Source organism: Cryptomeria japonica, chromosome 10, assembly GCF_030272615.1.
Source record: "Cryptomeria japonica chromosome 10, Sugi_1.0, whole genome shotgun sequence".
Lineage (NCBI taxonomy): Eukaryota > Viridiplantae > Streptophyta > Pinopsida > Cupressales > Cupressaceae > Cryptomeria > Cryptomeria japonica.
The window spans coordinates 920,448,051-920,589,689 of record NC_081414.1 but is presented as its reverse complement, the minus strand read 5'-3'; the positions used below and the strand labels follow the sequence as shown (position 1 = coordinate 920,589,689).

The 141,639-nt window shown below is 37.1% G+C and overlaps 2 protein-coding genes across 7 annotated transcripts; one reads left to right on the top strand and one right to left on the bottom strand.

Moving 5' to 3' along the window:
* Nucleotides 1-30,839: 30,839 nt before the first annotated feature.
* LOC131859367 (uncharacterized) lies at nucleotides 30,840-31,361 on the bottom strand. The gene has a single exon (XM_059213010.1). It carries the CDS (start codon nucleotides 31,359-31,361, stop codon nucleotides 30,840-30,842), a length of 522 nt encoding a protein of 173 aa, XP_059068993.1.
* A 16,729-nt stretch (nucleotides 31,362-48,090) lies between these two features.
* Nucleotides 48,091-77,400, top strand: LOC131038334 (disease resistance protein Roq1). 6 transcript variants are annotated; one of them, XM_057970720.2, is made up of 9 exons: nucleotides 48,091-48,221; nucleotides 48,623-49,298; nucleotides 49,426-50,518; nucleotides 50,647-50,925; nucleotides 73,528-74,316; nucleotides 74,443-75,532; nucleotides 75,661-75,915; nucleotides 76,053-76,748; nucleotides 76,932-77,400. In XM_057970720.2, exons 5-9 carry the CDS (start codon nucleotides 73,718-73,720, stop codon nucleotides 77,352-77,354), a joined length of 3,063 nt encoding a protein of 1,020 aa, XP_057826703.2. In that variant the 5' UTR covers nucleotides 48,091-48,221; nucleotides 48,623-49,298; nucleotides 49,426-50,518; nucleotides 50,647-50,925; nucleotides 73,528-73,717; the 3' UTR covers nucleotides 77,355-77,400. The 6 variants fall into 6 exon arrangements, with proteins under 6 accessions (XP_057826703.2, XP_059067954.1, XP_059067953.1 ...); XM_059211971.1 differs by lacking the exons at nucleotides 48,091-48,221; nucleotides 48,623-49,298; nucleotides 49,426-50,518; nucleotides 50,647-50,925 and adding exons at nucleotides 70,032-70,449; nucleotides 70,864-70,944; XM_059211970.1 differs by lacking the exons at nucleotides 48,091-48,221; nucleotides 48,623-49,298; nucleotides 49,426-50,518; nucleotides 50,647-50,925 and adding exons at nucleotides 70,032-70,449; nucleotides 70,656-70,944.
* Nucleotides 77,401-141,639: the final 64,239 nt, after the last annotated feature.

Here is a 141,639-nt window from a genome sequence, read left to right as displayed (position 1 = left end):
CCCACACGATGTACCTGCAAAGGAAAAGATGGAGATCTTCATAGACAATATAAATAATTAAATGAGTCATCAACTCAAGCTACAATGTCTACCTACTTTTCCAAAGCTGATCGAAAATGGCATCTAAGTAGAGGAAGCCTCCATCAAGAAAGGGACCTTGAAGTTCTCCAAGGAAGGTGTTAGTTAGTCAAGCAATAACACCTATAGCAATCAATATAATAACAACAACTCAGACAAGTCCAAGTTTTGGACTAGAAACAAAAATGTTGTTAATGATGGGGTAGTTGATGCCAACAATGAAAAGTCTAAACAACCAGTGTTGACTTTATCAGGTAACACACCATCCAATAATGATCAAATAAGTGTCAATCAAGGTACTAACAATTATGAACGCACTACCAACCAAGGAGCATCAACGTCAAACAATAACAACAGTTCAACAACCAAGGAAACAACAACTACTGAGCCAATAATAACAAAAATCATGGGAACTGTAGATACCTAAAATTGTCCTGTCTAATTAAATAAATATTTTTATTTCTTTAATTATTTTAGCCTAGTTCTTGTATTAATTAAATAAATCTTTATTTATTTAATTAATTCTTTTATCCTCTTCTAGCCTTTTTCCTCATTTAAATAAATATATTTATTTATTTAAATTATCCCTTTTCCTAAATTAAATAAATATTTTATTTATTTAATTGATCCCACTTCTATTAATTAAATGGATCTTTATTTATTTAATTAATTCATTAGCCTTTTCTACCCATGACACATGTCATTCATCTCTTAATTCCTTAACTACCTACCTTATCATTATTTTCTTATTTCTTCTACCTACCCTCTAATCCTAGCCGACCATTTATCTTTTACACCTCTTAATCTTATCCCTCCATTTCCTAAAGTGTCTTCTATATAAGTGGATGCTTCTTTCATTATCAATCCCTCCTAGACTAGCATTCAAACTTTCATATGCGATCAAGCCTACTTGCAACCACATTTCCATTCTTTGTTGAGCTCTTGTGCACACATAAAATCTGAGAGCAAATATATCAAGCAAGATCAATGGAGATAGGAAGAATGGAGATTCAAACCATATTAGACATGTGATGGTATAATCTTTGTGATTTTGTTGATTTTACATTGTCTTAAGTAATCTTCATATATTATGGTGGATCTTTGTTGTTGTTAGGCTAGGGTTTTGTGGTTGAATTCATTTAGTCTTTCAATATTGTTGTTCCATCATCCACTTTCACCATAAATATTTTGGCACGCCTGGTGGAACTCTTGTCCTTTTGCACTTAACATCTTGGTTGCAGATTTTATGCTTTTGAAGTTGCAGATTTGACATTTCTGACAACATTTTGACATTTTCGCGTCTCCGCATTCTGGAACCGCATTTTTTAATTTTCTGTTGGGTCTGTGACCCCTGGAATCGTGTTTGCATCCTCGACATTATTTTACATTTTTCAGATTGCAGAGCCGCGTCTGTGTTCCCGAATCATGTTTGTGAACCTTTTAACAATGTCTGTGTTTTTGAAACGTGTCTGTGAGGATTGAAGGTGCGTCTGTGTCTCATAACCATGTCTGCATAAGATCTAATCGTGTCTGTGTTCTTGATTTTGAAATTTTGACTTTTGTTCTAGTTTTTAGGGCTTTATTTCATCATTTTGATTTCAGATCTGGTTTATTCAAGCTAACATCTTGTGATCTAGCTAACAAATTGGTGCAACTTGTCCTTGAAGCAACGCATCTTGTCAAAGGCCCCCTTTTCACAAAGTCTTTTGGACCTAAAATTTACCTAACTTGTGTGCTTGCATGAGGGGTATTATTGCAAAACTACCAACAAATCTTTGTTGCAGAAATTTGGCAAGGGTTTTGATCTTTATTGTGTGCCTTATTTTCATAGATTACCAAACACTTCAATTGGTGCACTAAAATTGAACCAGTGTCTTTTGTGTCTTGAGCAATAGGTTCTTTTTGTTTAATCTCTAGAGGGCTTGCCTCCCAGTGTGGTCATTAGGACTACTAGTGAGGAGGGAATGACCCAAGTGGTAGCAAGGAAAACCCACCTCTTCCAAACCACTATAAATAATTGTATCCATGGTGAAAGCCATGGGTAACGTGTGTTGATTAGTTCATACCAACACTATGTCTCCCCATAAACCCATTTGATCAAATTTATTTGATCAGTAGTAGGGCATAACCCCTATCAGCTGGGAGCCTTCTGTATTTATAGAGCTAAAAGTGCAACATGTATGGCCACACAAGCGGATGCCCTTACTAGCACCTTTTTGTTTTAGAAAGCCAAAATCCTTCTAGTTGTTGGGGCAGGAGGTCGGACCTCTGGAGCGGCCCACACACATATTGTTTTGAGTAGAGATACAAAGTTCACCACGAGGAGTTTTCGTGGGGACTGGTGCTTGGCTGCCCCAGAGAAGTGAGTGTCGAGGGTGGAGCCAGTGGGGTCAAGTATCTAAGTATCCGCTTTGAATAGCGTAGCCTTGGGGGAAACCTCATGTGGGATCAACAACTATTGTCCTGGCCAACCATAGGAATTGTGCTTGTCTTCTTTTAAACATTCAAACATTCAAGACCAAACATCAAAACATTGTGTCTTTTATGTCTTCAAGTGTATGCAAAACATTTTTACATCAAACAACAAACTTTTATTTGAGTCATTTTGAGTCCAAACACTTGCAAACATTGAGTCCTCATCAACATTGTGTCCTCTTGTCACGAAAAACTATCAAATATTCAGATTTGGTCACAACAAACAACTTCAAAAATTGGAAAAATTGCACTCAGATTCTGGAAGCGCGGCTGTGTCCTATAACTGCGTCTGTGTAGGACAGAAATGCATATGTGTTATCATTAGAAAATTGCATTCACAAAATCTTAGAAATGCGTTTGTGTAGTGTCTAATCACGTTTGTATTGGGAAACCACGTCTGTGAAGTATACAGGCACATCTGTGTTTAGTATTGAAAAAAAACTTACAGTCCAACAAACAAGAGCAATCAATTTCAGAATTCTTGGGCTTCCTAGGTTATTTCTCCAGATTTTCATCTAGCATTCAACCTATCTTTTGGTCTCACAAAGTTCATCATTATTTTACACCTTGCATTACATTCACATTTGTCTAAACTTGAGTCAAAAGGTCACTTTCTTGTCCTCATCTTGTTTTGTCAACACACAAGATACAACGACATTTTGCTAAGTAGTCCCTCATCAAGGTCTATCACCTTTGGGTCTCATTTGGTCTTACTTAGAGTCAAGGTCAACTTACCTCATCAAGAGAATCTATCATCTCTTTGGAAGTCACACCTACTCTACTACATACATACTTGGTCTTACACTTTGGACATTGCAAGTACACCTCGGGTTCATTTACATTCCACCCAACTCTTGGTCTTCCATACTCTTTCCATTTTCATCTAGTCTCACACATCTTGGTCAAGACCTAGTTCATGGTTGAAACCCCTTCCTAAAAATCTAGTAGAGAAGTTAAAGAGGCTCAAGAGTCTGCAAACATGAGTGGGTATGAGTATGACAATGATATCTTTTTCAATTCTGATCATACCACATTACCTGACATGGACATGTATATAAACATTCATAATGTTGAGAACATGGATAATACAAACAACAATGATATACACAATGACAATGTGGACAACATTTCAGTACATTCAAGAGAAGTGGAAGACTCTATTATGGATCCCCATTTTAATAGATTGGTTGAGGAAATCATGAGAAGAGATAGACAATATTTCTTACAAGTGATGACACAAAGTGGAGCTAAGATACCTCATGATTTTGACATGTCTCAAATAGTGGAAAATCGACCTATGCGAGAAACTCAACTCAACATGGATCAAAGAAGACCTAATAGTGGAGGTAATAGAGGACCACGTTTCATGCCTGAGTCACCATCATCTTTGTTTCAAGAACCTGAGGTCCCAAATACACATGGTCAAGCTTATGATACTCATGAAAGAGCATCTCATGAACAACTCCATCTACGCAGACCATTATGGAAGTCTTATGTAGATAAATACACTCAATTGCATACCAATGCTAAGGACCAACCTCCAAAACAATTGGATATCCAAAGGCATGCTCAAAATTTGGACACAAGAAAACCCCGTGTCAAATTTGGGGGCACTACACAAGAACAAACTCATGACATGCTTGTCGAATATGATATACATGGACAAAGCAGATATTCCATTCCTCATTATGATTATATACCAGGTGGTTCCTATACGCAGTATAATTATAGACCTCTTCCATATGAACATGTTTATGATCAATACCATCCATATATGCAGTATCCTCTTCCTCCACCTGGTGGCTCAGGCATAGGATATGGTCCAAGAAGTCGGTCTCCACCTAAGAATAATTTGGGACAACAAATAAAGGACTTACAAAAGAAAATGGAGGACATAAATACACCAAAGATAGCTTACACAATGAGAGGCATATGTCCCTATCCATTTGACAAAAGCATTCCAATGCCTCATTTCCCTACACATTTTATAACACCAAAGTTTGATAAGTACAGAGGCAAAGGAGACCCTAAGGCACATATAATACAGTTTTTCACAGCTTGCATTGAGGTAGAAGCAAAAGAAACATACTTGATGAGATTGTTTCCACAAAGCTTAGGTGAACAAGCTATGGAATGGTTCTCCCAACTTCCACCTAGAATTAAGTCATGGGGTGATCTCGCAGAAGCTTTCATATAGCATTTCTCATATAACATAGAGACAGATATATCAGTTACCACTTTGTGCAACACTAAACAGAAGGATGGGGAGTCATTTTCATTATTCTTACAAAGATGGAGGAATTTAGCCAGCAGATGCTCTTATGAAATTCCACAAAAATAAATGGTAGAGATGTTCACACAGAATGTCCATAGAGAAATTGGTTATGACTTGATAAAAGCTTGTTTGTCCACTTTCAAGGACGTCATTGAGAAAGGCTTAGCAACAAAGAAGGTCTTAATTGAACAAGGAGTCATTAAGGTATTTAAAGAAAACAAAGAGGACTTTAGGAAAAGACAAGCCATAATTTTGGAACAAGAACAAGAACACAGTAAATGATGGCATTGTTGATGCTAACACAATGAGACCCAAAATCATTCTTTCTAGATCAAGTTCTACAAACAACCAAGTGAATACTCAAGCAACTTCAAAACCATGAAGGAAATACACCCCATTGGGAGAACCACTTGAATTAGCTTTCAAGAAGCTAGTGGCAAACAAGATAATAATAATTCCAGACAATCCTCCATATGAGCCAAAATTCAAACCAAATTGGTGGAATAATGATGAGTATTGCAAATATCACAAGAGCAAGGGACATAAAATAAGAAATTGCCATCGCTTGAAGAACATTATACAGGATCTTATTGATAGAGGTGACATTGAGATCGAAGGACATACATCCAATCAAGAACATGAGATGTTTAAGGAACCATTCCCTAAACATGACAAGGGAAAAGCCAAAGCCACAGATGAGCAAGACAACTATACCAAAGCATCCTATAACTACGATTCAATTGTTAATCACATTTTGATGGACAATTATATCTCTACCATTATGATAAAGGACAAAAGGCCTCGAAATTCTATCCAAAGATTGAAAGTTGTCCTAAAAGGCATTGGACCTTCTTTTGAATCTACCTCTGAATGTAATGTCACAACTTGTCGAGGTAAGGTCACTTTGCAAGGTTCTCCAGCTAAAACCACCGCTTCCTCATCAACCAAACCTGAGTACAACCTAGTAGAACAGTTAGGGAGGACGCCATCACTTATCTCCATCCTTGAGCTTTTATGCATATCCCCCGCACATAAAGCCATCCTTGATAAAAATTTGAGAGAAACTTCTGTCCCCACTGATCTGAACATGGACCAGTTTCAAGCCATGGTGGGATACCTTTCCATTCCACATTCCCTTACATTCACTGAAGTTGACGATGCATCCATAAGCCAACTACATAATTCACCTTTACACATTGAAGCCTTCCTACACAAACATTGAATAAAACGAGTCCTGATAGATGGGGGAGTAGGTCTGAACATTTGTACATTGAATACTCTTAAGAAATTGGATATTCTGAAAAGGTTGTGAATTCTACACATGCAATCACCATTAAAACATATGATGACGAAGAGCGTTCATCCAAGGGTACAGTCACTTTACCGCTTAGAGTTGGGCCAATTACAAAGGATGTGGTTTGTCAAGTCCTTGATCTGGATCTCACATACAACATACTCTTGGGACATCCATGGATTCATGAAATGAGAGTTGTTCCCTCAACATATCATCGATGTATCAAGTTCCCACACAATGGAGTTGAAGTGATCGTCAAAGTTGATGCAGAGGTAAGGGCTAAACAAAAGGAAATCATCAAAAAAGGTTTTCTTTCATATAGGTTCATTATGTAGACCTTGGAACTATGAACACACACATCCTTCACACAATGCATGATAATACTTTGGACTACAACTTTCATATTCAAAGACTCAACACATATAATGAAACCATTGATTTAAACCAATAAAAAACTAAAATTTAAGGCTTGTTGGTCACAATAAACAGTCACGAATAGTCATTAATAACTCTTTCCATACTCAAAATGAATCCAACCTCCCTGGTGAGGTTTTAGATAACCTATCAATAGACATAATATAAAATTTTCACGAAGATCCAACGGTTCAACTAAGAGTTATGGTTGTTCTACCAAAACTGGAAATGTCTATGGACTGCAACTAGGACAACAGACTGTCTTTTTATCACACATGGTGTAAAGAACAATATTATGATTGTTGTCTTGGATTATTTGGGACCCCAACACCATGAAAAACTTTCCACAATTACATGCATGAGATGAAAAAATGCAAAAAGTTGACGTTTAAAAGACTTTTCTTCTCACTGCTCTTGTTATCTCAGTCACAAGATTAATGACAGTCACTGTGAAAGGAACAATGAGATAATTTTGAAGAGTTATCCACGTGAAAAATTGATGTCTTAGGGTCCCTTATTACTCCTTAAAACATCACCAAGATCCAATACACTTAGATACGTCCACCAACCTCCCATGCAAATAAAAAACACTAAATCTCTATCTGATACATTGGGATATCAAACATTACTTAGCTCAAATACCATAGCAAACCTTCACCATTTTACCTACACTTATAGAATAAGAATATATACATAAAAACAACAAACATATCCAGATTTCAGCTCAATCTACCACGGGAATAAAGAGTTCTACATTTTTTTGATCCCGGGTTACCCTAGGTAGATTTTTAACCTTTATTCACAAAACCAACAATATCTTGGTCAAAAATAAATGAAATTTCACAAAACCAGTGGCATATGAAAGTAGATTTGAAGCTATTTCAATCCCAATCACTAAGAAATCATGGGAGTGAAGAAAAATGATCCAAAAATGAGCTAGAACATACTGAAAAACACTCAGAAAAGCAGGAAAAACCAATAAAAATTGTATTGTAACTCACTCCAACTCCAAAAGTTCGTACAATAGGGCCAAGATTGGCTTGAAAAAGGCCTTAAATCTTGGAATGTAACTGATGCATGCCCAATGTGTGTCTTTCCACCTTCCAACACATGTTTTTTTCCTAATTTTGACAACATTTTCAAATTATTATTTTTTTTTTTGCAACTTTTCACATTTTTGCCAAAAGGCTTACAATTTGGGCATTCAATTAAAAATGGACTAAAATGGCCCTAAAATACCTTATTATAACAAAATAAACCAAAAATCCACATTTGGCTATATGAGGCCAATGAGGATATATCAAGACCTAGGGTGTTCTGCACCATAGATCCAAACCCATTCATATATTGCAACAATCTACAACCTAGATAAGAAATAAAAATCCCAGTCAATCAAGAGGTTGTTCCTTCATCAACATATGTGGATCCTGAATCCTTGAAAGCTTCTACATCCAAACAAGTAGAGATCAAAGAAAGTTTCAAGATTAAAGATATGGGATGTGGTGAGTATATCTTTCATGTTGATCAACTCCCACTATCTCCTAAAGTATTCAGTCGACAGGAACAATCTATAAATAATTTGCAAGGAATTGGGTGTGAACCACCTAGTGTTGTGGCTACTAAGTCTGAATGCAAATCTCCTCTCATGGTGCAAGAAACTCTTGATATCAATAGTCCTAAGAGCGGTTCCAACGAAGAATCTATTGAATGTATCACCAGCCCTTTTGAGAAATCACATAGCCTTACCATTTCATTCGCTCATTCCATTTCCACTCCACTCCTAGACTTGGATCAACAAGAATCACAAAAACCCTTACTCATTGGGGATCAAAAATCAAGCTTTCAAAAGAAAAATCTAAAAGTCAAAAATAAAGAAAAGTCCTTCGGTCCAAATCAAAATCAAAAGCTATTGGACTCTCCAAAAATCAAATTCAAGGATAAAAATCCTATGAAAGAAAAAGAGCAAGAGATGATCTCCCCTAATATCAAAATAATTGGGAGAAAAAGTTCTACAATTTTTAGTCAAAAAGAATACTTGTTGATCCTAAGTCTCCATCATGTCATGATACTTTCACTTCTTTTCATAATCATAAGCCTTTATTCCTCGTCCACTTGTTCCACACATCCATTCCCTTTTGGTGATACATCATGGACATTTAATGGAGCTTCTTTGAAGGTATTTGTTATCGGGGATGCCCAAACTTCTTTAGGTGACACGCATACGGGCCTGTGTAGTCCACACGCTAGTAATTCTATCTCAGTTCCTTTATCAAGGAAGACAATCACTCGAGCAACACATCATTCAGTCAAGGAACAATGCAGCTACAATCATAAGGTTAAGCCTCATACATTTGAGGTAGGTGACTTAGTTCTCAAAGAGAATCCAAGAAATCAACAAGACAGAGAGAAGAAGGGCAAGTTCGAACCAAATTGGCTTGGTCCCTATGTCATCACAATAGTTTATCGATATGGTGCATATCATCTTTCGACACTAGAGGAAGAACCTTTGGAGGATCCTATCAACAACATGCATCTTCGCAAGTTTTACACATAGCTCTTTAGCATATCCTAATTCAAAAAATAAAAAATAAATATATAAAAAAAATCATAAAAAATCATAAAAAATAAAAAATCATTACTTGGTGAAAACCTAGCAAACAGGTGCCTTTTGACACAAAAAAAATTGAAAAAAGTAAAGAGAAATATATTCGTCCAATGGTGAAACCACTTTGGTGGTGCCCTGGGCAAGTACCATGGCTAAAACTAGGTTATTGGTGCCATGTGTAGAGACATTGGTCCTCCCTCCTTTAGGATTCAATCTCATCATTCACTTTGCAAACACTCACAACCTATCCATCCATAATAAACTTACCCATTCCCATCATGGCTTGTTATTGATCTACCTAAGATTGGTTAGCCATTCATAATAATCCCTCTTTTTCACCCTTTCCATCCATAATAAAGCAGCTCCTATCTGTGGCTAAGGCAAATCTTAAGTCTAGTGATGGGTGTGGAACTAAGAGCATCAGATGTTTCGAGGAGTACAATTTCTTCCAGTTATCTTCATTCTATCCGTGCACAGTCCACAATAAAGCAACACTTGCATCACATATCTGCAATAAAGTCTCGTCTTCTCCGCAATAAAGTATCAGTTTCATGGATTCAGTCAGTTTCAGATGAGACACAATAGAAACAATGGGATTCAATAACTCAAATCTTTCAACAAACTCAGACAACATTATGGTTTAGTGCTATCTATCCTTTTGTGAAAGTAAGCATTGTGACCACAATCAAATAGACTTATACAAGTGACAAGAGACACTAAACTTGAGGACTACAGTGGATGTTGGTGTCCAGTCTTGGTTTTCTTTTGATTTATCTTTTGGTGACATGTCTTTTATCTTTCACAGGATGTCTCTGACAAGATTCTATCTCCAGGATGTCTTTGACTAGAAAGGCGAGGATGGGATATGTTCACCTTTTGTTTTGTTGTATGTGGATTGTCCAAGGATTTAAGGACACTACGAGTCTAGTGTGAACTGGGGAATTCCTTGTTTGCGAATGTTTGATCTCCATGCAAACGGGTACAATGACTTTCTGGGTCGAACATATACCCGGATTGTCATAACCTATTTGTCATAATAAAGCTCAATGATGATAATAGCACAAGAATCTCTTTCACTTCCATATCTTATATCTTTCATCCCCCTTTCTTGATTGACCTCCATCATCCTTCTTGAGTCTATGTAGCCTTCTATCACATGACTGAGTATAATGACACACCAAAAATATTTGCATGTCATATAGTTTGTACCTGCATTACCACATATTAGCATTTCATACATACATATAGATATCACAATTGCATCACATCCTACACACAACACATGTTAGGACATTTTATATTCTCATCATGTAAATAGTTATTTGCATTATCATATTCATCTGCATTTCATACATTCACATTTACATTTTCATAACATATAAACCTAGCAAAAGAACAAAAATATGGCATTTCATCATGTACATATTTGCATCCATATCATAAGCATCATATAGAAACATGCATCACATAGGTTCACATGCATATAGCTGCCGCAAGGATGAATCGTCTAATATATATCTCAAAAATCATAAGTGTCATGATGCAATGATGTCAAAATGCATATGGCTACAAAATCACCCGAAGGTGTCTCCATCATCATACAAAAATGATACAAAACGAATACATAGGGAGCCCTCTAAGGCTGTGATGAACTCCCTCCCTCGGAGCTAGTTGGCCTCAATGGAGTCTGAGCCCTGGAAGGACCTGCCCCAGGATCATCTCTCCTGCCCCCTCTATCTGGTGGTGGTGGAGGACCCATGACCCCATCGCTAGACATGTGTCTCCTGTCTCTCCCTCCACTAGTCATCGTAGTCCGTGAAGGTCTCCAGAAGCTCCTAGCGCACTAATCTAGTGGTACCACTCCATAATATAGGTCTCTCTAGTAGGCTATCTCCTCCTCTTCCCGTAGAACATAGGCATATCTGGCTCTTGTATCCTCTGTTGTCTTCATGCCTACCCTCAGTGTTGTCTCAGTCTTTGTATAGCGTTGAATAGCCTAATTCCTCTCCCGCTCAGTGTCCCTCGGCTGTCTCCTAAGCCTAGTTGTATCCCTCTCCAAATCCTAGATCTCATCTGCCTGTCCCTGGTAGATCTCCCTCAAGGATAGTAGCTCATCCTCCATCTCTCCTCCCCCCTCACCTTGTCCTTGTGGCTTCTCCTCTGGTTGCTCCTATTCCTATCCCCATCCCTGTATCTGTTTGGGAACCTGGGCTGCTGGCACCTATAGAGGCAATCCACCTCTACCCCTCACTACATGCACCTGTCTCTCCTTTGAGCCACTCTCCTCTTTACCACTACCCCTCACCTCTTCCATTGATCTCTACCTCCACCATCTCCACTATCATCTCCACCATCCCCCTCTATCAGCTCCCCTGGATCCGTCAGCCATGGAAACAGATGCTCTGCCGAATATGCACTGTACTCCGCATCCATCCTTGCATCCCTCCACATCTGCCCATATGTCCCAAGGCATGGAAAACATCTTCAGAATTTGTGTCATAGCCAGATCATTAAACAATAATGGCCCTAAATGCACTTGATCCCTCACTGTCTGTGCATACATCCCTGAACCCTGTGGCATCTATTGTATCTTGTCGAACTGCCTACACACCCTATCAATCACCTACCTCTCAATGATGTATGGTGTCCAACCAATCAGATACCTACTCCTGAATACATATGGTAGCTCGATTGCATCATCCTTCCACTCACAATCTTGGTAAGGCCTCGATACCACACTGTCTATCTGATCAATAAGCCGACACCAATACTCTAGCCTCCCAATCTATGTCTGAGAAGTAATCATATCATACAGGTGTACATAGCTATGCCCATGTCCCTACCTCTAAAGTGTATTGGACGTGTAACCAACAGATGCTCATATGCCCATACCCACAACAATGTCACTCTGCATCCCAATCCTGTTAATCCATAATATACAAACTGATGCAGCTCATAATACACATGTGCCAGTAGACATGGCCCCCATGCAAACCTGGTGTGCTCAGTCACCAATGTCTCCAAAGTCCTCCCCCATCCCACAACCAACCCTCATGTCGCCTTGTCTAGACATAGGAACCCGCTGATAACTCCTGCCCACACTGTCGTTAGCACCAATCCTGTCGTTAGCACCAATCCTGTCATTGTCATGGTGTCCCAAGCCACCTGTCCTGCCCTCATCTCCAGTCCTGGATTCTGAAACACTCATCTCAGTGCATCTTTGTCTCCCTCTCGATCATAAGTAACTAACTCCCCAATGATCAATATCCACAGTATCCTATACACATCCTCCAAGGTGATTATCATCTCACCCATTGGCAAATGAAACGTGCATGTCTCTTAGTGCCATCTCTCGGCTAATGCAGTCAGCAATCCCATGTTTGCCTGAAACTCGGGTACATACATAATGTCTCGCAAGACCATAGCCTCCACTACTGCTCTATCCTCAAATGTCATCTCTACTCGCAAACTCTGAGTTGAAGGGAATCTATCCTGTGACTCCAGCATAGGTAGGTCCTCCCACAGTCGAGCAAATCAACTATGTCAATCCTAGTATTACTCCTTGTTCATCACAAAGTGCTGCTCTTTTATCCTAGTGCTTATATCTATCATATGACACTCTATACTAGTGGTACTCCCCATTCATCACAAAGTGCTTCTTTTTATCCTAGTGCTTATATCTATCATATGACACTCTATTCTAGTAGCATTCCTTGTTCATCACAAAGGGTTGCTTTTATCCTATCTTTTAGGGCACCTACTTGAGTGCATCCTCTTGAGTAGCTTATCCAATTGGCAACGTATGTTCTATCACAAAATTGTCAATTTCAACCTAATCCAATTGACAACATATGTTTTATCACAGATTGTCGATTTCTTTGGTACTCTTTGTTCATCACAAAGTGCCTCACTCTATCCTATCCTAAGGCCTCTTCTTGAGTGTATCCTCTTGAGTAGTTTCCTGATTGGCAACATATGTTCTATCATAGAATTGTCAATCCTAGCCCTATCTGTTATCTTAGTCTTCCCTAGACGACTTGTTTGAGTGTATCCTCTCAACAACTTATCCAATTGACAGCGTATGTTTATCACATAATTGTTGATTTAACCTTGAAGACATAAACGCTCTTTTACGACAGAAACACGCTTACATACTTCATAGACGTTTCTACATTTCACAGATGTGCCTCTGTCCTACACAGACGTGTCTGCCTTGCATAGACACGTCTGCACTTCGCAAATGCGCTCGCATTTGACATAGACGCTTTTAGAATCATAGACACACCTACATTCGACACAAATGCGTCTAACCTACCCAGATGCACCTAACACCAACGCAGAGGCACCTTAGCATTTTTTTACCTTGTTTGACATTTTTTGCAACCTACCTAATATGCATTTATTACCCTACCTGACATGTATTTATGAAAAAAATTAATGCAACAAAGTACAAGTAGGTTTTGTGGTACTTACTGGCTCTCCTACATCTACTAGCCTCTGATATCGGTGAACGCGATCGAATCTATGCACCAATGCCATCGCTACTAACTACTCTCTGCTCTCTCTGCACTCTGATCTCTTAGGTGTGTGGATGACAATGAGGGTGTTTTCCCTTGTAGTCTATCTTATAGACTACCCTAACCCTAGTCTCCCGCATCAGTCTTCTTTATCCCGTGACTCTGTCACTCTATCCTATCTTGTCAGTCCTTTCTAGCCTTTCTTTCTTATCGAGAAATTGTTTGCGCTCTTTTCAGACATTTTCATCCAATCTCTCAAGGGGGCATATCATTCACATCTTGGGGAAACTTTGTATCAGTTTATCTTATCTTCTTTGAAACAACGCGACAAGCTGCATTGTCTCAAAGAGGGGCAAAATGTAGACACCTAAAATTGTCCTATCTAATTAAATAAATACTTTTATTTATTTAATTATTTTAACCTAGTTCTTCTATTAATTAAATAAATCTTTATTTATTTAATTAATTCATTAATCCTCTTCTAGACTTTTTCCTCATTTAAATAAATACATTTATTTATTTAAATGATCTCTTTTCCTAAATTAAATAAATATTTTATTTATTTAATTGATCCCACTTCTTCTATTAATTAAATGAATATTTATTTATTTAATTAATTCATTAGCCTTTTCTACCCATGACACATGTCATTCATCTCTGAATTCCTACACTACCTACCCTATCATTATTTTCTTATTTATTGTACCTACCCTGTAATCCTAGCCGACCATTTATCTTTTACACCTCTTAATGTCATCCTTCCATTTCCTAAAGTGTCTTCTATATAAGAGGATGCTTCTTTCATTATCAATCCCTCCTAGACTAGCATTCGAACTTTCATATGTAATCAAGCCTACTTGCAACCACATTTCCTTTCTTTGTTGAGCTCTTGTGCACATATAAAATCTGAGAGCAAATATATCAAGCAAGATCAATGGAGATAGGAAGAATGGAGATTCAAACCCTATTAGACATGTGATGGTATAATCTTTGTGATTTTGTTGATTTACATTGTCTTAGGTAATCTTCATATGTTATGGTGGATCTGTGTTGTTGTTAGGCTAGGGTTTTGTTGTTGAATTCATTTAGTCTTTCAATATTGTTGTTCCATTATCCACTTTCACCATAAAAAGGAACCATAATAACCAAGGGGGAAACGCTAACACTCCACCTCCCCCACATCGAAGAACATATACACCATTGGGACAAACCCTGGAATCTGCATTTCGAGAACTATTGGCAAACAAGATCATCACATTGCCAGTCATAAGCAACTTTGAACCCCAAGTCAAACCACCATGGTGGAATGACATATTATTGTGCTTATCATTGAAACAAGAGGCATAGAACAAATGATTGCATGACATTGAAAAACCTAATTCAAGATATGATAGACAAGGGATACATAGTGATCGATGGACATAAAATCAATGGTGATCATGAGGCTTTCAAAAATCCTCTTCCTAATTACGACAAGGGAGGAGCATCAACATCAAACAACAACAAAGGAGCCTGCATCAATCACATATCAACATATTACAATCAAGTAAATGTCATAAAGATCAAAGATAATCAAGAACATGCGCTGGTAAATGTGACAACAAGGGCTCATAAATATATCTTGAAGGGGAGCACATCTAAAGCAACAATTATCCCCAGGACTCATTATAACTTGGTCGATCAACTGCAAAGGACACCCGCTCAGATATCAATACTAGAATTTCTCAAACTTTCACCAAAACATAAGGATATCTTGGAGAAAGCTCTTGTAGAAACAACCATTCCAAATGATTTGGATATCAATCAGTTCCAAGCCATGGTGGCCCATATGACAGTGCCACATAACTTATCCTTCTCAAAATATGATGACGTCTCTTTGAGTCATCCACACAACACCCCACTCCATATTGAAGTCCTAGTCTTCAAACACAAGGTGAAAAGAGTGCTAATATATGGAGGAGTTGTTCTTAATATATGTACCTTGAAGCTTATCCATGCATTGGGCTTCTCCAAGCAAGCTATTGATCCTAAAAATAAGATCACTATCAAAGCCTATGATGATGAAGAAAGGTCATCCGAAGGCACAGTGGTACTACCCATTCAGGAAGGACTCGTACAACGAGACATAATGTGCCAAGTATTAGACATAAACTTGACATACAACATACTCTTGGTTCATCCTTGGATCCATGAAATGAAATCGGTACCTTCCACGTACCATCAATGTCTCAAGTTCCCCTACAATGAACAAGAGATTTCAATATCAACAAATACTAACCCCTTTCAATATTGCAATGCTATGGGGGAAACTCAAGATATCTTAGTTCCACACAACAGGGAGGCCCAAGCTTCCTCCTCATCCAACAATCAAGAAAAACTCAAGTCATTGTCCATAGATTTTGAGCAAAATATGAAGATAAAGGACCAAGGTATGGGGGAATACTCTTTTGAACCCTTGTGTCTATCTAAGTTTCCAACTTCACCAAGGTCTCATCGACAACCTTCCACATCAAGACATCAAGAAACACAACCCATCAAGATGTTTGATGGTAAATTTATCCACATCAGCACACTGGCAGAAGAATCAGAAGACAAGGATATCCTTAGTGGCTATGAAAGGATGAGGAAGAAGTAAGAGTTGCTACCCTAGAAGTAGTCATTCCCATAAAATAGTATGGAAATGTGTTCAAAATCATGCAATGAATGGGATACAAAGGAAAAGGACCAATTGGAAAGCATCAAGAGGGCATCATAGAAACCATACAACCCCACTCACAACTTGCAAAAGACAAATCATGACTTGAGTATGGCCAACATGTTCCACCTGTGCAAAAGCGAGATTGCCATCAAAAAACTCGATGGAGAGAAAAGATAACACATAACGAAGACTCATGGCAAGAATCACTACATCAAGAAGCCACAAAAAACAAGAAAAGAACAAGAGCATGAAGAAAATGAGAAACGATGAGAAGAGCTTGCTATCCAAAGAGAGGAGGCCTCTTATAAGAAAGTACATCATTTACAAGAACCTGATCAAACCAAGTCCAAAACACAACCTGAAGAAATTGCTACTCAAAGAAGGGAAATTGTGTATGACCAAATCCAAAGAGTACAAACAAGTATGAACCCTAAATCAGAACAAGCTACCAAACTTGTATCAATTATCAGTGACCTTTTCTCACCCTATAACATACCTGTCAGATTCAATGGAGTGACCTAGGGCAACAATTCTGAAATAGATTCCAATGAGTATGAGTGGGAAACTTGTTCTGATAGTACTGAGGATATTGAGGTGGATAAAATCCATACATACACACCCATTCCTTATGAGGGACAAGGCTCAAGCTCTAGATCATTTGAATTCGGCCCACAACATATCTATGAGGCTAGTGAGAACGAGCAACTTCAATATGAAAGAGGCAATATCGACGAGATTACCATCGAAACCCTTGAGACTATTATAGATCTCACCCATGCTACAGACAAATATGACAATATCTCTATCTTGACCCTCGCAACGACTGATCTTGACCCACCAAATGACTCCCTACCTCTCATATATCTTGACCTTATAGACTAGGAAGAACTAGAGCACAATATACCAATATTCCAAAACGATGAGGCCATTGTTCAATACCTCTGCTCTGTTAACCCAAAAACATGCTCCACCAATGAATCACATAACAATATCTGCAATTAGGGGAGTGCCATTCTCTCAGTCGTAAAATGGACAAAATGAACAATCGATCTAATGGTGAAAACCATCTAATGGCAGTATTAGATCGCAAAAAAGTAAAAAAAAAGGACACATATAATGGTGAAAACCTCCTTGAGGCACCTGAAGATGGGAGACGACACTCTTCCTAAACATTACTAGGAGAGATCACCAATCTTGACTGAGCCAACTTAATCAATAAATATCAACATTGAAGCAACAACAAGAAACATACATCTGGCAGAATCACTAACAGAAAAGGAAAAACCGGACTTTGTCAAATTCTTTGAGGAGAAGCAAATCAACTTTGCTTGGTCTTATGCAAACATGTCAGTGATAGATCCAAATCTCATCATGCATCAATTGTCCATCGCTCCTAGAGCTAAAACTATCAAACAAAAATTGAGAAAAATGAACCCACATGTAGCCATATTAGTAAAAGCAAAGTTGAAAAAGTTACTTGATGTAGGATTCATTCTACCCCTTGATTATGTGGAGTACTGGATTTCTAATATTGTGCCAGTCTCTAGACCAAATAAAAGAATTAGGATTTGTACAAACTTTAGGGATCTCAACAAGGCTTGTTTGAAGGATGAATTTCCTTTACCAAGCATCGACACCATTATTGATCTAATGACAGGGCATGCAATGCTATCCCTCATGGATGGTTTTTCTGGCTACAACCAAATCAAGATAGCTCCAGAAGATCATGATAAAACTACATTCACATGTCTGTGAGGTACATACTACTGGAACATCATGCCTTTTGGCTTGAAAAATGCTAGTGTAACCTATCAGAGAGCAATGACAACAATATTCCACGACATGATGCATACTTTTATGGAGGATTATGTGGATGACTTGCTAGCCAAATCATTCATAAGAGCAGAACACCTGGACATTCTCGATAAAATATTTCAACGACTAGAGTAATTCAATGTCAGATTGAATCCTAAAAAGTGTGTTTTTTGGGGTCACATCTGGAAAACTCTTGGGCTATATTGTATTAGAAAAAGGCATCGAGGTGGACCCCGCAAAAGTTCAAGCTATCATGGAAATGCCACCTCCAAGGAACATTAGTCAACTCTGATCTCTTCAAGGCAAGCTACAATCTCTCAGATGATTCATTGCTCAATTAGCAGACAAATGTATCCCATTCAACCATCTGCTTCATAAAAATATACCTTTTAGATGGGAGGACAAGTGTGTAGAATCATTCCATCAACTGAAGCAATATCTCATGAATCCACCTATTTTAGCACCACCAATAGCAGGCAAACCACTCATCGTCTATATATTAGCAACCGAAGTGTCATTGGGGGCGCTGGTAGCACAAGAAGATCGAGCAGGCAAAGAAAGGGCTATCTACTACATCAATGTGACTTTGAATGGATATGAACTCAACTATACATTCATCAAAAAGGCCTGTTTAGCAGTGGTGTTCGCCTCTCAAAAGCTTCGCCACTAAATACTAGCCCACACAATCAAGCTAGTGGCAAAGATCGACCCACTAAAATATCTACTTAGCAAAGCCGCTCTCATAGGGAGGTTAGCTAAATGGGTCATGATCCTAAGTGAGTTCGACATTCAGTACATGGAACAACAGGGTATCAAAGGACAAGCAATTGCAGATCAACTGGTAGAAGCGCCACTCCTAGACCAACACCCACTACAGGTGGAATTTCTAGATATGGATGTGCTCACTATCATACCCAAGAAATGGACCCTATACTTTGATGGATCCTATACACAACATGGATCAGGTGTCGACATCATGTTCGTCACTCTAGGACACACAATTTTGAGATCATACAAGTTGATGTTCCCATGAACCAATAACATTGCTAAGTATGAAGCTCTAGTGATAGGAATCAAAGTAGCCGTGGAATGGAGAATCACAGAATTGAAAGTCTATGGAGACTCTCAATTAGTTATCGATCAGATCAATGAGGATTATTAGATAAAAGATGATAAGCTCATGTGCCCTACAAACACATGGTGGATGATTTCAAAAAGTACTTTGTACACATCACCTTTGAGCAGATTCCAAGGCTAGACAACAGAGCTGTTGATGCAATGGCCACTATCGCCTCACTTCTACAAATTACAGATAAACAAAATCGTTATGAATTCTTGGTGGAGCAATTGTTTCCCTCAGCCTATGACAATTCAACATCCCAAGTCATATGTGCCCTAACCGGTTCTGATTCCCCTCTATACGGGAAGATCTATGACTATCTCAAAAACAATACCCTCCCACCAGTCCTATCTCATAACAAAAAATGAAGCTTTATCCGACAAGCATCCCGCTACACCTTAACCACTGACACGCTTTATCGCTGAGGTCTTGATGGTACTCTTCTTCGATGCCTCGATCGTAACGAATCTAACTCCGCCTTACATGAGATTCATGAAGGTATTTGTGGTATGCATTCTAATGGTCCTACTCTTGCCAAGAAACGTATGAGGATGTGATATTACTGGCCGACAATGGATAAAGAGTCCTATATATTTTCTAGGAAATGTCCTAAGTGCCAAATTCATGGTAACCTCATACATGCACCAGCGCAGGAGTTGCAACCATTCACCGCATCATGGCCTTTCTCTCAATGGGGACTCGACCTAGTGGGAAAGATTCCTCCTTCCTCGTTGAATTGATACAAGTTCGTCATAACAGCCACCGAGTAATTCACCAAATGGATTGAGGAAGTTCCATTGACTATAGTGACCAACAAATAGATAGCTTCCTTCATTTTGAATTACCTCGTATGTCGGTACGACATCCCTAGTTCCATTATCACAGATAATGGAAGACCTTTCAAAAATCAAGATGTTCAAGAGCTTTGTGAGCGATTCCATATCTAGCATTTATTTTCAACACTTTATTATCTACAAGGGAATGGCCAAGAAGAGGCCTCAAACAAGACAATCTTGAAAATCCTCAAAAAGACAGTGAATGATGGTGATAAAGACTGGCATGCCCATCTTAATCCTGCACTTTGGGCCTACAGAATGAGTATCCACACACCTACAGGAGCTACACCATACGCATTGGTGTATGGATCAAAAGATATCCTACCTATTGAGGTAGAGATTCCATCACTCCAGGTATCCTTGAAAGGACTCATTCCATATGAGGAGTATCGAGTCAACAGGCTGCAAGAGCTAGAGTTGCTAGATGAAAGTTGACAACATGCCTTTGATCATCTCAAGGCATATCAACAAAGAATGTGTTGAAGCTACAACCACAAGGTCATCCCAAGGGCCTTCAAAATCAGTGATCTAGTCCTAAAAGAAAATCCCCGGAATCAGCAAGATCGATAAAAGAAAGGGAAATTTGAACCCAACTAGTTGGGACCCTTTGTTATCATATCAACTTATGGATCGGGAGCATATCAATTATCAACTTTAAAAGGAGATGTGCTCGATGAACCAAACAACAACATCCATCTAAATAAGTTCTAAACTTGAGTCTTCCAATGCACAGATCAAGCAAAAAAGCAAAAAAAAAAAAAGTATAAAAAATCGTCACTAGGGTGAAAAATTGGCAAACAGTCACCTTGTGACACAAAAAAAATTAAAAAATAAGAAAAATATAAAAAAAATGAAAAAAAAAAATCAAAAAGTGCAATAAAAATAAGTGGTGAAAACTTGGCAACAGGCGCTATTTGTGAGAGAGAACAACTCCTCTATCGATCAATACTCACATCCTATCTTTGATCCATCTAATCTAAGCCCATAGCCACCACATAACACTTATACACACAGTGTTATCCTGGACATACTTAGTGTAGTCACTATCCTTGATTACCTAAATCAGTTATCTAAATCATATACCACCATGGCTTGGTGATTAGTGTACATATCCATATCGAAATAGTATCAACAACAAGGGACAAAATCATGACCTCATTGGGGGCATTTCTCCTTAAGGTTTTTTAGGCATCAGATCAAACACATAGCAAAACAACAAAGATCAAGACAACCAATAGTGACCACAACAAAGCAATAAGGATAAACATCAAGGAATTGAACTGGAAAAAAGGATCTATTTGCAAGATGTTTTATTTTGACAAGAATACTTTTCAGATAGCATGCATGCTTACGTATGGTTGTTGATCTTTTTGCTTATCATATCTCCTAAGCGACTCAAGGATATCTTACGACTAGAGAAGAAAGGGAGGAATGTGATGTTTTATTTGTCTGTTGTTTGGGAGTGGAACCTTCTACTATATCAATTTGTCTTATGATGTGATCAAGCAACATTTCACTAAAGACATTTCGGATTTGTATGGGACAAAGGTTAACTCTTGTCTATTTTACGCAAGCAACACTTGGGTTGTCTTGGTTCAATTATACCTTGACGCTTGTGCCGTATTGCAATATCAAATTCCATGTAAGTTATACTCAGGTCGTTATGGTTCAATTATACCATGACACTTGTATCAACTTTCAATAAATCAAGGCCCAATGATGAAAACAAAGGAAGCACTGGCACTTTGATCAAAATAGATGACAACATTTGGGAACAAGAATGCATTTGTATCATTTAATTATCATTATCATATTAATATTGCATTAGGTTGTACACCATTATCATGTTAAAATTTCATTTAGGTGCATTAGCATTATCATTTTAAAATTGCATTCGATTGCATTATCATTTTCATATCACATTATAGTCGCATTTTAATACCATATCATAATCATTTCTATATCACTGTAAGTGCATTATATTTCATATCATTATCACCATACATCTTATTTTCAAGATACATCTCACATCATACATCTCATTTTTAAAAATACATCTCACATCATACATCTCATTTTCAAGATACATTTCATATCATTTTCATTATACATCTTATTTTCAAATCACATCATAATGCATATCATATCAAAAACATTTGGCATTCTAGATTGCATTATCCAAAGCACATAAAGGCACAAAAACATGTTTGCAACATTTCCACCATCATAGGCATATCACCTTCCACACATGTAGTATCCATTAGCCATACATTACAATCATCATATAAGCATGTAGATCATAAAAATAAAAAACACACACGTCACATCATCTACATCATCATCTACAAAAGTCATATGGATCAAAAGCATATCATATATCTCATCAAAATCAAAGTAGCTACATCCATAACATATCATCATATACGTGTGTGACCACATGCTAATCCAAAGTAAAATCAATAATACAAGTCAGAGCCAATCATCAGTGAAACAACAAAATGTCCAAAGTCCCTAGATATCATATCAATAACAATGTCCATCAAATCAAGCAATATTAGTATTAAGGAAATCAGTGAACATCAAAAAACTATGAGATCATCAGAGCCTCATATCAAAGCATCAATGCATATCATATCAATAAAAACATCAAAGGGATCAAAGAACAACAAGTATCATGGTGAGAGGTCATCAAAATACAATAACGTGTATCTCAATAAAGTACATCAAGGTACAAATACAACATCTATGATCATGATCAAGGGGTAGGATCAACCTGGCCACCTCCAAAACCTGTCGACTGAGAGCTCGAGCTACCTGCACTTGTGCTTCTACTGGGAGCATCTCTCCTAGGTCCCACGACCTCCTCGCTGCCCCAATGTCTACGAGATCCACCCCGCTGAGAACTAGTTGCATAACTAGAAGTCTGCTAAGCTTCCGACACCACCACAAAGTACAAATCCATGTAGTAGGTGGCCCTCTCAGTCTGATACACAAGAGTTTGAATGGTCTCTCCTATAACCCTTTGTGTGGCTTCCTGCTGCAAAGTCCGAACCATCTTATCAACCCATCCCCAACGCTCTATCTCAGTATGTAAAGACGTCAATCTAGGATCTAACCCTAAACTACTCTTTATTCATAAATAAACTTAAAATTTCAATCTCTAAGCATATTTTATAAAAGATATAAACAAACATCGAATATATCATAATAATGCACATGAATAATACAATATCCAATACTAAGAAGTTCTTATTTCCTACTTAGGCTTCCAAATTGCCTCAAGAATATACAAGAAGATGCATCCGTCGATCTTTAGTCTGAGTCGCTTCCTTCTGTCTTCTGAATGGAGACGAGAACAAGAATCAGGCGCTTTTTCCGCCCAACCTTGAAGCTTACGCTTCCCCAGAATTCTTGGTCAATCAAGAATACCCGACCCTGCACAAATTGGTTTAACCAAAGAATTCGAAAGCAAGAGGGAATTTGGTGCATGCCTAGATAATATATGCATTTTCATTTTTCCTACTTCATTCTAAGAAACAAGCATTCGCTATCATACTAGGATGTAGTAGAGAGTATAAATAAGGAATTTCCATCTTTTTCTACGGATAATTCAAACAATAACTCGACCGAGTATATGCCATGCACAGCAAAATAATAGTAGAAAAAAGCAACTATTCTCCCTAAAACATCCACATTTGGCACCCGTCCCGAAAGGTAAATTTTCTAACTCAAGCTTAATCCCTAGCTTGATTCCCTCAAACACAAATTCTATTGAGAATAGAATCTTTCTTTTAAAACAAAAATAGAGATATCATTTTTTTTTTGCTTCTAATCATTACTTGTCTAATATATCTATCGAAGACAATTTTTCATATTTTGGAAAACGATAAACTTTTATAAGCAATAATCTTAAAATCAGTCTTTTGACTAAAATAAAGTACATACAAAAGAAGGTGTTAAACATGTATGAAATTAATCTCATATATAACCTAAAGTACGCAAACACATTCTTAAAATAGAATTAGAACTAATTATTTTTATGCAAAATACGATATTAACAACATCTTTTCTCTAAATTCTTTTCTTCTATTCCACAATGGTTTACAAAGCATTTCAAATACGATATTAATAATTGATACCCATTTGGACGTACATATCTATTATCTAAACTTCCATTTCTACACATTTTATACCAAATTTAACAAATAAAATAAAACGTAAACAAAGGATTCTAACCTCTTGGAAACTTAGAGTGGATTGTAAGCTTTTGACCTTGTCGTTCTTCGTCAAATGGTTCCACACCTTGATCGCAAGTCTCTTTTTCTCTCCAACTATTCTTGTCTCTATCCAACTATCTCTCTATCGCTCAATCTCTACGATATTATCCAACTATCTCTCTATCCAACTATTCTTCCTCTATATCAAACTATTCTTCCTCTATATCAACTATTCTAACCCTCCCTTCAAGAAATTATCGCTCTTCTAATCTCGTGTGAGAAAGAATGATAGAATGTGTGTGTTTATACGTCTATTTATTCTAATCTTGGGCTATGTTTGCTGCTATCCTTTGGGTCTTATTTACTGTTCCACTATTTCTATTGTCATGTGGTTGTAACTATAATCTCCACGCAGTTCTATAAATTAAATACCACCCTTGTTTTGTGGCAAGCTCGAGTCTTTTATTGTTAAAAACTTGCAACGGTTTCAGTTGGAGCTTTGATTGCTGCGTGAGTCGATGCTTAACATGGATCATGGAGGCGTTTATATTAACTACCGACTTCTCAGCTTATCCACCGTGGATTGGGTTTGCATGCCAAGTTTAAATCAATTTAAGTTCTTTTTATATGAGTCAATCAAGGTAGATATCGTGGCTTATGTGTTTTACATGTTATTTATGTTTTAATAGGAGTAGTGGTAGTCAGTGGTATTTCCCTTAAACTATGCCTACCTTAAACAACTTACCTTTAATTTGCCTCCCACCGTATTTGACCCGCGTTAAAGGTTTTGACAGCGGCTACCGTGGGTGAAGGAAATCTGCTAACAAACCGACCAAAGCAGCTCTTCCTTTGGCTTCAAACGATCGACTACCTTTTCAACCTGCCACCTTTATTAACATGTTTAATAAAGTAATATATAATATTATATTTGTAATGTGGTTTTTTTTTTGTTTTATAATTTATTTATAAATGACTTTTCATTAATATTAAACATTAAACTTTATTTCTAATAAATTTTTTGATAAACCTTTTCTTTGATAAAATATATATATCGGATTTTCATTACATAATTTAATTTCATAAATACATATACAATATTTACAAATACATGATCAAATTATTATTAGAATTCACACACACACACACACACACACACACACACACACACACACATATAATGCGTATATATTTTTAATCTCAAATGATTACGTATATGTATAGACAAAATTCTTGACGAAGTCAAATTCACGATAATTGGATATTGATATATGTATATGATTGAATAAATTTCTCATATATATATTATACTATTATTCAATTTACAAAATTAAACTCGTAAGTACAATTTTCATACATTTATACATATCTAAAATGAACATTTAAAACTAGGGTCAATATTCATTTTTGAATCGTTTATACATTTTATCTCTTTTAACAATAAGGCATAATATTTCACAATCACTCACACAACTTAGATTTAATTCAAACACTACTCACATCATGCAATTAATGTGCATGTATAAACATTTAAATCAATCTACTTCTTATTCCAAATTCATCATTCAATTTGAACAAATACTCAATAAGGTCATTTAAATCATCCATATTTTCAAGATGCAAATTATAAATCCTAATGTGGTGTGTGAGAGATTCCCTTTTCCATCGAAGTCGTTCAGTTAAAAGCAATTCTACCTGATTCATGTTCTCGCCTTCGACCTCCTTCACCTCATCCTGCATTACTTGCACTCAAAAATTTATCAGTATTGACAAACCCAAAAGAATATTAAATGTCGAATTTCATATCAATTGCAGCAGTAAAAAGCATACTATATTTCCTCATACTAGATTATGAATGATCTAATCTATTTTAAATTTCAAAATCACATTACATCTTTAAATTGCACAATATTAAATAAAACGATTCGTGACATCCTTCCCCTCTTGGAAGAGACATCATCTCGATGTCTTGCCACTCATTAATAATCACAAAACCATAATATCTCACAAAATATCAATCTTACCTCAAATTCAAATAATAATACCAAAAGCACACAGGCTATCCAAGTTTACATCATAAAATAATAATAATTGTTTCAAAATATCCAAAATTAAATAGCAGTTATTTCCTAAGAAAGCAAATGAGGAAAATGATGGTCAATCGTCTCAGCATCCTCCCATGTAGCACTATCCTCAAAATATTGATCCCACTGAACCTTATACTGAGTGAAATCTCTGCTAGGTAGCTTCACACTATGCTGGTCTAGGATTCAAATGGGCTCCAGTAGCACCACCCTTGGATCCTGAACCTGTAAGGATTGCCAATCAAGAATATGAGATACATCAGCATTGTAAGGTTTCAATAAAGACACATGAAACACATTATGGATTCGAGCTAGAGCAGGGGGTAAAGCTAATCTATAAGCAACTGGATTGATAACCTCTAGTACATCAAAGGGTCCCACATATCTTGGAGCCAATTTTGATGATTTTCCAAATGAGATAGAACTCTTATGAGGTTTGACTCTCAAAAACACTTTATCTCCTACATCGAATTGTCTAAAAAATTCTATTTCAGTCTGCATAACTCTTCTGTCAGTCAGCTGCTTCCTTCAATCTACTCTTAATCAACACCATCTATTCATCCATTTCCTTGAGTAAATCTAGACCAATAATGATCCTATCCTCTAGTCTATCCCAGCTGATAGGTGTGCAACATTTTCATCCATAGAGTGCTTCAAAAGGTGTCATACCTAATGATGCATGAAAGGAGTTGTTATAAGCAAATTCAACTAAGGGCAAGTACTCCTCCCATTTGTACAGTTGATCCATGCAATACATTCTCAAAAGATCCTCCACTACCTGATTAACCCTTTATGTTTGGCCGTCAGTCTGAGGATGATATGTTGAGCTAAAATTTAGCCTTGTTCCCAATGATGCATTCAATGTTGTCAAAAATCTGGAAGTCATCCTGGTATCCCTATTAGATATTATAGTTTCTAGAAATCCATGTAACCAAAAAATTTCTTGCACAAATTTCTTGGCAAGAACAAATGATCCATCTTTTAGATTACCAAGTATGAAATGTGAAACTTTAGTCAACTTGTCCACCACTACTAATATAGTGTCATGCTTATTCTTACTCATTGGTAATCCTTGGATGAAATCCATACTGATTACCTGCCACTTGTATTCTAGTATAACATGTTGAAATAGAAGTCTTGTTGGATGAACATGTTCAACTTTTACTCTTTGACATTCCAGACATTGTGCTACATACTCAACCACTTCTTTCCTGAGTTTAGGTCAGAAATACAATGTTTTCAAATCAGCTACCATCTTTGTTATTCCAGGGTGTCCTGAATAAGGTGTATTGTGCATCTCATGTAAGATCAACTTCCTCAACTCTTCTCCTTCTGGTATATACATCCTTCCTTGGTATCTCAAAATACCCTCTAGTTCTATCTCATATCCATCATAGCGATGGTCTGAAGAGTCTCTTTCCAAGGCTTGTTTAACTCTTATATAATGTTCATCTTCAGAAAGATTCTGCAACACTTGTTGCTTCAAATTTGTCCTTGTTGTAACCATTGCAGATAGGTGTCTTCTTCTGCTGAGAGCATCCGCTACTCTATTTTCCTTCCCTTGGATATATTCAATACCAAAGTCATACTCACTTAGAAATTCAAGCCACCTTCTCTGTCTTGCATTTAGGTTAGGTTGTGTGAAAATATACTTCAATCCTAAATGATCTGTTTTAAGCTCAAAAGGCTTCCCTAAAAGGTAATGCCTCCACATTTGCAGTGCATGCACAATAGCTAGTAGTTCTAAATCATGCGAGCATAATTCATCTCATATTGTTTTAGCTTTCGTGATTCATATGCAACCACCTTTCCTTCTTGCATCAATATTGCTCCCACACCTTCACCCGAGGCATCTGTAATTACTACAAAATGTTCGTTGGGATCTGGTATTGTTAATACTGGTGCGGTTGTCAATTTTTGCTTCAGGAGTTGAAATGATTCCTCACATTTCTCAGTCCATTCAAACCTTTTTTCCTTTTTTTGAAGTGAGGTAATTGGTGCCGCTATCCTGGAAAATCCTTCCACATATTTTCTATAATACCTGTAGACACCTAAAATTGTCCAATCTAATTAAATAAATATTTTATTTATTTAATTATCTAAGCTTAATTCTTCTATTAATTAAATAAATCTTTATTTATTTAATTAATTCATTTATCCTCTTCTAGCCTTATTTCTCATTTAAATAAATACCTTTATTTATTTAAATTATCCTTTTCCTAAATTAAATAAATAATTTTATTTATTTAATTGATCCCACTTCTTCTATTAATTAAATAAATCTTTATTTATTTAATTAATTCATTAACCTTTTCTACCTATGACACATGTCATTCATCTCTTAATTCCTACACTACCTACCTCTTTCATTATTTTATTATTTCTTCTACCTACCCTCTAATCATAGCCGACCTCCTTTTACATCTCTCAATCTTATCCCTCCATTTCTTATCGTGTCTTCTATATAAGGAGATGCTTCTCTCATTATCAAACCCTAATGAATGATCCTAAGGAATCATTTTTATGCAATTGACTACACTACGATCCTACTTGCAACCACATTTCGTTCTTTGTTGAGCTCTTGTGCACACATAAAATTTGAGAGAAAATATATCAAGCAAGATCAATGGAGATAGGAAGAATGGAGATCAAAACCCTATTGGACATGTGAAGGTATAATCTTTGTGATTTCATTTGATTTGCATTGTCTTAGGTAATCTTCATATGTTATGGTGGATCTTTGTTGTTGTTAGGCTAGGGTTTTGTGGTTGAATTCATTTAGCTTTTCAATATCGTTATTATTGTATCCATTTTCACCATATACAATATCCAGCAAGTCCCATAAAACTTCAAACTTCTGAAACATTCTGGGGCATTGGCCAATCTACTATTGCTTCTATCTTTGCAGGATCAACTGAAATTCCTTTGGTGGATATGACATGACCTAAGTATTGTACCTTTTCCTAAAAGAAGGCACACTTAGAGAATTTCCCATAAAGTTTAAGATCTCTCAATCGTTGCAAAACTATCCGCGGGTGCTTCTTATGTTCTTCTTCATTCTTAGAATAGATCAATATGTCATCAATGAAGATTAAAACAAAGTCATCCAAGTATTCTCTGAAAATACTATTCATGAGGTTCATGAATGCTGCTGGGGCATTAGCTAAACCAAATGGTACAACTGTGAATTCATAGTGCCCATACCTTGTTCGGAATGCAGTTTTAGGAATATCTTCATCCTTAATCCTTAACTGATGATATCCGGATCGAAGATCGATCTTGGAGAATACAGATGCACCTTTCATTTGACCAAATAATTCATCTATCCTGGGTAGAGGATATCTATTTTTGATGGTTACTTTATTCAACATCCTATAATCAATGCATAACCTCAAAGTACCATCTTTCTTCTTTACAAAGATCACGGGGATACGCTTGGTCTAATAAAACCTTGCCTAAGCAATTCTTGCAATTGAGCCTTAAGCTCATACAGTTCTATCGTTGTCATTCTATATGGAGCCTTAGATTGCGGCTCCATTCTAGGTAAGAGTTCTATAGAAAAATTGAACTCTCTCTTAGGTGGTACCTTGGTAAGATCTTCTGGAAAGACATCTAGAAACTCTACAAGGACAGGATAATATGTAGGACTTTTCTCTACATTATTCAAATCATTAACCATGATGGCAATGATGGAACATCCTTTTCTTTGGGCCTTCTTGAGTTGCATTGCCGAAATGTATCTCAATTCAAGAGGACTTTGAGACCCGAAAATTTCAACGGAATTCCCAAAATCATCCATGCAACTAATGACCTTATCTTCACAGTTCACTATGGATTTATGTTCAGTCAACCAATTAATACCTAAGATCACATCATATGATCCTAGTGGTGCAACATAAAGGTTAACTTGGGTTTGGAAACTAGGAAGTTCTAATTCACTGCAAAATAGACAAGTATCTACCCTCTTTTCTACTCGATTTCCATACTGAACCATCCATGAATTTGAAATATAACTAGGTTTAACAGATATTCTAGAAACTACTTATGGATCAATAAAACATTCAGTAGCTCCCGTATCTATTAAAATAGAAACTATTTGTCCAAAGAGCTTACCCGTAATTTGGATAGGTGCGGCTTGGAAATCAGCTTGACGATTGTCGATAGCAGCGTGAATCTGTTGTTGAGGGGCTCCTTGCTGATATGATCCTCTCTGTGCTGGGGTACGTTGTGGACAATTGGAGGCGTAATGACTCCCTCCACAATTATAACACCCATCCCTAGGACCAGGATGGCCACTTGACCTTCCTCTGTCCATATTCTGTTGAGCATTGGTGTTATAGTTTGCTTTCTTATTTCCATCCTGATTTGCTCTTCCTTTTTCCTGGGTGTGGGGTCCCCTCTTAAGATTTCTTATCTACCGATTGTTTCTATTGCGATTCCTTTGGAAATTTCTATTCCCAAAATTCGGTCGGTTGTTCTCATTCTTTCGGAGGTTCCCCAACAGCTGTAACTTCTGCTCTTGCTTAGTCGCCTTTTCAAATACCTCCACCATAGTTAATGGATTATGGATATCCACCTCCGCTCCTATATGGGCTCTTAAACCCAAAATGAACTTCTGAATGTAGAACCTTTCATCCATCTGGTATTGCAGAACATACTTAAGGAGATTAGTAAATTTCTCCCAGTACTGTGTTACCGACATACTACCTTCAGTAAGGTTTTGAAATTCTGTCATCTTCTTGTCGAAGAATAATTGTGGAAGCCACCTTTTCCTGAAGGATTGTAAAAACAAATCCCAAGTGTTCTCTCTTGGTTGTAGTTTCCTTTCTGACTTTTCATTGTCCCACCAAGTAGCAGCTTCACTAGACAACTGATAAGCAACCCAAACTGCCTTGGTTTTATTTGACATGTTGCGGAGACCAAAATATTTCTCCATTTCAATTACCCATGCCTCTGCACCATCGCTAATTGTTTTTCCATCAAACTTTGGCAGGGCTATCCTTTTCAAATCCTTTGCCAGCTCTTCTTCTATTCTGGCTTGGTTGTCGGGTTGCTCCTCAACCCTTGGGGCTTCCTGTCAGACTTCTCCGACCCTTCAAACCTCTTGTTCGAGATCATTCATCCTTGCACTTTGCTGATTGAGCAGATCAAGAATTTGATCTAACCTTTTGTTCCCATTACTTGACCCGCCCTTGTGGTTCTTGAGGCCATTTCTATTTATTAATTCTGCAACAAGGAGATATTGATAATTCTTAGCGATAAAAGACATATTTGCTATGTTACGTCTTTCATAACTTTTATAATATTCCCTAACTTATAGCCTTATAAAGCAACTAGAGAGTTTAATACTCCTATTGAATAATTAAGAAAAACAATATAAATTTAAAATAAAACAATATCAAATAATTTCATTCTACTTCTGTCCCATTTACTATATAAGTTAGGTTCCAAGTATATATATAGATATCATTAAGGAATACACAATTTTTAACTCAAAATACAATAGAAGACATCTTTATTTGATGATAGAAGATGATACATATTTATTTTATAGTAGAAGGGATTACATCCTTATTCGGTAATAGAAGGAAAGACATTTTATTGAAGTGTCGTAACATGTTACATCACTCATCGAGAGGATTCAGGGGGGTGGATTCTTTTGACTCATTTGGACTTAATGGGGTATATACTTCTGATTCAGTCTCACTTAGAGGGGTATAGCCCTTAGATTCCTCAAAATTGATCACTATTGGCCTGATAGGTGAATATTCCAACTCAGGCTCTTTTTCTTTTTCAGGGATATTCTTCTCAGTATGACATCCGGTAGGGTCCTTTCCTATTACAATACTCTCTTCTGGGACTGGTTTTGCTTCAAAAGGGGCGTCATCCAAAACCGGCTTAACAGGTGATTGAGGATCCTTTTTAACCCTCAGGTAATGGGCATACCCTACTATCGACTTTCAGGCTGTCTGCTTGGTATGAACCATTTCTGTAAAACATAAAGCTATTAATTTCCAGATTTATCTTAGCGAAGTGACTCATATAGGTCCTAGTGTTATAAACTTGGGCTCTGATACCAAAAATGTAAAGACGTCAATCTAGGATCTAACCCTAAACTACTCTTTATTCATAAATAAACTTAAAATTTCAATCTCTAAGCATATTTTATACAAGATATAAACAAACATCGAATATATCATAATAATGCACATGAATAATACAATATCCAATACTAAGAAGTTCTTATTTCCTACTTAGGCTTCCAAATTGCCTTAAGAATATACAAGAAGATGCATCCGTCGATCTTTAGTCTGAGTCGCTTCCTTCTGTCTTTTGAATGCAGACGAGAACAAGAATCAGACGCTTTTCCCGCCCAACCTTGAAGCTTACGCTTCCTTGGAATTCTTGGTCAATCAAGAATACCCAACCCTGCACGAATTGGTTTAACCAAAGAATTCGAAAGCAAGAGGGAATCTGGTGCATGCCTAGATAATATATGCATTTTCATTTTTCCTACTTCATTCTAAGAAACAAGCATTCGCTATCATACTAGGATGTGGTAGAGAGTATAAATAAGGAATTTCCATCTTTTTCTACGGATAATTCAAACAATAACTCGGCCGAGTATATGCCATGCACAACAAAATAATAGCTGGAAAAAGCAACTATTCTCCCTAAAACATCCACATTCGACACTCGTCCCGAAAGGTAAATTTTCTAACTCAAGCTTAATCCCTAGCTTGATTCCCTCAAACACAAATTCTATTGAGAATAGAATCTTTCTTTTAAAACAAAAATAGAGATATCATTTTTTTTTTGCTTCTAATCATTACTTGTCTAATATATCTATTGAAGACAATTTTTCATATTTTGGAAAATGATAAACTTTTATAAGCAATAATCTTAAAATCAATTTTTTGACTAAAATAAAGTACATACAGAAGAAGGTGTTAAACATGTATGAAATTAATCTCATATATAACCTAAAGTAAGCAAACACATTCTTAAAATAGAATTAGAACTAATTATTTTTATGCAAAATACGATATTAAAAACATCTTTTCTCTAAATTCTTTTCTTCTATTCCACAATGGTTTACAAAGCATTTCAAATACGATATTAATAATTGATACCCATTTGGACGTACATGTCTATTATCTAAACTTCCATTTCTACACATTTTATACCAAATTTAACAAATAAAATAAAACATAAACAAAGGATTCTAACCTCTTGGAAACTTAGAGTGGATTGTAAGCTTTTGACCTTGTCGTTCTTCGTCAAATGGTTCCACACCTTGATCGCAAGTCTCTTTTTCTCTCCAACTATTCTTGTCTCTATCCAACTATCTCTCTATCGCTCAATCTCTACGATATTATCCAACTATCTCTCTATCCAACTATTCTTCCTCTATATCAAACTATTCTTCCTCTATATCAAACTATTCAAACTATTCTCCCTCTATATCAAACTATTCTTCCTCTATATCAACTATTCTAACCCTCCCTTCAAGAAATTATCGCTCTTCTAATCTCGTGTGAGAAAGAATGACAAAATGTGTGTGTTTATACGTCTATTTATTCTAATCTTGGGCTATGTTTGCTGCTATCCTTTGGGTCTTATTTACTGTTCCACTATTTCTATTGTCATGTGGTTGTAACTATAATCTCCACGCAGTTCTATAAATTAAATACCAACCTCATTTTGTGGCAAGCTCGAGTCTTTTATTGTTAAAAACTTGCAACGGTTTCAGTTGGAGCTTTGATTGCTGCCTGAGTCGATGCTTAACATGGATCATGGAGGCGTTTATATTAATTGCCAACTTCTCAGCTTATCCATCGTGGATCAGGTTTGCATGCCAAGTTTAAATCAATTTAAGTTCTTTTTATATGTGTCGATCAAGGTAGATATCGTGGCTTATGTGTTTTACACGTTATTAATGTTTTAATAGGAGTAGTGGTAGTCGGTGGTATTTCCCTTAGACTACGCCTACCTTAAACAACTTACCTTTAATTTGCCTCCCACCGTATTTGACCTGCGTTAAAGGTTTTGACAGTGGCTACCGTGGGTGAAGGAAATCTGCTAACAAACTGACCAAAGCGGCTCTTCCTTTGGCTTCAAACGATCGACTACCTTTTCAATCTGCCACCTTTATTAACATGTTTAATAAAGTAGTATATAATATTATATTTGTAATGTGGTTTTTTTTTTGTTTTATAATTTATTTATAAATGACTTTTCATTAATATTAAACATTAAACTTTATTTCTAATAAATTTTTTGATAAACCTTTTCTTTGATAAAATATATATATCGGATTTTCATTACATAATTTAATTTCATAAATACATATACAATATTTACAAATACATGATCAAATTATTATTAGAATTCACACACACACACACACACACACACACACACACACACATAATGCGTATATATTTTTAATCTCAAATGATTACGTATATGTATAGACAAAATTCTTGACGAAGTCAAATTCACGATAATTGGATATTGATATATGTATATGATTGAATAAATTTCTCATATATATATTATACTATTATTCAATTTACAAAATTAAACTCGTAAGTACAATTTTCATACATTTATACATATCTAAAATGAACATTTAAAACTAGGGTCAATATTCATTTTTGAATCGTTTATACATTTTATCTCTTTTAACAATAAGGCATAATATTTCACAGTCACTCACACAACTTAGATTTAATTCAAACACTACTCACATCATGCAATTAATGTGCATGTATAAACATTTAAATCAATCTACTTCTTATTCCAAATTCATCATTCAATTTGAACAAATACTCAATAAGGTCATTTAAATCATCCATATTTTCAAGATGCAAATTATAAATCCTAATGTGGTGTGTGAGAGATTCCCTTTTCCGTCGAAGTCGTTCAGTTAAAAGCAATTCTACCTGATTCATGTTCTCACCTTCGACCTCCTTCACCTCATCCTGCATTACTTGCACTCAAAAATTTATCAGTATTGACAAACCCAAAAGAGTATTAAATGTCGAATTTCATATCAATTGCAGGAGTAAAATGCATACTATATTTCCTCATACTAGATTATGAATGATCTAATCTATTTTAAATTTCAAAATCACATTACATCTTTAAATTGCACAATATTAAATAAAATGATTCGTGACACAGTATCACACTCTGTGGTAACCTGCGTGATCTGTGCATGGGCATCCTGCAAACCCTGTTGTGTTGTTTCCCTCTCACCCGAGCGGTATCCCACCCTAGTGACACTATCACCACCTGTCTTTGCAACTGTCTCACCTATGCCTGAGCCTGTGTAAGCTGAGCTTGTACTCTATGCAACAAGGATTGTAATGTTGCTATCTGTGTTTGTTGTAGATGTAGAGGCACTCTAATTTGTACCCCCTATGGATGAGACGACTGTAGATCCTAAATATCAACTTGTCGAGGGGCGGGAGGGGGCATATCAATCCTCCTCCATCAAGAAAGTGGTTGTACATCCTTCTCCTCCTCCTCCTCAACCACTATCCCCGCCAATCCCATCAACCCTACTCCTCCACCAACCTGCTTAGACTCGGTCTCCTCATCAGAAGAATCATCAGTCTCCTCCTCGGGTCCATCATCGCCTGACCCCTCCTCGGCTTCCACTGCAACAATATCCTCAGCCTACACCGATCCTCCTCATCCCAACTGCTGCCTCCATCCTCCTCCTCTCCCCCTCTCTCCCCGTCCACCACCCCTCCCATCTCCTCCCCCATCACCACCTTCTCCCCGGCCATGCCCAATCGCACCACCCCTCCCCCCTCTCCCCCATCCCCTCCTACCACCTCGACAACCTCCACCTCCACCCTGATCATCATCATCATCATCGACCTTCTCCAGTGTAGGAATCCAATCTCCTGGCCTTTCAGTTGTGTGAACATGTGTGTAAGAAAATACTGCGTATACTCTGCAGTCATCCCAGCATCAGCTACATCCTCCAACATGCTCCATACACAAAATGGCAAGGAGTAGAACTTGGCCCGGGCTATAGAAAAATCCAATGTAGGTCCCCAATTTGTCCTCTCCTTATGTACCCTAGCATACATAGTCATCCCCTGCGGCAGAGGTTGCACGCAACCAAACTGTCGATAAACCCGAGGCAAAATAAACCGCTCTACCACATAAGGGGTACGACCCAAAAGGAATCTTCTCAAAAAAAAATATGGCACCTTAAAACCATCCTTAGGCTAAGGCTCACACAGTTGATATGGCCTCCACACTACTGAATCCATGTCATCCAAAGCCTGCATCCAATACGCTAACTTCTCGAGCATTGACTAGGAACCGACTTGGCTATACATCATCACAAAAGGTGCCCCTACTAGTCTTAACCTCTTTCCAAGTGGACGGGTCACGACTATGTGCTCCCATGTCCAAATCTGCAAAAGAGTGTACTTGGAGGCTAGACTGGTTGCATCATCATAGGCCACCTAATGGAGCTCATGATATAAGTGAGAAAGAAAACATATCCCCCACGCATTTCATGTGCGTGACTGCACCATCTGTCGTAGAATTCGGCCCCATCCAACTGATAACCCATGTGACCTCCTGTCTTGAATTAGGAAGCTACCAATCAAACCTTCTAATACTGATGGGAGTGGGGCATAGTTGTCTACCATGTCCTGCCATGCCACTGAGTAACCTGCAATATGTGGATCGACAAACACCTCCTATAGAGCGTTTGTCCCACCAACCTCCTCCACATCATTAACGACAAGCTCTCCTGTAATTGGAATCCAAAGAATGCGATAGACGTCCTCAGGCATCACTGTGATCTCATTCGTCGGTAAATGGAAGGTGTTATGCTCATTGTGCCATCGTGCCATCTCTTGCTAGCGCGGTGAGTAGACCCTTATTCTTCCGATACGACGACATGTGCAACAAATGAATGAGACCGCAAGCCTCTATAACTGCCAAATCATCAGCAGTCAATCGATCTATCATCATAAAAGTCTTCGGGTATTTGTCCCGAAGCATGAGAACCCCTCGATGGACCTATATCAACACATGGGTATCATCCTATCAGTTACATCTATTCTAAACAATCAAACAATCAACAAATCAAGTGACGACAATCACGACATTAATGAAGGCCTATCTAATCATCCAATCAATCAATTAAGCGTCATATCGAGAATCAATCAACAACTTCATTTTAGGACTCATATCGAAAATCAAGTACCATATCAACGACCAATTTCTATATCAAAGATCAATCTCGGAAACCAATCAATCACGTTTCACTCAATCAAGACTCATATCACAGATCAATAAATCAATCAAACCGGTCCCATATCAACAATCAAATCAGTCCTATATTGAAAATGTTCCATATCGAACAACAACAAACCCATAGCGAACAAGAGACTCATATCAACATCAAAATCCATATCATAAATTGACCCATATCGACCTTGAACCATATCAACTTTGACCGACTTGATCCATACCAAAATTTAAACCATATCGATGACAGACCCATATCAAACCGACTCATATCGACAAGACAACATCAATAATCAATTAACAAAAAAAATCAATACAATCGAATCAACTGACACATCGACACGGGGTAGAAACTCATAACGAACTTAAAAATCCAAATTGCATATGTCAAAATTTTCTTAAAATTAAAAAAATTACCCACAGTGTTAAATGCGCTAAAACAGTAATTAAATGCGTTGTTTCAAATGCATTGTTTAATTAATCATATGCACAACAAAATTCATCATATGTGCTAAAAAATCACTTATATGCGCTACATTGTTTTTCAAATGCGCAAAAATCTTACTCGTATGTGTTAAAAACTAAATCAAATGCGCTATCTAAAAATTCATACGCGCGACGATATTTATTAAATGCGCAAAAAGAAAAATCATATGCGCAAAAAGAAACCAAAAATTAAAAAGGCGGAAAAATACCTAACCCTAGCGCGAAAAATTCAAAAAACTTGCAAAATCGCCTAAAAACTAAGCTAAAAATTCACAAAGAAGGTTAGAAAATCAAATCATAGGTGGGTCGTACTCCGGTGTCCTTTGGAATTGACGAAATCGCTCAAATTAATGACGATGGTAGGGGGTGCCATCTCTCCTCTCTCCTCCAAGCTCCAATTCTCCAAAGACAAATGTGCAAATGAGTTGGAAATGGGCCCTTGGAGGCTTATATAGCCCGTGCTGATGCAGGCGACTGTGATGCCTCGGTGGACGTGTGGGGCATGTACGTACTATCCCCACATTGTCCTAACACCATTTTTAGATATCCTTTTTAATAAAATCTATTAGACGATAATATTCAAAAAATAAAAATTAAATAAAAAAAACTCAAAATTCTAAAAAAATTCAAAATTTTCAAAAATCCAAAAAAATCAAAGAATTTCAAAAATCAATAATTTCAAATATCACAAAAATCTGAAAATCATCGTACTTCGCGCTGCTCCCTCGAAAAACGCATTTTTTTTCTTCTCAATTTATCGCTCGAGGGGGCATATCATCATTATCATATCGATATTTCCATATCGGCTTCATATCGAATCGACATCATCATCAGCCTTATATCGACCGATCAGTTTCATATCAAAATCAATTTTCATATCCAGGGAATCCAGTTGACGACTTTGGCAACAACAACATATTGAAAAAATTTGACGACAAATTGAGTGTTTTTATTTGAATCAACATGTGGTCACACGTCAACTAAAAGAGGGGCAAAATGTAGACACCTAAAAGTTGCACAACAAATTAAGTGAATTTTATTCATTTAATTATCCCTAATTCTTCCAATTAATTAAATTAAGATTTAATTAATATCCCTACTTCTAATTAGCCTATTAATCAAATTAAAGATTTGATTAATATTTCCCTTCTTCTATCTAAGTCATTTAATTAAATTCACATTTAATTAAATACCCCCTCTCTAGCCATTTTAATTAAATTCACATTTAATTAAAAAATCTCCATTTATCCCCTTTCCCTTTTTAATTAAATCCACATTTAATTAAAACCCCCTTTGCAAATAAATAAATCAAAATTTATTTATAAATCCCCCCCACTTGCAAAAATTCAAAATTCACATTTAAATAAATCAATATTCATTTAAATCTATCAAATGCAAGTTGCAACCAACAATTGAAATAAATCAATTTTATTTTAATTAAATCCTATTTTCCCTCACCCACTTCCAAAATCCTACATCTCCCACTTGCCTCCTAATTATCCTTCTAGAAACCTCCTACTCCAATCCTAATCATGTCTAATCTCCTAATCACATCCTTTCCCTAAATTTGAGGAGGTCACTTCTCAAATTTGGAAGAAAGTCTTCTAAATGCATTAAAGGCTTCATTTCTTCAACAAGTTAACTTGTTGAGTTCCCCAAATTTGGAAGGACTCTTACAAATTTGTCCCCCAAAGTCCTATTAACCATTAATGGTTAATTCAACCTCCCCTCATAGTTAGAGACTTTCTCTCTAACTTAACCCTCATCTAACCCAAGGGTCTCATCAAGCATTCAAGGCTTTGACCCTAGTTATCCTATTAACCCTTGCACAAGAGTTTACCCCTTGGGTAAAGGCTTTATCCATTGGTTGTTCACTAACCCAACCATAACCTTACCTCCTAAGGTAACCACCATGTCTCCTCGAGCATTTTATGCCTCTTACATATCCTCTCAAGCCCTCTCAAGGTGACATTTGTCAACTTGGGATTGGATTGAATCCCTCACATGGATTGACAATTTTCAATCCTGGCCCTTGTTGAGATTGCTCAATCTCAACCATCCATTTCTCTATTTTTCCTATAAATAGAGCTTGTTCCTTCTTCAAATCATCAATCTCTTTGTGCATCTAAATTATAGTCATTTTGCAGGTTAAGGAGCTCATTCAAGTCATCTTCAAGCATTAGCATTAGCATTATAGCATTTAGCATTTGCATCATGTTTTAGGACATCATCTAGTTTAAATGCATATAATTTCATAGCTTAATTAACTCATCTAGTATCATTTAATATTTAAGTTGGAATCAATCCAGTTTCGTTATCTTCATCATCTTGAGCATTTAGTCTTGCATCTTGCATCCTAGCTCTCATCCATCATCTTAGCATTCATTAGGATCTTAGTTGCATCCATTTTGATCCTAAAATCATTTAAATCTCATTCTCTAGGTTGTCATCCAAGAGATCAAGTGCTCTTCCAAGTGAGGGCCACCTTGAATCTTGAGGATCTTTAGAGATAGAGGGGCATGAAACGATTTTAAAGAGTTTAGAATCGCTAACTTGTTTTGTTGTTTTCTAACCTCAATGCAATGTTCCATGTGTATGTTTGAGTTGTTTCCCTTACAGTGCAGGGTGATCCCACATTTCCAGCACATAGTGGATATCAATACATCCTTGTTGTGTTAGTGATTGTGATGTGAGTTTATGAACACCCCTATGAGGGTAATATCTATGTGAATGATTGTTAGCCACTAGTATATGTAATGTGCAAAGTACTTTGTGTTGTGGTCATTATGTATCTTCATCAAGCCTTATGATGGTGAACATGTGATTAATGCGGATCTTGTGTGGTAGACCCTTGTCATCATAATTACCTTGTGAATGTGACATATAAAAAAACATGAGGTGAACATTATGATGATAGCTAGTTATGTTCTATTTTATGCCATATTTTAGCCTATTTCATATGCCTTCATACAAATTCCCACATTCCATTTCCATTCCATATCATACCATTTTACCATTTTATGTTGCATATGATTTAATATATATGAGTAATATTTAATTTAGTGTTTAAATAAAATATGTGAATAAATAAATATTAGATTATATTTATGTTATGATTCACTTGTTTGTTTGTGTCCCCTTTTTGAGTTGAAATTGGATGTAAACTATGAAGTGTAGGGTAAAGCAATGGGTAATTGAAGTGAAACAGTAATAAAAGAATGCTACAGATATCGAATAGATCCACAGATAAGGATTTGAGGAGAAGGGTAGGTTCATAACCTATTACTAAAAGTCTAAGTTAAATTGTCAAGACAATAGTGGTAGGTCACCCTAGTCCTATAACTCTTGGATAGGCAAGTGGGATCTTTTTTGGATTAGGGAGATACATTGGATCCACTATCAAAATCTTGGTAAAAATTCCTAGTACCACGGTGGTGGGTTGCCCTGGTCCTCCACATTTCGCTCTATCAAAATCTAAATCTGTTCGTCATCACCAACTTTGTCAAAATCTTCGATCATAGCTCTTGAGTCAATTCCTTGTACAGAAATAGAGAGGAAAAAGGGTCGTGGATCCTTAAGGGTTTTCCTAAGGTCAAACTGTGATTTGGGAATTAACCTTGAATTAAATAATGTAAATACTATTTAAAAAATGTTGTAAGATATACCTTAGATTTATAATGGTTGATAGGAAGATTGATGATGCAATGCATTTTAGATACAATCACAAATGTTGGATGTAATAACATGACAAACACATTAACATGAATGAACTAATCAAACACACATGCTTGCATGAAGATTGATGTGACTTTTCTCCATGATGCTTGAAGGATATGGTGGAATGAAATTCTACCTTGAGAATGCTTGATGTTGGATACTTGACGGATGCATGAATGATGGGGTATGTGTGTGATATGTCAAAATGAATTGATGAGATGTTATTATATGGGGTTCCCTACGTAAATTACCGATTAGGCCAACCTACAACAGTTACATAGAGGCACGGGGACCAAAATCCATTAGGCAGGGGGAGTGTCCGCCCACATTTTAAAATGGGCCTTGTTTAAGGACGACCAAGACACCATGGTGCCATGGTCCAAACAAGGGTGCCACAATACCCTTGTCCTCGAAAATAGGACAAGAAGCAATTCAATATAGGGGGCATAGCTCAGGGATGGGGCCCACTCATCTATGTATAAAAGTGACATTAGATCCAAAGTAAAAAGAGGCCAAAATGGGCCTAGGGAGAATGGAGATAGGACATGATGAAGAAATAGCACAAATATGAGGTGTGAATTGTATTGGTTACAATTTATGATTTACAATTCACGATGCTACATTTAGCCCCTACTTTAATGAGAGTATGAGCCTATGCAAATACTTACAATAAAGTAGAAAGATAAGGCAGAGAGAGAGAGAAGCAACTAGGGGCAAGATCACAAAAAGATAAGACATCACTAATTTTGAGAAACCAAGCCCATAATTTAAGATCAACTCATACAATCACATTCAAGGATACACAAAACAAGACAAAGACAAAAAATCCAAACAAAGACAAACAAAGACAAAAGACATGTACAAGGGGTTAGTACTAAAAATAAAAAGCTCCAAGCCGTCTAGTTGAAGAGACCTTGATAATCAAAATGTCTCTACCATTAATCTCATTCTTGGAATGCTATTACAAAAAGACAAGTGCTCACATGAACCATGATCCAACAAATAGAAAATATATGAGCTCACAGAGAGGAGAAAGGAGACAACATAGATGCCAAAGGCTAGCAAGTTGCGTTCTGTTAGGTGATCCATGAGGAGGGAAGCAAGAGAGAGACTGTGGAATCCATAGGATAGAAAGTTGTGTTATGATATGTGATCATAAGAACATGAATACTCATAGAACAACAAGTTGTGTGATTCATGTAGAGAAGGAGAGCCATAATAGTTTAGCAAGTTGTGTTATGCTAGTTCCACTCATCTCGAAAATGTCGTACAAGGAGGGTTGAATTTAGTCTACCTTAAAGAAGTTGAAAAGGAAGACTTGAAAGGTCTAGCAAGTTGTGTTATTCTTTTCAAATCACTCCGCTACATATGTCATCATCTGGTTTTAGGAGTTAAGCATCTCATCTCAGATTTAGGTCTGGTTTTAAGCGTGCAATAATCTATATAAGACTTGCAATTTAAAAACAATATGGTGTTTTCAAGAACATCTCATCTAAGATTTAGGTCTAGCTTCAAGCATGCAACAACATGTGTAAGACATACAAAAAGACAACCAAGAAAGGCATTATGCTAGGAAATCCACAATTTGAATAAAAAATATGGTATAAGGAGGGCATGATGTACATGCCCCCCTTAAGATGCTAATATAGCGGTATGTTGATGTATTAAGGAAATTAGAAACAAGGATACACACCTTCAACACCAAGGAGATTTCCTTCAGGCAACTATGTAGATAAATCCAAGCTAAAGAAGCATGACTCTTATAAGCAAGGACAAGATAGTTTTAAAAGTGATATATTGCAACAAGTTTAAAGAGAATCCTTAGGAGGAGAAGGAGGAAGAGATCTTTTCTCAAAGACATCTACCTCCAAGAGGATATTTTGAACAAAAATAACATCATTGACCAAAAGAAGGGAAGGAGAACAAGAATGCATACCTTCCTCCTATAGCTAGGCAAATAGATTCTTGATTAAGGATAACGCACTTTTGATCCTAAGTGAGGGGTTTGTTCATAATAGACATACATCGTTAAGTGAAGAAGAGGTTGTACTTAAGGATACACACTTGTTGCATAAGAGAGAATCCTTGAGAAAACAAACAGCTTCACACAAAGAATAATATCGTATCATAAGCAAACACCACTCATCATAGGAAAAGTGGATCCTTAGAAAGGATAGCAGATAGAAGGTAGAATCAATGCCCCCAAAGCATAGGGACAAAGAGAATTATTACACTCTCTCCAAAGAGATATTATAAATAAAAGATGTACCACTTCAAGCAAATAATAGGTCCTAACCAAGGAGCACACAGGTACTCGCATGAAGGAATATTCAATGCGAGAATGGACATCAAGTTATAAAAAATTTAACTCAAAAGATGAAGCAATCTTCAAAGAGGAGAGGGAAATTTGAATATACAATCCTTGCCCTCCAAGGAAGAAGACAAAGAAGGATTATGTTGCTATCCAAGTATGATTGGAATTGAAGATGCATCACCACTAATGACAAAGAGCCCCCAATAAAGTTAAACTACTAATGTGATAGGGTAAGGAGAAATATAGTAGGGTGAATAGAATGCTAAGGCACTACCTCTTCACCAAGAAAAAACTACAAGATTAGTTGTAAGAGCTATGCAAGCTCGATCATTTGGTCTTGAACAAATTATTTAAAATCTTTACAATTTTGAAGAGAATGAGAATAATGATGAAAAATACAATGATCAACACATTCTTTGTTCTTATTTCACACAGGAAAACGTGGTGATCAAAATGAATAAATTGAGATCAGATGACCTACATACCAATGAGACTCTCAGTGCCAGTACAAACTAATTTAAACTAGTTTAACTTCCCAAGGGGTGTCCCATTGTTCTCTATCTCACAGGATCCCTAAAGCCAATGTTTTGCTCTCAGATCATTGAGCAAATGACTTAAGAATGACAACTCCAAGAACGAGTGATATTGTGATCTATATGCATGAATGAATTCTAAGATCTATGTGATATGTTAAAAGTTATGATGATTAAGTTAAGATGAAGATAGTGCTATGATAGCGAGATTAACAAATTATCCTAACATGATATACTAGCATGACTATTCTATGATATGAAATGAAATGAGTCTAAATGTTTATGATGATATTTTAACAAAGAGAGTCTAAAATGCTTAGTAAATTAGACTATAATGTAGACGCATGAAACTTGGATCTTGGATAATGAAGAATGTGAGGTCTATTTATAGGGAAAATCGGGCAATGGATGGTTAAGATTGAATAATTTTAACAATGGTTAGGATTCAAAGTTAGTCAATCCATGTTTACAATTTTGACCAATGAAAAGATGACAATTGTCAACAAGAGGTGTCTTCAGAGGAGATGCAAGAGGTATTAAATGCCTAAGGAGACATGAAGATTACCTTAGGAGGTAAGGTTACAATTAGGTTAGGGTCATCCATTGGATAAATCTTTTACCCAAGGGGTAAACTCTTGTGCAAGGGTTAATAGGATAACTAGGGTCAAAACCATGGGTGCTTGATAAGACCCTTGGGTTATATGAGGGCTAAGTTAGAGAGAAAGTCTCTAACCATGAGGGGAAGGTTGAGTTAACCATTAATGGTTTGGAAGACTTTGGGGACAAATTTGTAAGAGTCCATCCAAATTTGGGGGAACTCAACAAGTTAGCTTGTTGAAGAAATATAGCCTTAAATGCATTTAGAAGACTTTCCTCCAAATTTGAGAAGTGACTTCCTCAAATTTTAGGGAAATGACATGATTATGAGGATTAAAGCTAATTAAGATAGTTTAGAAGAATCTAGAAGGCTCTAGAAGAGGTTTAAGAGGTAAGTGGGAGATGTAGGAAAATACAAGTGGGGGGATTTAATTAAAAGGAAGAAAGGGGAATTAATTAAATAAAGTGATTTATTTAATTAAAGGCTAGAAAAAGTTTAGGTGAATTTAATTAAATAAATTGAATAATTTATTTAATCAAATAGATGAAAGCGAAAAAATTAATTAAATAAGATTTAATTAATAGGAGGGATGAGGTTAAAATAAATATTAAATATTTATTTAAGAAAGTGGTCAAATTTATACGTCTACATTTATTATTATATTTTATGAAAGGAAATATGGCATGCTTATCATACTTCAATCTCCAAAAGATTCTTGTAGCTACGTTTTATTGATTATCAATATGGCTAGGTCTTGTGCTTGAGATGTAGGACAAGGTGTGCTAGTGGAAGGAGAAGGATGGTTTTCTTGAAGCAAAACCATTGGTAAAGGAGGAGGATTGTTTTCTTGAGGTAAAAGAATAGGTAAAGAAGGATGAGGATTACTTGATATAGAAGCATGTTTGGATGGGCAATAGTTTCTATGTCTGGCAAAATACTCTTTAAGCATTTGAACCTTACAAGAAACCTCTATAAACGTTTGTGAATTAGGATATCCTAGGCCTTCTTTAGTAAATTATGTGGGAGGTTCTACAAGGATCTTAATTCCTTGTTCATGTTTTCCAAGTCCTTGTCCTTGTCCTCTATAGCCTTGTTTTGAAATCATATCATATCCAACTTCATAAGATGTTCTCAATTGTAAGGGAGAGGGGATTTCAATATGAATTTCCTCAAAATTTATAGTGTAACGACACATAGAAGGGCCAAAGGGATAATTAGATGAAGAAGGAATGTCCCTTATAGGGAGATTCTTCTTTCAATCATCATTATTTATGTCCTATTTGGTTTGATGGGAAGATGGGTCCTTATCATCTAAGGGCTCATCTTTGCTTAATGCTATGTGAGGAGAAAGATCATGCATAAAATGCATAACATCATCTTTCCTACAAATATATTGATGATCAAGATAAGCTCTAGGAGAATAAGAAGGATCTAGAGGGAATGATACACTAACATTTTGACCTTGCCCCCCTTGTACTAGAGTATGTGTATGAGAAGAAGTTGATGTCATGTTGTCCTTTAATGCTTGCTATCCATTAGAGAGATCATTGATAGGAGTATTGACTCTTTCTTCATTCTCATGAGATACCCTAGGAGAGGTACAAGTGTTAGCCTTTTCAATGTCATCTCTAGGATTATCATTGCCTACGAAAACTTTTATGCGATCTACGTATGCAATGCATTTTATTAAGAATATCATCATAAAACAACATACAATGTGAATAAAATGCAACCAATTATAGATGCTAGTCAAACATGGCTAGATAACTACATAGGAACTTTGAAGAATAAAGGAGTTACCATTACATACCCCAAGTATGGAAAGAAGAGGAAATTAAAAACCATTGAAGAGTCAAATTATGATGATTTTATGATTAAGAAAAGAAAAATAGTGGAAGCTAAATCAATAAATCTAGGGAACTGTTGAACTAATTAGCAGGGTGACTCTGTTCTAATTTTTTGGGCTCTACTCATATGACTCTTATGGGTGACCTTGTGTCCCTCTACCTTTTTTTTTGTGAATATATGTATCATATATGTTAATTATTAGAAACTGACACATATATTCATAAAAAAAAATGTATAAAACACAAAGGAAAAGAGCATGCATATGCAATTTTCCCCATTACACAACTCTGAAGTTTTAGTGACTAAAAAAGATGTAGGGTATTTAGTATTCCTTTTGAAAATAAAAATAAAACATTATAATTGACTTTATTTAGACTAAGTTCTATGGAGTGACATTATCTAGAATATCTCAATAAATGATATGAGAATTTTTAGAAACTTTCATAAACAAATGACTCTTTAGATTTCAAATAATGAACAAACTCAAAACCTTAATCACATAAAATAAATGATTTCATAATTATTATTTAACAATAAAATTTATAATTTAAAATAAAATAGTTATTAATAATAATTTAAAAAAATATAAATAAATAATATTGAACAATAATTTTAATTGAAACAATACAATAAAAAGAGTGACAATAGAAAAAACATTCAACTCCATCCTAAAAATACTCAGCAGAAAATCTAAAATTTTTAAGGCAAAAACTCCTATTTTTTAGCACACAATTCTAAATTACTGTATAAAACACTCTACTCTAAATTAGTTGCTGCCGTCATACACGTGTCACTTTTTGGTTGGAAATAATTGCAAAGGGTATATTCGTTTCTTGTGGTCCCCAGTCAGTCATGTAGTGGAAAGGTATCTCCGCTCATTTCTCTACAAAGCAGCTTTACTCTTTTTTTTTTCAGTCTGGTAGGGTTTCTATCCATTTCTCCTGGAAATTCTATCCGTTTTTTCTCATCGCCATAGTTGACAGTAGCACACAATCTGTGCAGAATCTTGAGGTAAGTCACTTGCCATGGATTCATGAGATTTTTTTCTGGAAATCTGTACCGACGTAATCATGTTTTGGTTGTTTTTTAATTTCATTCTGATCTGAAACAATTATGTTGTTATCTGTTAAATGAAGGCATTGGTTCTGTGATTTTATTAATGGCTGTTTACATATATGGTTTTATTGAACTAGTGAAAATTCTGATGTTAATCTAATCAGTTGTGGCTTGTAATGGTTTGTCAAGATGCTAATATTCAATTGTTTTAAGTTCCATGGATGAAGAATATTTGTATACATTGACATGATCTGCTATTTCATATATTTCATTATAAAATGACATTGAATAATACCTTGTAGTTCTTATCTTATAGATGTCTGATTATTTTATAGCTGTATATGCTCATTTTTCAGATATAACAGAAGATTTTGGACATTAAAAATGAGGATGATAATGGTTGAACGGGGAAGAAGACAATGATAACATATCCCCTGCCCCTCCTAAAATTACAAGTGCTAGCAAGTATTGTTGTATCCTTTCATTAAATCCAGACCACTTTGCTTGAGAAAGATCATTCATGGCTTCCTCCTCTTCATCTCCCCAAGAATATGAACACCGAAGGGAAAGATCGATTGCATCTCCTAAATTATATGATGCATTCATCAGCCACCGAGGCCCTGATGTTAAACACACCCTTGCTAAACAACTGTGTGACCTTCTTAAGGCTAGACAATGCAAGGCATTTCTAGATCTTGAAGAAATAGAAGGGGGAGATTCTATTCCTTATGCCATTAGCAGTGCCATACGCTCATCTGTGGTTCAAATAGCCATATTTTCAAAAAGATATGCCGAATCCTCATGGTGTTTAGACGAGCTGGCTCTTATGTTGGAGCAAACTGATGCCCTGTTTATTCCTGTCTTCTACGATGTAGAACCCAAGGAGCTTCGTTGCACAGAGAGGGGAGCATATGCTGCAGCATTTTCTTATCATCAAAGCAAAGGAAAGTACCTCGACAAGCTGGATGAATGGAAAAACGCCCTCCATTCTGCTTCAAACATATCTGGTTATGAATTTGTCAACTATAAAGAGTAAGCTTACCCTATGTGCTTTGAATTGTTGCGATGCATCATATTTTCCCTTTATCTCCATAACATGGCACTCATTTTGCCTTATGTAGAATGGTTTTTTAAAGATACTATCCATTTTGGATTTCAGCAATTTGTGTGAAAAGATCGTTGCTCGTGTGCTGCAAGAAATGAAAAGAAGGATACCGTTACATGTTGCTAAATATCCGGTTGGACTTGCTGAACTCGTCCAAGATTTTGAAAGGTCTTGTTCAAAGACAGCGAGGAACAGGAACAGGGTCACAATAGTAGGGATCTATGGGCTTGGGGGCTCTGGCAAGACCACCCTGGCAAAATAATTATTTAACAGGAACTATTCAGGCTACGATGCATCTTCCTTCCTCTCTGATGTAAGAGAATCACATGCCAGCCGTAATTTGCATTCCTTGCACAAGAAGCTCTTCAATGATCTCTTCCATGAACATCGAGAGTTTGGAGATATTGCTCAAGGAATAGGACATCTGAAGCATCGTCTGACAAGATCAGTGCATCTGTGTTTCCTAATAGTCCTCGATGATGTAGATCATGGCGACCAGTTAGATGCCCTGTTATTTCAAGACTTGCTGAGTTCGGATAGCCTGGTAATCATTACAACCCGTGACCAAAGTGTGTTGAGGGGAGCAGATATCCGTTATAAGATGAAGGGAATGAATTGGGATCATGCTAAAGGGCTCTTCTGTAATCATGCTTTCAACGGACGGTATCCACCCATTGCATATGAGAAATTGGTTGAAAGCTTTGTGAAATACTGTGGAGATTTACCCGTCACTCAAAGTTTTGGGTGCCCATGTTTATGGTAGGGATGAGTGTTATTGGGAGTTAGAATTGGAAAAAATTAGGAAAATACAGCCCAAGGACATCATGCAAAAGCTTAAAATCAGCTTTGATGGTCTGGAGAGTCACGAGAAACAGATATTTATAGACATTGCTTGTTTTTTCATTGGAAGCCTGCAAAATACATAACAAAGATGGTACCAATCTGGAATGCGTCCGGTCGGAGCGCTGAACATGCAGTTCAGAGCCTGCAGGATAAGTGCCTAATTGAATGGACGAAACCGTTGCTGAGGTTCGACATAAATCTGGAACACATTGAGATGCACGATCACGTCCGCGATCTGGGAAGGCATATGGCAGACGAATTGGGCCCTCCTCGACTATGGAAGCCACACTGTCTTAGATCAATGGTGTGTTTCTTCTTTACATTTTTGAAATTAAAAATGTAAAAAGCTTTTGCAAAAACCTTTCAATATATACGTTTTATATTTTCCTCTCGAGCCAACCGTACTCATTTAACGCTGATCGTTATATGTAGAAAGCAAAGGGATTTAAACAAATTCTAGCAGAAACAAAGGGCGGGTGTTTCCACCAGTTCAAAGATTCGTCCCTTGGAAGGACAATTACTTTTTTTATAGGCAGTTTAGAGAACTCTGCTGAGACTGAGCTCCTGTGGCTTGAATTTGGATACAAATTCAATGACAACTTAAATGAGATTCCTTCACGGATTCCTCTGCAAAAAATACGCTGATTATCTGTTTGCCACGTGGAAGAATTGTGGAGCACTTTTCAGCAACAGTTGCAGGTCAATACCCAGGTATTTCATCTTTCTTTTCTAGAAATTGATTCTTCCTTCACGGCAGAGTATAAATTTTATAATACTAGATCAGCGGAGATTCTTTATTACTGAGAACTGATTCATTTTTTAAAAATTAATTATGAATTCCAGGAAAATTTTGAGTTGAGAAACCTGGAGATTCTAAGGTCTCCCTCGTTGCAAAATCTTCCAGATCTGATAGGAAAGTTCATTCTTTTAGAAGAATTACGGATAATGGATTCCTTGTAGAAGACTGATACAACATCCTTAGTACAATCACTTCAACAACTTAGTAATCTTAGATCATTGTGTTTGTCCGGGGAGGGTGCTTCTCTAAGCGGGAGTTTGAACTTGAGCAAAGGTAGAGATTCAGTTGATTTTGAGGCTTCCACAAGAAACTCCATGAACAACCTTCAAACCCTAGAGTTTCTAAGCTTAAATGATGTATCAAAGTTGGTAATTAGTGTAGAGATTTGTCCCCGACTTCGATCATTGAAAGTTATAGGGATGGAGAATCTAAATGAAATGGAGTTAAAGCAGCTACAGAGACTGAATACTCTTGTAGTATATCAATGTCCCAAATTGGAAGCAATATCAGGGTTATCTTTTCTAAGAGGGCTTCAAGTGTTATGCACAGAGCAATTGGAGGGATTGAAATCATTGCCGACCTTTCCACATCTACGTCGCCTGGAGCGAATCAAGATTGGTGCATCTCATCAGCTGCAGAGTACACAAGGTCTAGAAGAGTTGCGAGGACTGAAAAGTCTGGAAATTGAAGTGCCTGATAATGGAGATGCAAGCGTATGTAATTGCATATATGGACTAAGGGTAAACATACTTTTTCTCAACGCAAGCAGACAATTGATTTTAAGTGCAAAGTAACTGTCTTTAGTGTGAAGGTGAATTCTCAATTCACTGATTTGTGGAATGTTTTTTTCAAGTTGTCTTGAAAATTATGTGTTTTGGGGTTCTACTATTTGTGTGAATTATTTAATCAACAATTCAGGAGCTGTCGTCCGAGTATACCATTTTAAGAGGGAAGGCGACAGATAGAGCACTATCCAGATTGAATGCAAATTTATTTTCTAAGGTAATCGGCTCCCAAACAATCATTGAGATTGAGGCAGGCAAGAACAGTAGACTGCATATGGAAAGCTCATCAAGTGAGATCAGCATATACTGTTTGATTATAACGTCTGAAGTATGTGTAGTAGGGATTGGACTTTAATTATTCTTATTTAAATGTCTTTAAAAATGTAGTATTATTTAAATATCTTTAAAAATGTAGTATGGCTGCTTACAGCTATATTCACCGATTTGGAAGAGTGTGTTCTGCCAAAGGGCAGAGTAGTTAAGGGGTTTAAGGGTAGAGTGGAGAAAGGGGAAGAGGGGAAAGTCTTAATTCTACTGTAAAGAATTGTTGATCAATTGTACAGATGAAAAAGGAAAGGGTCTTTTATAGTCCACGATGCCAGCCATCTATGTATGGGTCTACAGATGGGTTAGAGCCCTAACGAGGCGTACATACCTTAACCCCCTTGTGAGATTTGAACTTGTGACCTCTCTTTCAAGAGCACAAGTTCTCCACCACTAGGCCAACTGATACAAAAGGCGGGGCGAAAGATGATGTCGACAGATTAATCTGGTTGGTGTGCTTTGGCTCTCTGTTGTTCAAAGGCTTTAGCGATCTTTGTTTTCTTAAAATTTATGGATTTTAATCCAATATAAAAAAAAAATGGTTTAGAATGTTTGTTGTGTGAAATTCTATTCAATAAAAAAATAGCGTATTAATATTTTATTGTTATTGTTATATGGATTATTCAAAACTGATCTAGTTTAAGTTCTTTTGTACTTTTAATTTTAAGTAAAATAGTTGTAAAAAAATATATTGTAAGTTTCTTGGAATTTAAACTTCCAATTTTATATATATATGTAAAGGAAAATAATTTTTTTCTATGTGTAGTTAATTAACATGTAATATTTATATGCATAAATAGTACATTGATTTTGTTTTTAGTACATAACTGAAATATGTTTGTGCAATTTAGGCACTATTAGAGTTTAAATAGATCTTTAAATATGTAAGTTTGTGATGAATAAATCAATGAAATTTATAGCAATTCTATTATGATCTATTTTTTTGTTTTGATCTTCTCTATTATTTTCTGTATATTCTATTTTTAATAAATTTATATTGATTAACTAAATATAATTAACTTAATTAATAATAGCTTTAAAAAATACTACATTAACCTCTAACTATGAAAGAGGAGGTTCTTTGACCTAAATATGTCAGTTAATAAAAAAATAGTCCAATAAGATGTTCAAAGTCTCTTGAATCCTTTCCTCATTATGATTGTTCAAATGAACTCTTATGACTTCACAAGTAAGGGAGGATACGTGACTTAGTGCACTAAAATTAGTTAAGTAGCCTTTGAGCAGTTGGTCAAAAGTATAGGACTAGTTAAACATCATACTAAAAATGATGCTTGATAGTCATCAATTTGCTCACTTTTTCTTTTTCTAGATATAGTGATTGCCACCACCAAATATAGTGGACACCTATGCCCTATTCAAAAGCCCCCAATTCAACATGTTGTTGGTAAAGGATGTGGAAAATATTTTTACATCTTTAGATTGCATTTTCTTGAATTTTTTATGTCTTCTTGCCAAATTTGTCCTACAACAATGGCATTTCACGACACCACCTATAATTTCAATTTGAGCATTTGTGTGCTTTGTTTATGGTTCCATATATGATATAGAGTCTCATCTTTATGTTGGCATAAAATAACAAGTTGCCAAATAGACATTAGGTCCATTGTAAATTTGGTTTTGTCCCTAATTTTTTGTCGATGCAAAGAAGGGGTTTCTAAACCTCCTTCAACCATTGAAGCCAAATTGAAAACATTAAAAAGTACCAAGAGTTGTACCTCAATTTTCTCTTTGCTTCGTATGTTGAGGTTTTGATGGTTTTGTGTTCATCATTTTAGTTTCCACAACGGTTTCTAAAAAGCTTCTCACCAATCTTTTGTTTTTAGAACCTATGTACTTTGGGAGCCAGTGGAGAGGACCTAGTAGTTGAGTGTGTTCCAATAGTTATTGCAATTGTTAATTTAATGCCCAATATTTTTGACAATATTGCACCAATAGTTGTGACTTTAAATTTTTTAGTGTTGATGAATCTGACTACCCATAATTGAATGAAATGTATTCCTTACATCTAAAAAGAAACAAATCATGTAATACCACATCATGTCAGTGCACACGTATCAGTCTCACTTTTGTTTTGGGTCTTTTTGGACGCCTTGGCAAAAAGAATGTTGATGTGGCATTATAATTGATGATGTGGTCCCGTAACTTTAGTTATAAGCAGGGGACTTGCCAAGTAAGTTGCTATAAGAAATTGAGAGATTTAAAATTTCAACATAGGATTTTGTGAACCGTAAAGTTAGGGTACTCCAAATATTGCAGTTTGGAATGTTGAAGAGTTTTATGACCTTTTAAAGATTCACTTTTTAAAATAAAACTTTCAAACTTTTTTATTTCAACTTTGTAATAAGAATGACTCTTATTGATCAATGTGAAAAATTGGAAATTTTACAGCTTTTAATTGGAATAATATTTTTAGTGTGAAAATTGACTAGATTATTCATAATAACTTAAAAAAGGACCATGCTTATTTTTTTTAATCTAATATTGGTGAAACTTTGTTTTAATTTTTTTTGCAAACTATGTCACGAGAACTTGAAAAACCAAAATTCTCAAATGGAAAGGCATTTTGACTTGAAAATATGCCACATTGTGCTCAATAAAGTCACTAATGTCCTTGTAAAATCATTTTCTTCTAGCTCCAATGGATCTTGAGATTTAATTATTTTGTCTTGGCAGGGTCAAACCACATAGAGAAACACATGGCATTGAATTTTTGTAGCAACACAAGTAGGTGAATGGCTTCAATTTGAAAAACAACTTAACTCTTGAGGAAATTAAATACACTTGAATCAACTAAGCTATCATAATGGGTTTAATATCTAGGGACGTTTTTTTAATTTAGACACAAAAATTTTCAAATTTGACATGATGAAATATGGGGTTAATAGTTAGCTTTGACTGGGGACAAGGACCTTATGGATACAACAAGAAGCTAGAATCTATTGTTAGAATTCATTCTTTATATTCATTGGGATGTAGAGTGAAGAAACTAATAAAACATGACTAGAGATAGAACCTTGAGATAAGCCAAAAATGGGATACACAACAAAAAGAACAAAGGTTGAAATAAAATAGACAAGACAAAAACTCCTACTTAACCTACGAACATGTTAGGGGATTCCTACTTCAAACTGCTATGAGGTGATCATGCAAAACAATGGATGATAGGAAAGGAGCACTTGTAAACCCAACTGTCAACTTGCAATTATAGTGGCAATGGATCCAAAAATAATTTCCTAAATTAAATCTCTCTAAAAAATGATATTATGCATGAATAGCCACTTTGCATTATGGACTTTTGAAGCTTGTTGAATTGCATTAGCATAACCTTATGTAGTATTTTTGGAATATTTTTGCATAACATTGAGCATATTAATATCCCATATTTGAACAAATTCTTGATCACTAGAATCAAAAGAAATTAACCCATGAATTGTATACCTTGTGTAAACTATGAGATGTGGAAACCCCTTCAGGACCTCATCTGGAAGTGATTTCATGTAAAATTTCCAATGGGTTAAGGAAAGTATCTTCACCATAGAGGAAGCCATCATCTAAAGCATCCAAACACTAACTTGAAGTATAGGCATCATAGTAGAGAAAATCACTACTAACTTTGATAGATTTAACTTAAAATAGATTATCCAATTTTTCATCACTTCCTTTGTTGTTACATATTTCACATAATAGATTGTGATACTATAAAAAGAAAGATGTTGAAATTGAAGAAACTAGAGTTTGCACAATGACATCACCAAAATAAAATAAAAAATTAAGTGTGGGATGATGCATTACCTCTTTTTGTGGCATTCTTGATTCATAAAATTTGTCAAGAAATTTGAATGTCTAATATTCAATTTTCATACATGATAAAGTGTTGGTGGTTGATTGTTCATCTTCAAATTTTTTTTCTTCAACCCATTCTTTAATCTCTTTATATCTTTCTATGTACTTTGATTGTAGCAATTCTTCCTCATCACGTTCTTCAATAAATCTAAAATATTTATACTTAAGTTTGAGAAGGACTACTAGATGCTTCATTTTTGTTGGAAAAATGGTGTCTCAACCTTGCATTTACATGAGGTTACTATTTATAGTAAGTTTTCATTTAAGCATGAAATGTTGTAAAATTATCCTAGAAGCTTTTGGCTGGTTAGATAAGCATGCCGGTGAAGTTTTGTCACAAGATCACAACTACTTTTGAAGATATCAAAGTTTTTGTTTTGGAGGGGTGTGATTAAAGGTTTAAACTTAATTTTGGGAACTTAAGACCCTCCTAAATTTCCTAAAAAGTGGGTGTAAATGGTGTAGAATTTTACGAGGTGATAGATAACTTCACAAGCTTTCCGATGCTTCAAATGGTTCGTCAATCAGACACACGGTTTGCAAGTTATGGCCTCCAGAAGTTTGTAATCCTGAAATAGGAAATATAATTTGTATCAGACACATAAATGAACTGTAAAAGGGAGGAACATGTGTTGATGTGTGTTTTAACATGTCAAAGAGCATCTAGATTGGATATAAGGTCGACTATACTTTATTGGGTGGTTTTAGCCCATGGTTTTGTAATACCATTTGACGATTTCTTGTATTATATCTCCTATATATGAGGTACATGAGATAGAGGTTGTGTGTAAGAGTCTTATGGCTATTGAGTTACCTCTAAATATCTAATTAGTGGTGCTCCTACGAAGATATTTCTCTACAAGTATATTGTAATCTATTTTTGATTGCTAGATAATGTATTGGGTGGCTTTTGGAGTGTGAGGTTTTTCTCCCGAAAGGGTTTTCCCCACGTAAATCATTGTGTTATGGTTTGAATGTTATTATGTCTATTTCTATTTTCTGTAACTGTTGTGACCATCTGTATAAGTTTTTGCATTAACCTCCTCTCAAGGTTAGTGTAAAAAGTTGTTCCGCTACTTAACTTCCTTACAATTTTAATGTTCTATTCATGTTGACCCCTAGATTTTTTTTTCACCAAATTGTTCATCAAATTTTTTATCAATAATTTCAAAGGTGTAGATTTCTATCTCTAAAGAAGAAAAAGGAAATAATGAGTAATCATTTTGCTTGCCTCTGGTTTTCTCATGTCAACAATTTTTTTTAATAGTCATTATAGTTGAAGTAGAACTAATCACTACATTTCTTGATTGAATGTATTTCTTATCCACATTTCCCTAAGGAACACGATAGGCATTATTACTTTGATCTTCAAGGGAGGTTCCTAAATCATCACCACTATCCTTGGTATACAAACGACACATCTCAACATGTTCTATAGCATAGGATTTAATTGTTGAGGAAGTCAATCATCTTTAAACAAATCTTCTTATCCTAGAGCTCTAAGGTTCAAACGATCAAATAAAGAAGACAATAACTTCACACTTTTTAAGTGAGATTAATCTATCTACAAGCATGCTCTTTAAGGTGATATATATATATATATATATATATATATATATATATATATATATATATATATATATATATATATATATATATATATATATATATATATATATATATATATATATATATATATATATATATATATATATATATATAAACTAGAAACCTCCAAAATACATCTCTTCATGTATTTTTCTTTTAATAAACTAGATAAATCAAGTCATATTCAATTTGATAGCTTCCTTTTGTGAAACACCTAAATTTTGTACCTTATTTTGTTTAAAGAGAAATCCTAGATCAAGTTGTAATGGAGCAATGGAGATAAATAATTGATTGTTTTAATTTAGTTTGTCTACTTGAAGAATCTTATTCAAAAATTGGTTGAATCATTCCATGAAGTCCATTATAGATTCATTTTGTTCTTTTCAATTTTAAAAAAATAGATGATAGTGCATATCAATTGCAAGTTGAACTCTTGCAAGAAAATTCCTTTACAAGTTGTCTCAATTTGAAATACACTCCTATTTCAAACATGAAACTACTGCCTAGCATGTCCAATGAGGATTTCAATAAAAAATAACATAAACACACAATCTTCATGGACTCCCATGATTCCAAAAGCAATAGTGAATACTTGAATATGATTATCAAGATCTTGCAAGTTCACTCCAATAAAATTTTGAAAATGTTTTCAAGAAATTACAAGTAGGGTTGTGCATTGAGCCAATGCTAATGGTCCAAAGTGATTTCCCCATGGATTACATGTAACTAATGCCATGATGCAAGTATGAAAATAATGGTAGTACATATGTTTCTTGTCTAGAATCACAGTCAACCTCCATTTGAGGTGAAGCACCTTCGAACTATTCGAGAATAAGAAGCACTCGCATTTCAATCCCTAGCAAAGTCACCACAAAAATGTTGCTAAACAAATTTATTGCTATTACTTCTTAAAAAATTGACCTTGATCTATGCCCAATGAGTACAGTGACAAATGCTCCAATGGCTGGAGAGATTGTTATTGATTTAACAATCTTCCTTAGCATTTGAGAGGGATAGATCCCTCGTATGATACTTTTTTTAATTTTTTACAATATGTTTCTATCAAGAAAATGGGAAAGGTGACTAAGCTAACATAGACAAAGGAAAAATAACTATCAATATAGAAGAATGAACATAAAGATTCATTCCACAAGAAAAAATAGTCAAATAGAAGTGGACTCAACTAGGGATTGAGAATTGGAATGCAATAGAATATTAGAAAGACACTTTCACAAATAATTTTCATGAATCATAATCAAGAAATGACCTATTATTTCACCCCAGATCCATGAAGATAATGGTGCAGGAGCACCTAGCACAAGACGGCCAACATGAGGCCCAATTGATGACAAGTTGATTTTTTTTGAGTGTTGTCATGAATAAGGTCTTGAAAGACCATATTTGATGTAATAAAGGTCATTGAGACCATCAAGAGTTGTGTTGAGTCTTATTAGGGTCACATTGCCAAAAATTGTCACTATAATGCAAATATGTCTCATATGATGTTTAATGATATGTAAGGGTCTTTTAGGTATATTTCGACCTATTTAAATGAGTTTTGAGTCATGGATTTTTCAGGTTGAGTCTAGGATCAAATTTTGACAAAGTTGCTAAATGTTGTCAAAGTTGTCAAGCAACTTTTGCATTTTTGAGAGTGATTAGAAATTGTTTGTCAAAACAAATTTGAAAAGTGATTATAGCCATTGGAAAGGCTTGGGAAATATTTAAATAAGCCTTCCCTCGGTCATTCTAAGGTTGGATGTGATTTATGTAAAATAAAATCAATAAAACTTGAGGTTTCTTGCACTTTTCTAAGTATTAAGATGTGAAAATCTTCTCCTGGGCGTTTTTATTCATGACTTCACATCCTATATGGTAGAGCTTAGGAAGGAAGGATTGTCACAAAGCCAGAGAGGCTTAGGAAGGAAGGATTGTCAGTAAAACTGAGTCTTGTTCCACTATATGGTAGAGCTTGAAGACAAAAAAAAAGGTATCCAAATACCTGAGAGCTTCTTTGACATTTTGCTCCTCTTCAAGGAGCATAAGAAAAGAGTCATCAACAAAATGACCATTGATTAGATGGTATGGTGACTCAAGTAGGGTAATGGCCCAAAATATCCCTTTAGAAATAGAGTCTACAAACAAATACCCAAACCATTATGCTACAAGCACATACAAAGAGGGTGTAAGAGGAAACTTTTGATGAATGAACTGAAAAAGATTGAAGGTAGAAGATTGTCGACCATTAATAGTGATGCAAGCATACACATAACCAAAAAGCATCTTAATAGATTACATAATTGTAGGACAAACCCAAGAGCTCCAAGCATGGAAAGAATAAGGGGCCACTCAATACTATCATAAGCTTTGACAAAGTCAATATTGAGAAAAAGAGTGGATTGTGAAGAGCGCAAAGCCCATTCCATTTATTCCCAGATCACAATGATGTTATCCAAGATAAATTTGGATTTGATAAACCCTGTTTGTTTAGGATGAATAACGAGTGAGAGAAAATGACATATTTTCAAAGCCAATGCTTTAGCAATAATCTTGTAGTAGACATTCAACAAGGCGATTGGGCGCCAGTTACAAATATCCTCTGGGTCACTAGGGTTGGGAATAAATTTGACATTTCCTTTGTTGATAAGATGAACTAAAGATTGATTATAAAAAGCTTCAAGATAGGCCTTGTGATGATCGAAGCCCACACAAGGTCAAAGAGCTTGACAAAATTCACATGGAAACCCATCACAATTAGGAGCCTTATCAATCACCATAGAGCTAACAACCTCCTTAATTTCATCCAAAGTGAGCAACTGCTAATAGAATTTATATTGAGCCTTCGAGAGTTGACAGGGAACCACCCGAAGGAAATCTTGAAGGGCTTGATCTTTCTCAGGGGAAGAATCCTAAGTTGTGAAAACTTTCTCATAATTGTGTAGAAAAAAGCTCGAAGAATCACTAATAGCTTTGAGAGCACCGTCTATCTTTTTTTTTTTTTCTTGATACTCGGGGTGGAGTGGTATGTGTGAAGAGAAAAGAAAACTCTTTAGAAGCATGATCAGTAACTTTTAACCAGTAGAGTGTGGCCTTGATTTAGGCACCACAAGCAGAGTGGGCATCAACAATTTGTTTTTGTTGACGAAGTTGGGTCACTTGGATTTTCAAATTTGCAAAGAGGGTAAGTGCACCAAGATGGTGAACAAAAAGGGGGTTATAAGTGGCCACTTTTTTTTTCTTCAGAAAACAGGTAAACCTGAACTTCAAAGAGATATTTGAAGGTCATGCACTCAAAAATAGGAGTTGAGAAAAGAATAAGAATTATATTACTCTAAATATGGTTTCTAAACTACTAAAGTTTTTTAAAATTGGATAAGATTAAGAGGGTCAAACCTCTCTCGCACGAAAAAACTGTTCCTGATTTTTTCAGAAAAACATACAATAGCTGTTTTCGTGTGCTGCACAAAATATATAGTTAGATTTAGTATTTTGCAAAACCCTTTGATAGGATGATAGGTAAGATTGAGATCTAGAAGTTGGCATTTTTTAATAATTTTTTGGTGAGTACTTTTTTTTTATGATTTTTTGAAGTGACCGCATCCTGAAAATTTGGTACCTATTCGTACGTTGGGCATAACTTGCATCAAAATAATCGAAAATGAAAACTTTTTAAAAAAAATTGTATAGAATCTATTATAGAACAATAATATGTAATTTATTTTGAATTTGGTCAAGTACATCAAAAGTTATTAAAAAATTGTAGACGTATGTCTATGAGGACTGTCAAGGCATTGGTAAAGAAAATTAAAGTTTACTATGCTAATGTTGTCTAAAAATAGAAAAAATTATATGGTCAGAAAGATGAGAAGATGTGTGAGATTATGGTGGTAATTTTAAAGATACCCACTTGATCATTTGTAAACCTGATGACGATGAAGTCGAGAAATCATGTTGGAAGATGAAAAAACGTGTAAAGGGACAAAAATGGAGGGAAAATGGGCTTGCAAGCCTTAGTTTCATTTTCCAATCCTCTTACTAAGCCAAAACCTGCACGGGTTTTGATGTGAAAGCTAACCCGCATGGGTTTTGAAAAACAAAATGTACCATTCATAGTTCTACATAACCCGTATGGGTTATGTAGAACTTAAACCATCATTTTGAGTTTCACAAAACTCGTACGAATTATGAAAAACCATAATTTTGAGTTTCACAAAACCAGTACGGGTTATGAAAAACATCATTTTGAGTTTCACAAAACCCATTCGGGTTATGAAAAACCATTATTTTGATTTTCACAAAACCAGTACGAGTTATGAAAAACATCATTTTGAGTTTCACAAAACTTGTACGGGTTATGAAGACATCAAAATGTATGCTTGTAAACGTAGCATATACTACACATATGTATAGATATACATATATAATATGTGTTTATGTATGTATATATGCATATCTATAGTTATATATACATATATTTATATAGATATATGTATATATGTTTGTATACATGCATGTCTCTCTTCTTTTCCTCTCTCTTGTCTTCCTTCCCCCATCATCGTCTCTATCTATTTCGAGCCCTGATTATCCTCCTTGAGTTCTATCTCATATCTCTCCCCCTCACACTTCTCTCTTTGTCGAGTCTCTCATCCTCTTCTCCTTCTCGTTCTCTCTCTACCTCGTGTCTCTCACCCTCTCCTCCCTCTCTCTCTCTCTCTCTCTCTCTCTCTCTCTGGTTGCTAGTTCTACATAACCCATACGGGTTATGCAGAACTAAGGCCGAAACTTCTAGTTTTGCATAACCAATACGAGTTATGAGAATTTTTTCCTCAAAACCCATACAGGTTTTGAGGAACTTGTTTTTTTTTTTATTAAATATAATGTTCCTCAAAACCCGTACAAAATTTTTTATTTGTTTTTTATTATTTTTGGCTAGGCTTGGTGTTACCGAGCCTAGCACGTTTTTGAATTTCATAGAACACGCACGGGTTATGAGAAATTTCATTTTTGTTTTGCATGTGGCCACTTTTCTATTCACAATCTTGGTGCACTTACCCAAGAAGAGATTGGAAGCAAGGGCTTTTGTGGCCCACACAAAGGTCTAAAGAGGTAGCCTCATATGATCGTCAATAGAAGAGCAATTTATTGACCATAAATGCGTAAAAATATGTCGTGCATTATATAACACAATTCCACTAAGCAATCCACCCAAACTGATGAGCTAGATGACATTCAAGATTCCACACTCGTTGGATATGAGCCAATGTTGGCAGATGGCTGAGCGAAGAGGTTGTTACAAGTGAGGTTGTTTTTGCACCAAAAGATCGACGTGATAATGCCCGATACAACCACTAGACTTATAGAATCCATAGGAGGTGATTAAGCCATGTCACAAACTCGAGCACCGCGCTGCACAATACAAGGAGACCAAGGGCGCATAGCTCACAACAATCCTCCCCAACACAAGTGAGGGGTTTGAACCTGTGACCAAGCTCTGATACCACTTGTTACAAGTGTGGTTGCCGTTGCACCAAAAGATCGACCTGATAATGCCCGATACAACCACTAGACTTATAGAATCCACAGGGGGTGGTTAAGACATGTCACAAACCCAAGCACTGCGCTTCACAACACAAGGAAACCAAGGGCACACACCTTGCAATAGAGGTTTTCATAAAGAATTGAGTCTTGGAAGGATGACTTGGGTCGACATGCCAATTCAATACCAAATTTAATGAGAAAGTGGTTAGATAAGGTGACCTCAGGGAGAGGGACCACCAAAAGATCTTGACAAGACATGAAAGAAAAGAAGGATTGAGCCAAAATCATGGCACGATCCAACCATTTAAGGACTCTGTCATTTCCCGCATGAAAATTACTCCACGTGTACCACACCACTTGTGGATGGTTGCAATAAGAGTTGGGATTAAAAAAAGCCCCAATTTATTTCCCCTGTAAAATCACATCTCCTACTCACTAGCTATCTAGTGAAAAGGCTCTAACCCTTCTTTATCAACCACCACCTCAACCATATTAAAGTCCTCACACAGGAACTAAGTGGTAGGAGGCATTGAATTTGCAATCCATCACCACATGGTAGATGTTTCAATAGCATCATTGAGAGCATAAACATTACTGATCTCGTAAGAATGATTTTCAATTGACACAAGGACCACACTAAATGGTAAGTAGGATCATACCCATGGTCAACAATGCAAGAATGCCGATGTGGCACAAGGAGATTCATAACTCCGTTGGATGTCCCACCTCATGTTGAGAGGAAAAACCAAGGCCATTTGGCCATTTAACACAACATGCAATAAAAAAGAATGAAAGAGGAAATTTTAATTTCCTAAAGACACAACACATCAATGCTAGGATAGCTTTGTTGATTATCTTGCATGAAATACTTCCCAGTGAGGTTATTAATACCTTAGACATTCCATGAGAGGAAATTCATGTATCAATATCTCCCATGCCATCATCATCCTCAAGAGAGGAGAACTTGTTATGCAAGAAAGAGGCTACAAAATGAAAGCCAAGCAACCCACTCTATCATTTTTCTACAATAATCTTGCCTTCCTTCACATGCCTAGGAGGGAGGCAAGAACAACGAAGTATGTTAACTAGGGCTGAAAGATCAAGGGCCAATTGAGGGGTTCTCACCAAAGGTTAGTGAACAAAGGCCTCACAAGCATTATCTTTCCCCTTCTTCAAAAGGTTAGAAACTGAAAGTGGCACTAAAGGAGGCTCTTGAACTTTATGAGTTGTGTTACTAGCTAAAGAGGCCTTGCCCTTGCATGTTATAATAGTCCATTTTTCTTCATTCTTCGTCGCCTCAAGAGTAGATCGAGAAGGTTTTGCAACCTTGGGCAAGGTAGTAACTTTGGGAACCACCAGAGGACAATCTTTAATCTTATGTTCCGTCGAATGGCAACATAAACACGTGTTAGGAAAATTCAAATAGAGGACACACTAAGAATGGCAAAGGCCTCCAATTTGAATATCAATGGTCTCTTTTAAATCTTGAGATAAATTAACCTCTACACAAACCCTTTTTTGAGGGCATGCATGATAGAACTTGTTTGGTTTGACACAAATAATCTTCCCCATGGAAGTCGCAATAGAGGGTAAAAAATTCCAACAAGGGGGAGGAAAGAATTTTTTTGATATGTATATGTTAAAAGAATCTTGCAACACTATATGATATTGGTTTCACTGATGCAAACTTGAAGCTGATTTTAGCACCTCACTTGTTGATGCGTTTATTTTCTTTATTCAATCAATATCGTGATTTTGGATTATTGCACAACACTTATTATATTGATTTTTTTTTTGTAAATTTAAAATTTTGGTTTAGAGCCTTAACAAGATGTCAATATTTGTTGTGTTCATCTTATAAACTTCTTATACATTTGCCTTCACACTCTTGCAGTAATGCATGACACTGATCTATTGATGTAAATTTGAAGCTAATTTGTTTCGCTATATTTCATATTTTTATTTGCTATATTCTTTGTAAACATTTACTTTCAGAATCTTACATTACTTCATGTTACTGATGCTATTCATGCACATTTGAAGTTGGTTTAGGTCCTTATCATTGAATTTATTTATATTTTGTAATCGATTTATGGATATACATTTGCCTTCACACACTTGTTGTAATGTATCATATAGATTCCTCTAATGTAAATTTGAAGTTTGATTTAAGTTTTTACTATTACATGTCTTTATTTGTTGTATTAATCATTTATTGGTTCATTATTAAATTCAATTTTCACATTCTTTGATTTGTACTCTTCAATAAAATCTAAAATTTAACTTGAAGTAATCTTATTTTCTTACACAACATACTTTTCTTCTCCTCATAAAACACCCTACTCAAAAAAAAAAAGTGACGAATGTCACAACTCCATTAAATTGGAATCTCTTCATTGTAAATCACATTTATTCTCCTGAAAAAGAAAACTCCATGGAAGGCAATTACGATGGTGTGAAGGCATCCCTTTTTTTTACAGCTCAGCCTTGTAATTTATCCTTATTCTTCAATATTTATTAAAAAATATTCTAGATAGAGGTAGGAAAGTGTTTCTTTTCAGATGCCAAAATGCACGTGTCGCCTCTTAGTTGGAAAGAATTGTAGAGGGTCACATTTCTTTTGCGAAGGGTAATATTCGTTTATTTTGTTCTTCAATTATTGATCCGGGAGGATCTAGAAGACTTGACCTCCCCCTCTCTACTTTTTCTCTGCGTCACTAAGAGCAAGAGGATTCCTTGGACATGATAGGGGCTAAGTTTCTATTGAAAGTAATGAAGCCTATATTAAGGAGGTGGTAGTTCAAACCACCAACCCCCCGCTTACTGTTCATGCCTCACAGCTGGTGCTTCCGCATAGCCTTAAAACAATTTTTGTTTGGAAACAAAGGTAGTCCGTGGAGGTAGGGCCCGAGCCCCTTCATTTACACAAGATCAAAACAATAATTAAACCATACAAACCCGAAATTAAGGAGAGCCCATGTTATAATATTTTAAGCCATTATTAAAAGATTATAAGGCTCGAATTGGGGTGTATGGAATATTTGTAAAATATTATTGTTTTAACCCCATTTTAGCATATGAAATTGTATATAACTGGGAGTGTTTGTCTTGTAAAGGCAATCAATTTTTCATTGTGAGAAGAATTTAGAATTTCTCTTGAAAAGAAATTGGAGAACAAGAGTCTTCCTGATTTTTGTAAGCACAAAAACATTTGTTAAATTGTAATACTCTCCAGTGCAATTGGGTTAAGAGGCAATTGAAGCCTAGCCCGTGAAGAAGAGTATGCGAGTGTCTTTAGGTGCGTGCGGAGACTGTGAGAGATGTTGCAAGTTTGAAGCTTGGATGATGTAATAAGGTGGTTTATGCTTGGCGTCATCAATAAAGCGGTCCTACATTGAGAAGCAGACCCAGAGACGTAGCTCATATTGAGTGAACTCCGTTATCAAGCTCGTGATCTCTCTTCTATCTACTAATTCTCTTTTATTCGATTGATTTTCAATTTCTTCTTTAAGTTATTGTTTAACATTATTAAGTTGTGCAAAGGATTAATTGAGTTTAGCTTTTGTAATTTCAATGGTTAAAAAACATAACCACATAATTCTGTTTGCAATTGGGAAAAATCTGTAATTCAAATTAAGCACAATTTTATTTGTAAGCCTTAATTTCAGATCAAGTGGTATCAGAGCAGTTTAACAAAAAAAAAATCGCAAGTGGTGGATGTTAATCAGGTTGAAATTAAAGCAAGGAGAAGGTGTACTTGAAGAATTTAATCCAGAGATCGGATTGAGGCAAGTTACTCGAAGATCAACCATGGCACAATCGGAAGAAGGAAAACGTGTTAATCCTGAACTCTTTGAGAACGAAGAAAAATTCCGTAAAGCATTCCTAGACATGAAGATGACGGTGGAAGAATTGTACAAGGATAGGCAGAAGAAAAAGGAAAGAAAAGACAAAAAGAGGAAGGAAGGTGAATCCCCTTTGAAAGACGTCAAAGACAAAGGAGTAGGAGGTGGTAGTGACCCTCCTGAACCTCCATCCCCGTCTTCTTCGTCTTCTTCTTCTTCATCTTCTTCATCTTCTTCTTCTACTTCTTCCCCCAAGAAAAAACAACCTGTACAGTCCGAGTCTAATTCACCTTTGTTAAAGCTTGATGTTAAATTTGAATTGCCAACCTATAATGGAGAAGTGGATGCAGAAAAACTTGATAATTGGATAAAACAAGTTGAAGTTTATTGCAGGATTCAGAAGTTTACTGATAACGCTTCAAAGATCCAGTTAGCCACTCTTCGCCTGGGAGGCACAACCTTAATCTGGTGGGAGAGCAGAACTCAGGAAGATCTTAGCCGATATGGTAAAATAATTTCTTCTTGGTTTGAGTTTACAGCTACACTTAAGAAACAATTTTATCCATTAGGTCACATGCAAAAAGTAGTAATGAATTGGCAATCATTAAGGCAAGAGAAAGGACAAAGTGTGCAGGAATATACACAGGAGTTTAGAAAAAGAGCTTTAATTTTGGGCATTCCTTTATACACGCAAGAAACTTTGTTAAAGTATATAGGTGGATTGCATGAGAATTTGAGACATACAATACTTATGTTTAATCCAACTAACCTTGATGAAGTTAGTGTGCAAGCCATTCATCTTGAAACTGGCTCAAGGAATAGCCATGATAGTCTTTTCATGGAATCCATTTTACACAAAGGGAGCAAGAAAGGGAAGGAGAAAATGCAGCGAACAATTTCCGTGAAGAACGAGGAGGAGAAGCCTTATTGCTCACACTGCAAAAGAGAAGGCCATGAAGATGCAAAATGTTGGAAATTGCATCCTGATCAGAAACCCAAGTGGTTCAAGAATCAAAAGGGTAAGCAAAAGACCACAGCTATCGTGAAAGACCTTGGTTCAGATTCTGGTGATGAATCCAAGATAACAATTGTGGGTATAAAAGATATTGTTCCTGTTGCTAATTCTAGTTCCCATACTTCCTCTATGAAGTGTAATGAGGTCTCTCTTGAAAGAAAAAGGACTGAATTGTTTCACATAAGGGCTATTGCAAAACAAACTAAAATTGATACACTCATAGATAGTGGATCACAAGTGAACTTAATCTCTGAACAAGTTGTTAAGCAATTGGGATTAAAAACAACACCTCATCCTAAACCATATCCATTGGGTTGGGTGCATGATAATGCTCAGTTACATGTATCAAAACAATGTAAACTCCGATTTGCAATCACATCCAAGTTTGTAGATGAGATAGAGTTAGATGTAATTCCGCTTGACATTTGTGGGATGGTTCTAGGCAGTCCTTATTTGTATGACAGGAAGGCCATTTTCTATAGGGAACATAACAAGTACCATTTGTTTAAAGATGGAATTGAATTCATAGTGAAATCTTATTGCATGAGGAATGATAGATCTATTGTAAACACAAGAAATTTGAAGATGATTATAAATTCAAGTAATACATTAACCCTCAAGTTTGTAACAACTAGTGATATTAAGCATGACAATTCTAATCATGATAAAATGTCACAGATAGCACAGTGTGAGGAGCAGTTGCAAGTATATCTAAGCCTTCAGCCAAAGGTGGTAAAAGAGGGTTTGAATGATTCATTTTCTAATGATGTTCCTGTTCAGGAGATCCAGCACGCTGATACTTTTTCTTCTGCATCATTTTATTCAGTCTTGTTTGCTATTCTGCTAGTTAGTTCTATGTGGATGATGGATGCGACAATGAATATTGATGAAATTACAGTTGATTGTATCAGCAAAGTTATCTCATTTTTCATCTTATTTGTGATGAGTCAGATGTTCGGAATTCCAGTAGGGTGGACAAATGATGCTGGGCAAGTGAGGCAACAATGCCCTCACTTAAATTCTATGTAAAAGTAGACCTTTTGGTGGTCCAAAAGCTTCTCAATTGGGAGGAATGATCCGGGAGGATCTAGAAGACTTGACCTCCCCCTCTCTACTTTTTCTCTGCATCGCTAAGAGCAAGCGGATTCCTTGGACATGATAGGGGCTAAGTTTCTATTGAAAGTATTGAAGCCTATATTAAGGAGGTGGCAGTTCAAACCACCAACCCCCCGCTTACTGTTCATGCCTCACAGTTGGTGCTTCCGCATAGCCTTAAAACAAATTTTGTTTGGAAACAAAGGCAGTCCATGGAGGTAGGGCCCGAGCCCCTTCATTTACACAAGATCAAAACAATAATTAAACCATACAAACCCGAAATTAAGGAGAGCCCATGTTATAATATTTTAAGCCATTATTAAAAGATTATAAGGCTCAAATTAGGGTGTATGGAATATTTGTAAAATATTATTGTTTTAACCCCATTTTAGCATATGAAATTGTATATAACTGGGAGTGTTTGTCTTGTAAAGGCAATCAATTTTTCATTGTGAGAAGAATTTAGAATTTCTCTTGAAAAGAAATTGGAGAACAAGAGTCTTCCTGATTTTTGTAAGCACAAAAACATTTGTTAAATTGTAATACTCTCCAGTGCAATTGGGTTAAGAGGCAATTGAAGCCTAGCCCGTGAAGAAGAGTATGCGAGTGTCTTTAGGTGCGTGTGGAGACTATGAGAGATGTTGCAAGTTTGAAGCTTGGATGATGTAATAAGGTGGTTTATGCTTGGCGTCATCAATAAAGCGGTCCTACATTGAGAAGTGGACCCGGAGACGTAGCTCATATTCAGTGAACTCCATTATCAAGCTCGTGATCTCTCTTCTATCTACTAATTCTCTTTTATTCGATTGATTTTCAATTTCTTCTTTAAGTTATTGTTTAACATTATTAAGTTGTGCAAATGATTAATTGAGCTTAGCTTTTGTAATTTCAACGGTTAAAAAACATAACCACGTAATTCTGTTTGCGATTGGGAAAAATCTGTAATTCAAATTAAGCACAATTTTATTTGTAAGCCTTAATTTCAGATCAATTATTTACCCACTTGCTGGATGACAGCTGGCAAAAACCTGTTCGGTGTAAAAGCTTAGCCGATAGCCTATATATTTTGTAGCAGCTTTCCCCTGGAAAACATCTCAGGCATTTAAAGCAATCCTCGACCTACGCCTGAAAAAAAAATTTAGTTCGCAAATAATATTTTCGTTTAAAAGGCTGCAATAATCTTGTCTCGAGCTCAAGAACCTAGTAGCTCTAGAACCCCCATATTTTTAGAGCCACTTCTCGTTTATTGAGAATATATTGAAAAGAAAACTGCTTTGCTAGGGTTGCGTAACATTTAATCTGCAAATTCTACCCACCATCGGCAGGGTTTACGGTGCCACACAATTTGTGCAGAATCTTCAGGTAAGTCACTTGCCATGGTTTCACTGGGTTTTTATTTTGTGGAAATCTGTATCAACTCGGTCATGTTTTGGCTGTTCTTTTATTGCATTCTAAAATAATTATGCTGTTATCTGAAGGCATTGGTTCTGTAGTTTAACAGTTGCTGTTTTCATAGATGATATTACTGTAATACCGATACCTATTTGTTTCTTCGCATTTTGTAGCAGCTTTACCCTGGAAAACATCTCTCAGGCATTTAAAGCAATCCTCGCCCTACGCCTGGAAATAAATTTTAGTTCGCAAATAATATTTTCGTTTAGAAGGCTGCAATAATCTTGTCTCGAGCTCAAGAACCTAGTAGCTCTAGAACCCCCATATTTTTAGAGCCACTTTTCGTTTATTGAGAATATATTGAAAAGAAAACTGCTTTTCTAGGGTTGCGTAACATTTAATCTGCAAATTCTACCCACCATCGGCAGGGTTTACGGTGCCACACAATTTGTGCAGAATCTTCAGGTAAGTCACTTGCCATGGTTTCACTGGGTTTTTATTTTGTGGAAATCTGTATCAACTCGGTCATGATTTGGCTGTTCTTTTATTGCATTCTAAAATAATTATGCTGTTATCTGAAGGCATTGGTTCTGTGGTTTAACAGTTGCTGTTTTCATATATGATATTACTGTAATACCGATACCTATTTGTTTCTTCGCATTTTGTAAAATGGACTATTCATAAAATTCGACATTGGATAACAATTTTCTGTTTGGAAAAGTTATTTGACAAACAATTATGTGGCTTTTTTCTCTTTTCAAATTTTAAATTGATCTCTATTGTTTTGTTGAAGGAATATTAATGTCAAAATGGATGCCTATATAGCAAAGAGGCTTTATGGTTTGCACCAATAATTTAACTAAATCCCATATCATGATAAATAATTAATGGTTTTTGTCGTTATTAGGTACGTTCAAATTGGCTGCACCGGGTTTGTCTAGGGGTATGCTTGGGTATGTTTAGGGTGCATACCTGCGCTTACCCGTCAGTACCAAAGTCATTAAGCACCAAAAAGTAACAACAAAATATTTTTTCTTTTTTTCTTTTCCATCCAAAACCATGATGATTTATGAAAGATTGAAGATAATTATTATTTTTGATTGTCAAATTTGTAATTTGAATCGTGACCTCATACACAAATGATATAGATACTATAACATTGGGCATAATATTGAAATCAATTGACATCTAATATTTTTCTTTATCATTACAATTTTGGTATTTACCTTCGATCAATGATGAAGAATCATACTTTTAAATGTATTTAGTTTTACAATTTAATAAATTTCTTTAAATTTTTGTGTATAAACACCCCCACACACCCACCCAAAACATATTGTACCCAAGGAAAAAAATTGTCATATTGACAATGCCCATATCCCATACTTGTTCCCGTACCCATACCAACAACTCAATCTTTTTGTCTTCTCTTCACTAGTTATTGCCACAAGGCTCCAATATAGATATCCAAACATCACATTGATCCTTCAATTATTTTGTGAGCTTCAAGATCAAAGGAAATTTACTATCTATATTTTGAGTTCCTTTCATATATACATTCATACTAATTTAAATGATAGGAATATGGTGCATGATGAAATGTTCATGTAGATAAAAATAATTGCAACATTTTTTTTCCTTGTCAATGTTGCATTTGGCCTAAGAAGAGCACAAAAATCAATCTCGATGTACATATTATGATTATGGAATACAAATAGGCATGACAAATTGAAGGAAACTCTTAATATTCAAGTGAGTTAGTTCGAAGACCATGGCATGAAAAGTTGGGAATAACATGTGTGATTGCTTGTTTTGAATGGAACAAGCTCCTTTGTGTGATTGTTGCTTGTATAGAAGAGCGTCAACCTTCATTCTAGAAATTATCTTTTGTTTGTTGGTTAGTCCATACACAAGTTGTTTGAGCTTCGTGAGATCTAAACAGACAACCATAAGTCTTACATTGAAATAAGACCATTCATATGTCTATTAGTGGGTTACTACCACTTAAAACAAAATTAAGATAATTCCAATGGCATGTTTGAAAGATATTTAGTTTATAGTATATCAGTAACCTCCAAGTTTTTGAGATGGTTATGTTTCTTCTTGTAATTTAAATGATAGGAATATGGTGCACGGTGAAATGTTCACGTAGATAAAAATACTTGCAACAATTTTTTTTTCTTGGCAATGTTTCATTTTGGCCTAAAAAGAGCACAAAAATCAATCTCCTGGTACATATGATGATTATGGAATACAAATAGGAATGACAAATTGAAGGAAACTCTTAATATTCAAGTGAGAGTTAGTTCGGAGACCATGGCATGAAAAGTTGGGAATAACATGTGTGATTGCTTGTTTTGAATGAAACAAGTTCCTTTGTGTGATTGTTGCTTGTATAGAAGAGCGTCAACCTTCATTCTAAAGATTATCTTTTATTTAGGTTGGTTAGTCTATACTCAAATTGTTTGAGCTTTGTGAGATCTAAACAGACAACCATAAGTTGTAAGTTGAAATAAGACAAAATTAAGATAATTCCAATGGCATGTTTGAAAGATATTAGTTTATAGTATATCAATAACCTCGTTTTTGAGATGGTTATGTTTCTTCTTGTAACATTTAGGAACTTTTAGTATGGATTTTAGTTCAATAAATATTCAATATATATATATAATTCAAAGATAGTGTGGTGAGGTGACTTAGTTTAAATACTTGACTATTTTGAAATGTTATTTGATCATCATGTGCCTAATTTAGGAGAACTAGTAAGCAATTAAAGGACCCATATAAAGGCCATCTTTTAAAATGTAAGGTAGCCCTAATATTTTTTTTTGTTAGCTATGTTGTTTTGGTTTTTCAGGTTATATTATCACATTTTCTAGATGTAGGTATAATTGTATTAAATTATGTGGATGGACAATATTTGTGTATGTTGACATGATTTGGCATGATTTCACGTATTTCATTATAAAATGACATCCAATGGTATTTTGTATTTCCTATCTTTATAGGCGTCTAATTATTTTGTGGCTGCATGTGCTTATTTTTCAGATATAACAAAACACTTTGGCCTGTGGAAAATCTACAAGAATGAAAATGATAATTGTTAAATGCAGAGAGAAGATGATGATGACATTCCTTTGAATTTCCAATTGACACATCCCTACACATCCTAAAGCAAGTAAATATTGTTGTATCCTTTCATCAAATCCAAACTACTCTGCCTTTGAAAGATCCATTCATGGCTTCCTTCTCCTCCTCATCTCGCCAAGATCCATTCATGGCTTCCTCCTCCTCCTCATCTCGCCAAGATCCATTCATGGCTTCCTCCTCCTCATCTCGCCAAGAATTTATAGAATATCAACACCAAAGAGAAAGATCAATTGCATCTCCTAAATTATATGATGCGTTCATCAGCCACCGAGGCCCTGATGTTAAAGACACCCTTGCTAAAGAACTATATGACCACCTTAAAGCTAGAGAATGCAAGGCATTTCTGGATCGTGAAGAAATAGAAGGGGGAGATTCTATTTCCTCTGCTATTCGCAGTGCTATATGTTCATCTGTGGTTCAAATAGCCATATTTTCCAAAGGATATGCAATGTCCTCTTGGTGCTTAAACGAGCTTGTTCTTATGTTAGAACAAACTGATGCCTTGTTTATTCCTGTGTTCTACGATGTAGAACCCAAGGAGCTTCGTTGCACAGAGAGGGGAGCGTATGCTGCGGCATTTTCTAATTATCAAAGTAAAGGAAAGTACCTGGACAAGCTAGATGAATGGAAAAAAGCCCTCCATTTTGCTTCAAACATATCTGGTTATGAATTTATCAAGTATAAAGAGTAAGCTTACTCTATGTTCTTTGAATTGATTGCGATGCATCATATTTTCCCTTTTTCTTCATAAATGACATTCATTTTACCTTAGTATAATGACTTTTTAAAGATGTTCTTCGTTTTCGATTTCAGTAATTTGTGTGAAAAGATTGTGTCCCGTGTGCTGCAAGAAATGAAAAGAAGGATACCATTACATGTTGCCAAATATCCGGTCGGACTTGCTGAAGTTGTCCAAGATTTTGAAAGTTGTTGTTCAGAGACAGGGAAGCATAAGGTCACGATAGTAGGGATCTATGGGCTCGGAGGGTCCGGCAAGACCACCTTAGCAAAAGAATTGTTTAACAGGAAGCGTTCAGAATACCATGCATCTTGCTTTCTCTCTGATGTGAGAGATTCACATGCAAATCGTGATTTGCAATCCTTGCAAAGCCAACTCTTCAGAGATCTCTTCCATGAACCTCGGGTGTTTAGTAATGTGGATGAAGGAATAGGACAGCTGAAGCATCGTCTGGGAAGGTCAAGGCATCTGCATTTCCTAATAGTCCTTGATGACGTAGATCATGGCGACCAGTTAGATGCCCTGTTATTTGAAGGCTTGCTGAGTCGGGGTAGCCTAGTTATCATTACAACGCGTGACCAAAGTGTGTTGAGGGGAGCAGATTTCCGTTATAGGATGAAGGGAATGAATTTGGATCATGCCAAAGAGCTCTTCTGTAATCATGCTTTTGGCGCACGGGATCCACCCGTTGCATATAATAAATTGGTTGAAAGTTTCGTGAAATTCTGTGGAGGTTTACCCCTATCAGTCAAAGTTTTGGGCGCCCATGTTTATGGTAGGGATGAGTATTACTGGGAGTTAGAACTGGAAAAAATTAAGAAAATCCAGCCTAAGGAAATCATGCAAAAGCTTAAAATCAGCTTTGATGGTCTAGAGAGTCACGAGAAACAGATATTTATAGACATGGCTTGTTTTTTCAATAGGAAGCCTTTAAGCTATATAGCAGATATGGTACCAGTCTGGAATGCATCTGGTTGGAGCGCTGAACATGCAATTCAGATTTTGCAGGAAAAATGCCTGATTGAAGTGAGCGCACCTATGCAGGTGTTGGGCATAACTCTCAAGCACATTGAAATGCACGATCACTTCCGTGATCTGGGAAGGCAAATGGCAGATGAATTGGGCCCTCCTCGGCTGTGGAAACCACATTATCTTAGATCAATGGTGTGTTTCATCTTTACATCTTTGGAATTAAAACTATAAAAAGCTTTTGCAAAAACATTTCAAGAAATATAGGTTTTATATCTTTCTCTCCAGCCAACCACACTTTTAACCCTGATCGTTATATGTAGGAAGCGAAGGGATTTAAACAAATCCTAGCAGAAACAAAGGGCAGGTGTTTCCATGAGTTGGAGTACTCGTCCTTCAAAACCACAACCTATTTTATGGGTAGTATAGGTGACTCCGCGGAGACTGAACTCCTCTGGCTTAAGATTTCAGAAAACATCCCTTCATGGATTCCTCTACGAAAATTGCACAATTTACAAGTTTCGGGAATGAAAGAATTGTGGAGCACTTTTCAGCAACAGTTGCAGGTCAATACCCAGGTATTTCGTCTTTCTTTGCCATAAATTGAGTCTCTCTTAACGAGAGTATAAATTTTATTATACTAGATTAGCGAATATTCTTTATTACTGAGAAGTGAGAACTAATTCATTTTCTTGCGATTAATTATGAATGCCAGGACAGTTTTGAGTTGAGAAACCTGGAGATTTCATATTCTCCCTCTTTGCAAAATCTTCCAGATTTGATAGAAAAGTTCAGTCATTTAGAAAAATTACGGATCATCGGTTCCTTGCAGAAGACTGATACAACATTCTTCGTACAATCACTTCAACAACTTAGTAATCTTAGATCATTGTATTTGTGCGGGGAGGGCGCTTCTTTAAGCGGGACTTTGAACTTGAGCAAAGTTAGAGATTCAATTGATTTTGAAGCTTCCACAAGAAACCCCATGCACAACCTTCAAGCCATAGTGTTTCAAAATTTAAATGATATATCAAAGTTGGTAATTAGTGGAGAGATTTGTCCCCGACTTCGATCATTGAGAGTTTTAGAGATGGAGAATCTAAATGAAATGGAGTTAAAGCAGCTAGAGAGGCTGAATACTCTTGTAGTGTATAAATGTCCCAAACTGGAAGCAATATCAGGGTTATCTTCCCTAACAGGGCTTCAAGTGTTATCCACAGAGCAATTTGAGGGATTGAAATCATTGCCGACCTTTTCACATCTTCGTCGGCTGGAGCGAATCAACATTGGTGCATCTCATCAGCTGCAGAACACACAAGGTCTAGAAGAGTTGCAAGGATTGAGAAGCCTGGAAATTGAAGTGCCTTATGATGGAGATGCAAGTGTATGGAATTTCATTCATGGACTAAGGGTAATACATACTTTTTCTAAATCGATTTTAAGTGCAAAGTTACTGTATTTAGTGTGAAAGTGAGTTAGAGAAAAAAAATAATGTTTTTTAAGCTGTCTTTAAAATTATGTGCTTTGCATTTCTACCATTTCTGTAAATTGTTTAATGCTCAGCAATTATGCATTGATATGTTAAATGTTTCAGGAGCTGCCGTCCGAGTATGCCATTTTAATAGGGAGGCCAGTAGATGCAGCACTGTCCAGATTGAATGGAAATTTATTTTCTGATGTGATCGGGGCCGAAACAATCATTGAGATTGGGGAAGGCAAGAACTATGCACTGCATATGGAAAGCTCATCAAGTGAGATAAGCATGTACAGTATGATTATAATGTCTGACGAAGATACTTGTCTCATAGGGCTTAAACCTTTATATTCTGTTTCGAATTTCTCTATGCATTACTTTCCAGAGGAAGGAGAATGGTTGCTTACAGCTATATTGACAGATTGTAAAGTTAGTCTATTTTATGGCAGTATAATTAAGGGATTTATGGCCACCGTGGAGAAAGGGGAAGAAGCAAAAGCCTTGACTGTACTGCAAAGAATTGTTGAGCGATTGTACACATGAATATTAATATTTTATCATCATTCTTGTATGGATTATTTAAAATTGATCGCAGTTTCAAATTTTTATTTTATTTTATTCAAGTAAAATAGTTTAAAAAAAAATTATTGTTTGTTTCCTCGAACTGAAACTCTCAATTTTATAAAATATATTAAGGAAAATATAATATCTTTTTAAGTGTAGTTAATTAACATGTTGTATTTATACACATTTTTAGTATATTATTTATATTGGTTATTTAACTTAATTAGAAGTAGCTTTAAATTCAATTTCTATTGTTGTTTTGAATACTTAATTAACTTCTAATTATGAAAGAGGAGGTTCTCTGACATAAATATGTTGATTACAAAAAAATAGTCCAATAAGATGTTCAAATTCTCTTGAATCCTTATTTCCCCCTCATTGTGATTGTCCAAATAAACTCTTATGAGTTTGTAAAATAGTCAAATAGACTTTGAGCAAGCAACTGGTTGAAAGTGTAGAAGCTAGTAAAAATCACACTAAAATAATGTTTGATATCCATCAATTAGCTCACATTTTCATTTTCCAGGTATAGTGATTTCCACCACCAAATTTAGCGAATACTTGTGCCATGTTTTAAAGCTCCCAATTTGGCATGGGTTGAGGATGTGGAAAATAGTTTTGTTGCTATAGATTGCATTTTATTGAAATGTTTTTATGTCATTTGAACAATTTTTCATACAAAAATAGCATTTCATGACACCATCTATAATTTCAATTTGCACATTCTTGTACTTTTTTTATTCTTCCTCATTAACATACAAAGTCTCATCTTTATGTTGGCATAAAAAAAAAAGCAAAATAGAGGTACCCCAATCGCCGCCACCTCATATTCACTTATTTATAGTCTCGAAGTTTTCTTACCAATCGAGGTTGAATTGCCATCTCTATGGATATGCTTGAAATATTTCATCTTCAATGAAGATTACGCCGTGGCAAGGCTTACTCAGCTAGATCTTCTTGATGAGAGGTGTCAAAGGGCCTATGATTATCTCCATATCTATCAAAATATTCTTAAGAAACAATATCATAAGAAGGTTCACCCTCGGGAGTTTGAAGTGGGTGACTTGGTCCTAAGAGAGAATCCGAGAAATCAATAAAAAGGAAAGTTTGAGCCAAACTAGACTGGCCCATATGTTGTCACAACTAAATATGGTTTAGGGGCCTATCCATTATCTACTCTAGAAGGGGAGCCTCTCATTAATAATCCCCTCAACATTCCGCACATCGAAAGATTCTACACCTATTCTGTGGGAGTGTACCCCACTCTTTGATAACATTGAAAAATACAAAAAAAAATAAAAAAATTGAAAAATAAAAAGAAAAGGGCAAAAAAAACAAAAAAAAAGTAAAAAGAAATAAATCGTCCTGTGGTGAAAATCACTTCTTGTGATGCCTTGGATAAGGATATGTAGTAAAAAATTGGAAATGGGTGCCATGTATAAAGGCTAGTTCCATTATCCCTCAAATTCTTGTTCTACTTTCTTGCATGGTATCGATAGCTATTCGACTTCTCCATCCTCTATCCATATCAATATCAATGTCTAGCATTCCATCACTCAGTCATGTCGATTACCTTACACTTACCATGATCGAACATTTAATGGGGATATCTATGCAATTATCGCATATACATAGTTTGTGCCAATGCCAGTCCTTTGTATATGCTTTCATCCATTCTTGGACATCCTTGGTGTGCTTAGAGGTTTGCATGTCATCTGTATATTTATGCTGGTCGTGTGTCGCCAATTTCATGTCTCTTAGCTAGTCTTTTAATAATCATCCTAGAGCATCTTTTTTGTCTCAAGTGTCCCTAGTACCTTATGTCATCAAGTCTAGTTTATCCTCCATCCAATCATTAGTCTACGTAGGGGGTAAGTGCACCAAGATGGTGAACAAAAAATCGGACACTAACAAAAAAAAAGCCTAAAATAGACGAAATGCAATTGTGTTTTTAATAAATTCATAAACTGCATATGTGTTAAGGCTCAAAAAATCCGAGCCAAAATGCATACACATTCTTTAAATTAAAAATGTGACCGTGTTCTTAAAAATAAAAATACGATCGTGTTTAAAAATAAATAAAAACATGACCGTGTTTTTAAAAACAAAAATGTGATTGTGTTATATTTAGCAAGAAAAACACAATTGTGTTTTGCTTACATTAAGCTAGAAAAGGAACATGGACTTAAATGGGAATTCCTTTAGCATTCCCTTACTCTTTTCATCAGGATATATACATAAAATATAACATTTAAGTAAGTTATATTTTCTCTCTGTCTTTTATCTTTCTTATACTTTAAGTTATATTTTATGTATGTATTGTCAAGATGTTTGAGAGTGGTTTTAGATCTCTAGGAGTCATAATATAGATTCTAAATTTTAGGAGATCTTCAATAATTTTTGAGACAATCAAATTTCAGCAATCAGTGGGCTCATATCATCATTCTCTTGCTATCTCGCTCTAGACCTATCTATTTTCCTATATCTCTCCTTCTCCTCCCTCTCTACCCTCTCTACCTCTCTCTATCTCACTCTCTCCTCTCTCCCTAATCTCTAGATCTTATTATTGTGAGAGTTGAGGAATACAACACCACAGGAGCCTAAAGATATCTGCAAGCCGAATAACCCGTTACAAGGAGAAGCAAGGAAGCAAATAACAGAAAAAACAATACACAGAAAATATGCTAAAAAAGATGAGAGCTCAATATTCACAAAATGTGTAATGTGATAATCCTTACAATTCAATGAAAAGAATAAACCTCTAATAGGTCAAGAAACCCTAAAAAGGAAAACCTAGGCTTGCACATAATAATTAATAAAAGAATTAATTATTATGCACCTAAAGTTAGCTTAAGTGTAAAAGATATAAAAGGAACTTAAATAATTAAACAAATATTGTTTAATTAATCAAGTAAAGACCCGAATACTCTAAGACCCCTCCTCAAGCTAGACTTAGGGAGAAGCTAAAACCTAGAACAACTACTGAAAGTAGGAAAGATGGGTCCCGACAACAAGGCCTGATCAGGTACCCAAATACAACCAAATCTCTATGAACCGGAGAAATAGAGAAAACCATGTGGGAAAAAAACTCTACTCCAAACAGAGATGGAAAAGACAAGAAGGACTGAAAAAGCCTCCAAACAACAATGTTCCAAAAGATAGGAACAAGAGAAGATCAGAAGAATCACTGAAGCATGAAGAACCTGCAAACATTGTCGAAGAATAACTACTGATCTGAAGAACCTCCACTGAAAATAGAACATGACTAGGTAGAGAAGATTGTAATCTGTATGAGTGCCCTCAAATGACACTATTCGAAACATAAGGCAAACAAAGGCAAACAATTGAACTCGAAGATACAAATGGCATGATAAACTAAAGCCTGAAGAGCTGATCAATCGAACCAAGGAAGCATTAGAACCAACAGGTCAAACCTCCCCATAATGCAGAAAAGGGAGACAGACAAGTACACTGAAAAGAACGGCCAACAAGAACTGCACGACGAAGAACCAGGAACATCGAAGGCACAGAGAAAGTACATAGTATCATGGAAGGAACACTCACTTGACACACAACATGAAGTGAATGTCATGGAAGGAACACTCACTTGACAAAGGTGGATGGCAAACAAGGCAAACATCAACCCCCTCATGGCACTTTATAAGTAGTGCATGTACAATAAGGCACAAGATGTGCAAGATCCCAAGTAAACAATGCATGATGATACTTTATCTCAGTGCGTTTGCATAAATGAAATGCTACAATGATAATAATACTGGAAACAGAAAGAAGAACCAAAACCGAGACATCCTACTCAGAGAAGAGATCCCAGGACTTGAAACAACCAAGATATCCACCAAAGTGCTGAAAAGAAAAAAACTAAATAAAATATTCTTGGAGCATAATATGGAACGAAAACCCATATGGCTGGAAAGTACACAACACAAGCTTTCCAAAAATATAAATTTTTCGAAAAACGGAGTTCAGATCCTCATTCTACGGCTCCTGGAGTGCAAAAAAGAGACCCCACTTTGACTTGAAAAAAATATAGACAAATAGAAAAATTGGAAAAACACTCCAACACCACGAGGTTCAGTTTGGAACCATATTTCCGACGCCTATTCGTTTTTAAAAAAATGACTTCGTTTTCCCAAGTTATGGCAAAAACACCAATCGCCCCCTAAAAGAGGCAAGAGGGAGGTGCAATGGGGGCAGGCCGGGCGGAGGTGGCCCCTGAGCAACACTCCGGTGGCGCTGTAGTGGTCGAGAAAAGGTGTTGCGGTGGCCAGGTGGAGGATTCGTGGTGGCTGCCGGGCATAGGCGGCGCAAGGAGGTCGTAGGCAGAGCGGCTGCAGCGGGTGCGGGTGCAGCGCAGGGCAGAGGCGGGCGATGCAGGTGGGGAACGCAGGCAGGGGCTGCTATGAGCCAATGGGGGTGGCGGAGGCGGCCGACGAGGGGGTGTCGGTGGGGGTTAGGGGCTGGTAGGGGGCTCGCTCTAACAGTGGCGACAGGGGCCTACGACCTGTCAGGGGGCCCCACAGTAGCTTGCGTACCGTGGGGTAGCTCCAAAAAAACTTTTTTGATTTTTTTTTTTAAAAAACAACTTGTCATTTTTTTAAATGATTTTTTATTTTGATTTTTTGATTTTTTTGATCAAAAAATCATTCGGCCTGCATGCCGTAAAAAGGCATTTTCTCGAACTGCGTGCCAAGATTGTACGACATGGTATTGGAGAAAAAACACTCCCAGAGGCTCAGGAGTAAAAAATGGTCAAGTTTTATATGACTATAGGGGTTTATGGTCCTTCTGAGCATGATGGTGAGGTCCATTTAGGCCCAAAGTGCTCAGAAAAAAGGCCTATCCCTAGGTGCATAAAAAAACTTCCTGAAAAACCCCAAATCTGCTTCCAAGCAAAAACTCTCAAAACAAGAACAGATAGCTGCAAATCTGAAGCTCTGATACCATGTGAGAGTTGAGAAATACAACACCACAGGAGCCTAAAGATCTCTGCAAGCTGAATAACCTGTTACAAGGAGAAGTAAGGAAGCAAATAACAGATAAAACAATACACATAAAATATGCTCAAAAAGATGAGAGATCAATATTCACAAAATGTGTAATGTGATAATCCTTACAATACAATGAAAAAAATAAACCTCTAATAGATCAAGAAACCCTAAAAAGAAAAACCTAGGCTTGGACATAATAATTAATAAAAGCACCTAAAGTTAGCTTAAGTGTAAAAGAGAGAAAGGGAACTTAAATAATTAATAAAGGGAATTAATTAATCAAGTAAAGACCTAAATACTCTAACAATTATTTGTTAGATAATCAATTTTCAATAATCACTAAGCTCCTATTATCATTCTCTCTCTCTCTCTCTAGACCTATCTCTCTTCCTATCACTCCTTTCCCCTTCTCTCTCCCATATCTCTATCTCACTCTCTCCTCTCCTCCAAGATTTAAACCTATCTCTCTCACTCTTCTTTATATCTCCCCTCTCTTCTCTAAATACGTGACACACATACTCTCTCTCTATAGAAGGGTAAGTAAGAAAGGAGGGAGGTATATAAATAGAGAGAGGGTGAGATAGAGATTTATTTTGAGAAATAAAGGTAGGTAAGAAAGGAGGGAGGTGTATGTATAAGGAGAGGGAAAGGCATGGGGGTTTCACTAGGTAGGCAATATTATAACACGTGCATTCATATTGGGGGGTTTAACATCTCCAAAATGAGGGTACAATATAATGTCTATCGGTGAAAATAAGGGGTTTTTTAATTTGGGCTATGAAAAAATGCAATATTTGGCGAAAATAGGGGAGCTTTTAATTCAACCTATGTATTGGGAGGGGGTGACAAAAAAGGAGTTTGGGGCAATTTTTTTTAAAAATAGGGGGATTCTTTAGTATACCATGAATGCAAATACTATAACCTAGGTTCACTAAGTGAAGCCCTCGTGGGGAAAGGGGAGATAGAAGGGGAGAGATAGGAGGGAAGGAGCTCTATGTAAAAAAATAAAGGGTTTGAGAGAGAGAGAGAGAGAGAGAGAGAGAGAGAGAGAGAGACATATGTCTAGATCTTGGGGTGGAGAGAAGAGTGATATAGAGAGAGGGAGAGTGAGAGAGGGAGAGATAGGCATAAATCTTGGGGGAGAAAGAGAGTGAGAAAAAGAGAAATAGAGGGATATATTTGTAGACAAGTAGATGTAGGAAGGGAGGGATGTAGAGGTATGTATAGAGAGGGAGAGGGAGATAAACTGAGAGTGAGATAAGTAGAGAGGAAGCATGGAAGGGTGGGAGAGAGAGAGAGAGAGAGAGAGAGAGAGAGAGAGAGAGAGAGAGGTAAATGAAGGGAGGTATGTAGAAAGAGGGAGAGAGGAGATAGAGATAAATAGAGGGAAAAAGAGAGATGGGTAGGGAGGGAGAGAGAGAGGTGAGATAGAGAGGAGAGAATATGCGTGAGGTAGGTAGAGAAGAGAGAGGGGATACAAAGTAGAAGGATGAGAGATATAGGTTTAGACATTATGGAGAGAGGAGAGAACGATATATAAAGATGGGGGAAGAGAGAGAGAGAGAGAGAGAGAGAGAGAGGGAGAGTGATAGGAAGAGAGATAGGTCTAGAGATTGAGGGAGAAAAAGAGAGTGAAAAAGAGATATAGAAAGAATGATAATAGTAGCTTAGTGATTACTAAAACTTGACTATTAAGTGCGAGAAATTATAAGATCTAGAGCTTGGGGAGAGAGGAGAGAGGGTATGTGTAGGATCATGGTGTGCCAAAACAGGCCCTTAAGTGGCAACTTGACATGAAAATTTGAATAAGTTGTGAACATTATTTTTAAAATATATAAGAAGAGAATATATAGAAAATTGAATGTAGTTTCTAAGCTACTAGTTGTTTTCTAGAAAAAAAAAATCCTATTTGATGAAAATTTCAAATTTCAATGCAGTGGTACTAAAATTTCAGGAAAAAAATAAGAAGTAGATGTATGTCCGACCACCCTAATCACAATCAAATCATAATATTTTTTTATAATATTTATAATATAAGTATTAGACTCATGTCCGGATGTGACACATATTTGTTTTTAATTTTTTATAAATTAAATAATTATTTATGAATTTTTTACTACAACTTTTTAGAAATTCAGAAACTCCTACGTCTGACCACCTTAACTTGGTCAAAACCTTATGAAATTTAATTTTTTTTAAATTTTCCCTATAGTAGACAAAGCATAGGATGTGACGCATGTTTCAGTTTCAAAAAATGTAATACCATTTGAAAGTTATGAGTGTTTTTCAATCAGTATATCAATCAGGACTATTGTTAGAATTCAATTAGAAAATAAATAATAATTATTTATTAAAGTCGAAATAAGACAAGCCTTATATTGTTGGAAAGCTGGGAACGTCCTTAAAAAACCCTTTTCATTTTATCAATTTTGGTTACAAAAAAAGTCGTCAGCCACCAGTGTAAAGTCTGGAAAATCAAGGAATATTGAAAAACATGTTTTTTCAGTTGACTTTCTAGGCTTGTCACTTCCAAGCCAAATACCAAAGCATTCCCGAGCCGAAATTTGAAATTTGAAAATTTGACTACAAAAATTGGATATCGGATATCCGATTTTAGTACAAAAATTTGTGGTTCCCAAAAAATTTCTTGTTGCTGCCATTTATTTGGTAAACTGCCACATGGTAGAAATCCGATATCCGATTAAATCGGATATCAGATTTTATTAGTCATATTTTAGAGAGAGAGAGAGAGAGAGAGAGAGAGAGAGAGAGAGAGAGAGAGAGAGAATATGACCCCTAACGACACAATTTGGTGTCTTAAGGGGTCCTATGGTGTCGTTAGAGGTCATATGGTGGTCTTGGGACACCATAGGACCCCTTAAGACACCAAATCATGTCGTTAGGGGTCATATGGTGTCTTAAGGGGTCATATGGTGTCCCATGAACCCTTATGACCTCTTAGGACACCATATGACCCCTAATGACACCATATTGGGTCGCTTTGTGTCATATTGTGTCCTAAGGGGTCCTATGGTGTCTCAAGACACCATATGACCCCTAACGACACCATAGGACCCCTTAAGACACCAAATCATGTCGTTAGGGGTCATATTTTGTCTTACGGGGTCGTAGGACACAATATGACCCCTAACAACATGATTTGGTGTCTTAAGGGGTCCTATGGTGTCGTTAGGGGTCATAGGGTGTCCATAGGGGTCATTGGTTGGATCAACGTAAGAACTCTTTCCCGATTGGCACTATTGTATTGGTGGTTGATTTTGCAGAGAACTATACATTGCAACCACAGAATGAGGTACAGTCTCAGTACTACAATTCAGTCCAGATTGCTATTTTTGTTCACATTACATATAGACATGCCCCTGATAGTATAGAAAAGGACAGGAAGATAATCAGGGAGTATCATTTTTATATGAGTGATGATAGATCACACTCCTCCGAGTATGTGCAACATTCTTTCAAGAATTTTTTTGAGTTCTTGCATGGGAAAGATATTGCAATTGACTGACATATAATATGGTCAGATAACTGTACGGGTCAATTCAAGAATGCCCGTATGTTTTATTGGTTGAGTAGAATGCATGTGGAGAGGCGTAAACCTCATATTTGGTGGTTTTTTAGGTAGGGCATGGGAAGGGAGAGCATGATAGAGAAGGTGCATGTTTGAAGAGAGCTCTAGTTAAAAAGCAATTTAGGATTTCAGGTGCAAATTTCTCTGATGCACATTCTATTATTGATTGGTGTAGTTCAACATTGTCACATGGAGGTACTCTTGATTCAGCAGTGAGCAGATTCTTTTGGTTGGTTGAGGAGGGAACAATGGGAGATAGATTAGATTGTCAAACAATTAAAGATTCTTCAAAAATGCATTCATTTCTCATCTCAGATGCAAGTACATGGACCATTTGGACACAAGCGTTGGCTTGTTTTTGTCAGAGTTGTGTTCGGTGTGATTGGGATAAGTGGGAGTCAAGTGAGTGGGTTGATACGTGGGTTTCCCACTATCTAACTCCTTTATCTCAAACAATATCCTTGTCAAACGATGACATGGAAAGTTCACTTGAGTATGATAGTCTATCAGATCTTGTACAGCCAGGACATGTTTTTGCAGTTGTTACACCACAAGGAATGAAGAGAGATCAGAATATTGGTTGGCACGATGTGTACAAGGAAAACAAAAGCTAACACAACACATATCCTACAGGTTCAGTTGTTGTTGTGGGAACTTGGTTGCGAACATACATGATTAGAAAGAATGGCATACCTGCATTTGAAGACTACGAGAGACACAAAACCATTATAATGTATTCACACCTTATTATAGCTACAAATGTCAAGTTGTTGAAGCATCAAGCAAAACCAAAGACCAAAGAGCTATGGACAGTGACTATTGCTGATCATGAAGCAATATTGGATACTCTTAAACAAAGAGATGACCCTTCAGGCACACTTGAGTAGTAGGTCTTTAATGGTGCCTTATTTTTTTTATCATGCACTTCATTTCGAACAATGATCATTAAACCTTAATGATCAAGTTTGTTACATGTATATTAAGGACGTGTTGAAAATGCAGGTCTATTGATGAATGATTTTTTTTTGGCAACACGGTTTTTGCATGCACATAGTGGGTACACGATATAATCGGAAGGGACGTATTTTTGCAACACGACTTATTATCATGCATTTGATGAGCTTTACAATTTTTGTTATTAGAGAACACTATCTGACAATTTTTGATGATATAATTACCGCAAAACCTTTATGCTCATGCAGGTCTTTATTGATGATATACAATAGTACATCACATTATGATTTTTGATGATATACAGGTTCATGCTAGATCATTCGCCGTTGACAAGACCCTCTCTTGGTGATGGTACATATTCTTTTGTGCATTAATGAGATAAAATTTTGTGCATAAATATTAAGTCAAGTGAATGCATTCCTATTTAGAAATGACCATATCTACCATCGTCTTCAACCATGCAAAGAAATGCAGTGAGAAGGGTTTTAATCAACATGCGTCTTTCTTCAAAGTTATGCTTGTATACTTTGCAGAGAAACTGGTAAGTTTCGTAATTATACAATCTTGTGTGTCTTAAAAATGTTTGAAGTGATTTTTTTATAATTTGCCAAACTAATTTGTATTAAGTGTTATAATTTGTTTCTTGTAGCACATTCATTCCGCATAAAAAGGTTACTTATTTTGGTCTTCATTTATATACAGGCATTGCTGTACGCAAGCTTTTCTATTAGGACATGAGGATATCTGATGCAGATGAAGTGGGATGTTGTATTTGTATATGGATGTGAAGTGATGTAACATTGTTATGATGATATACAATGTCCATGAGCAAATTATGTGTATACAATACATGGAAATATTCATGATCATTATGTGTCTACAGTGTAATGCTTGGAAATATTGATGATATACAATGCCCATGAAAAAAAAATCATGTTTGCATATCCCTTCATGGATGTCACATGCAAGTGTAATGGTAATTATGTGCATATAATACATGGAAATATTCATGATCATTATGTGTCTACAGTGTAATGCTTGTTTATATATAATTTTAGCGCTCAAGGGACGACGCTGGTAGGGTATGACCCAGAGCGTTCGATCGAGTGGGGGGGCAAAATAGGAGCATGCGTAGGGTAATAATGCCGAGCTGGACATGTCGGAGCCGACGGTTCATCATCACAACGAGCAGAACGAGAAATCGGCCACGCGACAACATTCCATTGAGTGAGATTGATGATTTTTTCGCCAACCAAAAAATTTCTGCCCTAATAAAACCATAGGGCAACTTGAAAAATAAAGATAGGCTTTTGTAGGGACCCCTCTCATGGCCCTGTAGGTTCAAACGGATCATTCACAGGTGCCATGGATTCCGAGTTAGGGCCCGTCAAAGTTTGATAATTTTGAGCACTTAGGGCTCTCAAGGGACGACGCCGATAGAGTATGACCCCGAGCATTCAATCGAGTGGAAGGGAAAAATAGGAGCATGCGTAGGGAAATAATGCCTAACTAGACATGTCGGAGCCGACGGTTCATCATCGCGATGAGCAGAACGAGAAATCGACCATGCGACAACATTCCATTGAGTGAGACTGACGATTTTTTCACCAACCGAAAAATTGCTTCCCTAATAAAACCGTAGGGAAACTTGAAAAATCGAGATAGGCTTTTGTAGGGACCCCTCTCATGGCCCTGTAGGTTCAAACGGATCGTTCACAGCTGCCACTAATTTCAAGTTAGAGCCCGTCAAAGTTTGACAATTTTGAGCACTTAGGGCGCTCAAGGGACGATGTTGGTAGGGTATGACCCTGAGTGTTCAATCAAGTGGGGGGGGGGAATAGGAGCATGCGTAGGGTAATAATACCTAACTTGACATGTCAGAGCTGACGGTTCGTCATTGCGATTAGCAGAATGAGAAATTAGCCACACGACAACATTCCATTGAGTGAGACTGACGATTTTTTCGCCAACCGAAGAATTGCTGCCCTAATAAAACCATAGGGTAACTTGAAAAACCGAGATAGAATTTTGTAGGGACCCCTCTCATGGCCCCATAGGTTCAAACGGATCATTTGCAGGTGCCACAGATTCTGAGTTAGGGCCTGTCAAAGTTTGACAATTTTGAGCACTTAGGCCGCTCAAGGGATGACGCTGGTAGGGTATGACCCCAAGCGTTCGATCGAGTGGGGGGGCAAAATAGGAGCATGCATAGGGAAATAATGCCTAATTGGACATGTCAGAGCTGACGGTTCATCATCGCAACGAGCAGAATGAGAAATCGGCCATGCGACAACATTCCATTGAGTGAGACTGATGATTTTTTCGCCAACCAAAAAATTGCTGCCCTAATAAAACCGTAGGGCAACTTGACAAACCGAGATAGGCTTTTGTAGGGACCCCTCTCGTGGCCCTGTAGGTTCAAACGGATCATTCGCAGGTTCAACAGATTCCGAATTAGGGCATATCAAAGTTTGACAATTTTGAGCACTTAGGGCGCTCAAGGGATGACGTCGGTAGGGTATGACCCCGAGTGTTCGATCGAGTGGGGGGGAAAAATAGGAGCATGCATAGGGTATTGTTCATTAAATGAATTGTATTGTTCGTTGAATGAATTGTATTGTATTGTTGATTAAATGAATTGTATTGTTGATTAAATGAATTGTATTGTATTGTTCATTAAATGAATTATATTGTTCATTATAAAAACAACACTTACGATGAAATGAAATGAATTGTATTGTTCATTAAATAGCCATTATTAACCATTGTTAATTATTGGAATGAAGATTAAAGATTTCCATGATAACACCACGCACAGATGAGCAACAATTTATATGATTGAATATCAACTTATGTATATATAAAAATGTCAAATGATTACTGTACACACCTAAAATTGTCTAGTCTAATTAAATAAATATTATTTATTTAATTATCTAAGCCTAATTCTTCTATTAATTAAATAAATCTTTATTTATTTAATTAATTCATTTATCCTCTTCTAGTCTTATTTCTCATTTAAATGAATACATTTAAATTATCATTTTCTTAAGTTAAATAAATATCTTATTTATTTAATTGATCCCACTTCTTCTATTAATTAAATAAATCTTTGTTTATTTAATTAATTCATTAGCCTTTTCTACCCATGACACATGTCATTCATCTCTTAATTCCTACACTACCTACCCCCTTTCATTATTTTATTATTTTCTCCACCTACCCTCTAATCATAGCCGACCTCCTTTTACACCTCTCAATCTTATCCCTCAATTTTCATATAGTGTCTTCTATATAAGGAGATGCTTCCTTCATTAGAAAACCCTAACTAACTACCCGACTACTTGACTACACTACGCTTTTCATATGCGATCCTACTTGCAACCACATTCCGTTCTTTGTTGAGCTCTTGTGCACACATAAAATCTGAGAGCAAATATATCAAGCAAGATCAATGGAGATAGGAAGAATGGAGATTCAAACCCTATTGGACATGTGATGGTATAATCTTTGTGATTTTATTTCATTTGCATTGTCTTAGGTAATCTTCATATGTTATGGTGGATCTTTGTTGTTCTTAGGCTAGGGTTTTTGTGGTTGAATCCAGTTAGTCTTCCAACATTGTTATTGTTGTTATCCATTTTCACCGTATACATTTTGGCACGCCCGGTGGGACTCTTGTCCCTTTTGCATTTAACATCCTTGTTGCAGATATTGTATTTTGAAGTTGCAGATCTGACATTTTCGACAGCATTTTGGTAATTTCACGTTTGCGTACTTTCGGATCACTTTTTTGGTTTTCTGCCGTGTTTGCGACATCTTGGATCACGTCTACATCCTCGACGGTATTTTATTTTTGTAGATTCCGAAAACCGTGTCTGTGTTCCTTAGTCGCGTCTGTGGTGTTTTTAGGCACGTCTGTGTCTAGAAGCCGCGTTTGAGTTTTGGAACCGTGTCTGTGTTTCACAGAAGCACGTTTGCATCAGAGAGCCGTGTCTATGTTAGGGGTAACTGCGTCTGTGTGCATTGATTTTGTTTTTGGAGTTTTATTGATTTAGTTTTTAGTCATTCGGTTTTATTTTTAGATCTGGTTTATTTTGAGCTAACATTTGCAGATCTAGCTAATGAAATTGGTGTAGCTTGTCTTGAAAGCAAAATCGTTTTGTTGAAGGCCCCTATTTTCATAAAGTCTTTTGGATCTAAAATTTACCTAACTTGTGTGCTTGCAGGAAGGGCTGATCATTTGAAACAATCCAAACTACTAACAAATCTTTGTTGCAGGTCCTTGGCAAGGGTTTTTGGATTTTTATTGTGTGCCTTGTTTTCATAGATTAGCAAACACTTCAATTGGTGCACTAAAATTGAATCATTGTCTTTTGTGTCTTGAGCAATAGGCTCTTTTTGTTTCATCTTTAGAGGGCCTGTCTCCCCGTGTGGTCATTAGGACTACTAGTGAGGAGAGAACGACCCAAGTGGTAGCAAAAGAAAAGCCATCTTCTTCCAAACCACTATAAATAACTGCATTCATGGTGAAAACTATGAATAACGTGTGCTGATTAGTTCATACTGACACTATGTCTCCCCATAAAGCCGTTTGATCAAATTTATTTGATCATTTGTAGGGCATAACCCCTACTGACTAGGAGCCTTATGTATTTATAGAGCTGAACGTGCTGCATGTATGGCCACACAAGCGGATGCCCTTACTAGCACCTTTTTATTTTAGAAGCCAAAATCCTTCTAGTTCTTGGGGCAGGAGGTCAGACCTCTGGTAGCAGCCCACACACATACAGTTCTTAGTAGAGATACAAAGTTTGCCATGGGGAGTTTTCATGGGGACTGATGCTTGGCTGACCCGAGAAGTGAGTGTCGAGGGTGGAGCCAGTGAGGTCAAGCATCTAAGTATCCGCTCTGAATAGCATAGCCTCGGGGGTAAAACCCCATGTGGGATCAACAACTATTGTCTTGACCAGCCATAAGAATTGTGCTTGACTTATTTTAAACATTCAAACGTTGAAGACCAAACAGCAAAACATTGTGTCTTTTGTGTCTTCAAGTGTATGCAAAACAATTTTACATCAAACAACACACTTTTCTTTGAGTCATATTGTCTAGACACTTGTAAACATTGAGTCCTCATCAACACTATGTCCTCTTGTCATGAAAAAACAGTTAAACATTCAGATTTGGTCACAAAATAACTTCACAGATTGAAAAAAAATTGCACAAATTTTGCAGAAATGTGTCTGTGTCTGATATAACCACGTCTGTGTTGTATAACTGCGTCTGTGAAGGGCAGAAACACGTTTGTGTTCCCATAATCAACATTGCATTGAGAAAATCTCATAAATGCGTCTGTGTTTAACAGAACCACGTCTGCGTCAGGAAATCACGTCTGTGCAGTATACAGGCGCGTCTGTGTTCAAAATTTAAAAACTTTTACAGTCCAGCAAACAAACACAGCCAGTTGCGGAATTCTTGAGCTTCCTAGGTTATCTCTTCAGGTTTTCACCTAGCATTCAATCTGTCTTTAGGTCTCACAAAGTCCATCATTGCTTTACACCTCACATTACATTCACATTTGTCTAAACTTGAGTCAAAAGGTCACTTGCTTGTCCTCATCTTGCTTTGTCAACACACTACATACAACAACATTTTGCTAAGTGGTCCCTCATCAAGGTATATCACCTTTGGGTCTCATTTGGTCTTACTTAGAGTCAAGGTCAACTTACCTCATCAAGAGAAACTATCCTCTCTTTGGAAGCCACACCTACTCTACTACATACATACTTGGTCTCACATTTTGGACATTGCAAGTACACCTCAGATTCATTTACATTCCATCCAACTCTTGGTCTTCCATACTCTTTTCATTTTCATCTAGTCTCACACATCTTGGTCAATACCTAGTTCATGGTTGAAACTCATTCCCAAAAATCTAGGAGAGAAGCTAAAGAGGCTCAAGAGTCTGCAAACATGAACTCCTATGAGTATGATAATGTTATCTTTTTCAATTCTGATCATACCACATTACCTGACATGGATGCTTATAGAAACATTCCAAATGTTGAGTACATGGACACTACAAACAACAATGATACACACAATGACAATATGGACAACATTTTAGTACATTCAGCAGAAGTGGAAGACACCATTATGAATCCCCATTTTAATCGATTGGTTGAGGAAATAATGAGGAGAGATAAACAATACTTTCTACAAGTGATGGCACAAAGTGGAGCCAAGATCCCTTATGATTTTGACATGTCTCAAATAATGGAAAATCGACCTTTGCAACAAACTCATTCAAACATGGATCAAAGGAGGCCTAATAGTGGAGGCAATAGAGGATCACATATGGTGCCTGAATCACCATCATCTTTGTTTCAAAAACTAGAGGTCCCATACACACATGGTCAAGTATATGATACTCACCTTCATAAACCATTATGGAAGTCTTATGCAGAAAAATATGCTCAATCACATATCAATGCTAAGGATCAACCACCAAAGCAATTGGATATTCAAAGGCATGCTCAAAATTTGGACACAAGGAAACCTCGTGTCAAATTTGGGGACAACACACTAGAACAAACTCATGACATACCTGTAGAGTATGGTATACATGGACAAAGCAGATATTTCGTTCCTCAACATGAATCTATACCAAGTGGTCCATATACGCAGCACCATTATAGACCTCCTCCATATGAACATGCGTATGATCAATATCATCCATATATGCAACACGCTCCTCCTCCAATTGGTGCCTCAAGCATGGGGTATTGTCCAAGGAGTCGATCTCCACCTAAGAACAATTTGGAGCAACAAATTAGGGACTTACAAAAGAAAATGGAGGAAATAAATACATCGAAGCCAACATACACAATGAGAGACATATGTCCTTATCCATTTGACAGGAGCATTCCAATGCCTCCATTTCCTACACATTTTGTGACACCTAAGTTTGATAAGTATAGAGGCAAAGGGGATCCTAATGCACACATAAGATAGTTTTTCACAGCCTGCACTGAGGTAGCAGTAGAAGAGACATATTTGATGAGATTATTCCCACAAAGCTTAGGTGATCAAGCTATGGAATGGTTCTCCCAACTTCCACCTGGTATTAAGTCATGGGGTGACTTAGCAGAGGCATTTATTCAACATTTCTCCTACAACATAGAGACAGACATATCAGTCACTACTTTGTGCAACACCAAGAAAAAAGAGGGAGAGTCTTTTGCATCATTTTTACAAAGATGGAGAAATCTAGCTAGTAGATGCTCTTGTGAAATTCCACAAAAACAAATGGTAGAGATGTTCACCCAAAATGTTAACAAAGACATTGGCTATGATCTAAGGAAAGCTTGTTTGTCCACCTTCAAGAACGTCATTGAAAAAGGCTTAGCAACAAAGAAGGTCCTAATTGAACAAGCAGTCATTAAGATATTCAAGGAAAACAAAGAGGACTTTAAAGGAAAAGATAAGCCAAGATTTTGGAATAAAAACAAGAACACAGTCAATGATGGTGTTGTTGATGCCAATACAGTGCGACCCAAATTCATTTTTTCAGGATCAAGTTCTACAAACAATCAAGTGAACACTCAAACAACTTCTAGATCACGAAGGAAGTATACTCCATTGGGAGAATCACTTGAGTCAGTCTTCAAGAAGCTAGTGGCAAACAAAGTAATCACAATACCAAATTTTCCTTCATATGAGCCAAAGGTGAAACCAAATTGGTGGAATGATGATGAATATTGTGAATTTCATAAGAGCAAGGGTCATAAGATAAGAAATTGCCATCAACTGAAGAACATCATACAAGATCTCATTGATAGAGGTGACATTGAGATTGAAGGACACTCATCCAATCAAGAACATGAAATGTTTAAGGAACCATTCCCAAAGCATGACAAGGGAAAAGCTAAAGCCATAGATGAACCAAACCAACTATACCAGAGCATCTTATAACTATGATTCAACCATCAATCACATTTCAATGGACATTTATGTCTCTACCATTATCGTCAAGGACAAAACCCTTGAGAATTCTAGCCAGAGACCCAAGATCGTTCTAAAAGGCGTTGGATCTTCTTCCGAACCTACCTCTAAATGTCATGTTACAACCCGTCGAGGTAAAATCACTTTGCAAGGTGCTCCAGCTAAAAACACTACTTCCTCATCAACCAAGCCTGAGTATGACCTTGTAGAACAGTTAGGGAAGACACCCATGCTCATCTCCATTCTTGAGCTCCTACGCATATCCCCCGCACATAAATCCATTCTTGACAAAATCTTGAGAGAAACTGTTGTCCCTACTGATCTGAACGTGGACCAGTTTCAAGCCATGGTGGGATACCTTTCCATTCCACACTCCCTTACATTCACGGAAGCTGATGATGCCTCCATAAGTCAGCCACATAACGTACCTTTACAACCTTCATACACAAACACCGCATAAAATGAGTCCTGCTAGATGGAGGAGCAGGTCTAAATATTTGTACATTGAACACTATTAAACAATTGGGATATTCTGATAAAGCTGTGAATTTTACAAACAAAATTACCATCAAGGCATATGATGACAAAGAGCGTTCATCCAAAGGCACAGTCACCTTACCTCTCGGAGTTGGCCCAGTTACAAAGGATGTGGTTTGTCAAGTCCTTGATCTAGATCTCACATACAATATACTCTTGGGATGTCCTTGGATTCATGAGATGAGCGCAGTACCATCTACATTTCATTGATGCATCAAGTTTCCACACAATGGAGTTGAATTGACCGTCAAAGTTGACCCAAATCCATTTATATATTGCAATAACTTGCGACATAGATCATAAATAACAATACCAATCAATCGAGAAGCTATTCCATCTTCAGCATATGTTGATCCAGAATCCTTGGTAGCTTCTACATCAAAACAATGCAAAGATCAAAGAAAAATTCAATGTTAAAGACCTGGGATGTGGTGAGTATATCTTTCATGTTGATCAAATCCCACTATCTCCTAAGGTATTCAGTCAACAAGATCAATCTATAAATAATTTGCAAGGAATTGGGTGTGAACCACCTAGTGTTGTGGCTACTAAGTCTAAATGCAAATCTCCTCTAGTTGTGCAAGCAACTCTTGATATCAATAGTCCTAAGAGTGGTTCCGACAAAGAATCTATTGAGCACATTGCCAAACCTCTTGATAACTCACATAGCTTTACCATATCATCCACTCATTCTATTTCCACCCCACTTCCAAACTTGGATCAACAAGAATTACAAAAGCCCTTACTAATTGGGGATCAAAAATCAAGCTTTGAAAAGAAAAATCTAAAATTCAAAAATAAAGAAAAGTCCTTTAGTCCAAATAAAAATCAAAAGCTATTGGACTCTGGAAAAATCAAGGTCAAGGATAAAAATTCTATGAAAGAAAAAGAACAAGAGTTGATCTCCCCTAATATCAAAATAATTGGGGGAAAAACTTCTACAATTTCAAGTCAAAAAGCATACTTGTTGATCATAAGTCTCCATCATGTCATCCTACTTTCACTTCTTTTTGCAGTCATAAGCCTTCATAACTCATCCACTTGTTCCACACATCCATCCCCTTTTGGCGATACATAATGGACCTTTAATGGAGCTTCCTTGAAGGACTTTGTTATCAAGGATGCCCAAACTTCTTTAGGTGATACACATGGGCAAACATAGTCCACACACCAGTAATTCTATCTCAGTTTCCTTATCAAGGAAGACATTCGCTCGAGCTACATATCATTCAGTCAAGGAATGTTGTAGCTACAATCATAAGGTTAAGCCTCACACATTTGAGGTAGGTGATTTAGTTCTCAAAGAAAACCCCCAAAATTAGCAAGACAGAGAGAATAAGGGCAAGTTCGAACCAAACTGGCTTGGTCCTTACATCATTACAGTAGCATATGGATCTGGTGCATATCAACTCTCAACCACAGAGGGCGAACCTTTGGAGGATCCTATCAACAACATGCACCTTCGCAAATTCTACACATAGCTCTTTGGAATATCCTAATTCAAAAATACAAAAAAATAAAAAATTTCAAAAATACAAAAAAATCATAAAAATTTCAAAAATACAAAAAAAATCATAAAACAAAAAATCGTTACTTGGTGAAAACCTGGCAAACAGGTGCCTTGTGACACAAAAAACATTGAAAAAAAATCACAAAAGTAAAGAGAAAACATTTCGTCCAATAGTGAAAACCACTTCGGTGGCGCCCTGGGCAAGTACCATGGTGAAAACTGGGCCACCGACGCCATGCAGAGAGACATTGCTCCTCTCTCCTTTAGGATTCACTTTCATCCTTCACTTTGCACACACTCACAATGTATTCGTTCATAATAAACGTACCCATTCCCATCATGGCTTGTTATTGATCTACCCAAGATTGGTTAGCCATTCATAATAAACCTCTATTTTCACCCCTTTCCATTCATAATAAATCAGCTCCTATCTGTGGATAAGGCAAATCCTATGTCTAGTGATGGGTGTGGAACTGAGAACATCACATGTTTCGAGGAGTACAATTTCTTCCACTTTTCTTTAGTTTATTCGCGCACAATCCGCTATAAAACAACACTTGCATCGCCAATCCGCAATCAAGTTCCGTCTTCTTCGCAATAACGTATCAGTTTCATGGATTCAATCAGTTTTAGATGAGACACATCAGCAACAATGGACTTCAACAAATCAAATCTTTCAACAGACTCAGACAACATTATGGTTCAATGTGATCTATCCTTTTTGTGAAAGTAAACATTGTGACCGCAATCAAATAAGACTTATACAAGTGACAAGAGACACTAAAAACTTGAGGACTACAGTGAATGTTGGTGTCGAGTCTTGGTTTTCTTTTGATTTTATCTTTTTGGTGACATGTCTTTTAGCTTTTCCAGGATGTCTTTGACTAGAGATTCTATCTCCAGGATGTCTTTGACTAGAAAGGTGAGGATGGGGTATCGTCACCTATTTTTCTTTGCTGTCTATGGATTGTCTCTTAGTAATGCTATGACTTGTCCAAGGATATGAGGACACTGTGAGTCTAGTATGAACTGGGGGATTCCTTGTTTGTGACTGTCTTATGTCCATGCAAATAGCTACAATGACTTTCTAGGTCAAACATATGCCTCGATTGTCATAGCCTACTTGCCGTAATAAAGCTCAATGATGATAACGCACAAGAAGCTCTTTCACTTTCATATCTTCTATCTTCCATCCCCGTTTCTTGATTGACTTCCATCATCCTTCTTGAGTCCGCATAGCCCGCTATCACATGACTGAGTATAATGACACACCAAAAATATCTACATTTCATGTAGTTGCACCTACATTACCACATATTAAGCATTTCATACATACATATAGATATCACAATTACATCACATCCTGCACACAACACATGTTAGCACATTTTACATTCTCATCATGTAAATAGTATCTACATTATCATATTCATCTGCATTTCATACATTCACATTTGCATATGCATAACATATAAAACATAAAAGAACAAAAATATGGCATTTCATCATGTACATATTTGCATCCATATCATAACCATCACATAGAAACAAACACCATGAAAAATCTCATCACATAGGTATACATGCATATAGCTGCCGCAAAGATGAATCATCTCATATATGTATATATAAAGTGTCATGATACAATGATGTCAAAATCATATGGCTACAATCACCCATAGGTGTCTACATCATAATACAAAATGATACACTACTGATACATAGGGAGCCCTCTACGGCTATGATGAACTCCCTCCCTCAGAGCCACCTGACCTCGACAGAATCTGAGCCCTAGAAGGACCCGCCCCAGGATCATCCCTCCTGTCCCCCCTATCTGGTGGTGGTGGAGGACCCATAACCCCACCGCTGGACGCCTGTCTCCTCTGACTCCCTCTAGTGGCCATCGCTGTACATGATGGTCTCTGGAAGCTCCTGGCCCATTGATCAACTGGCATTGCACCATAATATAGATCTCACCAATAGCCTATCTCCTCTCCTGCCCGCAGGACATAGGCATATCCAGCCCTTGTGTCCTCTGTCGCTTGCCTCCCAGCCCTTAGTGTTGTCTCAGCCTCTGTGTAGCGCTGAATGGCCTGGTCCTGCTTCCGCTTAGTATCTCTGAGCTATCTCCTCAGTCGATCCCTCTCCCTCTCCAGTTCCTAGATCTCATTTGCCTGTCCCTAGCAGATCTCCCTCAGCTCAACTAGCTCATCCTCCTCCACCTTGGCCCCCTGTGCCTCTGCCTGTGGCTCTTCTTGTGGCTCCCTCTGTACGGGTGCCTATCCCTGTGCCTGTGCCTATACTGGTGGCTATACCTATACCTACCTCTGTCCCTGTCCCTGCACCTGTTTGGGACCCTGTGCTGCTGGCACCTGTAGCGGCAATCCACCACGACCCCTCACAATCCGAGCCTGTCTGTCCTCTCCCCCTCCCTCCGTGGCGCCACCCTCCTCTCTCCGACTGCACCCCACCTCCTCCATCGGCCTGTCCCTCCATCATCTCCATCATCATCACCATCCCCACCACTATCTCTGTCTAGCGGCTCTCCTGGATTTGTCAGGCATGGGAATGGATGCTCAGCCCAATACGCTATGTACTCTGCATCCATGCCGGCATCCTCGATCTCTAGCCACATATCCCAGGGTAAGGGCATCATCTCCACTAGTTGCGTAATTGCTTGATCATATGACAATAACGGCCCAAAATGTGCCTGATCCCTGACTATCCGTGCGTACATGCCTGAACCCTGTGGCATCCACTAGATCCTGCCAAATTGTCTACCCACTCTGTCCACCAGCTGCCTCTCTAGTACATAGGGCGTCCGCCCAATCAGATACCTACTCCGGAAGGTGTAGGGTAGCTCTACTGCATCATCCTCCCACTGCTCGCATCCCAGGTACGGCCTCCATATCACCGTGTCGATCTCATCCAAGACTCAATGCCAGTACTCCAACCTGCCAATCCGTGGCTGCGAGGTGATCATATCATACAAATGCATGAAACCACGTCCGTGACCTCTGCCTCTGAAGTGTATAGGTCGTGTCACCGACAGATGCTCATACGCCCACACCTGCAGTAATGTGACTCCGCAGTCTAATCCCACGGATTCATGGTACACAAACTGATGAAGCTCATAGTATACATGTGCCAGCACACACGGTCCCCAGGCATATTTGGTGTGCTAAGTCACCAGTGTCTCCAATGTGCTCCCCCAGCCCATAGCCAACCCTCGTGTCACTCTATCCAGACACAAGAACCAATTGATCACTCCTCCTACCACTGTTGGTAGTGCCAACCCTGTCGCCGTCATGGTATCCCATGCCACGTGTCCTGCCCTCATCTCCAGTCCTGGAACACTCATCTCAAGCATCCCTGTCTCCCTCTCGATCGTATGGAATCAGCTCCCCATCGATCGGTATCCGTAGAATCTGGTATACATCCTCCAAGGTGACTATCATCTCACCCATCGGCAAATGGAACGTGCAAGTCTCAAAGTGCCATCTCTCCGTCAGTGCAGTCAGCAATCCCATGTTCGCCTGAAACTCAAGCACATACAGAATATGTCTCAATCCCATAGCCTCAATCACAGTTTGGTCCTCGGCTGTCAACTCAGGTTGCAACCTCTGAGTCGATGGGAATCTCTCCTGTGACTCTAGCATAGGTAGATACTCCTACAGTCAATCAAATCAATCATGTCAGTCATAGTGGCATTCACTGTTCATCACAAAATGCTACTTTTTGTCTACATACATATGATACTCTATCCTAGTGACACTCACTGTTCATCACAAAGTGTTGCTTTTTATCCTAGTGGTACTCTCTGTTCATCACAAATTACTATGTGTTTGGAACTCCCTGTTCATCACAAAGTGCTACCCACATTTGCACTCACTGTTCATCACAAAGTACTGCTCATATTTGTACTCCTTGTTCATCACAAAGTACTCTCTATGTCTTGGTGCTCACTGTTCATCACAAAGTGCCTCGACCTATCCTAGTCTTCCCTAGAGGACCTGCTTGAGTGTATCCTCTCAGTAGCTTATCCAATCGACAACGTATGTTCATCACAGACCTGCCGATTTGACCTTGAAGACATAAACGCGCCTTCATGACATAAACACGCTTATAGACTGCATAGACATGCTTGCTCTGCATAGACGCACTTGAAAAACATAGACGTGCCTATGCTCTGCACAGATGCACCTATCTTCCACAGACATGCTTGAATTTCACAGACGCACCTGCATGACACAGACGTGACTGCATTCTGTACAGATGCTTTTCCTAACATAGATGCGCCTGGCACCAACGCAAACACGCCTAGCGAGCATAGACGCGCCTAGCACCAATGCAGACGTGCCTTGATGTTTTTGACATTTTCCTAAAAGTGCATTTATTGCACTACCTAAGATGCATTAATGGCAACATTTATTGCAACAAAGTACAAGGAGGTTTTGTGGTACTTACCAACTCTCCTGCATCTGCTGGCCTCTGATATCGGTGAAAACGATCAAATTTGTGAACCAATGCCATCGCTGCTGACTGTTGCTGCTCTATCTCGCTCTGCACTCTGATCTCGTGGATGTGTGGATGACAATGAGGATGTTTTCCCCTCGTGGTCTATTTTATAGACTGCCCTAGCCCTAGCCCTCGTTTCCCAAGTTAGTCTTCATTATCCTGTGACTCCGTCACTCCATCTGGTCAGTCCATTCTAGCCTTTCTTTCTTATCGAGAGATTGTCTATGATCTTTTCAGACATTTTCATCCAATCTCTCAAGGGGGCATATCATTCCCATCTTGGGGCAACTTTGTATCAGTTCATATTATCTTCTTTGAAACAACGCGACAAGCTGCATTGTCTCAAAGAGGGGCAAAATGTAGACACCTAAAATTGTCCAGTCTAATTTATTTATTTAATTATCTAAGCCTAATTCTTCTATTAATTAAATAAATCTTTATTTATTTAATTAATTCATTTATCTTCTTCTAGCCTTATTTCTCATTTAAATAAATACATTTATTTATTTAAATTATCATTTTCTTAAATTAAATAAATATCTTATTTATTTAATTGATCCCACTTCTTCTATTAATTAAATAAATCTTTGTTTATTTAATTAATTCATTAACCTTTTCTACCCATGACACATGTCATTCATCTCTTAATTCCTACACTACCTACCCCCTTTCATTATTTTATTATTTTTTCTACCTACCCTCTAATCATAGCCGACCTCCTTTTACACCTCTCAATCTTATCCCTCCATTTTCATATAGTGTCTTCTATATAAGGAGATGCTTCCTTCATTAGAAAACCCTAACCAACTACCCGACTACTTGACTACGCTACGCTTTTCATATGTGATCCTACTTGCAACCACATTCCGTTCTTTGTTGAGCTCTTGTGCACACATAAAATCTAAGAGCAAATATATCAAGCAAGATCAATGGAGATAGGAAGAATGGAGATTCAAACCCTATTGGACATGTGATGGTATAATCTTTGTGATTTCATTTCATTTGCATTGTCTTAGGTAATCTTCATATGTTATGGTGGATCTTTGTTGTTCTTAGGCTAGGGTTTTTGTGGTTGAATCCAGTTAGTCTTCCAACATTGTTATTGTTGTTATCCATTTTCACCGTATACAATTACAAATGTATGTCCATACACAAATATGGCATAAACGCCAACTTAAACAAAATGTATGTCTAAATACGTGAATGTATGTCCATATACAAAATATACATGCCAACTAGACATGTAAGCATCCCAAAACTATCTATAACATCCTAAGTTGCTGATGGATCATCAAAATCGATCCTCTTCGCCGCACTACTCGGCTCTAAAGGATCCTGCACAAGAAAAACAAACCACGATTAATATTAGTTATATTATATAATTTACATTCGAAAAGTTAACATAAAAATGAACTATAATTGAACTTTTCATGTTTACCTCATCTCCACGTTTTCTCTTTAGCTTTGTAGGACTCTTGATGTATGTCTTCGGTAGAGGAGGTATGTTTTGAATATTTTCATACACAACCTACATATGTTCAGAAACATGACATTGATACAAGTTAGCATATAATTGTCACTGATAATAACAAATTATATCTACTAATCAAAAAATAAAATAAACACACATCCACTCGAGGCATCTCTTCTTCTTCTTCAAGTATACTAGGTGTAGTCATCAAGGATGTGAAGCCAAAAATTCTATGTATATATACACAAGTATATGAAACTATCAATTTATGTCTAGACATGTATAATCACTATAAGTTATTTAAACTATTCATTCAATCATATTTGCATTCAATTATCTTTCCCTTGTCTCCAACTGCACTACCAGATCCTAAATCACACTACCCCGCAGTCGTGCTGCTTGTGCGCTACAAGAGTAAAATAAGATATACATGCAAGTTACTACACAATTTAATTAATACCAATATAAATGATGAGCATGTATGTACAATAAAATACAAACGACTAGGTGCAATAATATATGTACCATCAAGCTATCAAGGCCAAATGAAATGGCCGACAAGGTGCCCTCTTGAATCTGTCTCAACTCATCCTCGGTCATCAACTGTTAAATAGACCATGTAAATAAAAATTAGTACTTAATATTATCTAATTTATAAATATTTAATTAAAATATAACATGAACTGTGAAAACACAAATCTAACCAATACATTATCAATGTATGATGATGGTGCCTCCTCGCCTCTAGCATGTGAGGACTCCCCAGGGTATGCTCCAGTTTGTGTAATAACATCTGGTGCATCATGCATCTCATGCACCTCATAATCTGCACTGTCCACAGGAGGATCAATGGGCTATCCAACTGGACCCAAGCATACGTGCCCACACATGACACAACTATGGGGCACCCATATGTGTGGAGCCGAGGCTGACGTGTCACCGGCACTGGATGCACCGCTACCATCAAGAGTAGGCTAAGCTACTGACACACCCTGAGAAACCAAAAGGCTACTCAAAGAGTGAATAGCCAATATAGTCCATGAAGCTGCCTCACAAATGATATCAGGATGTTGAACTGCAGGTGGGGGATCAATAGGAGGATGGGGGACATATGGGCCCTGGATTACTCTGACTGCCCCAGGTCTATTTTGGGGTATACCTAAACCTACACCCTGGAAAGGTTGGATGTCAAAGTAGTTCCCCTGTTTGTGTAAAACAAACTCAGCATACAATTTTTTTATGAAATAGAAGGGGATATCAAGATTGTTGTTGGGTGGTTTGTCGAAAACCATCCACCAACAATCCCAAAAGTTTTTCACAATCCCATCATTTGTGCACCATTTGATAGAAAATTTTGTTTTTTGGGATCTATGGGCTGACCAATACGGGGATTGACAAACAATGAGGCAATTTCGGCTTTGGATATCTCAAGATCCTTGATATCCTTATACGACAAGCCATCTGCATATTTTTCCTTCATAGAATCTCGCCACAAAAGGGCGGCATCGTGCTCCTCAGTCATGGTTTCCATACTTTTTATGATCGACGTGAGAGGATCAAACAATGGGTTTAGACGAGGGATCCTACGATATACTTCTGCAATCCCCCTCAATTCATTAAAATTTTGTGCAATCAAATCTTGAATTGAGGGGGGGCTTGGCAAATGAGGGTTTGGTTGTTGAAGTTGTGGTTGGTCAGTGTTTTCATTGTTATCAACCATTTTTAACCTAATTGAATGTAAACAATTAAATTTAGTTAACAAATTTAAACAATTAGGTATTTGATTTTAAAAAACCTAGTTTTCATGAAAAAAACCATATTTTCAATGAAAAATCAAATAAACATTAACAAAAAATACAAAAAATGAATGAAAATGATTCAAAACGATAAAATTCTTACCTCTAAATCTATTTTTTAGCAATTTTTTGTCAAAACATTGGATATCTGATGGAGAGGATATCGGGTTTTGATGAATTCGCGCAGTCCATGAGTTAAAAATGACTCACGGGACTGTCACTATCGAAATATAAAAGTCTCAGAAAATCGGATATCTGATTTTATTGGATATCTGATTTCTATACTTAAATTATTTTTAAATAACATATATAATATAATAATATATTATATAATATATTATTATATTATATAATGCATATTGTATAATATATATAATGTAATAATATATTATACAATATATTATTATATTATATAATACATATTGTATTATATTATATATATAATATATAATATAATATAATATTGTATTATATAATATATTATTATAATATAATATAATATAATATAATAATATATTATATAATATATATTATATATATTATATAATATAATAATATATTATATAATATAATAATATATTATATATTATATAATATGTAACATATAATATATTTTTTAAATTAAAATTACAAATAAAAATCGGATATCCGATTTGCATAGGTAATTACCAGGCCAAGGTGTACTGACACCCAGGCTAAGCCAAAATTCAACATGGATTTTTCGCGTTTTTAGGCGAGTGAGGAAGGCTATTTTTTTCACATCGCCACTTTTTGGCCCCCCTTGATCCTGCACTAACTCGAGAATGAGATAAAGAGAGGTGGAGAGGGAGGAGGAGAGAGATAGGAAATTAGATAGGTCTAGAACTTAGGGGAGACAAAGAGCATGAGATAGAGAGATAGCAATAGAATGATGATAGAATCCTACTGATTACTGAAATTTGAGTGTCTAAAAAATTATAAGATCTCCTCAAATCGAAAATTTGTATTATGACTCCTAGTGGTTCGAAACCACTCTCAAACATCTTAACAATATATACATAAAATATAACTTAAAGTATAAGAAAGATAGAAGACAAAGAGAGAATATAACGTACACTTAAATGTTATATTTTATGTATATATCTTGATAAAAAAACTAAGAGAATGCTAAAGGAATCGCCTAAGTCTATGTTCCTTATCTAAATTAATGTAAGCATAACACAATCATGTTTTTTATTTATTTTTAAACATAATTGCATTTTTATTTTAAAGAACACAGTCGTGTTTTTAATTTAAAGAACCTAGACACATTTTTCCTTGTACTTAGGCTTGGATAGAAAGGCCGAGGCTTGGGAGCCTTATTTCCCTCCTTTTTACGTTTTTTCTTCTTCCAATATGGTTTCTCAACTTCATTGTCATTAGGTTTACATGTTATCAAGTGGGTATTTGTAAAATTGCCACCATTATTTCACCCATCTTCTGAGATTTCTAACCATTTATTTGTAAAAAAAATGGAGCAACATTAGCATATTAATCTTGAACTTCAGTTACAACCGTCTTTAGAGTTCTCAAAGACAAACATGTACCATTTTTTTTAATAACTTTTAAACTACTTGTCCAAAATTGAAACAAATTATATAATATTGTACCTAGAGAGGAGAGAGGTAGATAGGTGAGGGACAAAAAGAAGAAAATGATAAAGAAGTTCAAGAAGAGAGAGAGAGATGTAAGAAGGTAGGGAGAGAGAGGTGGAGAGAGAGGGACTTAACTAGAGGGGGTTTAGATAGAGATATGGGTAAGTGCACCAAGATGGTGAACAAAAAGGGGGTATAAGTGGCCACTTTTTTTTTCTTTTTCCTGAAAACATGTAAACCTAAACTTCAAAGAGATATTTGAAGGTCAGGCACTCAAAACTAGGAGTTGATAAAAGAATAATAATTGTAGTAATATGAATCTAGTTTCTAAACTACTAAAGTTTTTTAAAATTGGATAAGATTAAGAGGGTCAAACCTCTCACGCATGAAAAACTATTCCTGATTTTTTCATAAAAACATAACATAGCTATTTTCGTGCACTGCACAAAATATATAGTTAGATTTAGTATTTTGAAAAACCCTTTGGTAGGATGATAGGTAAGAGTGAGATATAGAAGTTGTGTATTCTTTTGTAATTTTTTGTAGAGTATTTTTTTTTATGATTTTTTGAAGTGACCACATCCTGAATATTTGGTACCTATTCGTGCGCTGGGCATAACTTGCATCAAAATAATAAAAAATGCAAACTTCTTTTTTATAAAGTTTATAGAATCTAGTGTAGAACAATAATATGTAATTTATTTTGAAATTGCTCAAGTATAACAAAAGTTATTAAAAAAATGGTAGACATATGTCTGTGAGGACTGTCAAGGCACTGGTTAAGAAAATTAAAGTTTACTATGCTAATGTTGTCCAAAAATAGAAAAAAATATACGGTCAAAAAAATGAGAAGACATGTGAGATTATGGTGGTAATTTTACAGATACCCACTCGATCATTTGTAAACCTGATGATGACAAAGTCGAGAATGTTGACATTTGACATAATTGATGCAGATGAGATGATGCAGGTGATGCAGTTGAAGGATGATGATTGAACCGGTAGAGGATAGAAGACTGAGATTTTATGGTTAGATGATATGATCAGTTATTTGTGTTGTCATTGATGGCAATTGATGTGAAATGATGTTTTCTAATGTTTGGTTTGTCATCTAAGTGATTTTATTTAGCGAAAGATAGGGTTTACCGACAGAGAACTAAAGTCTATGAAATAGGACTTTAACTGGTAAAACTTAGATGTTTTTCTTGAATCGAGCGATTGGTAATGTTTGGCGATTTGAAGTTTGGATAGTGAACTTGTATCATGCAAAGATGTATCTAACTGGAACCAGAATTGTGATGATTAGTGAAAGACATGTTTCAAATTTTTGATGAAGTTTTGCTAAGGTTTTAGTAGGGTTTAAGGACTGGTGAAGAAATCATCAAACCGATAATTAATTTGTTATGGCCGTGATCGAAGACGAGTCTACATGAAGGTGGTAACATGACACAACCCACATGAATGATTTAAATGTTGTTTGGGTGCGAATGATGAAGGAATTTCTTGGGAATGTGCAAAGTGCTTAGTGAAATGAGCTAAAGGTTTGACTTTGGTACAGATCAGATTTTTGTGATGAGTTACGATCAAACAACGGTTGATATTGCATTGTAATTTGATGTTATGATCTGTATGATTGATCTAAGATGATCTCTTATAATTTGTATTATAATTCAAGATGTAATTTAGGGTTTGGTGGCCGACCTAGTTGAGATGGCTATTTAGGTTGACACAATTGATGTTCATTGTGTTGGTGGTCTTAGAGAATGTGTTGAGTCATCCAAGTGAAGTGTGAGATCTACTTGAAAGTTGTAGAGCATTGTACATAACTGGATTTGATTAAGCAAGCAGAGAAGTGCACGTAACAAATTATTTTCTTACTGTTGTTCCCTAATAGTTGCAGCAGGTTAAATCCCTTAATCGAGTAGGTCCTAACATGGCAGCTCTCAAAAGAGTGTTAAATCCTCTCACAAGGTTGATCCTAACAGGTCATCAAGCTCCTAAGTGGGCTGCTAGGTAAATCCCTTAACCGGGTGACTCCTAACAGGGCGTATTGTAAGCTCCTAACAAGGCTAAGCTCCTAGTAGGGCATACTTCAAAACAGTAAAAATACTTGTGGGTACCAACTCCCACCGTGGTTTTTCCCATTTGGGAATCCACGTCAAAAACCTATGGTGTTCATGCGTGGAATGTTTTTCATGTGATGTTCTTGTTTATGTTTCATTTCATGCATTATTTCTGAGACATCGATTATGTTGTTTTATCAAAAGTTTATCAGAGGTTACCAATACTAATAAGAAGTTGTTAGAGAAAGTATTTGATTTGATCGATAAGGTTGATAAATTGATATATGATCAAATTGATATGATTACTTAAGTGGTGAAAGTATTGATAGTTGTGATAAATGATTTGATTAATGTGTTAAGAAAATCTAGTCAAGAGGTTGTTAGATCTAATTAAAGAAGTTGGAATATTTGTTAAATGGTTTTAGACTGATATAAGTTTGTTTTTGGGATTTTAGTTTCAGTTGGTCTTCATACTGATTCACCCCCCCCTTCAGTATTAATCGGATCCTCATAGTATTAATAGAGAAATCAGGTTGGAAGATGAAAAAATGTGTAAAGGGACAAAAATGGGGGGAAAATGGGCTTGCAAGCCTTAGGGTCATTTTCCAACCCTCTTACCAAGCCAAAACCCGCACGTGTTTTGAAAAACAAAATGTACTATTCGCAGTTCTCCATAACCCATACAAGTTATGTAGAACTAAAACTATTATTTTGTTTTACACAAAACCCATATGGCTTATGAAGACATAATGATGCATGCTTGTAAACTTAGCATTTACTACACATATGTATAGACATACATATATAATATGTGTTTATATATGTATATATGCATATCTATAGTTATATATATATATATATATATATATATATATATATATGTTTGTATACATGCACGTCTCTCTTCTTTTCCTCTCTCTCTCTCTCTCGTCTTCCTTCCCCCATCACCGTCTCTGTCTATTCTAGGCCCTAATTATCCTCCTTGAGTTCTATCTCATCTCTACAATTCTCTCTATGTCGAGTCTCTCACCCTTTTCTCCTTCTCCTTCTCCTTCTCTCTCTCTCTCTCTCTCTCTCTCTCTCTCTCTTTCTCTCTCTCTCTCTCTCTCCCTCCCAATCTACATCTCTCTCCCTCCCTCCTCCCCTCTCTCTCTCTCTCTATATATATATATATCCCCCTCCCTCCTATTCTCTCTCTCTCCCTCTCCCTCTCTTTATCATATTCTCCCCATCTCCGCCCTCCCTCTCCCTCTCTCCCAATCTCCTCTCCCTCTCCCCCTCTCCTTATCCTATTCTCTCTCTCTCTCTAATATCTCTCTCTCCCCCTCCCTCCTATACTCTCTCTCTCCCTCTCCCTCTATTTATCATATTCTCTCCATCTCTGCCTCCCTCTCCCTCTCCCTCTCCCTCTCCCTCTCTCTCTCTCCTAATATCCTCTATCTCTCCCCCTCTCCCAATATCCTCTATCTCTCCCCCTCTCTCCCTCCCCCTCTCTGATGGGGAGGTATACTCAAAGAGAGTTAATTCCTTGTTTAAGGGCAGTCAGGTGTTGTCCTAGTGGGCTTCATTCATTGTTCAATTGGCCTACTAACCAATTTAGACACTCCAAATCTCTAAGAGTGCTCCCAATCAAGATGTTCTCATTGGTTGCTCAAGCATGGTTGAGATTCACAAGGGTAAATCCAGCCTTACACTCTCAAACTCCTAAAAAATGATTGAAGAGGTTGTAGTAGGTGTTTGTGATGTTTTTCAAGGATAATCAACTGGTTTTGAGTGAGGTTTTGATTCATTTCCCCATCGCTCCTTCCTTTTTCTATTTTCTAGCCTAGTAGCTCTAGAGCCCCAATTAGCCCTACCTAACCAGTTTTTGTGGATTTGCTCACAATTTCTCCAAAGACCTACACAAAATCTTTGCTGATTAGGATACCCTTTTAGAAGTACTTTCCAATTTATGAACTGAGGAATCTCAGTCTGACCATACAGGTATGGAACCCGAGAAATGCTTGTTTTAGGTGGCTTTAGGCTTATTTTGGTATTTTTCCAAGGGTTAGGTGCCACACCTCCAAATTCACACATATACTTTTCCACACATCACTTGTTCATCCCAAACACTTTGCAACTCCAACCCTACTCATTCTTGCAAACACTTGCATAATCTCATTCATTTCCTAACTGGGCTGTGACTGAGCTTGCCTAGGAAATGATGCTCATTGGCCTTTCAATGACCTCCAAAGGAAAATAAAAGCTATATACACTGTACAAAGTTCCATGGCTTGAGTTCCAAGGGTTATTGAGAAGAACCCAAAGGACTTCAAGCTGGAACCATGTTTGGGCCTCTCAAACCCTTACTCTGGCTTAGAGATTGCAAAAATTGAAAACTCAATTCAAACCTGTAAATAAAATAGCCAAATTTCTTCTTGAGCACTACAAGAACATGCACAAAACAACAATAAAAGTACAAAAATGCAATCAATCCATTAAGTATGGATTGTTGCTCTAATTCTTGAAAAATGCAATGTAAAACTTCAAAAAATGGTCTCAAATTATATTCCAATCAACTCCATGCATTCAATGACCTTATTACATTCATTCTCAAGGATTTTATATTCCATTTATGTTCTAACTAACTCTCCATCAGTTTCCTAACCAATCATTTTCTCAACAATGCAAAAAGTTGCTCAACGTTACAAAAAGTTGTCAAGCAACTTTGACAACTTTTGCCGAAAAGTGCATTTTCGCCTTACATGATTTGTTTTCTCCTCAAAACCATATAGGATGACTAGAAACCATTACATTAACATGTCTTAGTTCCAAACAAGGATATTCAAGGCATTTTACATCAAAATGCAAGATTATGCCATTTTAGGCTTACAAGGGCTTACAAGCCAAAATTGAGCAAACACATTGTCCTAAGGACATTCAACCTACCAAAGAATTAAAAAAACATATGAATACCTAAGAGAAGCCTCTTATTCACCACTCCAAACTAAACTATGAAAAACACACCAAAAAGAAGAAGTTGGACTCAAAACTAGCTCAAAACTAGGTGCTCCTGCACCACTCTCCTTATCCTAAATTCTCCCTCTCTTCCTATCTCCTATTCTATATCTTACCTCCTCTCCCCCCTAATCTCTCTCTCTCTCTGTCCTTTTTCAAATATCCCTCTCTCTCCCTCTCCCCCTCTCCTTTTCCCAATATCCCTCCCTCCCTCCCTCTCTCTCTCTCTCTCTCTCTCATTTTACCAATCTCCCTCCCTCCCCCTCTCCTTATCCCCTTCTCTCTCTATCTCAAACTCTCTCTCCATCCCCCTCTCCTTATCCTATTATATTCCTATCTTCCTACCCCCTACTCTCTCTCTCTCTCTCTCATCTATCTCTCCCCCTCTCCTTATCCTACTCTCTCTCTCTCTCTCTCTCTCTCTCTCTTGTATAAATCCTATTATCACCCTCTCTCCCTTCTCTTTCTTCCCCCCCCCCTCTCTCTCTCTCTCTCTCTCTCTCTATCTCCCTCCCCACTTCCTATTTGGTTCCTAGTTCTACATAAACCTTACAGGTTATATAGAAGTAAGGCCAAAACTTCTATTTCTACATAACCCGTATGGGTTATGAGAAATCGTGAACACTCACATTAGGTTTCCATAACCTGTACGGGTTATGCGAAAATATTAATATATTTTAGTCCCAATGGCCTAAAAACCAATATTGCAAGTTGTTTGAAGGCCCCACTACTTTTGTACATGATTTTGTGGGACAGTAACAATCAGGTTTTCATTTTTTTTTGTCATTTTTGCTTCAGAATAATTGATTTGTCTCGTATATTGGATTTTTTTTTACCATTTTTACTTTAGATTATAACAAAATGATGATCATTTGTTGTTTTTTTGCTTTGATCATGATTGATTTGTCTTGTATTTTGGTTTTTTGAAGTTATTTTATCATTGTTACTTTAGATTATAACAAAATAATGATCATTTGTTGTTTTTTGCTATTTGATTGTCGATTGTCATCATGACGTTATGTGTAGGACAATGGGAAAGAACAAGAGAGGAATGGATGAACAAAGAGAGGTAGTAGAGGAAAGACAAAGGGAGCATATGAGGAGATTACGTGAAGGTGTGCCATCTAATGCACCTAATGAAAGTGATGAACATTCAACAATTGAAATTGATATGATGAATACACCAAATCAAAATGATCAATATACACCAATTCAAATGCATATAATGAATGCACATAATGAATGCAATGAACATACACCATTTGAAAATCATTCAGTGAATGCACATGGTAATGAAATTGAAGAAGATATACCATTTGAATTTGATGTGATCAATGCACATAATGCACCTAATGAAAATGAATAGCATGCACTAATCTTAACACCTCTTAGAATAATTCGTAGAAAACCAAAGTTCCTAATAGACATTGATGAAAATATTGTGAAGCCAATGCATGATAAAATTTCCGAAAGAACTTGTATAAGAATGGTTAGAATAATTTGGAATAACTATTTTGAAAACTTAAATCAAAGTGGAAGATGCCAATTAGTTGTTTTTGATTAAGGTAAAAGTAGGTTTTGAAGGGTCCCTGAAACCCTTTACAAGTAGAACTTAAACAACAAAAGAAAAGAGAAACAGAAAAGAATAGACCATCGATAAGCCATCAGAAAACCAAAGAAAACCAGAACAAGCCCCACAAAGCCAGCAAGCCAGCTAGACTCCAAGAGAGAAACTAGTTGATTTTTTCCAGGGCATTCGCCAGGGTGTTGCTAATTTCATGCAACTCTTTGATGTTATCCCTGAGATTAGGGAGATCCTTTGCAAAAGAAGCCACAACTTTCTTGACACTAGCCCTGGTCCTCTTCGCAGCGCCACCAACCGGAGTAGCTTCACCATTACCAGTCTGGATAGTCTCTTCATCCAAGTCAAGTTCCACAACTGGTTTAGGAGAGCTGGTGTGATCAAAGACCTTAGCAATATCCTGCAAGTTTTTAGTGACAACAGATAGGATACTCGGGATAATGCCCATCAGATTTTTCATTGCCTCTCTCCCTTCTTCCAGCGAATTAACCTTATCCTCCATATTCTGCTTCCATTTTATCTGATCTCTATTGTCATCCTCCCTCTTCTCATCTGTGTTTTTCCCTTTTTTTTCTAGGTTCTTTAGGAGCTCATAGGTCCATTTGTCATAATCCATTCTCACCTCAGTGAGTTTCTTGAGGTTATCTAAGAGTAACCTCACTAACCCTATCCTTTGTTTGGTCCTTCTCAGAATCTTTGTTCATTTCCTTCTCGAAATTCACATTAGTTTCCTCATTATCCTTGAAATCTACTTCCTTCATAGGATGGCTGTTGTCCTTACCAGGGCAATCACTGAGGATAGGGCTTTCATTGTTAGGCTCATTATCACCACTTTCTTCCTCATTACCCAGCTCCTCATCGTTCCAGCTGTCTTCACCATTGGAGTCATCCGTCTCCATTTCGCTGCATTCCTTATCAATTTCCATTGTTTCCATCCCAGGGGCATTTTTTCTTTTTTTGCTAGAGGACGCCTTCTCCTTGTTGGAGTCTCCTCCCTCCATCTTTCTCTTACCCAAAGAGGCAGATATCCTCTTGTTTTCTAGCAGGGCAAGGGTTTTACAATACTCATAGATGAGCAGCAAAAGCCCACAGTGGAGAATCAGGCTAGAAGGATTTTTACTATGTTTATTGAGGGACCTGGAAAGGGACCTAAAAAGGTAGTAGGGAAAAGATACCTTTTTTTCGTGTCTGAAATGGTTTAAGAGAACGAAGTGGTAGGTGTGGGCCCTAGAGAAATGACCCTCAACCATTTATTGAGGGACCTCAAAAGGGACCTAAAAAGGTAGTAGGGCAGAGATACCTTTTTTCGTGTTTGAAATGGTTTAAGAAAATGAAGTGGTAGGTGTGGGCCCTAGAGAAATGACCCTCAACCGTGATGTATTCCATAATTGCATTCTGAACCCAGCCCCATAGTTTCTTGATATTAGCAGCTTCGTAGTAGCCCCAAGTGGCTTTACCAATTCTAGCCCTCTCTTTTTCTTTCTGCGGGAATAGATTGACCGCATTGTTGGAGACTTTAAGGTCTTGAAAGAAATTAAGCCCAGAGTGGGGCATACCAATAACTGTAGCTATGAGCCCAGCATCCAGCTTGAACTTAACTCCATAGATTTTAAAGGAGCCATTAGACCAATTTTCAGAAATCTTGGAAATGACGAGGTTTACCCTAACTTTATCATAGTCCACGAGCTTCTCCATAAAGCTTGTGAGAGAACCCTTTTCCAGTTTCGCCCAAACTTTCGGCATCGCTTTCCAAGTTGACGTATTGTCTGGTTCCTCTCTCCTTAGGTCTCCTCCCATCTTCAGATTCAGACTATCTGCTCTGTTTCTCTGCAAACTGAGCCCTTCTTTCCTGAAGTTGCTCAAGATTTTGAACCGGGAAACCCACAAAGCGTGCCGCGAATTATTAAAGATTGTTGGGGATCTGTTGCTTTGCCAAGTAATGACGACCTTTCCATGAAGGCATAAATTATTCATATTCCATGTCATGATTATACTGTTCTTCACTCCCCATATGACAGTCCTTTCTAAGGAGCTCTTTAATGTTTAAATTGAGATCTTCCCCATGCCAAATCAATTAGGAGTCAGAATAAGCTCCTATATTCACTAGACAGTCCGCCACACTATTTTTCTCTCTAAAGGCATGTTGAATAATAATATCTTTAAAACTTGCAATGATCTCCCTAGCTTTCATAATAATATTTTCAATTGACCAAGATGGCTCCGACTCCCCCTTCAAACACTTATTAATATTAAGTGAATTTCCCTCGAGCCATAATCTATCATAATTAAGACTTTTGGCTACAATTAAGGTGTTCAAGGCAGCTGAGGCTTCAGAGAAATAACTAGTTCGATTCCCCAAGGGACCGGCCACCGCCTTTAAACAACTTTCAACAAAATTCCTGACAACGCCCCCGTATTCGGCTTTACCCGGATTCCCCTTTGAGACCCCATCAAAGTTAGCCTTAATCCACCCCTAAGGAGGAAAACACCGAACGAGACCTTCTCTTCCTTTCTCCTTGCTAGTAGTAGTGGTGGAGAGGTTCCACCTGTCTTTCAAGTCATCTTTAGCAGTTGGTCCATAGTCAGTGCCATAGAGGCATTCAAATATACTCCTATAAATTTTATCTGCCACCACTTCAGGAATAGCCCTTTTATCCCTAAAAATCCTATTGTTACGCTCTTTCCAGATATTCCAAATAACAATCGATAGAGTAAGTCTCCAAGTCTCCACAATTTTAGGATTAGAATTAGGGCAGTGCCATTGCTGCTAGGAATCCCCTAGGGAGTTTGGGAAAACCCAACTCAGGTTCCACCTGCTTAAGATGATTTTCCAGATATCCTGACTAAAGGTGCACTGATTGAGAATATGGCAAGCCATCTTTTTTCCTTGCAACAAAGAGAACACCTATTAGGAAAAACAAAACCTCTCTTTTGAAGGTTGTCCAGGGTTAAAACCTTTTTTTGGATGAAAATCCAAAAGAAGATATTAACCTTAGGAACTAACTTCTTGTTCCAAACTTTAGCCCAGATAGGAATTTCTTCCATAGAATCATTATGAATAGCCACAACTGAGGAAACAAAATATTTCCCATATGGGGTTTCCCTCCATATCAATTTGCCATCTTTGTTGTCTATAGGGATTTTAGCAGAAAGAGCAATCTGAAGGAACTTGAGCCCCGGACACTGCTCACTAAAATCAATCCAGTTCCCATTTCTCCAGTAATCTCTGACCAGCTCACCAAACCTACTTTTGAACTAGTCTTTCTAATCTCCAGGGGTTTGTTCAAAATCCACCTATCTTCCCAAAATCTTATTCTCCTTCCATCCCCAAGGTTCCAAGTTCGACCAGCAGCAACCTAGCTTTTAGTAGATTGAACAACATTCCATATAGCTGAACCTTCAACAATGAAAGAATTATCAAGGAATTCTTTCTCAGAAGGTTGCATATAGAGATATTTTTTTTCCAGATTGAATTCCATTCTCTTTCCTCTCCTTTCAATCTCCATATTTGTTTGGCTAATAAAGTTTTATTCATAGTACCGATATTCCTTCAGCCCAACCCACCAGGGGCCTTAGGGGAACAAATTTTATTCCAGGCAATAAGGGGAATTCTATTTTTGACTTCCACTCCCGACCAAAGAAATCTTTTGGATTCTTTCAATGGCTTCCACAAACTTTGTGGGGATTTTGAACAAGCTAAGAGCATTAATAGGAAGATTTTGGAGAGTGACTTTAAGCAGAGTAATTTTGCCCGCTTGACTAAGGACCACCCCTTTCCAACCAGCAAGTTTCGAGTTAAGTCTGTCTATCAGCTTATTCCAGAAGGAATCCTTGGGCTTGAGACACAGAGGAAGCCCCAGATAAGTAGAGAGAAGCTCATAAATTGTGCAACCAAGAATTCTTCCAATCCTTAGTTGCCTTTGGACTAGTGTATTGATGAAGAATAGAGAACTTTTATCCCAGTTGATTTTTTGACCAGAGGCAGATTCATAAGTATTCAGGATATTCTTCATATTTTTAGCTTCCCCCATTGTAATAGAATCGTCAAGGAATTGTTCATGACAACAAACAACATTGGAAGAAGAAGGTTTCAGACCCCTAAGATTTCCATCTTCCACATTTCTAAGAATAAATCTACCCAGGCATTCTGCTAGAATGGTAAATAGGATAGGGGATATGGGGCCCCCTTGTCTAAGACCTCTAGAGCTTTTGAAGAAACTGGACGGGGAACCATTGACAATAACAACAGATGAGGAAGTTTCCATAAGCTGAGAACATAGCTGAATAACTTTGCCACCAAAACCAAACACTTTCATAATCCTAAGGAGAAACTGCTAGTTCACTCTATCAAAAGCTTTAGCCATGTCTAACTTCAGGAAGAAGCCCTGGTTATTCGCCATTTTCAGGGAGTGGATATTTTTCATGAATGGATATGATGGAATCCAGAATCTGTCTACCTGGGACAAAGCCATTCTGTTGGATAGAGATAATTCTTGGAAGAATATCCAGCAACCTGGAAGTTAGAACCTTGGATAAAATCTTGTACACAAAGTTACATAGGCTAATGGGTCTAAACTTGTTGAGAGAATCGACACCAGGGATCTTCAGGATAAGGACAATGAAGGTGGTATTTAGTTCGTTAAGGAGCCTTCTAGAGCTAAAGGATTCTTTAACACCATTACAAATGTCAGCCTCCATGATGTGCCAAAAATTTTGGAAGAAAAACATTGGAAAACCGTTTGGCCTAGGGGATTTATCACCCTGAAAAGAGAACACCGCCTTTTTGATTTCCTGATTAGAGGGAATACGAGATAAAAGGTTGTTATCAACTTTAGTCAGGATAGAAGGGATAGCTTGTAATAGGGTGTTTTGATTGCTGATATCCAGGTTATCCACTTCTCCCAGCAGGGTGCTAAAATGCTCAAGAGCTTCCTTCCTAATATCATTATCCTCTATTAGGATGCCTTCATTGCAGGATAATCTAGATATTCTATTAGCCGCCCTAAGCTTGAGAGTAGCTAAGTGAAAAAACTAGGTATTTTTGTCACCTTCCTTCAAGAACAAGGCCCTGGATCTTTGTCTCCAGAACATCTCTTCATTGGAGATAATGGTGTGGTATTTAGACAAAAGAACATTTTCGATCATCCTAAGATCTTCAGACAACCCAGCCTCTTGGATTCTATCCTGTACATCCTTTATTTCAATTTTGATTTGAATTTTGCTCTTGAATATTGTAGACGTATAAAAATGACCATATTCCTAAATGAATATTTTATGTTCATTTCCCTATTTAATTAAATCCAATTTAATTAAATTATCCACATTCTTCTATTTAATTAAGTAAATTACTCAATTTATTTAATTTAAATTCACTATACCCATTTAATGAATAAATCATTTTATTCAATTAAATCCCCCCTATCCACTTTTAATTAAATTCAAATTTAATTAAATAGTTATCCTAAATTGAATAAATCAAATTTATTTAAATACAACCAAATTGAATGAATTAAATTATTTCAATTAAATCCTATTATTCCCCATCCACTTGCGAAATCCCAAACCCCTTCCTAATCCCTTCTAGAATCTTCTAATCGATTCTAATTAACCTAACCCTCCTCTAAACTTTGTCACATTCCTAAGCAAAGGGAGGTCACTTCTCAAATGGCCCAAAGTCTTGGATAACCATTGAAGGTTTTCAACCTTCAACCACCAAAACCCTTAAAGTCTTTGAAAACCATTGAAGGCTTCCAACCTTCAACCACTTAATCCCCAAAGTCTCCAATAACCATTAATGGTTAATTCAAACCCTCCCACATGGTTAAAACATTTGTTTTGACTCAACCTCTACCCAACCCAAAGGTCTCATCAGGCCATTAATGCTTTGACCATGATTATCTCTTAATCATTTGCACAAAGGTTTATTCTTGGATTAAATCTTAATCTTTTGGGTAAACCTAATTTAGACTTGACCCTTAGCCTTTAGATAACCATGAGGTCTTCTCAGGCCTTTAATGCCTCCAACCTCTTCTCTCAACCCAATCCTATGTTGACATTTGTCACCATGTCATTGGTGCAAATTGTGCACATGGATCGCCAACTTTCAAACTTGGCCCTTGATTAAACCTTTCAATCTTGACCATCCATTGCCCTGTTTGTGCAATAAATAGAGCTCTCATTCCTCCATTCTTAACAATCATCTTTTAAATTTGAAGCATCATACTTATGCTCAAATTCTTTCAAGCTTTCTCATTTCATATATGCTCATCATTTAGCCTCTTTTAGATCATAAATTAGACTAAATATGCATGCTTAGATTACTTTATTTATCATTTTAGTTCAATCATAGACTAAATATAGTACGTTAGGATAGTATTCATACTAATCCTGTCATCTTATCATTTAGTTTATTGCATTTCTAGCATCATACATAGCTTATAACACATCTCATACCAAAATCTATAAAAAGCATCTCTCGTTCTCATATTTGCCATCCCTAAACCATTTGGCTCAGTAATCTGAGAGCAAAAACGTTGGTTTGAGGGACATTGTGAGATAGAGAACCATGGGACCCTCCTTTGGAAGCTGAGTAACACTACTTTACTCCATAGCTTGCATCAAGAAGTCCTCTGTGTGTGTGTGGACTGGTATTTCTCATAATTTTCACATTTTAAGTTTTATTCGCCCACTTTTCCCGCACACATTTCTGGCACCCACTGTGGGGCACGACCCCCAATAACACATCATTTTTTGAAATTGATCATTTTTGCAGGTTCACGGGAAATGAGAATCAGCACGTCAAAAAGATATTTTAGCGCATCTGCCTAACAGTTTAGCACTTCTAGCCTACTGTTTAGCGCGTGTGCTCTCTGTCTTAGTGCGTACACACTCTTCCTTAGTGCATGATGCTGTTTAAACAAATTTTTCTGTAGGTGTCGACGCGGGCAAAACACATAATAGCGCATATACTTAACAAATTAGCGCATCTGCTCTACCTTTTAGCGCTTGTAATACATCTTCTAGCGCGTTGAAGACAAACATTAGCGCATAAGATTTAAACTTTTCCTGCATATCTGACCGCGGGAAAAAGAAAAACACAGAGTGGCGCTTACGACACGCAGAGTAGCGCATCCAGGTAACAGAATAGCGCATAGATCATCAACTATAGCGCATCTGGAGCATATTGTAGCGCGTACAGTTTGTTCTGTAGCGCATCATGGACAAAACAAAAAAAAATAAAATTATTGTAACTGAATTAAAATTCTAGACTTGTAGAAGTCCCCCTAATCAACTGACCATCTTATCGTTTTGTTTATTTGCAGGGTTTTAACAGTTTTTTACAAGTAAAGTGAGGAAATTTGCTTTTACAACAAAACGATTTTCTTTTGTTGACCTTCAAAAACATCAAATTTGCTTTGTTGACTATTTCTTTTTCATAGATCAAACAATCATTGCTTTGAACGAATAAAAAGAACATCATGTTTTTGTGGAGCAACATCTCTGCATAGATTTTAGCAAATCACTGCTTTAAAAAAGGATAAAATAAAACCTCATTGTTTGCTTTGTCTCGAAAGTGGAAGGTATATGCTCTCCCGTTAACTAGGTGATCAAAAAGCCAAACCACTCTTACGCTTTCAGTACTTCAAGCATTTAAAACCTTTAGCAGGCCTGCCTTCCCGAGGAGTTGCAATCAACTCTTAAAACCGTTTATGGCCGGTGTGAAGGGAACGACCTAAGTGGGGAACGACTTTGACGCCAAGAATTCCAACCCACTATAATCAAATGTGGAAAGTGACGAAAGTCTTTTTCAATGGTTGCGCGCAGTGATTAGCCTTCCCCCAGTATCCTCGAGATACGTAAAGCCTTTGTTCTAAAGGTTGGGAAGCCTCCTTAGGGAGTTTATCACTGACGGCCTAACGGGAAGCCTGATTAAGAACCTTAGCATTAGAAGCTTTGAGCCGAGTCAGTATCCAAACATTTGTGACATCATAGTGCAAGGGTGGGGAAGAATCTGCCCCCAAGATTACTCACCATATATCTCCCAAGATAACTACTCAATTGTGAAGCAATTCACTTTGGGTTATGTTGAGCACTATTTTTTAAAAAAGAAAAAATATAATAAAAATAAAAAATAATACTATATGTTTCCATAAGCATGAAGACTAATGGATATTTCGGCCAGTAAGCTGTGTCGAGCACTGCAGGAGAGGTTTCATCGAAAGAGCGTTTTCATCGACACAGGGCATATAAAGCGCTAAGCAAAGGTGTTTCGGTAAGAAGTTACCTTCGATGAACGCAAGAAACCGCTCATCGATACCCCATGTTTCATCGAAAAGGATAAAAGCAAAAAGACAAAAGGTGATTTTGAAGAAATATCGTTACCGAGGAAACTCAAGAGGCATTCATCGAAAAGCAAGTCTCATCGATGAACGTGGTGTCGAACAAAAGAAAGGCTGTTTCATCGATAAAAAGGGATATCGATGAAAAGGGGGATATCGATGAACACTCATAAGCCTTCATCGAAGAAAGAAACTCATCGAAAGTATGGCATCGATGAAACTCACGAGCAATTTGTCGAAAAGGGAAACCATCGATGAAAAAGTAATTTCGATGAGTCTTGAAAGCGGCCTCTCGACATAAGTTTTTCACCGAAACAGTATTATCGAAGAAAATGAGCTTTCGATGGAAGATTCAAACACTCGGCCGAAGGCAAGGGTTTCATCGATAATTTGAAACGCGCGCACTTTGAGCGGACTGTACTTCCCGCGAAGGAATTAAAAGCCCAGTTGAAAAGTGTCACATCTGCAATTAAATTTAAAACACTTGAGTAGCCGTTACAGATCCAGAACATTAACTATACGCAAGTTGCCCATTCAATTACAGTTAAGCTGAGTGAATTTTCGTAAGAATCAAATCGATGCCAAGAGATTGAAGGCTGTGAAGAACTTGCAGAGATTTGCAAACGATAACCAGAAGAGTTGAGCATTTTACCAAGTAAGTATTGTCTCTCTTATTTGCTGTAACTATGGAACCTTCGTCTTCTTCTTCTAAAAAGAGTAGGAAAGGAAAAGAGTTAAACCCTGAAGAGAAGCCCAAGAGACAGAAGAAAGAAGGGAGAGCTTTGACTCAGGACTTATTAGACCAGTGTCCATCGTCTAGTGTAAGGTCCAAAAAGATTAAAAGTGAAGAAGAAGGATTAGAGGATAAATTTGAAAATCTAGGAGACATCTGGACTGAGATACGAGGGCATGAGTTATTTTTGTTTGGTTACAAAAGAAGGGATGCACCCGAACCCATTAGTAATCTGTGGAAGAGGAACTTAGGCAAGTTAGTAGTTCCGAATGTATTTGTAGACGTAGAATTAATGAAAGCTCTGGTAAATTGCTACAACCCGAGAACTAAAACCATATGTGATTACAGAGGGAATACATTAGTAGTAATCAACAAGCAGACTATTGATATGGTCTTTGATCTAGACTGGGAAGTCGAGGAAAGCATTGATATGAAGAAACTCTCACAGGAATTCTTTAGTTTGGAGAATATCTACAGGACTTGGAGGCTACCTGTTCATAGGCCAAAAGTGGGTGGGTCATTTGTTCAGTTTGGCAAAAGTGACAAAGTGCCATTTGATGTCAACCACTTCCATCCATATTTCAAATATACATATTACACTGCAGCCCAAGTACTAGGCATAGAGGCTCATCCACTCATGGATGTTGGGATTATGGTTCTGTGTGCTGATATTCAATCAAAAGACCCTAGGTCATTTGATTTTGCTACTTATGTTGCGGATACCTTGAATCATGGGCTGGAAAAGATGAAAGGAGACATTGTGAATGTTCACTTTTCATTATACTCCATGTTAATGCATATTCTTCTTTATTGTGGACAAGAAATTAACTTCTGGCCAGATGAGTTCAGCATCAGGTCTTATGATAAGAATGGTCTAAAGAAGCCGGTTCAGCTGTGGGTATCAGCATGGGACCAGAGGTTTATAAACAACCAATATTGGCATTTTCAAGAATACTTTGTGAAACCTCTCAGTGCAGCTTTTGGACAACGCAGGGATTATACTTTGTCCCCTGAAATTAAGAAGTTCCTCAGGCCAAAGGATTTCTCTCCAGAATCACAGATTGAACACAATTGGGGTGATTGGTATTGCCATGATAATCACACGGAGATAAGGGTATTTGGATATGAAGGGCAACCACACATGCTTCCAATTACGGTGCCAGACAGAGTGGCTAGCTTGGAGATTATAAGGCAATTGTCTATTGCCAGTGCTAAACATTTAACTGATTTTGGTAAACAATCTATTGTTCCAGGTCTATTAGTTTTCTCTGATTTCATTATCAAAAGTTCAAAGAGTTATCATTTATTACAGAATAAATTAAATTACTATGGCATGACTCTGGGTGAGCCTAGGGAGAATTTTGATCCTGAAGGATATATAAAAACTGCCAGAGCCTCACAGAAACTCAAAGCTGGGATACATATGGCCAAAATGCCAGACGACTTAATTAAGAACCTTGAGCGAGAGGAGGCCAAAGTTTTGAAAGGAAAGAGTGAATTAGTCTGGGAGGCCTACAAATGGAAAAGGGCAAGGGGAATGATAGACGGAGACCTAATTGGAAATATCCAAGATCCTCTGGAGGTGGCTAAAAGGCTACTTCAACATGAAGCTGAAATTATGCACAGAGTTCCTTCACAATTCCTTCGCTTCATTAATACTGAAAGAGACAGTCAGCCCCTAGCTCACATGTCACCAAAATCAACCGCCAGTAGTATCCCACCTGATTCTCCTCGAGAGGATTATCCTCCAGGTTTCGAAACAGAAATGAACATGGACACAGGAGAAATCAACATCAAAGATGTTGTTGACATAAGGATGACTGAGCATGAGGACTTTATTGCTGATGATGGATTCGCCTCCTCTAGGGAATTTCTCTCATTTCTATATCAATACAAAGGGGCTCATGTCAAACGAAGCATGGCTGGAAAACCAGAGGAAGAACAGATGAAGAGATTACAGGATGAAATTGATGTCCTCATGAAAGATATGACTCCTGAAAAGGGGAGGAAACTATTAAAAGAGGCCGGTGTGATCATCTTCTCTGGTTGGGATATCAATTCAGCACTCTTATTTGATGGTTTTTTGAAGAAGCAAGATTTGAATCAGCAGGTATTGCCCCAGGAGGTAGATAAACTGTTCCTAGGCTCTGGATATGATCCAGACAAGAAGGCTCTCCTACAGTGGGCACTATATCCAAAAGGGAAGAGGCCAATCATTGTGGATATAGAAGAAACCTTTGGGCACCTCATGGTTCATCAGGTTGGAAAGACCGACCCTAGGGTCACTGCGAAGCTCAATCTGGATGTTGCAAGATTGAACTTGGACCAGACAGAGTTTCTGGTCAGAGAAAACATTACATACAAGGGATTATATGAAAAGTCCAAGGAGGAAAACCAGAAGCTGCAAGCAAAGGTATTGCAATTAGAAACGGGGACTCCTATCAGCGAATACACCTCATACCCTGCAGGACGCAGCTTGGATGACGTCTCTGATGCCCTGTACTGGAAATATCAGGCGGAGAAGGCCAATAAACGCGCAGACAATATCCAGCAAAAAATGGACAAATTGGTCAATGACATCATAGGACATCGGTTTAACACCATGCTCTTACAGGTCGAACCATATTGGATAGTTTACAATGGAACCATGAAGGCGCTAACAGAGCATGAGCGGTTAAGAGCACGATTGCAGGGGGTGCTAAGCAATGGCGATTCCATGACGCCAGAAGAAAAGGCTGAGGGTAACGCGTATATGGATAGTCATGTCAAATTCGAAGATATGCTGAGAAGAGATCTAAAAGAATTAGATGATGAAAGACCCGTTGGAATGCCTTCTGTCTACAAGGAAGGAGAGGTAATAACCTTGGAGGATTTGCGAAAGGAGCTTGTCAGCGTCAAGGATTGGGCCTTGTCAGAAATTGATCGGAGTAAGGATATGGCCCCTACCGTCAACCAGATGATATTCAAGTACCTGACGCTAGGGGATGAATTAAAAAAGCAAACGCTTCGAATCAAAACATTCAAAGATGATGATTACATTCATCATTTGGGACTTTTGAATCTCTTTTTGCTTAAGTTTAGAAACACTCGAGTTGATGACTAATATTTTGAAAAGACGTGTCTCTTCATGAAAAGCTTGCGTCCTCATATATATATGAGAATGTTTTTGTAATGTAAGGGGAAGGATTTTAGATTAGGATTATGAGCGAAAGAACAACAGCCTGTAAGTCTTCGTGTATGAACTTCAATGGAATACAAATCTTGATCAATTGTTTCCCTGCATATGCGTTGTGGATTATTTCATTTTCTTTTGGCAATCGTCTGTGATATTATCTGATAAAGATAGGGTTATTCATATTCTTAAGATCAAATCTATGCTTTATGTTATAATGTTGTAACAAAAGTTTTGCTTGCGGATTGTAATTGTTCCCTGCAAAGCTTAATTGACTGGTCCCTTAAGGGTAGGGTTAAATTCACTCAATCAGCACATAATGTAAGCATTCATTTGGTTTTGAAAGAAATAATAACTGACAGGTTCATAAGGGATGAGTTAAAAAACTGTCTCACAGATTCGCACTATAAGCCCTGAAGAAAATTGTAATGACTCTGTAACCCATGCAATAAAGAAGGCACTGGCTTAAATCTCAAGTCATACTCATCGTTTATTTTCACAATTAGTTATTTTGACAGCTACAGGAGTAATTAAGAAACACAAAACAAAACAACAATCTTGAACTCGTCTGCAATATCTCCATTCAAGGAACTCATGCCATTTCAAGATCAGGGGATGTCAGAATAGGACGACACATCTGCTATAAAAAGCACTGTTTATTGGAGACATTCAGTGAATAGGTATACCCGCCTAGGTCCTGCAGAGCCTAAAGAGAGAGAGTTAGTAACTAATAGGTTCACTCTATAAGTTGGCCAAGTCAATTGGAGGGTTTAATCATAGGAGTTGGCATTGCCTTAGAACCCATCCAATCTGTTGATTTGAGACCCAACAGATTGGCGACTCTGCTGGGGAAATTGTAAGAACTCTGCTGTGGGAAAGAGCTCAGAAGAAATAAAAACAATTCATGTCCTCTAGACAAGAGGTGGCGACTCTAAAATAAGAATTTCAATGCACGGGACAAGATCGATTGCGAAAGGACAATCTTTATCCCAATTAGATTTCCCTCAACGAAGGAACAAAAATAAAGAACCCATGAATGATTCCATGAGAGAAAGATACAACCAGCATAAACATGAAGGTAGCCAACACTCGCCCTTAAAAGAACAAGATAGAACAACAACTTCAAGCCCGATGAACGAAGATTTGGTTGCGGCATATAAAGCTCAAAAGGGGCGATGCCAAATTCCCCCTGGTTTTGAAAGTCATGGAGAACGGTCCAGACAATATACACCACCTCCATCAGGATCAGGTATGGCAGATCCTGCAGATAGATTTACAGATTTAACCAGACAAATGATGGAGGCAGCTGCTGAAATGAGAGATTCAGGAAGGACTCAGGAATGTTTGGAATTGTGTGCCAAGTTGGGCATAAATGTTGGTGAGGATGACTTTAATAAAGATGTGAACAACTACAAGAAAACATATGCTCAGGGAGTGGGTAGAACAGAGAGTAATGATTTCAAAGCTTATGAGAACCCTCTGTTTGGTAACAGGAGGGATGATCATGTGCAATCAAGTGCACCACCAGTCCAGCAAAACTCACATACAGGCTTCATCCCTCACAATCAGTATCCACCTCCTGGTCAATTTTATAACCAACATCCACCCCCTAATCAGTTTCAGTATCAACACCAGAATCAATACCCTCCTCCTTATCAAAACCAAATGCCCTTGTATGGTAATATGAACCAGAACTTCGTGAATCCTCATGGAGGGCATGGACTAATAAATATGGAACAAATGAGGCAGTTTGATTTTTCAGGAATGATGGTGTATCCATATCCCATCCCAAATGAGATCAGGACAGCAATACCAAGGTTCACAGGAAGTAATGCAGTTTCAGGTGAGGCTCATTGCAAAGCATTTGATGCAGTAATTGAGGATTTTGGTTTGCCATATGAGGATGTCAAAATCAGGTTGTTTATGCAGTCATTAATAGAAGATGCGAGAGACTGGTTTAGAACGTTGCCTGATGCGTCCATTAGAAATCTTGCAGAATTCAAAGAAATGTTCCTGGAACAATATGGAGACCATAATAGTCCTGAGTTTGCTTTACATGAAATCATCAGCATTAAGAAAGAGCAAAATGAATCAGTAATTGACTTTAACAAAAGATTCAATAGGGTTTTGAACAAAATCCCTAATAGGATGAAACCAGTACCTGAAGTGAGCATTCTGTACTATATCAATGCTTATGACAGCAAAACAAACTATGAGTTGAGAACCAGAAACCCAAGAGATCTCCGAGATGTTATGAAAGATGCCATTGTTATAGAGAACAATAGAAAGGCTGCTGGTAAGATTGGAAAAAGAGAGGATGCAAGATTGTACAATCCTAAAGCACCCAAGGCCAATAGGGAAGAAGATAAGCTTGACAAAGTTTTAAATGCCCTGAAAGATTTATCTGTAAGAGTAAACAAAACAGAGAAGCAACAATACTACCGTCCTGAGAGACCTAGACTACATGACATGCCTTACAACACTACATGGAAGGATGGAAAACCGATAGAAAGGAACCATAGAGACAATCAACAAATTCCAGATCCTTTAAAAAGAGCAGTAAATTATACTCAAGACGATGACATGTGGTGCTATGCTTGCAATATGCCACACGCTTCCTCTTTGTGTGCAGTAGCAAAAGGGTTGCAAGAGGAGGAGGATAGCTATGAAAATCATGTGGATGATTCAACTATTAATATGATGTCATTTAGTCAAGAAGGAAGGTCGGACTCTATAAATATTGATCAGTACTCTGTTTTACCTGTGACCACCAGCAAAAATGAAAGTGTCAAACTCAGAGTCCCTACTGAAGAAGAGAAAAGAAAAATTACAGCTTATGCTGTTGCACAAGCAAAAAGGACTTATGACTTAAGAAACAGGATGGTGAACCCAGAACAAGGTAAACCTGCTAGTCTTTTCATGAAAGAAAACAATGAAGCATTTAAGCAAATGAATAAGGCAACTAAGACTAGGCAAGATGATAATCAGGGTCCTGATGTTCAAAAGAAAGAAACGGCAAAAACTCTTTCATCACAGCAATCTACCTCGTTTGATATCTCAGCTGCACTAACACAATTAAAAGTCTCTGTCCCATTGATGGAAATCATGAGGTTTCCTGAATATAAGGAAAAAACTTTGGAAATGATTTCAGGTGTCCAAGAAGGGAAGGTTAATGAAAAGAAACGAGAAGTCCCAACAGGTGGCAGTAATGAACAAATGGCTCCAGTTATATACTTAGGGTCCACTATAACTAAAAATCCAACACAAGTAGACCCATTTTACCTCACTTTGGTGATAAACAACAAAAGGGTAAAAAATTGTATGATTGATTCAGGAGCAGCCATAAACGTCATGCCTGTTGGGGTGATGAAAGAACTAGGATTGGAAGTTGATACTACCTTTGGGAAATGCTATGCCATGGACAATAGATCAGTCCCAGTGGTTGGTATCATGAAGAATGTAGAGTTCAGATTAGCAGCCTGTCCAGAAGCATCATATAAAACAGATATCACGGTGGTAGACGTTCCACCAAACTATGGAATGTTGTTGTCTAGACAATGGTCGAATATGATTGGTGGATATGTGCAGCTGGATTTGTCTTATGCTACGATTCCAATAAATGGACAGGAAATAAAAATTGACAGGGAGCCTCGGTCCACATATATCATAGAAGACATGGAAGGAGCAGTGAACCAGGTATGTTTTTTGCAAACTGATATGGACAACTTCCAGGTACAGCTGACAAAACCTAAATTTAAAGAGTGGATCCCCATTGAGTCATGTCTAACTGAAAATAATGGTCAGATATGGAAGATGTTCTTTGATGGGTCTTGTAGCAAAGAAGGGAGTGGGGCTGGAATCCTTTTTATTTCACCTACAGGAGAAACTTACAAATATTCTTTCAAGTTGTTATTTGAATGTACAAACAACATTGCTGAATATGAAGCCCTACTCACTGGTCTTAACATAGCAGTCAAACATGGAATCAAGTTGATAAGTGTCTTTGGTGATTCAGAACTAATAGTCTCACAAGTAAAGGAGAGATATGCCTCGAAGCATTTAAGGCTGAAACAGTACAGGAATGCTGTATGGGATACCATGGAGCTTTTTGATGCTTTTCAGATAACCTGGATAGATAGATCAAAGAACATCATGGCAGATTTTCTAGCAAATATTGCACTAAAAGGCAATGATATAACGCTAACTGGGATATCTGAAGTGGAGATGAAAGTGAGACCATCTGTTCCTGACAACTTGTATAATTGGCAAGTGTTTCAAGATGACGCAGACCCGTTGAACTTCTTACAGTGTGCTGATCATTATCAGGCTCAAGCTATAAATTTTAATGACTTTGTGGAACAAACTAAAGGTAAGGAAACCTTATTTGGACATGAAATTATACAACTGAAGTCAAATAAATTACCAAGAGGCCTGGTAGCATTAGAGAGAACTTTTAATGCTCAAGATGTAATTGAGACCAAAGGGTCAGCTGTTAAAGAAAGTGATGTTGAACAAATCAATCTAGGAAATGAAGAAGCTCCCAAGAATGTTTTTATTGGGAAAAAATTGACTCCTACTATGAAGCAACAACTGGTAGTCTTGTTAAAAAGATATAAACATGTGTTTGCATGGTCTTATGAGGATCTCAAAGCTTACAGGGAAGATCTCTTTCAACATGAGATACCACTTAAGCCAGAAGCTAAGCCATTTAGGCAAAAACAGAGACCAATTAATCCTACATTGCTACCAAAAATGAGAGAAGAAATTATAAAGATGAAAGATGCAGGAATAATAGAACCATGCAGATATTCCACTTGGGTTTCTAACTTGGTACCAGTCAGGAAGAAAAATGGGGATATTAGATTATGTGTAGATTTTAGGAATTTAAACATATCGTCTTTAAAGGATAACTATCCATTGCCAAACATGGATAATATGCTGCAGAAGGTAACAGGGTGTGAGTTGCTGTCCATGATGGATGGATTTTCGGGTTACAATCAGGTGAAAGTTAGAGAAACTGAAAAATATAAAACAGCCTTCACAACTCCATGGGGCACTTATGTCTATGCACGAATGCCATTTGGATTGACCAATGCTGGAGCTACTTTTCAAAGGGCAATGGATGTGGCTTTTTCAGAATTGATTGACATAATCATGGTAGTATACCAAGATGATCTGACTGCGTACTCAAAGAAAGCTGATGATCACTGTGAACACCTTGAGAAGATATTTAAAAGAGCCTTAGAATATGGAATTTCCTTGAATCCCAAGAAATGTCACTTTGGTGTTGAAGAGGGAAAACTACTTGGACACATAGTATCCAAGGAGGGGGTGAGAATTGACCCTGAAAGGGTAGCAGCTATTAACGAGGTTCCCATCCCCCGAACTATCAAAGCAATCCAGTCATTTTTGGGACAAATTAATTTTGTGAGAAGGTTCATTTTGAATTTCGCAGACATAGTGAAACCTATAGTAAGGATGTTGAAGAAAGAGGCAAAAATTGACTGGACTGAAGATGCAATTGATTCCTTTGTGGCTATTAAAAGAGCAATTTCTGAGGCACCAGTACTAATTTCCCCAGATTTTGGCAAACCATTTATGATATTTTCATTTGCCTCTTGTCATACTATAGCAGCAGTGTTGTTACAGAAAAATTCAGAGGGGTATGAGCAGCCCATTGCATACTTTAGCAAGTCTTTAAGCCCTTCAGAAGTAAAATATGAGATAAATGAAAAACAGGCCTATGCTCTGGTCAAAGCAGTAAAACAATTCAGGCCATACCTAGTAGGGGCCGAAGTTATTGCTTATGTTCCCAACGCAGCAGTAAAAGATATCTTCAGACAAACTGAGGTCACGGGCAAAAGATGCAAATGGATCAATCAGATACAAGAATTTAACATTGAGCTTAAGATTTCACAGGTTATCAAAGGACAAGGACTGGCCAAACTCATGACAGGAACTGAAATTGAAGAGTCTGATGTGAATCAGGTTGGATGGGAAGAAGCTAATTTCAGTATTGAGAAAACATCATGGTACACTGATATCATGTATTACCTTAAGCACTTAAAGTGTCCAGATGCTATGACCGATAGTCAGAAGAGAGCTTTGAAGTTAAAATCAGCAAGGTATGTGATTATAAATGGGGACTTATACTGGAAAAATAGAGATGGGATATTGTTATTGTGTCTGGACAATTACCAGGCAGACAAGGTTCTTCATGAAATGCATGATGGGGTTTGTGGTGGCCATTTCTCAGCTAAGACTACAGCACATAAAATATTAAGAGCCGGATATTATTGGCCATGTGTCTTCAATGATTCCTATAGATATGTCAGAAAATGCGAAGCTTGTCAAAAGTTCTCAAGCAAAACAAAATATCAAGGATCACTCCCGTTGAGACCAATGGTGACTGAGGAACCATTCCAACAGTGGGGGATTGACTTTATAGGGGAAATATCAGAAAAATCTAGTGGAGGACACAGATGGATATTGGTTGCTACAGATTATTTTACCAAATGGGTGGAGGCAATACCTACCAGGCAGGCCACTAGCAAGGTGGTGATAAAATTCTTAATGGAGAACATTATTACTAGGTTTGGTGTTCCTGCAAGAATCGTCTCGGATAATGGCATGTCTTTTAGATCAGAGGAATTCAACAATTTCTGTGATGAATATGGCATTAAGATATCACATTCTTCTCCTTATCACCCCCAGGGGAATGGGCAGGCCGAATCAAGCAACAAGAACATCCTGAAGATCATTAAAAAGATGCTGGGGCAGAACAAAAAAGCATGGGACTCAAAGTTGAATCTTGCATTATGGGCAGACAGGATAACTGTGAAAAGATCCACAGGAAAATCTCCATTTGAATTGGTTTATGGCAAAAGGGCCAGACTACCTTTGGATAATCTTCTACCTGTACATAGATTTATGATTCAAGAGGAAATAGATGTTGAAGATCCATCACAAGAAAGAATAATGCAGCTAGTAGAACTTGATGAAGTCAGGGCAGAAGCTCAAAGGCAAAATATCAGGATTCAGAATCAAATGAAGAGGTTGTATGACAAGAGGACATCTCACAGGAAATTTTGTGTAGGAGACTGGGTTTTAATGTGGAATGCCAGGAGTCAAGACAAAGGCAAGCATGGTAAATTTGAAGCCTTATGGATCGGCCCATATGTGATCATAGACAAAGGGGGGGAGGATTCTTATTTGCTCCAAAACGCGACAGGGGAGGTCCAGGAATTGCCAGTACATGGGCAGTTCTTAAAGAACTTCTTCTCCTGAAGCACTCTGCATCACCTGTACAGTAGGGTAGGATCCGTTTCCATTGTAAATACCATCATGTCTACGAAACCAGAGATTCTGGATTCTTGAAGGCATAGTTCAGAATGCCTCCATCCTCAGTCAGAGCCGCTGTTGAGCACTATTTTTTAAAAAAGAAAAAATATAATAAAAATAAAAAATAATACTATATGTTTCCATAAGCATGAAGACTAATGGATATTTCGGCCAGTAAGCTGTGTCGAGCACTGCAGGAGAGGTTTCATCGAAAGAGCGTTTTCATCGACACAGGGCATATAAAGCGCTAAGCAAAGGTGTTTCGGTAAGAAGTTACCTTCGATGAACGCAAGAAACCGCTCATCGATACCCCATGTTTCATCGAAAAGGATAAAAGCAAAAAGACAAAAGGTGATTTCGAAGAAATATCGTTACCGAGGAAACTCAAGAGGCATTCATCGAAAAGCAAGTCTCATCGATGAACGTGGTGTCGAACAAAAGAAAGGCTGTTTCATCGATAAAAAGGGATATCGATGAAAAGGGGGATATCGATGAACACTCATAAGCCTTCATCGAAGAAAGAAACTCATCGAAAGTATGGCATCGATGAAACTCACGAGCAATTTGTCGAAAAGGGAAACCATCGATGAAAAAGTAATTTCGATGAGTCTTGAAAGCGGCCTCTCGACATAAGTTTTTCACCGAAACAGTATTATCGAAGAAAATGAGCTTTCGATGGAAGATTCAAACACTCGGCCGAAGGCAAGGGTTTCATCGATAATTTGAAACGCGCGCACTTTGAGCGGACTGTACTTCCCGCGAAGGAATTAAAAGCCCAGTTGAAAAGTGTCACATCTGCAATTAAATTTAAAACACTTGAGTAGCCGTTACAGATCCAGAACATTAACTATACGCAAGTTGCCCATTCAATTACAGTTAAGCTGAGTGAATTTTCGTAAGAATCAAATCGATGCCAAGAGATTGAAGGCTGTGAAGAACTTGCAGAGATTTGCAAACGATAACCAGAAGAGTTGAGCATTTTACCAAGTAAGTATTGTCTCTCTTATTTGCTGTAACTATGGAACCTTCGTCTTCTTCTTCTAAAAAGAGTAGGAAAGGAAAAGAGTTAAACCCTGAAGAGAAGCCCAAGAGACAGAAGAAAGAAGGGAGAGCTTTGACTCAGGACTTATTAGACCAGTGTCCATCGTCTAGTGTAAGGTCCAAAAAGATTAAAAGTGAAGAAGAAGGATTAGAGGATAAATTTGAAAATCTAGGAGACATCTGGACTGAGATACGAGGGCATGAGTTATTTTTGTTTGGTTACAAAAGAAGGGATGCACCCGAACCCATTAGTAATCTGTGGAAGAGGAACTTAGGCAAGTTAGCAGTTCCGAATGTATTTGTAGACGTAGAATTAATGAAAGCTCTGGTAAATTGCTACAACCCGAGAACTAAAACCATATGTGATTACAGAGGGAATACATTAGTAGTAATCAACAAGCAGACTATTGATATGGTCTTTGATCTAGACTGGGAAGTCGAGGAAAGCATTGATATGAAGAAACTCTCACAGGAATTCTTTAGTTTGGAGAATATCTACAGGACTTGGAGGCTACCTGTTCATAGGCCAAAAGTGGGTGGGTCATTTGTTCAGTTTGGCAAAAGTGACAAAGTGCCATTTGATGTCAACCACTTCCATCCATATTTCAAATATACATATTACACTGCAGCCCAAGTACTAGGCATAGAGGCTCATCCACTCATGGATGTTGGGATTATGGTTCTGTGTGCTGATATTCAATCAAAAGACCCTAGGTCATTTGATTTTGCTACTTATGTTGCGGATACCTTGAATCATGGGCTGGAAAAGATGAAAGGAGACCTTGTGAATGTTCACTTTTCATTATACTCCATGTTAATGCATATTCTTCTTTATTGTGGACAAGAAATTAACTTCTGGCCAGATGAGTTCAGCATCAGGTCTTATGATAAGAATGGTCTAAAGAAGCCGGTTCAGCTGTGGGTATCAGCATGGGACCAGAGGTTTATAAACAACCAATATTGGCATTTTCAAGAATACTTTGTGAAACCTCTCAGTGCAGCTTTTGGACAACGCAGGGATTATACTTTGTCCCCTGAAATTAAGAAGTTCCTCAGGCCAAAGGATTTCTCTCCAGAATCACAGATTGAACACAATTGGGGTGATTGGTATTGCCATGATAATCACACAGAGATAAGGGTATTTGGATATGAAGGGCAACCACACATGCTTCCAATTACGGTGCCAGACAGAGTGGCTAGCTTGGAGATTATAAGGCAATTGTCTATTGCCAGTGCTAAACATTTAACTGATTTTGGTAAACAATCTATTGTTCCAGGTCTATTAGTTTTCTCTGATTTCATTATCAAAAGTTCAAAGAGTTATCATTTATTACAGAATAAATTAAATTACTATGGCATGACTCTGGGTGAGCCTAGGGAGAATTTTGATCCTGAAGGATATATAAAAACTGCCAGAGCCTCACAGAAACTCAAAGCTGGGATACATATGGCCAAAATGCCAGACGACTTAATTAAGAACCTTGAGCGAGAGGAGGCCAAAGTTTTGAAAGGAAAGAGTGAATTAGTCTGGGAGGCCTACAAATGGAAAAGGGCAAGGGGAATGATAGACGGAGACCTAATTGGAAATATCCAAGATCCTCTGGAGGTGGCTAAAAGGCTACTTCAACATGAAGCTGAAATTATGCACAGAGTTCCTTCACAATTCCTTCGCTTCATTAATACTGAAAGAGACAGTCAGCCCCTAGCTCACATGTCACCAAAATCAACCGCCAGTAGTATCCCACCTGATTCTCCTCGAGAGGATTATCCTCCAGGTTTCGAAACAGAAATGAACATGGACACAGGAGAAATCAACATCAAAGATGTTGTTGACATAAGGATGACTGAGCATGAGGACTTTATTGCTGATGATGGATTCGCCTCCTCTAGGGAATTTCTCTCATTTCTATATCAATACAAAGGGGCTCATGTCAAACGAAGCATGGCTGGAAAACCAGAGGAAGAACAGATGAAGAGATTACAGGATGAAATTGATGTCCTCATGAAAGATATGACTCCTGAAAAGGGGAGGAAACTATTAAAAGAGGCCGGTGTGATCATCTTCTCTGGTTGGGATATCAATTCAGCACTCTTATTTGATGGTTTTTTGAAGAAGCAAGATTTGAATCAGCAGGTATTGCCCCAGGAGGTAGATAAACTGTTCCTAGGCTCTGGATATGATCCAGACAAGAAGGCTCTCCTACAGTGGGCACTATATCCAAAAGGGAAGAGGCCAATCATTGTGGATATAGAAGAAACCTTTGGGCACCTCATGGTTCATCAGGTTGGAAAGACCGACCCTAGGGTCACTGCGAAGCTCAATCTGGATGTTGCAAGATTGAACTTGGACCAGACAGAGTTTCTGGTCAGAGAAAACATTACATACAAGGGATTATATGAAAAGTCCAAGGAGGAAAACCAGAAGCTGCAAGCAAAGGTATTGCAATTAGAAACGGGGACTCCTATCAGCGAATACACCTCATACCCTGCAGGACGCAGCTTGGATGACGTCTCTGATGCCCTGTACTGGAAATATCAGGCGGAGAAGGCCAATAAACGCGCAGACAATATCCAGCAAAAAATGGACAAATTGGTCAATGACATCATAGGACATCGGTTTAACACCATGCTCTTACAGGTCGAACCATATTGGATAGTTTACAATGGAACCATGAAGGCGCTAACAGAGCATGAGCGGTTAAGAGCACGATTGCAGGGGGTGCTAAGCAATGGCGATTCCATGACGCCAGAAGAAAAGGCTGAGGGTAACGCGTATATGGATAGTCATGTCAAATTCGAAGATATGCTGAGAAGAGATCTAAAAGAATTAGATGATGAAAGACCCGTTGGAATGCCTTCTGTCTACAAGGAAGGAGAGGTAATAACCTTGGAGGATTTGCGAAAGGAGCTTGTCAGCGTCAAGGATTGGGCCTTGTCAGAAATTGATCGGAGTAAGGATATGGCCCCTACCGTCAACCAGATGATATTCAAGTACCTGACGCTAGGGGATGAATTAAAAAAGCAAACGCTTCGAATCAAAACATTCAAAGATGATGATTACATTCATCATTTGGGACTTTTGAATCTCTTTTTGCTTAAGTTTAGAAACACTCGAGTTGATGACTAATATTTTGAAAAGACGTGTCTCTTCATGAAAAGCTTGCGTCCTCATATATATATGAGAATGTTTTTGTAATGTAAGGGGAAGGATTTTAGATTAGGATTATGAGCGAAAGAACAACAGCCTGTAAGTCTTCGTGTATGAACTTCAATGGAATACAAATCTTGATCAATTGTTTCCCTGCATATGCGTTGTGGATTATTTCATTTTCTTTTGGCAATCGTCTGTGATATTATCTGATAAAGATAGGGTTATTCATATTCTTAAGATCAAATCTATGCTTTATGTTATAATGTTGTAACAAAAGTTTTGCTTGCGGATTGTAATTGTTCCCTGCAAAGCTTAATTGACTGGTCCCTTAAGGGTAGGGTTAAATTCACTCAATCAGCACATAATGTAAGCATTCATTTGGTTTTGAAAGAAATAATAACTGACAGGTTCATAAGGGATGAGTTAAAAAACTGTCTCACAGATTCGCACTATAAGCCCTGAAGAAAATTGTAATGACTCTGTAACCCATGCAATAAAGAAGGCACTGGCTTAAATCTCAAGTCATACTCATCGTTTATTTTCACAATTAGTTATTTTGACAGCTACAGGAGTAATTAAGAAACACAAAACAAAACAACAATCTTGAACTCGTCTGCAATATCTCCATTCAAGGAACTCATGCCATTTCAAGATCAGGGGATGTCAGAATAGGACGACACATCTGCTATAAAAAGCACTGTTTATTGGAGACATTCAGTGAATAGGTATACCCGCCTAGGTCCTGCAGAGCCTAAAGAGAGAGAGTTAGTAACTAATAGGTTCACTCTATAAGTTGGCCAAGTCAATTGGAGGGTTTAATCATAGGAGTTGGCATTGCCTTAGAACCCATCCAATCTGTTGATTTGAGACCCAACAGGTTAACTTCTGGCAAAAGACAAAAAAACGGGCGCCCTCTAGGGGGTGACACGGCTGTTTGAGCTGACGGAGTATCGAGACTAGTGGGCTATGATGTTACTTATGACCCTTGAATAAAGAGTCTTTCTGAAGTGTTTTATTTGTATCCAACCTGTTAAAACATTGGGGATTTGAACACATCCTCGTAGAACATACACTTTCTGTTAGATTAAGCAAAATGATTGTACTTTGTGTGTTGTGTTTACATTTGTTATTTCAGAAAATCATCCATCACACTTGAAACTTTTCTCAAAATTCAAGATTTTCACAAAAATCATCAAAAACAAAAAAATGGAACAGTCTAGCGCATAACAGCAACATTTTAGCGCGTATAACACTTATATTAGCACATCAAAACCACAAATTAGCGCGTACAGATAAAACAGTAGCGTTTCAACCTCAGGCAAAAATAGTAAACCATACTTTAGCGCATCTGAAAAATAGTCTAGTGCGTCGCAATAACATCCTAGTGCATAGAAATCCACATCTAGCGCATAAAAGAAAACAGTTAGCGCGTAGGAGGCACAGCGTAGCGCTTTGTTTTTCCAAGCGAATTTAACAGCAATTTTCAACAGCCTGAATTTTAGCGCATGAGAGAAATAGCTTAGCGCGTGAAAACCATATTTTAGCGCATTAACCAAAACAGTTAGCGCGTGTCAAGCCCAGTCTAGCGCGTGAATTTTTCACTTGTTAGAGAAATTTTTTCCAAAAATCAAAATTTTAGCGCGTAACTAGGGGCAGATTAGCGCATGTGAGAAACATTTTAGCACATCAAGAAAATTAAGTAGCGCATCAAACCTCTATTTAAGCGCGTGAGACAAGGTAGAAAAACAGAGAGTTAAGAATTGAAAAATTTTGAAAAATTCAAAAACATTTTAGAAGACCTTTTTCATCAAAAATCATCTTTTATCAAACCAGAGTGACAAAAACAAACCGTTAAAATTTTTTCTCAAGCTCAATTTGTGTCAGACAAAGTTGTCAGAATCTGAAACAAATCGAGCAATAGAGGACGTCTCTCCTATCGTAATCCAAAAAATTTTCATCATCAGTATCAATCAAATCCTTTAAACATCTTACGGATTTTTATCTCCAAAACACTTGTCTAAAAATTTTCAAATTGTCAAATCCAGTTTCCAGATCGGGAAACTTCTTATCCATATCATTTGACATGCTTTATCGTGAAGGGATATCTAAACCTTCATTCTGATAAAGTAAAATTTGAAATTTTCAAAACAAGAATCAACTAAATCCAAACAAATCAAAGGAAATCATTGATCACTCATGCATGACTAATCCCCTTATTCTGAGAAGAAAGAACCTCTATCGTAACATCACGTTGAAGAAACAACAACCTAGCTTTTCCAAATTCATCAAGAGAAATAATTTTTATACATCAATCGTCAACTCTTCAAATCCCATCGGGTATTTCTTCATCACATCAAACGTTATATCCAAAACAAATCCAGCGAATTTGACAAAGAACCCCTGAAAACAAGAGCATACTGTCAAAAGTCTGCTTTTAATCAAAAGATAAACCGCGGAGGAAAGATCAATCTAGCATTCCTGCCCGACGAGTGCATCACATATCACACATCTCGACCAGAACCACCAACGCCCGAGCAAAACATCAACGAGGAGTTTGTTCCTTTCATCACTGAAAGTTTCTATTGAAATGCCTATCACTCGCTCTCAACGAAACAAAAAAAGCGAGACACCCGCAGAATCAAGTATGAATCGCAGATTATCAAATCCTTTTGAAGTTCCATCCTCCGAAGAGCCTGAAATTACTGACGCAATTCTTCAAGAATGTCAAGAAAATCCTTCATTCCAAAAACTCATCGAAAAACTCATGAAAAATGACAAAGAAAAATATCTACTCATGCTTACAAGTAAAGGCGTCAAACTTCCTGAAGATTTCGACGCAAACGTATTTCAAACTGGGTCTCAATAATATACATATCAAGAACGACAAAGGGAAGAAGAAACTCGCATACCTGAACAACATATTCCAAAGCAACATATACCAGAAATGCAAGTACCTGCATTCGAAACCCCAGAACAACACATACCATTTACTACACCTTTTCAGCTAAGAACAAATACGAGGGAAGAACTCTTCCCTCGACAAGACAATGCACCCTTGGTTGCTCTTACTCAACAAATGCAAATGTTGCAAAGACAAATGCATGATATGCAACAAGGGACAACAGTGCGGTATTCTATAAACGAAATCTGTCCTTATCCATTTGATAGAAGATTAAACATGGTACCTTTTCCTCCAAACTCAGACGTTCCCAAATTTGATAAATATGATGGGAAAAGTGATCCTCGGGACCATGTTCGAGAATTTTGCACCATGAGTCTTGAATTTGCTCATGATGACACTTATCTGATGAGGTTGTTTCCAAGAAGCCTGGGAGGACAAACAATGGAATGGTTATCCAAGATTACACCACCTGTTAGATCATTTGACGAATTGGTTAACAAATTCATCACCCACTATTCTTACAACATCCAACATGCCATAACCATGCTAGATGTCTGCAACACCAAACAAAAGAACAACGAAACATTCATGTTATTCCTTCAACGTTGGCGACGCATGGTATCAAGATATCCTCGAGATATTCCTGAAAAAGAGAAAATGGAAATCTTCATTGATAACTTAAATAGTGAAATGAGTTACAGACTCAAACTTCAATGCATACCATCTTTCGCCAAATTGATTGAAAATGGCATTCAAGTAGAGGAAGCTTGTGTCAAAAAGGGGACACTCAAGTTCTACAAGGAAGGAACAAACTCATCACACTACAATAACCAAAACAATACCAATCTTGACAAATCTCGATTTTGGACGCGAAACAAAAATGAAGGCAACAATGAATCATATGATCCCAAATCTAAATAGCCAGTGCTTTCCTTATTAGGAAATACTCAAAATACGAAAAATCCTAAAAATACTACTCCTAGTGCTAACACATATGCACCAAACAATGCTCAAGGACAACTCAATACCAACAACGCCAATGATAATCAAAACAAAAACCTGAATCCAGGACCTAACAACAATTCACGCAACAACACCAACAATTTCCAAAAGCGTATCTTCACGCCATTGGGCCAATCATTAGAGTCCGCATTCAGAGAACTGTTGGCAAACAAGATTCTTTCTTTGCCTCCCATCAACAATTATGAACCCTCAATCAAACCACCTTGGTGGAATGATTCACACTATTGTGATTTTCATCGCAACAAGGGTCATAGAACAAACGAGTGCATGAGATTGAAACACATAATCCAAGACATGATTGATCGAGGTGACTTAACGGTGGATGGTCTCAAAACAAATAATGATCACGAAGCCTTCAAAGATCCTCTCCCAAATTATAAAGATGGAGCATCAACTTCAAATGATACATGCGGAGCTCGTATTAATCACATCTACAACAACACAATCAACCACATATCAGTCGAAGACCATCAAGTCAATGTTATAACCATTCGAGATAGACATGATCATGAATCTGTCAATGTAACAACTCGGACTCAGAAATATGTCTTGAAGGGGCACACTGCACCTCCAACTACCACACCAAAGATCCAATACGACTTAGTTAACCAACTATGCAAGACTCCAGCTCAGATATCTATCCTGGAATTGTTGAAAATATCTCCAAAACACAAAGACATATTAGAGCAAGCGCTATTAGAAACAAATGTACCTCAGAATTTGAATATAGATAGATTCCAAGCCATGGTTGCCCATATGACAGAATCTCATAACCTCACCTTCTCAGAGCATGATAATACTTCATTGAGTCATCCGCATAATACTCCTCTACATATTGAAGTCATTGTTTGCAAACACCGCGTCAAAAGAGTCTTAATAGATGGAGGAGCCGGACTTAATATATGTACTTTAAAGC

Bases quoted from the DNA above. Each gene is read 5' to 3' on its own strand.
- LOC131859367 (XM_059213010.1), bottom strand. From the start codon at position 31,361: ATGGAGAAATATTTTGGTCTCCGCAACATGTCAAATAAAACCAAGGCA.
- LOC131038334 (XM_057970720.2), top strand. From the start codon at position 73,718: ATGGCTTCCTTCTCCTCCTCATCTCGCCAAGATCCATTCATGGCTTCC. The intron at 74,317-74,442 runs GTAAGCTTACTC...TTTCGATTTCAG, and splicing joins GAATTTATCAAGTATAAAGA to TAATTTGTGTGAAAAGATTG. The intron at 76,749-76,931 runs GTAATACATACT...TAAATGTTTCAG, and splicing joins ATTTCATTCATGGACTAAGG to GAGCTGCCGTCCGAGTATGC.